A 144,179-nucleotide genomic window follows, 5' to 3' on the forward strand; every position below is an offset into this window, starting at 1 on the left:
TCAGTACAAGTAATTTGTTTCCGTGGGTGGTTTTCTGGTAACAGTATCATTTCAATTTTATTTAAACTTACTGAACAATTTGCAGATTAAACATGGTATTAGAACTGCGCTTTATGTTAAATAGATTGAAGAAAGAATAGTGTATTTAGCATATTTAATATTCTGTTCTGCTTCTCAGTGTTGCAGACGTGATGCAAGAAATTGATAAAGAAAGGGAAAATAGAATATGAGAGTAAACTAGCGAGAGACATAAAAACAGATTGTAAAAGCTTCTATAGGTATGTAAAAAGGAAAAGATTAGCGAAAGTGAATGTGGGTCCCTTACAGGCTGAGACAGGAGAAATTATAATGGGGAATAAGGTAATGGCAGAGAAATTAAACAAATACTTTTGTGTCTGTCTTCACGGAAGAAGATGCAAAAAACTTCCCGGAAATAGTGGAGAACCAAGGGTCTAGCAAGAATGAGGAACTGAAAGAAATTAGCATTAGTAAAAAAAGTAGTACTGGAGAAATTAATGGGACGGAAAGCTGATAAATCCCTGGCCTACATCCTAGGGTTTTGAAAGAGTTGGCTTTAGAGATAGTGGATGTATTGGTTGTCATTTTCCAAAATTCCATAGATTCTAGAACGGTTCCTGTGGATTGGAAGAAACATAGAAACATAGAAGATAGGAGCAGGAGTAGGCCATTTGGTTCTTTGAGCCTGCTCCGCCATTCAATGTGATCATGGCTGATCATCCAAATTCAGTACCCTGTCCCTGCCTTTTCCCCATATCCCTTGATCCCTTTAGCCTCAAGAAATATATCCAACTCTTTCTTGAATATATTTAATGAACTAGCCTCCACCGCCCTCTGTGGCAGAGAATTCCACAGGTTCACCACTCTCTGGGTGAAGAAATTCCTCCTCATTTCAGTCCTTCAGGTAGCAAATGTAACCCCACTATTTAAGAAAGGAGGGAGAGAGAAAACAGGGAACTACAGACCAGTTAACCTGACATCAGTAATAGGGAAAATGCTAGAATCTATTATTAAGGACGTGTTAACAGGGCACTTAGAAAATAATAATAGAATTGGGCAGCGTCAACATGGATTTATGAAAGGGAAATCGTGTTTGACAAATTTGTTCGAATTTTTTGAGATTGTAACTAGCAGAATAGATAAGGGGGAACCAGTGGATGTAGTGTATTTGGATTTTCAGAAGGCATTCGATAAGGTGCCACACAAGAGGTTATTAAACAAAACTAGGGCTCATGGGATTGGGGGTAATACACTAGCATGGGTTCAGGATTGGTTAACGGACAAAAAACAGAGAGTAGGAATAAACTGGTCATTTTTGGATTGGCAGGCTGTAACTAGTGGGGTACTGCAAAGATCAATGCTTGGGCCTCAGCTATTCACAATCTACATCAATGATTTGGATGAGGGGACCAAATGTAATATATCCAGGTTTGCTGAACATACAAAGCTGGGTGGGAATGTAGGTTGTGAGGAGGATGCAAGAAGGCTTCAAGGGGATATAGACAGGCTAAGTGAGTGGACAAGAACATAGCCAATGGAATATAATATGGAGAAATGTGAGGTTATCCACTTTGGTAGGAAAAATAGAAAAGCAGAGTATTTTTAAATGGTGAGAGATTGGGAAATGTTGGGGTTCAGAGGGACCTGGGTGTCCTTGTACACGAATCGCTGAAAGTTAACATGCAGGTACAACAAGCAATTAAGAAAGCAAATAGTATGTTGGCCTTTATTACAAGAGGATTTGAGTATAAGAGTAAAGATGTCATACTGCAATTTTATAGGGCCCTGGTGAGACCACACCTGGAGTATTGTGTACAGTTTTGGTCTCCTTACCTAAGGAAGGATATACTTGCCATAGAGGGAGTGCGACAAAGGTTCACCAGACTGGTTCCTGGGATTGGGGGGATTGTCCTATGAGGAGAGACTGAGTAGGCTAGGCCTATATTCTCTAGAGTTTAGAAGAATGAGAGGTGATCTCATTGAAACATACAAAGTTCTTACAGGGCTTTACAGGCTGATACCTGGGATGGCAGGAATGACGTACGAGGAGAGATTGTGTCGATTGGGCTTATACTCACTGGAGTTTAGAAGATTGAGAGGGGATCTCATCGAAACCTATAAAATTCTGTCAGGTCTGGACAGACTAGATGCAGAAAGGATGTTTCTGATGGCCGGGGAGTCCAGAACCAGAGGTCATAGTCTAAGGATAAGGGGTAAGCCATTTAGGACTGAAATGAGGAGGAATTTCTTCACCCAGAGAGTGGTGAACCTGTGGAATTCTCTGCCACAGAGGGTGGTGGAGGCCAGTTCATTAAATATATTCAAGAAAGAGTTGGATATATTTCTTGAGGCTAAAGGGATCAAGGGATATGGGGAGAAGGCAAGGACAGGGTACTGAATTTGGATGATCAGCCATGATCTCATGAATGGCGGAGCAGGCTCGAAGGGCCGAATGGCCTACTCCTGCTCCTATCTTCTATGTTTCTATGTTTCCCCTGGCTGGGGAGTCTAGAACCAGGGGTCACAGTCTCAGAATAAGGGGTCAGCCATTCAGGACTGAGATGAGGAGAAATTTCTTCACTCAGAGGGTGGTGAATCTTTGGAATTCTCTACCTCAGAGGGCTGTGGAGGCTCAGTCGTTGAGTATATTCAAGATAGAGATCAATAGATTTTTGGAATATTAAGGGAATCAAGGGATATGGGGATAGTGCAGGAAAGTGGAGATGAGGTAAAAGATCAGCCATGATCTTATTGAATGGCGGAGCAGGCTCGAAGGGCCAAATGGCCTACTCCTGCTCCCATTTCTTATGTTCTTATGTTCTTATGTGCATCTGAACTGATGTTACAGTGCCCCCTAGAGGAACAGCATTTTTAGGGAAAGATTAATACATATTTATCACTTATTATTAAGGATATTACTTTATTAAAACTTGATATTAGCCCAAACCTATGTATACTTCTACCTGAATTTCCCCCTGTTGTCTAATTATTATTGGAATAATGGCTTTGCCCAAAATCCATGTTAATGTGCCGTGTACTGTCTAATTCACAACCGTACATAGAATTCAGCGGAGATTAGGTATTAACAGATAAAAATTTGGAGTACCATTATATTCTTCCCAACCCCTCCATTATGAGATTAATTTTAAAAAGGACGCAACTGCTGCTAGCAAAGTTGAAGTAGTTGCGCATGCACAGTCTAAGTGTTTTTTTGGTCGTTCGCTTCAGACCTTTTTGTTTATTATTTTAAGAATACGATGAAAGGTACACACCTGAAAATTTGTATCTCATCTTACAGAGGCTGACTGACCTACTCTGCATTTGCAGCACTTTCAGAAGCACTAATATCCTTCTGAGGGGATAATGACCAACACTGAACACAATTATAAGAACATTGGAATTGATGCCTGATTAAATCATGACAGGAATATTTATCCGTGGACACCAGACAAAGCCTTACAGCCCACCACCCCTCCTCCCCCCACTCACCTCACTTAACTCCTATCTAAAGGAACTATCTGGGGATTACCGCACAGTTTATGCCTCGGAAGGAACCCAAATATGGCCGACCGAACTATCTCACATCCATAAGTTTGGATTATATTATCAGTTATATTGCCAACCTCTCATTAGGATACACACAACTACTGAGTGAACTAATTAACCCTTATTTGCCAAATCATAAAAGAATAAAGATATGAACTAACAGTTTATCAACCGTATGATCACAGCTAGCAGTATTTACACTTTAAACACTGAGAATGGAAATTATTTAGTTGATAGAGTTAACAGGCCAAAGTAAATAATGAAGGTTACAAAGGTAACCTACTTAGGTACAGCTATGTTACTGTATTTCAGCATTAACTGACTTGCTGATTATAAGTTGATAGTTAAAGTCATTGTCCGAGATTCATATTAATTGGTGAGATTAGTTTATCTCATTGTGACATTAACCTCTTTTGAATTATATTCCCTTGCTGTGCTAACGTAACCCAATATCTTAGCTGTCTTTTTCACGACAGCCGTACACTCTGATAGTGGTTTCAATTATTTCTCCACTCCTAGATCTCATGCCAGGCATCGCGTCTTCTCCACTCACATTTTCTTGTTGTAGGTGCGGCCTAGTAAGCAGCCGCCATCAAAAAGGTAAATTAAATATTTTTTTAACAACTTCATGTGGAACCATGAGGAGCAGGAGAGTTCCTCCTGGCTCCACAGCACTCCTGAGAGCTGCTGCCAGCCCGCAATCGGCCTCCCTCCCATTGTTTTTCTGCGTGCCCCGTCCCGGAACTTACCTGAGATTCATTGCCGGCGAGTCAGGTAACCCAAACTTGATCTGCTGGCAATGAGCAAACTACCTCTGGAAGCGCAACAGGCACTGGGAGCTTACCTAAAGGGGGTTTGAGTTGAGTGAGTTGTTAAAATTTTTTAAATCTCAAACCCGAGCCCAACCTGCCTTGAACCCGCCCACTTTCGGTTTTAACGGAGGCAGGACAGGGGATGGGCAACCAACCCACTCCCAAGAGGCGGGTGGCTCATTTAAATATTTTAAGGAGGCTGCGTGCCTCAGATTTGATCTCTCTTCCAGCGTTAACGCTGGCCGGCCAGGTTTCCAGGCCCTTGGGAAAGCCGGCAGCTAAAGGGAGGTGAGGACTGCTGCATGGAACAGGTAAGTGCATTTCTAGCACTGCTTGTGGACCATAAGGAGCAGGAGTGCTTCCTCCCAGCCCCCCAAACTAACCTGCTTCCCCACCCCCATGCGATCAGACACCCCCCATGCAATCAGGCCCCCACCCGACGAACACCCAGCTCCCGCAATCACCGACCTCCTTGACCCCTCATCTCTGAACCTGATCTCTCTCTGACCCCCCGTGATCTCGCCCGAACATCCAAGCCACGCTGTACCCACCCCACTTCTCGCGATCTCTACTCCGAGAAGCAGGAACCCACCGGCTCCTGGGCTTCTGCCTCTTCTGCAACGTTCCCCGCCTGACAGGGAGCCAAGCCTGTCAATCCTGGGCAGGGATCCTGTTGAAACAAAAACACGCACCCTGTGGAGTTAACTCCACAGTGTTCAGGGAAACCCAGGCTTCCTGGTTTCCCGACCAGAACTCCTCCCCACCCCCACTTGGAAATCCTGCCCCAGTAAAGATCGGAGCAAAGTATTCAAATGAGACCCGAGGCTCAGTTTAGGGAGGGCTTCGAATCTCCCAGTTTTTGCGTACTTTCTGCATGCAATTCGTTAATTGCCCAAAAACGAGCCCTAGTAGCCAATTGTATTTCTTTTTTTTTATTTGTTCCTGGGATGTGGGCATCGCTGGCAAGGCCAGCATCTATCGCCCATCCCTAATTGTGCTTGAGAAGGTGGTGGTGAGCCGCCTTCTTGAACTGCTGCACTCCTTGTGGTGAAGGTACTCCCACAGAGCTGTTAGGGAGGGAATTCCAGGATTTTGACCCAGCGACAATGAAGGAACGGCAAAATATTTCCAAGTCAGGATGGTGTGTGGCTGCCCTTGTCCTTCTAGATGGTAAAGGTCGCAGGTTTGGGTGGTGCTGCCGAAGAAGCCTTGGCGAGTTGCTGCAGTGCATCTTGTAGATGGTACACACTGCAGCCACGGTGCGCCGGTGGTGGAGGGAGTGAATGTTTAAGGTGGTGGGTGGGGTGCCAATCAAGCGGGCTGCTTTGTCCTGGATGGTGTCGAGCTTCTTGAGTGTTGTTGGAGCTGCACTCATCCAGGCAAGTGGAGAGTATTCCATCATATTCCTGACTTGTGTCTTGCATATGGTGGAAAGGCTTTGGGGAGTCAGGAGGTGAGACACTTGCCACAGAATACCCAGCCTCTGACCTGCTCTTGGAGCCACAGAATTTATGTGGCTGGTCCAGTTAAGTTTCTGGTCAATGGTGACCCCCAGGATATTGATGGCGGGGGATTCAGCGATGGTAATGCTGTTGACTGCCAAAGGGAGGTGGTTAGACTCTCTTGTGGGAGATAGTCATTGCCTGGCACTTGTGTGGCGCGAATGTTACTTGCCACTTATCAGTCCAAGTCTGAATGTCGTCCAGGTCTTACTGTATGCAGGCACTGACTGCTTCATTATTTGAGGAGTTCCAAATGCAACTGACCACTGTGCAATCATCAGTGAACATCTCCATTTCTGACCTTATGATGGAGGGAAGGTCATTGATGAAGCAGCTGAAGATGGTTGGGCCTAGGACACTGCCCTGAGGAACTCCTGGGGCTGAGATGATTGACCTCCAACAACCACAACCATCTTCCTTTGTGATAGGTATGACTCCAGCCAGTGGAGAGTTTTCCCCCTGTTTCCCATTGACTTCAATTTTACTAGGGCTCCTTGATGCCACACTCGATCAAATACTGCCTTGATGTCAAGGGCAGTCACTCTCACATCACCTCTGGAATTCAGCTCTTTTGTCCATGTTTGGACCAAGGGTGTAGTAAGGTCTGGAGCCGAGTGCTCCTGGTGGAACCCAAACTGAGCAAATATTTAAAGAAGTGTACATCCAAATAAGGAAGAAATTCAACAATGAATTTAATTATTTTTCACATTTTGTTGAAAGAAACCAAACAAATATTGCAAGATAAAGCAAGAAAACAGGAAAATATTTAACAATTAATGGTCCAAGTATTAAAAGAATTATATATATTTTTAAATTTGCCAAAAGAGAAAATCCAACACTGGTTTTCATACTGATAGTGCTGGTGTTTACTTTCAACAAGGTATTTACAGATAGGTACATTGACAGTCTAGTTGTGAATATTATTCTTACAGCAATTTAACACACCAGGACTGTGGCAGACACGGGGGGAGGAATTTTAACACCAAAAAATGGACAAGTTTGGGTCGGGTGGAAGGTTAAAGTGTTAGAAACCTGAATCTCGACCCCAACCCGCCTCCAACCCGCCCACTTCTGGTTTTAACGAAAGCGGGATGGGGGGGTCGGGTGGACAACCTGATCCAGGAGGCAGGCTGGTACTTTAAATATTATAATTTAAGGTTCACCAGACTGATTCCTGGTATGGCAGAGTTGTCATATGAGGAGCGACTGGGTCGAATAGGCCTGTATTCACTAGAGTTTAGAAGAATGAGAGGGGATCTCATTGAAACGTATGAAATTCTGACATGGTTAGATAGACTGGATGCAGAGAGGATGTTTCCCCTGGCTGGGGGTTCGAGAACGAGGGGTCACAGTCTCAGGATACAGTGTGGGACATTTAGGACTGAGATGAGGTGAAATTTCTTCACTCAGAGGGTGGTTAACCTGTGGAATTCTCTACCACAGAAGGCTGTGGAGGCCACGTCATTGAATAAATTTAAGAAGGAGCTAAATAGATTTCTAGACACAAAAGGCATCAAGGGGTATGGGGAGAGAGCGGGAATATGGTATTGAGATAGAGGATCAGCTATGATCTCATTGAATGGCAGAGCAGGCTCGAAGGGCCGAATGGCCTATTCCTGCTCCTATTTTTCTATGTTTCTATGTTTCTATAATGAGGCTGTGTGCCTCTTTTTGAAGCACCATTTTAAATTTAACTCTGGGTGGCCGGGTTTCCCGGACCTCAGGGAACCCAGCAGCTAAAGGGAGGCAAGGACTGCTGGATCCAGGAGGTAAGTGCCTTTCCACTTACCTGCGTGTCCCAGCGTCCCTGCCTCGCCAACCCCCCCGTGATCGAACGCCACCCCAACCCTTTCAATCTCCCCCACGAGGCCTCCAATCTCCCATCCGACCCCCCCCTCCAGCTCTCTGAGCCCCTCCGATCCCAACCTTTCGACCGCTCGCCCCGATCCCGGCCTCCTCCAATCCCAGCCTTCCGATCTCCTCTCCAGCTCTTCAACGGCATCCAATCCCAGTCTTCAACACCCTGCCCCCCTCGATCCCGGCCTTCCGACCCCCGCCCGCAATCCGGCCTTCCAACTCCCTCAGATCCCCAGCCCCCGCTCCAGCCTCCGGTCCCTCCCTCCCTCCTCTCTGTTCCCCGGCTGGGGCCATTCTGACTGGCTGCAGGTGGGAAACAGAGAAAAAAAATATTAATCAGTCCCTGCTGTTAAATTCGGCAGGACCTGAGGGAAACCCGTTCTCCTGGGTATCCCGACCGCAATCCAGCCCACTGCAACCCCGCCACCCCCACCGTACCCACCCCCCACCGTACCTGCCTCCAAGTTAAAATCCTGCCCAGGGTGAGGGCAGCACAGCTGGACAGCGATTTACATGGGCCTATCCCACCCTGTGCAGGCTGTTGGAAATCTGAAATAAAAGCAGAAAATGCTGGAAATACACAGCAGGTCCGTCAACATCTGCAAACATCTTCTGCTCACTGCTCCCACACCAGTCCAGGAGTCTGGGCTGGGGTTCATTCAAGATGCACCTGCTGGAATTCATGCTGCCAAAAAAGGAGCCTGCCATTGAGCAACATCCTACTGGTGCTGCAGTGGACGCACTCCCATAGGTCTTGTCTGTCATAGCACAAACGCTTCCTCCTCGTGGTAAAAAAAATTATAAAATGTGAGGCAATCTTACTGGTCCACATGTTATTTAAACTCAAATCAGTGGCTGAAACAAAGATAGAGTTCAGCTCCTATGCAGCCCGTTAGCAGGAGTAACATTTACAGGGAAAGTTTGTGCTGTGGGCAAAGATACTGTTTCTGAACCCCAACACAAATGTGTTTATGTACTGCCATCTGTGTTTGTGCAATTTAAAGGAGAGTTGTTGCCCTGTGTTTATTAAAAGAAGGAAACCTGTTTATTGTTAAGGAATTTTATTATATCAGCATATAAAGAAACAAAATGGGATTTAAAACACTAATAAAAGTTAAAGAAAGAGTTCTTAAGGACCCCTTACAGCTGTACAGCTATTCTGGTTAGCTGTTACCACAGGGTAGTCTCTGGAGGTAAAGTAGATGGTCGGTTCTTGGGTATTGGCGTCACTTATGAGAACAGGGTTATCGACTCCACTAGATGCAGTTTGATGCTGAATCTGGAGTTCAGCTGTGTATGATGGAGTTGAGTTGTAGAGAATAAATCCAATCATAATGATCACAAATGCCAGGATATACAGTGCTGAAAACTAATAACAAGTAAAGAATTGAAGGTACAACTACTCAGAGCTTTTTAATATTGTTATGTATTAATTCCGTATAAGTGAAGCTTAATGACTTAAGCCTCCTAAACACCTCAAACTATCTATTTTTCACTTTAATAGCACAGAGATACAAAATCTGAACTGCTGTATCTGAACTCCAAGAGCTGAATGAGATGAGATTTTCTCCATACAACAACCAAAATCTAACTTCTTAAATACAGAAATTAATTTATTTGCAGTTTGCAGCATGAGATTTTTTCAACATACAACAATGTTATTTTTAATGTAGATAAATGAAAATGATTAACTGAGAGTGCAGCTCTTGTGACTATTGTGCAGTGCTATCCACCCAGAAATGAACACAGCTGGGAGCAGCAGATTGTAGAATTACCCTTTAATTGTCATTGTAAAAAAACTTTAAAAAAGAGATGCAAAAGAGAATTTTAATGTTAACCTTTCATATTAGTTGACTGGTTGATATAAAAGCAGTATATTAGGCTGCAGAAGGAGGTTGATGTTAATCACAGTAGTGACTTGAATGTTTTTCTTTTGGTTTCCATAGCATCCTCCTACACACTGCTATCGGGAGACACTAACCTTTGCACCATTCTGTAATTATCCAACCCAGAAAATAGCCTGAAAACTGTTACTTGAGACGTAGAACAGCAGTAGCTCTCAGCGTTGGGCTTTGTATTCTGTAATTGCCAATAATATTGCCAAGCACCTTGGCACAGCTGTATGATCTTTTAACAAAAAGATTTTATGGATGAATCAAATACTGTATATGGTTTATCCAAGTATGTGGGTCTGCCTAAAACGGTTTTGGTACATTGAAGTTAAGTAGACTAAAACATACAGAATAATAACTGCAATGATGCCATATGATGATTTTGTGACATTGTGAAATATTATTTAACAATAATTGAAACTTTGGTTATTTCTATCTTGAGTTCTCAACTGAACACATAACTAATTTTCAAAGAAAGAAATATTTATGAATTTAAATGTCACTGATCGCGTTATCACTTATTAAAGAGAATACATTTTTGTTAGTATCTTTACCTCAAATTTCTTTCCTCAGCATCAGGTTTTTCTCTGCTTGTACTTTCCCAGTGTCTTGCACGTGATACACCCTCAATAACTATTAATGAGCCAACAATGGTAAACCCATGAAAGTGAACCAATGATGACTAAATTCAGATTTTATCAGGCCCTCTGGGAAGATGCCTATTCTACGTTTAGCACCTCCCGAATGCAGCACAGCTGCAATCAGGACCTCAGCAGACTAAGAGATGGAGGGCTCGATTTTGCCATTGGGGGCGGGCTGGGGGCGTGTCAGGTGGTCGTCATGTCAAGATCCCGACTCCGGAGTGAAGTGGGACAAAAGTGCGATTTTGCCCTAATTGGGCATTTGATTTCCAGCGTGTGGAAACCCCTGGCCCAATGAGCCTTTTCAGACAGAAAGTCGCCTCTGATGACATCATCAATGCTGCTGGATTTAAGGCCTGCAAGCAGCCTTGCTTCTTTTTCAGCCTTTAAACTTTATGCCCATTGTTCTGAGCGCTTCCTTCACCAATTATGTCCACCAGTAGACCAAAGTGTGCTCCAAAATTCGATGAGGCCTCCCTCCAAGCTCTGGTGGAGGGAGCAAGATGAAATAAGGGGGTGCTCGTCCCTTCCTCAGGGAGGAAAAAGCCTCCCCAGCAGACTAAAGCTGTGTGGCTGCAAGTGGCCCAAGAGGTAAATGCAATTTCTATGTGCTGCAGAACCTGGCTGCAGTGCAGGAAGAGGTTTCATGACCTTCTCCGCACAGGAAAAGTGAGTATGACATTCCCATCAGCCTCAATCTGATCCCCATCGCCTCTCATCACCAGCACTCTGCTTTGCCAACCTCTTCCTCCACATCCCACTTGACACTTATGTCCCTGCACCATTACCCATTCCCTCTCTCTCCATATTCACATTCACTTAACTATTCGACCATGCAGCCCTCACACTCCCTATCACTGTGATGCAATGACAACAACTTACAACACAGAGGGAGGGACCTTTGTCTCCTTCTAAGCATCTATGCTATGGATTCTCTACACTCACTCCTTCATTCTCACTCAAACTCCACTTGTGTCCCTCATTGCAGGAAAAGAGAGCCCGCAATAAGAGGGAAAGAGCTAGGACAGGAGGAGGGCCACCCTCAGTAGCCCAGCTCACCACTTCAGAGGAAGCGGCCCTGGAGATCGCCGGAGTGGAGGACGATTCGCAAGTGGGGGACGGACAGATGGGCGCATCAGAGCAAGCTGGTGACAGTATATTTTAGCATCTCTCTCATTGACATTGCATGAGTGACTGATAATGATTCTGATGCTCTAACAGATTGACTTATGATCATCTGCACTATTCAATGTGTGTGCAACCTTTACCTCACATCTCTAACTCTTTCCTTTACTCCCCCACAGGACCATCGAGAGTCCCCGTCCCCACTGTCTAGGAGGAACAGGCTGAACCTAAAGACTCCTCAGAGGAAGCTGCAACCTCTGAGGGCGCAGCGTCAGCAGAATTCAGTGCACCCAGCACCAGCGCAGATACTCACACCTCGGTGGGACCTTCGCGAGATAGAGTAGTGTTGTCACCTGGTGTATCACAGATCACAAGTGAGCATCAGCAGATGGTGGAGACAGGGACAGCAGTGGAGAGTCCTCGTCGGAGGGTACAGGACTCCACCAGCTCGGCTCAACTGCATATCAACCCTGTGCCTCCGGGTCCATCCAGAAGGAGAGCGGTGCTGGAAATCCAGGAACAGGTGCAGGAGTCTCTGGCAGGTTTTGTCTCCAGGGTCGCTGTGAGTGTGGAGCGAATGGAGGAGTCCATCACGAACATAAGCAGAGCCTTTGTGGAGGCATTGGCGCATGATCGCATCACCATTGGAAAGGATGGCAACCTCCGTGGAAAGGGTGGCTACCTCCGTGGTAAGGCTGGCTACCATAGAGGAGAGGATAGCTACAGCAGAGGAGAGGATGGCTATGGCCATGAAGGAGCTAAGTCGCCAGGGTATTGAAAACATGGTCATTGTTCAGAATAGACTGACATCTCTTGAGGAACGATGGTCAGTTATTGTGCATAGAAACCAGACCTTCATGGAAGTCCTCTGGAGTAGGACTTCCAGTGCAGAAACGGGTCCTCGCGGTCACTGTGATGAAATATGCCATTCATCAGGCACTGTATTCTCTGTGTTTAGTTTAGTTTCAGTTTCATTTCCTTACCTGTATTGTATTGTGTGTAGGGCTCCGCCCATACCTGGCCCCTACTTAAGCAGGCCCAGCGTGTCTCACATCCAGTACAGCAGATCTCTGGATGAGAGACACTTCTCCAATGTGTATTACTTTCTGAGTTAATAAAAGCCTTGCTTTGCTCCGTTAACGTTGAGTCTCGGATTCATTGAGGCACATCAGTCGCCCTGAAGTGCAGCAAGGTGCTGTCAAGCCACTTGCTAGCTCTGAAGTGGGGCTGACCCATGAGAGGGATGTTGGTGGCAGACAACAAGGAAGTGGGGACTCCTCTCCAAGTGCTCACATGACCATGCCACTGAAAAGACCTTGGTCAGAGCCCCACCAGAGTCCTCACCCAACTGAGATGGGCGTCTCAGCCCCTGCACAGCCGCAGGAGCAGCAGACTGTTGCTGAGCCCTCACTGGTTCGCAACCCCAGAGGACGGCCACCAAAGGTGTCGAGACAGGAGCAGCAAGAAAGTGAGCAAGGGGTCTCCACATCTCCACAGGGGAAGCACCACGTAGGAGCACGCGTAAGAGGACGATAAAGCACAAGTAGTCACTTGGGTGTTCTGTTGTATTGATTTTTGACAAGCCATCCTTGAATTGTTATGATAAACAGATTTGATGGCAAACCGTTGAAGTTGTGGCCTGTGTCATTTCGCAAATGTTGGTGGTGCTGTTGTTCAGTGTTCTGCTGCTGCCACGGCTGGTCTTCGTCTGAATCTGATGTCCAGGAGGAAAGGAAATAAATGGTTCCCATGCTTCTGGTATATACCTCAGTTGAGGAAATGCTCAGTCAAGGTGGGGAGAGGGGTTTCCCAGCAGGTCACACTGGAGATGGGTGTCAGGCTCCAAACTTCCACAACAATGAGTAGGCCTGCTAAGAGTTCCCCCAGACCTGAGACAACAAAGTCCTGCCACCTGCAAATGATCATTGGTGAAAACTCCTTTTTAATGGTGGAGCTGCAGCTGTTAATAAGCAATCCACTTGTGAGGCCGCCAGGATTAACTGGCATGTTCCAGAGGAGACGTGCAGGTCGGAGAAACCTGCACTATAAAAAATGACGTATACCATTTAAATAAGTGTTTGTGTTGTTCCTGGCCATGTTTTTCTCACAGTATACTGTGATTGTCCAGTTACACATTAAATCAAGTCATCAACTGTAACAATTTCATTCTCATCACTCATTCCACTGGTTCAATTTGCTTTCAGGCCCTGAATATAACTAATTTAATTTCAGTCTGAGGCTTTAGGGTGTATTTCTGTGGGGGTTCTCTCACTTGTCCATTGTTAACTTCAATGGAAGAGCTGCAGAAATCCCAGAAACACATTGTAAGCACCACTTACACTGTTTGTCAGGGATTCCACAGCTTTTCTGCTGAACTTGCATAAGATTGTAAATCCACCCCTTTACTATTACATTTAAAATCTGCTTAATTTTATGTATTACCTATACACACACACACACATCTTTTATTTGTACCAGTTACTGATACAAGAGTCTATAGATTTGTGACTAAAACACCAATAACTTCCCAATTAATGTACTTTTTATTATGTTCTTGATCGTATTTGTAGATGGAGTCATATTACTTAATAATTTTATTTAAATATTTCTTTGTCACTCATATGTAACTTTTATTATATCATTGTACAGTAAAGATTCAACACCCACTTTGTTAGACTGAACTTAAAATTTAATGTGGCCATGGTTCCTTTAAGGATCCCAGCTTAAAACGCGTCATGAATGATGTCACCAGACCCACTCCATCTCATTGGGCCGGGTAGCCTGCTGGCCGGGCTTAATAGGCCCCATTAAGGTAAGTTCATTTTGTACAGTGGGATGGAGCCAGCAGTGGGGTCGGACAGCGGCTGTGCTGCACCCGCCAAGTTAAGGAAAATTCCGGCCTAAGTGTTTCCTGGGTACATTTTAAAAAGATGTCTGAAATGTCACCTTAGTGCCTGATTATGCACTAAAGTGAAGGAGTTAATGATAGTTTAAAATTTGGGGAGCCATAGTGGCTGATGGAATGGCATCCCAGAGAGCAGAAAATTTGAATTCACTGATTTAGATTTTGATTTGGATTCATGCTTTGTGTTATTCCCTAAGAATGTAACATCTTTTGTTCAAGAAGGGAGAGAAGGATAAATCACGTTACTATAGATCACACAGTCTGTGGTGGACACTCTTAGGATCCATAATTTGAGTTAAAATTAGTGAGAATTTAGAAATACGTGGGTTAAATCAAGGATGGCCAACACAGGTTTGCTAAAGAAAAGTCATGTTTGATAAATTTAATAGCTTTTTGAAGAACAGACTGATTGGATAAATGAAAGAAGTGTCCATATGGATTTTCAAAAGGCATTCGATAAGCTGTCCCACAACAGGCTTGTTATAACAATTCAGGTCTATGGTATAAGAGGGAATGTCGTAGTATGGATAGAAACCTGGTTGACAGAAATGAAACAAATAGTTAGGGTAGATCAATGTTGCTCAGATTGGAGAAGGGTTGAAAGTGGTAGAACCCAAGGGTCATTGCAGGGCCACCTTTTGTTCTCAGTATATATAGAAGATTTGGACTTGAGTATAGGGAATAAAATTGTGAAAGTTGCTGATGACACAAAAGTAGGTGGTTTGGCAACCAGCAAGGAGAACTATAAAAGACTTCAGGAAGACATAGACTGGTGAGCAAAATGGTAGAAGGGTGGCAACACAATTTAACAAGGATAATTGTGAGATAATACATTTTGAGAGGAACAAGTATACAGTGAATGGAAAGACACTGAAGGGTGTAGATGAACAGAGACTTAGGGCTCGATTTTGCCAGGCCCGAGGAGGCGGGATTGGAGGCGTGTGAGTTGTTAAAATCGCCAAAAATGGCGGGCGGGCCCGATCCCGCTTCCATCCCGCCTCCGAGCAATTTTCCCAAAAGCGTGTTTTCTGACCCCCTTTCCATCCCGCCTCCCTTAAGGCCCTTAACAACCACTTAATAGCCTCTATAACCCCATTTGGAGAGGCCTTTCCAATTTTTAGTCATTTCTCCCATCCCTCACGCCTCCTCTGGAACATGCCAGGTAATCCTGGCGGCCTCACAAGTGGATTGCTTACGAACAGCTGCAGCTCCACCATTACAAAGGAGTTTTCACCAATGATCATTTGCAGGTGGCAGAACTTTGTTGTCTCAGGTCTGGGGGAACTTTTAGCAGGCATACTCAGTGTTGTGTAAGTTTGGAGCCTGACACCCATCTCCAGTGTGACCTCCTGGGAAACCCCTCTCCCCACCTTGACTAAGCACTTCCTCAACTGAGGTATATACCAGAAGCATGGTCACCATTTAATTCCTTTCCTCCTGGACATCAGATTCGGATGAAGACCAGCTGCGGCAGCAGCAGAACCCTGAACAACAGCACCACCAACAGCAGGAGCATCAACAGGAGCGCCAAGCTACTGCTCACCCACCTGAAGATGCACAGGCCAGAAGTCGCCAGAGCGTGACCATATTGCTGCCCGGGATGCAAGGGATGCACTCATGTTGGTCACATTTGCTTAGCCTGTAAAATCAAAGGGGGAAAAATTCGGTTTTGTCCCATATGGGGCGCCATTACTGGCGGTGCGCAAAATTTAGCGCCTGGCGCTAATTGTCACCTCTGACAGCAAACTTGGCTTTTATCGCCCCTGGAGGTGATTGGAGCGCTAAATCAGGCGTTACACAACTCTCTTAAGACGCTAGGGCTGAGGAGCGAGGCGCTACCTCAGAGGGCGGGCGGAGCGCAGGTGCTGTCAGTTAGCGATTGAACACAGACACACTGGCGCCGGTCAGTTCTTAAAGGGGAGGGTCGATCTTGCTCTGCAGCCACACCCTGCTCACTGGAGCCTTGAATCTCGGCCTCGGCAGACCTGTGCCTAAATCTAGCAGCCAAGGACTATGGAGAGGGCCAGGGAGCGAGCACAGCGCTTCAGCGAGCGGGCCTTGGAGGCTCTGGTTTGTGGGGTGGAGCGCAGAAGATCCATTCTGTACCCAGAGAGTGGCAGGAGGCCTTTGCCACGCGAGTACAGAAGAGTGTGGAGGGGGGTGGCTCAAAGCGTTTCCTCAAGCAGCATGGTGCCTAGTACCCATGTGTAATGTAGGAAAAAGTTCAACGACCTCACTCGGGTCTTCAGGGTGAGTGCCTTTTTTTCAAAACCTCTCCATCCCTCCATCTCAACCTCACTTTATGGCCAGAGGGTCTTGAAAGCCCCAATGCCCAACACTCATCCAACACCTATGGCCCTTTCATCAAACACACACGCACATTCCACACTTTGCATACAGTAAGGGCTATTCAACTATGGGAGGCACATCAGGCAAGACCATGGCTGCATACAGTAAGGGCTATTCAACTATGGGAGGCATATCAGGCAAAACCATGGCTGCATACAGTAAGGGCTATTCAACTATGGGAGGCAATCAGGCAAGACCATGGCTGTATATTTACTTAGACACCGTCCTTTTTCTTGCAGGCAAAGCTGTCTCATAATAGGAGACAGCAGCAATGGACCGGTGGAGGGCGGCCTCAGCTTCAACCCCTCAGTGATCTTGAGGAGTGCGTCCACAGGATTGTGGCAAGCCAGGTGATTGGTCCCATCGCCACTGGAGACGCCGACCCCGTTCTGGACAGCAATGGTAAGGTCATCACCTTTTTGTCCTCTCTCCTTCCACTTGTTCCTCACAACAGCAGCCTTTGACACTTTCAATCCAAATCACTAAATCGCTGCACTCATGCCTCCCTTGCTGCCAACCTGTCCTCACGCTAAAGCCACTCTTGTACCTCCCTGCTTTCAGATGGTGATTCACCAGGTGAGGAGACGGGCCCTCAAGCTGCCAGTGAGAGTGAAGCTGAAGGCGAGGAGGAAGAGGAAGCCGGAGCATCAGCGCCACCCTCTACCGAGGCAGCCCATGCCCATACTGGGGACATGCCTTCCCTGGAGGGGAGCAGGGGGGAATGGTCTGATTAGGGTGAAGCTCCAGGACCCAGCGGGCTGTAGCAACGCGATGGAGGTAGGGAAGCTCGGGGGCCTTCTCCCTGGAGGGAGAGTATGGCCTCGAGTCCTGCTGCACTGGACGCAGACGAGGAGCGGGTCCTCGCTGAAATGAGCGCCCAGGCGGAGCAAAGGCACACTGAGCTCATGGCTGCAGTGGCAAGGTTGCCCGAATCCATTGAATCACTGGCAAGGAGTGTGGAGCACTTCGCTGTAGCAAAGGCGGCTGCCACGCAAATGCTAAGTGCTGCAAAGCAGTCAGTGGCTGGTCTCATGCAGACGCAGATTGAGGCCACGCGAGCACTGACTGCTGCCACCCTCGCTGGATCAGGCAGATTTCCCCGGGGCTCTCACCGCGCCACAGCAGGCCAGCAATCTGTGCTCCATCAGATTGCTCTGGATGCTGAAGTGCTGCCCCGTGGGAGTGCCAGTGTGTCGGTCGAGCAGGGAGTTGCTGTCCTCTCTCAAGATGACAGCATTCCTGCTGCTACCACTGGCACCTCTCCACTGCAGTTGCCACCACCTGTCGGACAGACTGCTGCCGCCCATGCAGAGTTGGTGCAGTCAGCAGCCGGGCCCTCAGGCCCAGGGCTGGTCCAGGCCGTACCTCAAGGGCATCTGCAGTCTCAGTTTCTGACACTCAGCAGCCTTCCCCCAGCCTTGCTCCAGCCACTGGGGTCCTATTACGGAGGAGCTGCAGGGTGGTGATGTGCCTCAATGATTCCGAGACTCGATGTTAGTGAAACAAAACAAGGCTTTTATTAACTTAGAAAGTAACACGTAAGAGAGAGAGGTATCTTCCTTCTGGAGACTTAGGCCAGACTGAGCTAGCTTACAAAAGGGGCCAGGTATGGGCGGAGCCCTACACACAGCACATTCCAGCACATTCCAATAAACAATACAATGAGGACTGGGGGAAGGGAGATGACACTGAAACCGACCACAGTCACAGGCAGTGATGAATGGAATATTTCATCACATTCACCCCTTCTATAGATTTAGTCTGTTCGGGGGTTTGATAGTCCTCTGCGACCGACGTGGCTGTTGTGGTGCCGCGGGTGTCGGCTGGGTGTCCCCGGTAGCCTCCTGGGTCTCTGCCTGGGGTGCCGCCAGGGTTGTTGAAGGGGAAGTTGGTGGGGATGCCGTTGGTCGATGTTCTTCCGGGGGTGATGAAAGAGTAGTGGGTGGGTAAGAGTTGCTGTGATCGTTGTTGCTGCTATTGCCGTGGTTGTTGTCGATGCCGGCTGGGGCGACGTCTTTTATGGACACGGTGTCCTCCCTTCCGTCGGCGTGCCGGACATATGCGTATTGGGGGTTGGCGTGGAGTAGGTGTACTGGCTCCACGAGAGGGTCCGTCTTGTGGCCCCTCACATGCCTTCGCACGAGTACCGGACCTGGGGTGGAGAGCCATGACGGCATGGATACGCCTGAGGTGGATTTCCGGGGAAAGACAAACATTCGTTCATGAGGCGTGGCATTAGTGGCCGTACACAATAGCGACCGTATCGAATGGAGCACATCCGAGAGGACTTCCTGCCAGCGGGAGATAGGGAGGCCCTTGGTCCTTAGAGCTAGAGTGACTGCTTTCCATACTGTCCCGTTCTCTCGCTCCACTTGGCCGTTACCCCGGGGGTTGTAGCTGGTGGTACGGCTCGTGGCGATCCCCTTGGACAGCATGTACTGGCGTAGCTCTTCACTCATGAAGGACGCCCCCCTATCCGTATGGATGTAGCTCGGCATACCGAACAGGCAGAACAGGCTGTTGAGGCATTTAATGACCGTGGCGCTGGGCATGTCTGGGCAGGGGAAGGTGAATGGGAACCGGGAGTATTCGTCCACAATGTTCAGGAAGTAAACATTGCGGTCGACGGACGGGAGGGGGCCCTTGAAATCTAAGCTGAGCCGCTCAAAGGGCCGTGTAGCTTTGATTAAGTGGGCTCTATCTGGGCGGTAGAACCGAGGCTTGCACTCAGCGCAAGTGCGGCAGTTCCTGGTCAGCGACCGAACTTCCTCAATCGAGTAGGGTAAGTTACGGGACTTTATGAAGTGGAACAGCCGCGTGACCCCTGGGTGGCAGAGGTCGTTGTGGAGGGTCTGTAGCCGATCCCCGGTGGCGCTGGCACACATCCCTCGTGAGAGGGCATCAGGGGATTCGTTAAGGGCCCCTGGCCGGTAAATGATGTCGTACTCGAAGGTGGAGAGCTCGATCCGCCACCTAAGAACCTTATCATTTTTAATCTTCCCCCTCTGTTTATTATTGAACATAAACGCTACCGACCGCTGGTCGGTAAGTAGGGTGAAGCGTTTGCCGGCTAGGTAGTGGCGCCAGTGGCGCACTGCCTCCACGATGGCTTGGGCCTCCTTTTCCACGGAGGAGTGTCTGATCTCGGGCCCTTGGAGGGTGCTCGAGAAGAAAGCTACGGGCCGCCCCGCCTGGTTGAGGGTGGCCGCCAAGGCGAAGTCAGACGCATCACTTTCCACTTGAAATGGAGTGTTCTCGTCCACTGCCTGTAGCGTGGCCTGCTCAATATCCTGCTTAATGCTTTTGAAGGCGGCGTGGGCCTCAGCAGAGAGCGGAAAAGAGGATGCTTTCAAGAGGGGGCGGGCTTTGTCGGAGTAGTTGGGGACCCATTGGGAATAATAAGAAAATAACCCCAGGCACCTTTTCAGGGCTTTGGGAGTGTTGGGCAGGGGCAGCTCCCGTAGGGGGCGCAATCGGTCGGGGTCTGGTCCGATTTCCCCATTCTCCACCACGCTGCCTAGTATGCAGAGGCGCGTGGTGTTGAAAACGCACTTGTCCTCGTTGTAGGTGAGGTTTAGTTTTTGTGCGGTTTCCAGGAACCTCTCGAGGTTCGAGTCGTGATCCTGCTGATTGTGGCCGCAGATGGTGACGTTGTCGAGGTAGGGGAAGGTTGCCTGCAAGTGGTGGTCATCGACCATGCGGTCCATCTCCCTCTGAAAGACCGAGACCCCATTCGTCACCCCAAAGGGGACTCTGAGGAATTGGTAGAGGCGTCCGTTCGCCTCGAAGGCGGTGTACGGGCGGTCCTCTGGTCTGATAGGGAGCTGGTGGTACGCTGACTTGAGGTCGATGGTGGAGAACACCCGGTATTGGGCGATTTGGTTCACCATTTCTGATATGCGGGGTAGCGGGTAGGCGTCTAGTTGGGTGTACCTGTTGATCGTTTGGCTATAGTCGATCACCATCCGTTTCTTCTCGCTACCCCTTACCACTACCACTTGGGCGCGCCACGGGCTGTTGCTGCGTTCAATAATGCGCTCTTTCAGGAGCCTGTCTACCTCGGTCGCGATAAACCGCCTGTCCTCCCAGCTGTACCTCCTGCTTTTGGTCGCTATTGGCCGGCAGTTAGGGGTAAGGTTCGCGAATAGCGAAGGTGGCTTTACCTTCAGGGTAGCCAGACCGCACACTGTGAGGGGCGGCTGGGACCCACCGTACTTGAGCGTGATGCTTTGGTGGTTGCACTGGAAATCCAGGCCCAAGATCACGCTCGCACATAGGTTCTTCATGATTAATACTTTAAAATTATCGTATACAGTTCCGTTAACGCCCAATTGCACCGTGCAGTAACCCAGAATGGTCAATGTCTGGGTTTTATCAGCCATAGAGATGGTACCCTGAGCAGGGACCACCTTTAGGGAGAGTTGTTGTGCCAGTTCAGGGTGGATAAAACTCTCCGTGCTTCCACTGTCAATTAAACATTTAACCCGGCACCCGTTTACCTCGATGTCCACCATTGATTTGGATAGCGGGTGCGGCCTGGTCTGGTCCACTGTGACCGATGCCACTGTAGGGCCCTGATCGATACAAGATGGCGTCCACGCTGTCTGCTCATAAGATGGCGGACCCCACGAGGTCGGGCAAGATGGCGTCCAAGATGGCCGCTCCCACGGCGCACACGCGGCGGTGGCGGGTTTTCCGGCGGTTGGTTTTCCGGCGGGGTTCCCTCTGCACACCTTCCCGAAGTGCCCCTTCTTACCGCACTTAAAGCAGGTGGTGCCTTTCGCCGGGCACAGGTTTCTGGTGTGTTTTGGCTGCCCGCAGAAGTAGCAGTTGGGTCCCTGACGCGTCGCGGCTGTCGTAGGGCTTCTGGGGGGAGAGCGGGGCCCCGCCGGTGTCGGGCTGCCGGGCGGGGAAGATGCCTTCCAAGATGGCGGCGCCCTCGGTGCACACGTGGCGGCGTGGACGGCGCGGGCTGAAGAGTAGGCGTCCGAGTTTCTCTGGGCCACATCCAGGGATCGCGCAGTGTCCGCAGCCTGTTTCAGGTCCAACCCTGTTTTTTCCAGCAGTCTTTGCCGGATGTAAGTGGAGCTGAGGCCTGTGATAAAGGCATCGCGAACAAGCTCGTCAGTGTACACTGCGGCTTTTACATCTCGGCACTTGCAGTCTTTGCCAAGCATTTTCAGGGTGCTTAGGAACTCCTCCACCGATTCCCCAGGTCGCTGTGCGCGAGTAGCGAGCAGATGCCTAGCATACACCTCATTCGTAGGCTGCTGGTAATGCGCCTTTAAGATGTCGCAGGCGGCCAGGTACGTATCGGCGTCTTGGATGAGGGGGTAAACCCGGTGGCTTACCCAATTCCGCAGAATTCAGAGTCTCATCCTCGCAGCGTCTGTAGCGTCTTTGACGGCTGCGGAATTGTCCAGGAAGAATTCCATACACTCAAACCAGTGTCCGAAGCGTGCTGATGCGTCCGGAGCATGTTGATCCAAATCCAAACGTTCGGGTTTCAGGAGTTGATCCATAGTGTTGAAAAATAAGTTAATAAAATTGATGTGCCTCAATAATTCCGAGACTCGATGTTAGCGAAACAAAACAAGGCTTTTATTAACTTAGAAAGTAACACGTAAGAGAGAGAGGTATCTTCCTTCTGGAGACTGAGGCCAGACTGAGCTAGCTTACAAAAGGGGCCAGGTATGGGCGGAGCCCTACACACAGCACATTCCAGCAAATTCCAATAAACAATACAATGAGGACTGGGGGAAGGGAGATGACACTGAAACCGACCACAGTCACAGGCAGTGATGAATGGAATATTTCATCACAGGTGGGAAGGGGGGAATTTCACAAGGGAAGGAGATCACCCTTGAAGGGCAAAAAGTAGGAGGTGTGGCAAAATGTTTTTCATTGTTTTATTGAAGGCCGAGGTTCGTGGTCAAATTTTTGTTACTGTTTTGGACATTGTCTCCAGGTTGTGAGAGCCAGTTATGTGAATGACTGCTTTTTTTTGTGTTTCTTTCTATTACTTTGTCATGCGGAAATGAGACACACAGAGTTTGTGAAATAAAGAAGTGTCTGTATTCAAAATGTACATGTTTGGTCTTTGCACTCATTGTTGCCTTGACCGGCTTAGGGGTTGCGGGATGCTTTCATTCAGGTTGTTTGAATGGCAGAAGCCATTCCCTCAGAGGGGGCCTAGAAGCGACTTGCTATGAGCCTTTGACGGACGGCCCTTCCACTTTGTGCCTCCCTCCCGCCTTGGTGCTGCTGATGATCATCCTCCTCACCTTCCTCCTCCTCCTCCTCTGGTGGTGCTCCAATGTCTGGTGGCATTGGCTGGGTCCTGAGGATTGCAAGGTTATGCAGCATGCAGCACACAACAACGAAGTGGGAGACTCGCTCAAGCGAGCACTGCAGGGCTCCTCCAGAATGGTCCAGACAGCGGAACCGTTGCTTGAGCATGCCAATTGTGTGCTCAACGATGTTCCTGGTAGCTTGATGGCTCTCGTTGTATCATAGCTCAGCAGGGGTGCTGGGCGAACGGAGCGGTGTCATCAGCCAGGTGCACAGAGGATATCCCTTGTCCCCGAGAAGCCAACCTCCTGGGTGATGCGGTGCCTGGAAAAGGTCTGCCACAGAAGTCTGGCGCAGGATGAAGGCATCGTGAATGCTGCCTGGAAACTGGGCATTGACAGCAAGTATCAGCTGTCTGTGGTCACAGACCAACTGGACGTTTAAGGAATGGAAGCCCTTTCGGTTACGGAAATCCTCGGCATTCTCTTGCGGCGCCCGCAAAACCACATGCGTGCAGTCAATGGCGCCCTGCACCATGGGGAAGCCCGCTATCATCGCAAAGCCCATTGCGCGTTCTTGCTGCTTGGCCGGGGTCATGGGGAAAGAGATGTACTCTCATCTCCTTTTAAAGACGGCATTTGTTACCTGATGGATGCAGCAATGCACCGCGAACTGGGAGATATTGGCGATGTCTCCAGTAGATGATTGAAATGAGCCAGTGGCATGAAAGTTGAGAGCCACTGTTATCTTCACTGCCACTGACAGAGACGTCCTGCTCCTCAGTTGAGGCTGCGATCTGGCTGAAGCAGGTGGCAGAGCTCAGTGACCACCTCCTTGCTGAATCGCAGCCTTCGCAAACAGTGCTCCTCAGACATATTAATGTAGGAGAACTGTTGGCGAAAAACCCTGGGAGGGTAAGGTCTCCTGTACCGAGGCCTGTTGGCCCTCCTCCGTCTGGCCATGATTGCCACTCTCTCTCTGCGTCTCTGTGCCTTCCGAATGTGATGGAGTTGGACGACGTTCTCATCCATTGCAGCCCCCATAGTATCTGGGCAATCAAAGTTATGAAGGTCAAAAAGCAAAGTACCTGCAAAGTTATGGTTAGAAGCCAAAATTACCTCAGACAGCGTTGACTCAATGCAGAAGTCTCTCTTTCTCTCTATGTCTCTCTCCAAATCTCTCTCTCTCTCTCTCAGAACGAGTGGTGCAAAAATGGCTACCACACAAAAGCCAGGAAGAGGCCCCCTTTAAATAGCGCCCCCCCCAGCCCCAGAGTGACTGGGAAGCGTTCCAGTCAACCTGTCGTTGGTATTGCCAGGTGGAAAGGAGGGGGGGCACCACTCAATTTCTGGTCTGGGGCACCCCAAGGGCGTTGCACTCTCGAATGACGTCAAGATCTGTGTGCACAGGAGATTGGGCGGTATTGTTTAGCGCCGCCGCAAAATTTCCGGTCAATTTCGCGAGAGGCACAGATATCGCCGCGCCCAGGCACTAGTTGGTTTGTGCCCCACTTAGTGCCCTCTTAAGGTGCTAATGTGTGGCGCTACCAACTGAATTTTTCCCCCAAACACTTTTGCCTCGCACCTTCTTACCAGAGCATCGACAATGGACAAGAACCTGCGGATTCCTATCACTCTGACCACCATACTGACAATTGCAAGTCGCTCTAAGCCCTCAATCTGGAAGTCCCATTTGCGAAATGACACAGGCCACAACTTCAACAGTTTGCCATCAGAATTTTTTATCACAACAAACAACTGGTGGCATTTCAAAAATAAACACAACATAACACCCTTGTGACTACTTGTGCATTATCTTCCTCTTACACGTGCTCCTACGTGGTGCTTCCCCTGTGGCTTCAGCAGATGTGGAGGCCCCTTGCTCACTTTCTTGCTGCTCCTGTCTCAACACCTTTGGCGGCCGTCCTCTAGGGTTGCAAACCTGTGAGGGCTCGGCAACAGTCTGCTGCTCCTGCGGCTGTGCAGGGGATGAGACGCCCATCTCAGTTGGGTGAGGACTCTGGTGGAGCTCTGACCGAGGGCTTGCAGTGGCATGGTCGTTTGAGCGCTTGGAGAGGAGCCCCCGCTTCCTTGTTGTCTGCCACCAACATCCCTCTCATGGGTCAGCCCCACTTCAGAGCTAGCAAGTGGCTTGACAGCACCTTGCTGCACTTCAGGGAGGCCTGGTTTCTATGCTCAGTAGCTGACCATCGCTCCTCAAGAGATGCCAGTCTATTCTGAACAATGACCATGTTTTCTACACACTGGCGACTTAGCTCCTCCATGGCCGTAGCCATCCTCTCCTCTACTGTAGCCATCCTTTCCATGGAGGTTGCCATCCTTTCTGTGGTGATGCGTTCATGCGCCAATGCCTCCACAAAGGCTCTGCTCATGTTCGCGATGGACTCTTCCATTCGCTCGACACTCGCAGCGACCCTGGAGACAAAACCTGCCAGAGACACCTGCACCTGTTCCTGGAGTTCCAGCACGGCTCTCCTTCTGGATGGACCCGGAGGCACAGGGTCAACATGCAGCTGAGCCAAGCTGGCAGAGTCCTGCGTCCTCCGACGAGGACTCTCCACTGCTGTCCCTGTCTCCACCATCTGCTGATGCTCACTTTTGAGTTGTGATACACCAGGTGACAATACTACTCTATCTCGCGAAGGTCCCACCGAGGTGTGAGTGCCTGTGCTGGTGCTGGGTGCACTGAATTCTGCTAAGGCTGCATCCTCAGAGGTTGCAGCTTCCTCTGAGGCATCTGGAAGCTCAGGCTCTTCCTCATGGACAGTGGGGACGGGGGCTTTCGATGGTCCTGTGGGGGAGTAAAGGAAAGAGTTAGAGATGTGAGGTCAAGGTTACATGAACATTAAATAGTGCAGCTGATCATAAGTCAATCTGTTAGAGCATCAGATTCATTATCAGTGACTCATGCAATGTCAATGAGAGAGATGCCAAACTATGCTGTCACCAGCTTGCTGTGATGCGTCTATCTGTCCGTCCCCCACTTGCGAATCCTCCTCGATCCCAGTGATTTCCAGGGCCGCCTCCTCCCAGGCGGTGAGCTGGGCTACTGAGGGTGGCCCTCCTCCTGTCATGGCTCTTTCCCTCTTATTGTGGGCTCTCTTTTCCTGCAATGAGGGACACAAGTGGAGTTTGAGTGAGAATGAAGGAGTGAGTGTAGATAACCCATAGCATAGATGCTTAGAAGGATACAAAGGACCATCCCTGTGTGTTGAAAGTTGTTGTTGTCATGGCATCATTGTGATAGGGATTGTGAGGGCTGCATGGTCGAATAGTTAAGTGAATGTGACCTTCAAGAAAGAGGGAATGGGTAAGGGTGCAGACATGTAAGTGTCGAATGGCATGTGGAAGGAAAGGTTGGCAAAGCAGAGTGCTGGTGAGGAGAGGCGATGGGGGTCAGATTGAGGGTGATGGGAAAGTCATACTCACTTTTCCTGTGTGGAGAAGGTAATGAAACTTTTCCTGCATTGCAGCCAGGTTCTGCGGCTTAGCGAAATGGAGTTGACCTCCTGGGCCACTTGCAGCCACACAGCTTTTGTCTGCTGGGGTGGCTTTTTTCTCCCTGAGGAAGGGAGCAGCGCCTCCTTATTACAGCTGGCTCCATGCACCAGAGCTTGGAGGGAGGGCTCATCAAATCGAGGAGCACACTTTTGCTTGATCGTGGACATTGTCGGGAAATCAACTCCCCCTTCATACAATTTGCAGAGCCTTTGCAGTCTCCAGAAGAAGCAAGGCTGCTTGCAGGTCTTAAATCCAGCAGCATTGATGATGTCATCGGAGGCGACTTTCTGTATGAAAAGACTCAATGGGCCAGGTGTTCCCACACGCAGGAAATCAATTGCCCAATTAGGCGAAAATCCCACTTTTTCAGCACTTCACTTAGGAATCGGGGTCCTGACACGATTTCCACCTGACACGCCCCAGCCCGCCCACACTGACAAAATCCAGCCCCTATGGTTCAAATACACAATTCCTTGAAAGTGTGAGTGTATGTAGACAAAACCACAAAAAAAGCCAATAGTATGGCTACAGTTAGAGAACTGTGAGCAGTTTTGGACACCCATTATAGAAAGGCCATTAAAGCCATAGTGAGCATATAGCATAAATTAACCAGGATGATAAACTATAGTTATAAAAATATACCTGAAATACTGGGCCTATTTACACTGATGTAGAGAATGCTAAGAGTAGATTTAGTAGATATTGTTCTGATTAGAAAGAGTTTTGTTCGAGTGAATACGTAAACACGATTTCCTCTAGTTGGGGAGTCAGTGACGAAGGATCATCAGTTTAAAATTATTATTAAGAGTGAGGACAGATGTTAGGAGAGATTACTTCACACAAAGAACTGTCAGAGCATGGAATGCTTTGGCACAGAGAGTGGTTGAGGCAGAGACCATTGTATCCTTTAAGGAAAATTTCATAAATATTTAAAGCAGAGGAAGAAACAGATCTATGGGGACAGTGCAGGGCAGTGGATCAGACACAACAGATTCATTTCTACCTCACTAACTCTCTTGCTGCAAAGCAAAGGAGACATCCTTCATGCTTCAAGTACTGTGAGAATTGGTTGAAAATTATTGAACCCTATAACTATGATACTGACCTTAGATCACCAAGGGAGAATGTTTCCTGATTACTATTACAAGTGTCTTGGGCGAAGGACATTACCCTGGATTTGAATAAATTACTCCATGCTGCCACTGATTAGGTTTGACATCAGATACATGCAAAACTAGAAAACTAATGAAACCTGACACCCCCCAAAATTGCTGACAGAGCCCCCCAAAAGTTGACAGCTTCAAAGAAGCTCTCAATATAGACTTATGACAGATGAAGTCTTAGGGCTGGCTTTTCTCAGTGGTGTCGGGATGGTGGTGTGATAGCTGTTTGCCGGGTTCCGGTCCCGCTTCCGGCTGCAGCCGCTCTGTCAAAAGGATTTTCCCTTGATTGGCCTTGTTAAGCCCGCTCTGTGGGCTTCCCAGCCAATTAACAGGAAGCGGATCTGATGAAGTCATTTGATAACGCGTCATCAGTCGGTTTCCTTAAAGGGACCATGGCCACATTGCATTTGACAGTTGTTCTGTCAGTGTTTGACAGCATTGAAGTGCTGCAAACACTGACAAGCACTGCACAAAATTGGACGCTTGCACCCAGGCTCTCCAATGACTCCCTCTATATGTTTAAAGAGGGAGTCACAGGACGCAGGGAGATTGTCTTCCCTTCCAAGGGCGGAAGAGACCTCCCCAGGCCACCAACAAAGCCTGGTTGCACATTGCACAGGAGGGCAAAAGCAAGGATGTCGTCAGGGGTTCCTGGTTGCAGTGGCGCCAACCTTTCAATGATCTCAGTGGATCACAAAACGTTACTGCAAAGCCACACTCAATCTCACCCTGCTGTGCCACTCAACACATCCCCATCACTCTGCTTTCCATACCCTTCTCCTGCACATCCTTACTCACACCAACTTGCCTTGCAACTCCAACCAACCCTCTCTATCTACTTTATCACTTCCCCATCTCACTAGCCACCCCTCACACTCACCCTCATCCTACTGCAAGCATACCAACTAACAACACACAAGGGTAGGCACTTGAGAGGTTTAGCCAATGTCCATGTGAAGTTTCTGGTAATGTGTTGTCATACAGTGAAATCTATATTTCAACACTGCCCCTTATTAGACAGATCAGTGCACACCTTGAGAAGTTTCTTACTGAGTTCCAGTGAATGCTGAGGCATAACTTCCCCCACCCCCACCCACTGCTATAGTGATGAGTTGTGCATGGAAGGGCTTGGATATTAAAGGGATGCTTCATGGTGCTGGTGAGGGATGGTGTCAACCTGGCGTATCATGTGGCAGCCAGGGTTTATAGCATCAGGTGAAGTAAATCTGGCCATGGTGATGACATCGCTGGCCTCCCGGGCAGCAATGTTGTCAGGGGCTGATGCCCTGCGTCCTGTGCAGCATCAGGTGATGGCGGAGAAGGTTGGTGATGTTGGTGTGCCTGGTGATGTTGGTGTTGGGGCTGATCGTGGAGGGATTCTGAGGACCAAGGTGAGATAGTTTCAAGAGCACTGATGATACTGCAATAGATGGCAGCTGCAGCTGAGATGACAGAAGCGATCTGTCAATAGTGAGAGTGGTTGTTCCAATAAGGTGGCACTGGGCATACAGTTGGCTCTAAACACTTGCAAGTTAAAGAAATCTCTATATGTCTTACAAATCAGTAACCAACAGTTTCTGTGCTCTGAAACTGACCATCTGCAACATGGCATCCTTTCCACCACTTCTGCAGCTGTCAGCTTATCAGATACATCAGAGTAGACTCAACTCACGCCAGGGTGAGCTGGCATATTCCCCGAGCAGCGGGTAACCCGTGGAGGAGGATGTAAAATTGGAAGGAACCTAAAAATATCATTAAATTAGCTCTTAACAAGCCATTTAATGATCTCAATTGTCTCCCCCTCGTTTTGTTGTTTGATCTGTCAGTTCTCCACTGACAGACCCAACAACTGGGAGACTCGCGTGGAGGCGGGTTGACAGCGGGTTTCCTACCTGCTGTCCATCTTTGTTATCTTGACAGCGGACACGCCTCCAAACCCGCCCTCTGAGCACCGATAAAATTCCAGCCAAAGACTTAGACTGAGTGCAGCAGGACAAGGGTTTATCATAACCTAAGCTGCAGACATACCCAACATTTCCTCACTTTTCTTGCAGTGTAAGTGCTGAAGATCCGCATATTATCTATGTGGGCGTGCTTCCCAGAACATTTTGATTTTTAACACCTGGTATGGTGCATCTATTGACATTTTGGAGCCTACTGTGAAAATGAATCTCACTATAATTGCTTTTAATTACAAGTGAAATGCATCATCATTCCAACCCCACTCCCTATTTTGTTTCCGAACTTTGTCATTCCACAAATACAGTGCTAGTAATTATCAAATAATACCAGTTCATGCATTCACTGAAGAGAACATCTTTTTATCTCAAAAAAAGCAGCTGCAACCAGTACTGAAGAAAATAAACTTTATAGCCAGGCATGCTCCGGAAAATTCCTTTGAGGAAAATTTAAAAAGTTTTTCGAAGCTGCATTTTAGAAGCTTATTTGTTACTTACACCTTCTTTGCAGGCAAATGCTAAATGAACAAATCTGTAACTGGAACTCTCAGAAACCAACAACTCATTTGAAATTCTTCTGCCTCAAGTTTGTATACAACAAACAATGGGAGAAAGTAATGTCTGATTGGTTCCAATCCTAGCCTTCAACCAATCGGATTCTCATAAGGTCCAGTCCCAACTTCCAAATGATCTGATTGAGCGAAACTGACAACCTCCACTGCTGGTGAAAAAGCTGTTCTTTCCTGTAAAGCACTGACTAGTTGGCACAGGCCTGGGCGATCGCTAGCAGTGTACCTCAGGGCTCTCACCAAGGTTTCGTCTGCTTCATCATCTACACGCTGCCCCTTGGTGACATCATCCAGAAGCACAGGATCAGGTGCCACAGCCTTTGTTCAACCCTCCAAATGTCTGTCCAACAGTAAGTTTTTGATTAATCAAATTTTCCTCTGCTTAATGTAGACTAAACCGAATCGATCTTTGTCATCTCCCTTCATCTCCTACGTGCCTCTGCCATTCAACCTCCCCAGCTGCCACCTCGGGCTAAGTATAGTGGTGCAGAGCCATGACATGCTGCTTGATCCCTGAGCTGAGTTTTCTTTCCCACATCCCTACTGTTCCCAAGATCACCTTCTCCGCCTTTACAATATTGCCCACCTCAGCTCTACTTCCCTCCCACCGAGACTCTAATTCATGCCCTTTATCATTTTGAGGCTTGATTTCTCTAATGCCATCCTAGCCAGACTGTCTAATTCCCATCTCTACAAACTGTAACTCATTCAGAATGCCACTGCCCTACTTCTGACCCACTCAGGCCCGACACTTTCATCACCTCAGTCACCACTTCCTCTCTATGCCTCTAGGAATCAACTTCAGGATTCTTTCCCTCAGCTCCAGGTGTCTCTATGGCTTTGTGCCATCCTACCTCAGTGATCTCCTTCTGTCTTTTGTTCCTGCTTGTACCCTTTGCTCCTCTGACTCAGCCCTGTGCTCTGTCCTTTTCACTCTGCCATTGGTGTCCCCTAAACCGCTGCCCTGATCTCTGGAACTCCCTTCCACCAATATCGTTCCACCTTATCTCTTCTAGTCCTGCTTTCAAAAACCTACTAAAGACCTTTCTTTGCAAACTTCAGCCCGACTTCATAACTCCATTCTACTTGTTCTTTCCCTCCCACTCAATGTCTATTTTCTTCTTTCTGTAAGGTGCTCTGAGACATCTTTACAATTGAGGGTAACGACATCAATTTAAATAATTTTTCATGTAGTTGGTGGTTCTATTTAGTGTTTTTCTTGAAGTAAATTTTAATTATGTATAAGGGGACTCAGAATTGATCTTTATTCATTTGACTCTTATTGTACATGAACATATGACATTTTAAAATTCCTCTTAATGAATTGGATGAAGCAATCTACTTTATCAAACAAATAGGTTGTATTTTATCACTCACCTCATCTATTATGTATCTGAGTATTTTCACTAAACATAAGATACAGTGGCACTGAATTTCCAAAGGCCATAATCCTGGCACTTACCCGGCCAGAGTAAAGGGGCTGCAGTTACATAATTTAAAAAAATTACCCTTTCAATCTTCAGAGGTCCAGGCCACCACCAGTGGGGCTTAGTTGCATCCTTCAGGAAGCTGGTATGCTTCTTCTCATTCAGCATACTGGCCACCATGAGTCCCTGTGAGACCAAGGATGCAAGAACTCCCAGCATATGGAGTACCCACTGTAGTGTATGTACTTTGAAGAAGGAACTATATTCTGCAGCCCCTGTATACTGCAGTACCAGTAGTGACCACCCCTGTATATAAGCCTGTGTAGTAACTTTGTATAGTAGTTCCAGTTTTGTCTCCATTCAGTAAACACCTGTTATAACCAACTTCTGCAGTCCGTGTCTCAATTACACACGGACGTTACATTGGCGACGAACAGATCCGAACTTACCTACAGTTCTGCACCACCTCACGGGGATCCATCCCTGAAGTGAAGTTATTAGAGGTCGAAGCCAGAAGGAAGAAATCCAAAAAGAGAAAAAAAAACAAACAGAAGAAACGGGCGTCGACCGTGGGCAACCGCCCTCTGATTCATCGAATTCAAAGATTTGCAGGAGAGGCTGTCGAGAGCTGGGCTTGGTCCTCCAGTCTATGGTGTTCCAGCCAATCGGGCTGGTGGCAGGTAGTACACTGATCCTTCCTGGGCTGCGGCGGGCTAGAGCTCGATCTAGTGGGCTTTTCAACGGGGCCGAGCAGCATTGTCAGGAAGAGGAGAGAGAGAGAGAGGGTGGAGCACACACGGCGCGGCCGGTGCTACGAAGCCGGGCAGCATACAGACCCGAGAAGAGGGAGGAAAGTGTCCCATAGGGTCTGCTCTGACGACGGGAACAGTAATTAAAATTAAAGAAAAAGAAATTAGAAGCGCAGAAAGCCGCGAGGAGCTGCAGTTTGCCACGGGGACCGCGGAGAGCGGCGTTGGCAGCAGCGCGGGGGGAGCGCACGAAGACCATAGGGCGTCACCATCAAGGCATAAAAACGCCAGCAACAGCGTTGGCAGCAGCGGAAAAGACAGAAAGCGCGGGAGGCGCCATCTTAATCCAGCGGGGAAGAAGGCAAAGCGCGGGAGGCGCCATTTTGTTCAATCGGGGAAGAAGGCAAAGCGCGGGAGGCGCCATCTTAGATCTCCAAGATGCCGAAGACTGGCAATATCACTGCCTTCGATAATGAAATAGAAGACTGGACTACGTATGTGGAAAGAGTCGAAGTATATTGCAAGGCAAATGAAGTAGCCGATGAGAAAAAGGCATCGGTACTACTAAACTTAATGGGCGCAAGAACGTACGGCCTATTGCGGAACCTGATCACTCCAGTCAAACCGATGGAGAAGAGTTTTAACGAAATTGTTGATATCCTACAGGAACACCTAAATCCTACACCGCTGCTGATAGCAGAAAGATTTAAATTCCACAAGAGAAATCAGCATAAAGATGAGAGCAATGCTGATTACCTTACGGAACTACGCAAGCTATCAAAGCACTGCCAGTTCAGAGCAGGACTGGCAGATACCCTACGGGACAAATTTGTCTGTGGACTCCTGAGTGAAGGAACCCAGAAGAGGTTACTCTCAGAGAAAGAGCTGACGCTAGATAAGGCTTTCAGCGTGGCAGTATCGTATGAAGCAGCAGCAAGGGGAGCTGCGGAAATACAGCAAAAGCCACAGGAATACGGCACCCATGAAATGACATGGGGATTTGAAAAATGTTATCGCTGCGGCAGAACAACCCATGAACAGAAGGACTGCTGGTTCAAGGACAAAACATGCCGGCAATGCGGAAGGATGGGACACATTGCACGAGTTTGCAGGTCCGGGAAGAAGACAAACGACAACAAAAAGACTACTAAGGAAAAGTACAGGAAAGTACAAAAGATGACGGACAGTAGTTCCGAAGACCAGAAGAGCGATAGTGAATCTGGGAACAAGAGACTAAGCTGTCTCAAACTACACAACGTAATCGCAAAAGAGGATCACCGAACCATTTGGGTCACCCTCACGATAGCAGGGTCCCAAGTCAAAATGGAATTGGATACAGGATCAGCCCTGACCGTCATGAATCAATGAGACTACGAGCAGCTATTCTCACACATACCCTTGAAAGACACATCCATTGTCTTGAAGACATATACGGGGCAGAAAGTATACCCCAGAGGGAAAATAAGGGTGCCTGTCGAATACAACGGCAAGGAAATACAGAAATTGTATCTGTACATACTGCAAGATGGTGGACCACCGTTATTGGGACGTGAATGGATCAGAAAGATAAGTTTAGACTGGCACTCCATTCAGGCACTGACTGTGGCTGGTAAAAAGGATGACGACGTCACACCTGGACGATTGTCAAAAATCTTAGCTAACACTAAAGAGGTATGATGTAAGAAAAAGGAGGCTTACCATCAAGTAACTTTAAAGTAAGCTTTAAGTAACTTATAAACACACTATATACAAGAGAGGTCTTTACCATGCCTCTGGTAGAAGCCTCTTACAATACTGAACAGACCAGTATTTATACCAGTCCAACAGGAAGTGACACATGACAGGAAGTGAGGTATGTACACAGTTCATAGTTCATAGTTCACAGGAAGTGATGACATAACTTCCCGGAAGTTATTATTTTTATCACATTCTTCCCTCCTGCAGGTTTAGGAGGCTGTGGTCTACCTTTTGGTCCGCAGCCGCCGAACAAGGAAGAGTCGCACCCGTTTGGATTCCCGTCGTAGAGGGTCGCTGGTCCGCTTACATGCGGTTGGCCATTGGCCAGAGTCCGTGTGGCCTGGATTGCCCTGTGAAGGGTCGGGGAGATCATGGCTTCGAGTACGAGCCCCAATAGGTTCAAAGTCAGACTGCCTCTGTTCAGAGGGAGGTGCAGAGCTGGTCTGTGGCAGACCAGTACTTTCATGCGTGGTACTGGGAGGGTCGCAACCTTGAGCACGGGGTTCTACCGGCACCAAGCTAGTTGGTGTCCGATCAGGATCCTGGAGAGGGGTACCCGATAGGTCCCAAGAGTTTCCTGGTGAAATGCCATCACCCAATGTCCCACTAGGTCCTGGTGGGCAGGGAGCCAGATCCCGTAATGATACGGTAGATTCTCGGCCGTCGGAATATCGTATGTTTGCATAGGTGGGGTTGGCATCGGTTAGTTCGACCTCGTCTACAAGAGGGTCATTTTTAGACATCCGAACGTATCTTCGGAGTAATACAGGTCCAGGAGTAGTTAGCCATGACGGGAGTGATGTCCCATGAGATGAGCGACGCTGGAATCCAAAGAACCGCTCATGAGGTGTAGTATTTGTGGCTGTAGAAAGCAGGGACCGTATAGAGTGCAATGCATCCGGAAGCACTGTTTCCCATTGCTGGTCTGGTAGGCCCCGAGATCTTAAAGCGAGACGTACGGAATTCCAGATGATACCGTTATACCTCTCTACCTGCCCATTTCCGATGGGATGGTATGGTGTTGTTTTGCTTGTAGCAATTCCCCGTTCTGAGAAGTAGTCCTTGAGTTCCCTCGACATAAAGGATGGACCCCGATCTGAGTGAATATAAGCCGGCATGCCACAGAGAGAAAATACCTGCTCAAGGCAGCAGATTACGGTGGACGCCAGCATATTGGAGCAGGGGAAGGCAAACGGAAAACGTGAATATTCGTCGATCATGGCGAGCAAATATGTGTTCCGAGTTGAAGAGGGCACTGGGCCCTTAAAATCGATGCTAAGTCGTTGCATCGGTTGGGTTGCATGTATGAGTATACCATCTGAGGGGCGGAAGAACTGAGGTTTTAATTCCGCACAAAGCCGGCATTCTGAGCATATTTTCTTTACATCTCCAGTGGAAAAAGGGAGATTCCGTGATCGTACGAAATGTAGCATGCGCGTAACGCCAGGATGGCACAAACCATTGTGGACATCCATGAGGGTGGAGGATGACATAGTGGAGCAGAATGCCCGTGTGAGGGTGTCCGGGGCCACATTCTCCTTGCCAGGCCGATAGAGAATGGTATAACCAAAAGAGGCCAGTTCCATCCTCCAAAGTTGTATTTTATTATTCTTAATTTTGGTTCGTTTTCGATTATCGAGCATGAAGGCGACTGATCGTTGGTCCGTGATCAATGTAAAGTGCTGGCGAGCTAGAAAATGGTTCCACTTCCGTACTGCCTCTATGATGGCTGTGGCTTCTTTCTCAACCGGAGGATAATGTAGCTCGGCACCTTGTAAGGTCCTGGACATAAATGCTACAGGACGACCTTCCTGATTCAGAGTAGCCGAGATCGCCACCTCCGAGGCATCACATTCAACCACGAAAGGGAGATTCTCATCAATGGAGTGAAGAGCCGCTTTCTCCAACTGTTTTTTGAGAAGGTTAAAGGCTGCAACAGCCGCTGTTCCCAGTGGAAATGATCTAGCATGCAGCAAGGGTTGGATTTTGTCCGAAAAATGAGGAATCCATTTAGTGTAGTATGCAAACAGACCGAGAGCCCGACGTAAAGAAGCCGGATTCATAGGTGACGGGAGCTCTTGGAGCGGGCGAAGTCTTTCTGGGTCTGGCTTAATGATACCATTGCCTACGCAGTAGCCAAGGATGTTGATGGTCGGTTGCGACTCAACAGATTTGGATTCATTCAGGGTCAAATTACGGCGATAGAGGGCATCCCGAAATTTTTGGAGGTTGGAGTCGTGTTCCTGTTGATCGTGACCTGCAATGGTAATGTTATCAAGATAGGGAAAAGTGTCCCTTAGGTTTTCCTGCTTAACCAGGCCATCCATTGCTCGTTGAAAGACAGCCACTCCATTAGTAACCCCGAATGGGAGGCGACGAAATTGGTACAGCCGTCCATTAGCCTCAAAGGCTGTGTACTGCTTATCTGAGACCTTCAAGGGTAACTGATGATAGGCACTTTTTAAATCGTAAGTTGAGAACACTTTGTATTCGGCCAGTTTATTAACCATATCATCAATGCGTGGCAATGGGTAGGCGTCCAAGTCGGTATATTGATTGATGGTTTGCGAATAATCGATGCATAGTCGCTGTTTGTGAGGTTTTAGAGGGTTCTTGACAATGACGACTTGAGCCCGCCAGGGCGACGAACATGGTTCAATGATATCCTCTGCTAGAAGTCGAGAGATTTCAGCCGCAATAAAAGATTGGTCTTCCTGATTAAAGCGCCGCGATTTCGTTATTATCGGTTGGCATTGAGGCGGAATACTGGCAAATAATGAGGGTTCATCAAGTGAAGCTGCTGATAATGCACAAAATGGTAATTTAGATGGTATATTAGAAATAGTAAGTCCGGGTTTGGATCCACCAAACTCAATGGTGAGTTTCTTATGCTGTTTTTGGAAGTCCAGTCCTAAGAGGAGATCACTACATAAGTCCTTGAGCACCGAAAGTCGGGTGGAGGGATACATACGACCATGAAGTGTCATATCAACAACACAAAAGCCGGAGATTCTGGTATTAAGTGATGACTGGGCCATCGCAATTGCCTGGTCCGATGGGAAGACATGTAGTTTCAATTTCGCAACAATCTGTTCCTTAATGAAACTATCAGTACTTCCTGAGTCAATTAAGGCATCTAAGGTATGCCCTTTAATTGAAATTTTTGTGGCAGCATGAGACAGGTTCTGTGGGCAAGCAGCTGTAATTGGTGTCGTTGCACAGAGAGTGGCTAAAACTCTCGGTGTGCTTCTTCGGGAGAGAGCTCGAGAGGAAGCTTGATAGGTCCTAGCTGGAGCATCTTGATAGGCCCTAATTGGGGCAGTTCGGTAGGCCTTAGCTGGATTGGCCCTCGTAGAGGCCCTTGATAGGCAAACTTTAGCAAAGTGTCCTTTTTTCCGGCAATAACTGCAGATTGCATTGCGAGCAGGGCAGGTTTTCCTAGGGTGAAAAGCATCTCCACAAAAGAAGCATTCCTTCCTAGATTGCCAAGAGGCTGCTAAAGTGGGGTCGTCCTCCTCTTCTTCATCAGAATTATCAGAATTAGATTCCCCCATGATAGGGTTCACCTGAGACCGCTTGAATTGTCTGGTTGCAGCTGCAGCAGCAGATCGAGATCTGGGCAGCTGATAGAGGTCTGCATTTCTCTTTGCCAAATCCAGTGAACAAGCTAGGTCAAAAGCTTTTTGTAGCTCAAGTGTTTTACTTTCTAGTAGACGCTGGCGTATAAATGGAGAGGCAATCCCGCAGATGAAAGCATCACGAATCATTTCTTGGCGGTACAGCTCAGCTGAGGCTGCCTGAAAGTTACAATCTACGCTGAGCCTGCGAAGTTCTTGCAGGAATTCGTCAATTGATTCCCCTGGCCCTTGTCGGGCTGTGGCCAGTAGATGTCTAGCATAGACCTCATTTGGGGTCTTGGCATACAGTTTCTTAAGTGCCCGAATCACCTCATCGTAATTATCCCATTCATCAACATATTCGAACACTTTTGGGGTCATATAATTGGTAAGTATCTTCAATCTAGCAGGAGCATCCGCTTCACATTCATCCAGAAAATTCTCAAAAGTACGGTACCAATGCTTCCATACCCTGCCAGCTGCTGGTGCATTCGGGTCCAAGTCCAGACGAATAGGTCTAAGGATTTTCTCCATGATGGGTGGTTCCCTGGATCCTTAATTCCGAGTTTGTCCGAAGGTCTAGTATTCGTGAGTGTAAATATTAAGTTACTTAAATTGATGTAAGAAAAAGGAGGCTTACCATCAAGTAACTTTAAAGTAAGCTTTAAGTAACTTATAAACACACTATATACAAGAGAGGTCTTTACCATGCCTCTGGTAGAAGCCTCTTACAATACTGAACAGACCAGTATTTATACCAGTCCAACAGGAAGTGACACATGACAGGAAGTGAGGTATGTACACAGTTCATAGTTCACAGTTCACAGTTCACAGTTCACAGGAAGTGATGACATAACTTCCCGGAAGTTATTATTTTTATCACAAGGTATTTCAACAAGGACTGGGAACTCTTAAAGGCGTAACTGCCTCGATAAAAATAGAAGAGAATGCAATTCCCAAGTTTTTCAAAGCAAGACCGGTACCGTATACAATTCGCCCAGCTGTCGAGGCAGAGCTGGAGAATCTGGAGAATGCAGGCGTGTTATCTAAGGTAGACTGGAGCGAGTGGGCGACACCCATCGTTCCTGTCATGAAGAAAACGTTAAACAATAAGTCTGAGGAGCCAAGGAAGGTTCGCATCTGTGGGGACTTCAAGGTGACTGTGAACCCAGTCCTTCACACAGTACAGTATCCTCTTCCGAGGATAGAAGATATTTTCGCCTCACTATCTGGAGGGAAACGTTTTACAAAAATTGACCTAGCGCAAGCATATTTGCAGATGGAGGTTGAAGAATCCTCTAGGAAATATCTCACGATAAACACTCACAAAGGTCTTTACCAGTATAATCGACTGGTATTCGGAGTAGCATCAGCTCCGGCTATATGGCAAAGAGCGATGGAACAAGTCCTGCAAGGGATTCCGGGGACTCAGTGTTACTTGGACGACATCCTAGTGACAGGTGAAAATGACAGTGAACACCTTGCCAACCTAGAGCAAGTACTCACTAGACTAAGAGAACATGGGCTACGAGCCAATCGCCCCAAGTGTGAGTTTTTTAAGAAACAAATATCGTATTGTGGCCACGTGATTGATGAAAAGGGGTTACATAAGTCCCCTGACAAAATTGAAGCGGTAGTTAAGGCTCCAGCGCCTGAAAATGTGTCGCAACTGAGGTCATTCCTCGGATTGGTGAATTACTACCATAAGTTTTTGCCGAATTTGTCCACAATTCTGCACCCACTGAACGCCCTGCTACAAACTGGAGTAGCATGGAAATGGAACGATGAATGTAAGCGGGCCTTTCAGAAGTGTAAAGGCCTGATCGCTTCAAGAGAAGTATTGGCTCACTACAACCCATCACTACCGATAAGACTGGCGTGTGATGCGTCTCCCTACGGCGTTGGAGCGGTACTGTCACATAAATTCCTTGATGGTTCAGAGAGGCCGATAGCTTTTGCGTCACGCTCGTTAACTTCAGCCGAGCGTAACTACGCCCAGATTGACAGAGAGGCCCTCAGCCTGGTGTGGGGGGTGAAGAAGTTCAATCACTACCTGCACGGACAGAAATTTACTCTACTAACTGATCATCAACCTCTTGTCTCCATTTTCAACCCTAAGAAGGGCATCCCGATAATGACAGCACAACGGCTACAGAGGTGGTCCCTTTTCCTAGGGGCACACCAATATGACATAGAGTACAAAGGAACTAAACAGCATGGGAATGCTGATGGATTGTCGCGCCTACCGTTGCCGACGGTGGAAGAAGCACCTGCAGTGGATCCTGTGGAGATATTCCACTCGACCATAGTCGAATGTCTACCTGTGACGAATGCAAACATAGAAAAGGAAACATGAAATGACCCGACACTCTCCAGGGTCTATGATTTAATGGTGAAGGGATGGCCAGCACATGGCGAACCACTGTTGCCAGCATTCTCGCCGAGAAGAGAACAGCTGTCAGTGTGCCGAGGAACCTTGGTGTGTGGCTCCAGAATAGTAATTCCACCCAAATTGAAGGATAGAGTGCTCAATGAGCTTCATGAGGGTCATCTGGGAGGGGTAAAAAATGAAGAACTTAGCCAGAGCGTTTGTGTGGTGGCCGGGAATCGATAGAGAAATCGAAGAGATGACCAAGAGCTGTACAGGATGCCAGAAGGTCCAAAACACCCCACCACAAGCCCCTCTACATCCATGGGAGTGGCCCTCATCTCCATGGCAGAGGGTACACATTGATTTTGCTGGTCCATTTATGGACTCGATGTTTTTAATTGCGGTGGATGCACATTCAAAGTGGCCAGAGGTAATAAAAATGTCCTCAACCACCACAGAAAAAACTATCACAGTCTTACGAACCATATTCGCCAGAAATGGGCTGCCTGAACAGATTTGCTCCGACAATGGACCACAGTTTGTGTCTGAAGAGTTCTGGAGGTTCTTAAAGAACAATGGTGTTAAGCATTACACATCCGCCCCATATCATCCAGCCACCAATGGATTGGCTGAAAGGTTCGTTCAAACATTCAAGAAGGCTATCAAGGCAATGTGTAATGAAGACATACCCCTACAACACAAGGTGGATAACTTCTTGTTTGCCTACCGGAATGCGACACATGCGGTTACCAACCAAACTCCAGCCATGATGTTCTTCAATCGAAGACTAAGATGCCGCTTGGATTTGGTTAAGCCAAACATCAGAAGAGATGTGGAGAACAGGCAGTTTCAGAATATGAATGAAAGGCCAACCAGGAGTTTCAAGATAGGTCAACCAGTTTTGGCCCGGGACTACCGCACAGAGAAATGGCAGCCAGGAACGATCTGCACACGGCAAGGACCTCTAATGTATACCGTGGACGTTGGAGAGAGCATTGTAAGACGCCATGCTGACCAGATTCTAGAGTCACTGGAAAACGTCAAATCTACACCACGATCCTATACACCTGGTGATGAAACCGAAGTACCAATTGCATCTACCTCAGAATCGGTGATATTGGAAGCAGACGAACCAAACAACGACGTTGATCCCGAATCAACTTTGCCAGAAGAACCTGATACCCCAAAGAGGCGTTATCCGGACAGAATCAGGAAGCCTCCTCAAAGACTGAATTTATAATTGATTAACTTCAGCTCATGTATATAGCAACTGTAATTGTAAATATGTTATTTAATTATTAATCGAATGTTATGTACTGTTTAGCTAAAAGGGGAGGAATTGTAGTGTATGTACTTTGAAGAAGGAACTATATTCTGCAGCCCCTGTATACTGCAGTACCAGTAGTGACCACCCCTGTATATAAGCCTGTGTCGTAACTTTGTATAGTAGTTCCAGTTTTGTCTCCATTCAGTAAACACCTGTTATAACCAACTTCTGCAGTCCGTGTCTCAATTACACACGGACATTACACCCACCATCAGCCCTGTTCCCTCTGATGTGGGTGCCCTTGTAAGGAGCAAAGGGAGGTTCCAGCCTATGCCCTACAAAACCCCCCGCACAAGGCCAGCAGCTGACGTATCCAGATCCTGGAAGCATTTGTGGTTATTCTGGTGGATTCCTGACGAAGGAATTTCATCCCAATTGTTTCGTAAAGAAGTGATTTACAGAGGACAATAAAACTCTGTCAATCTTCAGATGGAAACAGTGCATCATAAATATATACTGGTAGAATTTCCATGGGGTTGTCCTGATCTTTCGCTGTAACTTCAGCAGAGGATCTGTGGAATCCCTAGGGAAACAGTGTAAATGAATAAAACAGCTGTTTACGCCATTTCTCCAGGGTTTCTGCTGATTTTCCATCTAAGTTATGGTCAGAGTTTGGGACAACCCCATGAAAGGCTTCCCTCAGGTTTTTTAAATAGGTGTGATAAAAATGAGCTACATTTTGATAGTTTTGATTTGGTGCCTGTTCCTTTAAATCCAGTCATAAGCAGTTTACAAAAAAGTGACTGCAGTTCAGATTCCTGTGCAAACCTATTTTGGACAATGTTTAAGGCTGCGATTTTGCCGGCGCTCAGAGGGTGGGTTCGGAGGCGGGTCTGCTGTCAAAATCGAAATGATTGACTGCGGATTGGGAGCCTGCGCTGAACCCGTCTCCATGTAAGTTTCCAAATGCGATTTCAGGACAGACCCGACACCAAGCGGTGGGGGAGGCATTTAAGATAGTTAAATGCTTGTTAAACGCTTGTTAACTACTATTTTGCCAGCCTATTTTTATTTTACCACTTTTTTAACGAGGTTCACGTCGTTCAGAGATCACGTCAGGTAAATAGGTCGGGAGTTCAATCGAGCTGAATAGTTCACAGCTGCAAATGTAGTATAAAAACTAACATTTCACATCTGTTCACTTTCCAATGTCAGAAGTTGCTGATATCAGGATTTCAGGATTTGGAAGACACATTTGATCTTTATTGAGGCTGTAAGTGTGTGGTGTAAACTCTATATCCACTGTCACCTCCTTGGAATAACCTCTCTCCCCATTGACAGATTGCTTCTAACATCTCATCCTCACCTGCCATTTTTAAAAGCAGAATGAGAACGACTTATACTCTCTCACCCTGGTCCTCAGAATCTGACCATGATCAGCCGCAGCAGCAGCAGAACCAGGCACACCGGCAGCACCAACAACAAGAGCGCCAACCTTCTCCTGAACCACCTGATGCTGCACAGGGCAGAGAACCCCATGGAAATTCTACCAGTATATATTTATGATGCACTGTTTCCATCTGAAGATTGACAGAGTTTCATTGTCCTCTGTAAATCACTTCTTTACGAAACAGTTGGGATGAAATTCCTTCGTCAGGAATCCACCAGAATAGCCACAAACGCTTCCAGGATCTGGAAAAAGTGACTGCACCTCGCCGCAGGAGATACCCCCAACACAGGGATTACAGGCAGATGATGACCTTCCTCAACATGACTGAGCAGCAGTGCCAAAGGAGGCTGAGACTTTCGCGACAGGTAGTTGCAGACATTTGCACAATGCTCAGTCAAGACCTGCAGCCAGAGGAGAGGGTGGACAAGCCTTACCAGTGGCTGTCAAAGTCACCTCCGCCCTCAACTTCTTTGCCTCAGGCTCCTTCCAGGGATCAGCAGCAGACATCAGCGGCATCTCCCAGTCGGTTGCCCACAGATGCATCACGCAGGTCAACGATGCCCTCTTTGACAAGTCCACCAATTACATCCACTTTTCCACTGATGAAACCAGTGTTACTGAACGGGCGCTAGGCTTTGTCAATCTGGCTGGCTTTCCACGGGTGCAGGGCATCATCAACTGCACACGTGGCCATCAGAGAACCCCATCAGAACCCAGCAGCATTTGTCAACCGCAAGGGCTTCCACTCCCTTAACGTGCAGCTGGTGTGCAACCATAGGAAGAGCATCATGCATGTGTACATGAGATTCCCTGGCAGCTGCCATGACTCTTACATCCTGCACCAGTCCACTGTCCCTCAGCTCTTCGCACCGCCAAATGAACTTTTCAGTGGACTCCTTGGAGACAAGGGCTATCCCCTGCAGACATGGCTAGTGACGCCTTTGAGGAGGCCATCAAACAAGTCTGAGGAGCGTTATAATCAAAGCCACATTTCCACCAGATGTCTCATACAGCAAACAATAGGGTTGCTCAAAATGCGCTTCAGATGCACCAGCCAGGGTCTCGAGAATCGTCGTTGTCTGCTGTGCCCTGCACAACATTGCACTGCAGTGAGGATTAGCACTGCATGAGGCACAAGGCACCGAGCGCACAGCCTCTCTGGAGGAAGAGGAGGAGGAGGAGCAGAATGAGGTTCAGCATGAGGAACACCTGGAGGAGGCAGCTGTCCCAATGCAACCAGAATGCGAGCACATTGTTGCCCGTGATGGTCTAATCAATGCCAGATTCACCTAACTTTAAGCAGCACAGACATGTGGCTGCCACATGCGCATGAAGGTTGACATCACCCCACTTCAACACCATCTCTACAATGAACTTGCACTGTCACCACCATTGCTGGACATAAAAGGTGCCCTTACCCTTCACTCTGCCACTTGCAATTGTGAGCACACATATAGCAACGAATGCAAACATTCAGAAAAAATTAATTTATTACAACGAAGTAAAAGAACAGAAACTTAACATTCATTTATAGCAAATCACCCAAGTGATTACCCTTGTGACTATTTATGTGGGATCTTTCTTTTACGTGTGCTCCTACGTGGTGCGATCCCTGTGGCTTCAGCAGATGTAGAGGCAGCCTGCTCACTTCCCTGCTACGTCTGCTTAGACACATTTGGCAGTCGTCCTCTGGATCTTTGAGCCTATGAGGGCCCCGCCAAAGTCTGCTCCTCCTGCGGTGGTGCAGGGGCAGACTCGGCCATCACTGTCTGGGGAGGCATCTGGGGCTCTGACCGAGGGGTTGGCAAGGGGGTGGAAGTTTGATCGCTTGGAGAGGAGCCCGCATTTCACTGCTAGCAAGTAGATGGAGAGCACCTTGCTGCACATCAGTGGGGCCATGAGGACCCATGTCTGTACTGACATTCCTCATAACAAGGACGTCCATGAACCCCTCTGGTTTCTCTCCTCAATAGATGCTCATCTAAGTGTTACTATGTTCTCCTGAGTCTGGTGATTTATGCCCTCCATGGAGGTTGCCATCCTTTTCATGGCAGAACCTACAGTTGCCAGTGCCTGCGCCATGGCATTGCTCATATTTGACATGGACTCCTCCATTCTCTGCACACTCACAGTCACTGTGGTTGCGCACCCTGTCAGAGCCTCCTGAACTTGTTCCTGAAGCTCCAGGATCGCCCACTTCCTGAATGGCCCCCGAGGCTCAGCATCTGCATGCAGCTCAGCAAAGCTAGGAGACTCTTGCAGCCTCCAACGAGGAGTCTCCACTGCTGTCTCTGTCTCCACCATCTGATCTTGTTCACTTGTGACTTCTGATACACCAGGTGACAACACTACTCTATCTCACCTAGGACCCACCGAGGTGTGCATCTCTGCACTGGTGCTGGGTGCACTCATTTCTGCTGATGCTGCTCCCTCAGAGGCTGGAGGATCCTCTGAGGAGTCCTCCTGCTCTTCCTCCTGGACAGTGGGGGGTGCTCCTGATGGTCCTGTGGGAGAGTAAAGACATGAGTTAGACATGTAATATCCCATTATGCACATGATGAGCATTCAATTTCTCTTGACATCCGACCCCATATGAGTCACTCATGAATGCCAACTAAGATGTATGGAAAATAATTCTGTCACCAGGTTCTTCTATTGAGCCCCTCTCTCCGACCCCCACTTCAGGCTGGTCAATGACTCCTGTTATGTCCAGAGCTGCCTCCTCAGCGTTGGTGGGCACAGCCAATGATGGCGGTCCTCATCCTGTTCTCGCCCTCTCCCTCTTATTGTGGGCTCTCTTTTCCTGCAATGAGGGAAACAAGAGAAGTTTGAGTGAGATTGATGGAATGAGTGTAAAGAAGGGATGGGATAGATGTTTAGCGGGAGACTATAATGGAGTAGGGTGCCAATACCAAGTTGCCTCCTTTTGAGTTGTGAGTTGTTGTCATTGCATAATGATGAGGGCGCGTGTGAGGGGTGCATAGTAAGATGGGGATGTGATTCTGTACATAGGGAGAGATGGATGGGTGATGGTGGAAGGGATGTTGGGGTGAGTAAGGATGTACAGAAATAGGGTTGGCAATGCAGAGTGATGGGGATGTGATGACAGGCACAGCAGAATGAAGATAAGTGTGCTTTTATACTCACTTTTCCTGAATGCAGAAAATCATTAAACCTCTTCCTACATTGCAATCAGGTGCGAACAAACACACACCTTGCAGTGACCTCCTCAGCTATTTGCAGCTAGGCTGCCTTTGTCTGTTGAGGAGGTCTCCTTCTTCCATCCCCAGGGAATAGAACCTCCCTGCGTCCTCTGGCTCCCTCCACAAGAACATGGAGGGAGTCATCATTGAAATGTGGCGCAGCCCTTTGTCTATCTGCAGTCATTGTTGCCTGAACCAGCACCCAGGAACATTAAATCAGCAAATGGGGACATGGTCCCTTTAAATATACCGTAACAAACACGTCATCATGTGATGTCACCAGACCTGCACCTTGTAATTGGGCCGGGTAACGCGCAGGGTGGGCTTAACAAGCTTAATTAACGTAAAATCCTTTTTGCAGAGCAGCTGGAGCCGAGACCGGGAGCGGGACCGGGACCCGCCAATGACCTCTCCCGCCGCAATCCCGCCTACGATGGCGAAATCGCGGCCTAAGTTTCATCGATTACAGGCTGGAGGAAAAATAAATTAAATTTAAACAATGCTGTGAGATTGGTTCTGTTTGTAGAAGACTAACAGTTCCTTTTTAAATTTGAATGGTCAGATGTTCAAAATCCAAGAAATTCCAGTAACTCTTTTTTGGGCTATTATAACAAAAGTGATTCTGTTTGAATCAGTTTGAAAATCTCTGAGAGAAGAAACCAGTCAGTTTGAAATGCCTGACAGAGAAAGTTTAGATTAATATAGGCTCCTGCAATGGTAATAAATTGAAGAAACACTGCATAGTATAAATATTATTTACAAAAGTAGTATTCAGGGTTGTGATCCTTTTATTTTTCTGCTCAAGGAACTAGGTTGAGTGATTTTTACTATAAATGTATTACATGACTGCTATTTATTTGCTGGTTTAATTTTGTTAAATAAATTCACAAATTTAAAATGATGCTTTACCACTCCTGAAGACTGGGCTAAGATCTTATGAAGTTATAGAATAAGGACAGTAGATGAAAATAATTGACAGCCAAGGTTTTCTTGTTAATTTTCTGGGTACATTACTGAAAGCTTACTTAGAGATCAGGGCTGGGATAGATTAAAGGTATGGGGAGTTAGCACTCACACATCAGAGTGATCTAAAATATGAGAGGTAGAAAAGACACAAAAGTGTAACAATAGGCATAAATTGAAAAGTCACTAATTTGTTTCTAATGCAACTTAAAAACCCGAGGGATAGCCTGTGGCACTGATGCACCAAAGCACAGGGTCATAGACTGGAGGAACACAAGTTCAATCTCCACTCTGTTCAATTCCCAATCTCAGCCATGCGGCACAGGGAATCGCCAAGTGGATGCCAGGCATTTCCCTGCAGAAAGGAGCAAAAACTCACAGAGGAAGTTGTCAATGGATCTTCTAGTGGCCAGCTAAGATCAGTAGAGACATTGGAGCAGGTAGACTGCCTACTCTCTTGGACACAACTGGCAGGCGTCCGGGAAAGACCAAATCAAAGGGAGAGAAAATGGCCCATAAAAAAAGAGAGGAATATGTAACCCAACCAAAATAAAAGAAATCCGAGGTAGAATATCCTACTATGTCCACCAATGAATTTATTAATTCAGTTTCTCTTGGATGGTTGCTCACCTTGTAGTGGAATAAGAAAATCCCAAAGAAGAGGCTGTAGAGGTCCGCGGTCAGGGTGGCAAGGTTGACCGAGGTGGCATTGCTGAGCTTAATCACAACTGGCAGGAAGCTATACCATCCAAACATGCAAACAGCAAATGCAGTGAATAATAACACTGTAAGAAAAAGAGGATATGGTTCAAAACAAATATATGTTTAAATCTAATCTTGAAACTGTGATAATGTATGTCTAATGTAGTCAGATTAGATCCAATCAATTTAGCAGTTTTTTGATACATTCTTTCCCTATTTTCTTTGTTCCCCTCCCTCATTTCAAAACAACCATCAATTGGTTCTCTTATTAGCAGGGTGGCGAGAGTCTACGTAGTCATCACAGATGTGCAGTTCAATGGCTCAAATTGAAATTGATTGAATATTATACTCATCTTTGCTCTACGACAAAATACCCCTCTGCGGGCCTTGCTGGAAATATACAAAATATATTAGGGTCAATTTTTACAAATCACATCAGAAATTCAGCTGTGATTTTAGACCATTAATAGTCAGAAAATCATGGGCAGTGTGCTCTGAATTTCTAATGTGCATTGTCAATAGACAGGGCTCAGAAAATTACCCCATTATGCACTGCATTTGCCAGTTCAAAACAATGCCTTTAGGTTGCCTTGTATTGATTTTCCAGACGCTGTCCTCTTACTGCTGCACCAAAAGAAGCATTGAGATCAATCGCTGCATTTTACTTTCAAGGTATCAGGTGCTCTATTCATTTAATGTTATCTTCCAGACAATTGTGGTTTTCCTCTGTTACAGGTTTAGGGTCTGACCTTCTCGAGTTCAGACCCTAAACCTGTTGATGTGCCTCAATAATTCCGAGACCCGATGTTAGCGAAACAAAACAAGGCTTTTATTAACTTAGAAAGTAACACGTAAGAGAGAGAGGTATCTTCCTTCTGGAGACTGAGGCCAGACTGAGCTAGCTTACAAAAGGGGCCAGGTATGGGCGGAGCCCTACACACAGCACATTCCAGCACATTCCAATAAACAATACAATGAGGACTGGGGGAAGGGAAATGACACTGAAACCGACCACAGTCACAGGCAGTGATGAATGGAATATTTCATCACATTCACCCCTTCTATAGATTTAGTCTGTTCGGGGATTTGATAGTCCTCTGCGACCGACGTGGCTGTTGTGGTGCCGCGGGTGTCGGCTGGGTGTCCCCGGTAGCCTCCTGGGTCTCTGCCGGGGGTGCCGCCAGGGTTGTTGAAGGGGTCGTTGGTGGGGGTGCCGTTGGTCGATGTTCTTCCGGGGGTGATGAAAGAGTAGTGGGTGGGTAAGAGTTGCTGTGATCGTTGTTGCTGCTATTGCCGTGGTTGTTGTCGATGCCGGCTGGGGCGACGTCTTTTATGGACACGGTGTCCTCCCTTCCGTCGGCGTGCCGGACATATGCGTATTGGGGGTTGGCGTGGAGTAGGTGTACTGGTTCCACGAGAGGGTCCGTCTTGTGGCCCCTCACATGCCTTTGCACGAGTACCGGACCTGGGGTGGAGAGCCATGACGGCATGGATACGCCTGAGGTGGATTTCCGGGGAAAGACAAACATTCGTTCATGAGGCGTGGCATTAGTGGCCGTACACAATAGCGACCGTATCGAATGGAGCACATCCGAGAGGACTTCCTGCCAGCGGGAGATAGGGAGGCCCTTGGTCCTTAGAGCTAGAGTGACTGCTTTCCATACTGTCCCGTTCTCTCGCTCCACTTGGCCGTTACCCCGGGGGTTGTAGCTGGTGGTACGGCTCGTGGCGATCCCCTTGGACAGCATGTACTGGCGTAGCTCTTCACTCATGAAGGACGCCCCCTATCCGTATGGATGTAGCTCGGCATACCGAACAGGCAGAACAGGCTGTTGAGGCATTTAATGACCGTGGCGCTGGTCATGTCTGGGCAGGGGAAGGCGAATGGGAACCGGGAGTATTCGTCCACAATGTTCAGGAAGTAAACATTGCGGTCGACGGACGGGAGGGGGCCCTTGAAATCTAAGCTGAGCCGCTCAAAGGGCCGTGTAGCTTTGATTAAGTGGGCTCTATCTGGGCGGTAGAACCGAGGCTTGCACTCAGCGCAAGTGCGGCAGTTCCTGGTCAGAGACCGAACTTCCTCAATCGAGTAGGGTAAGTTACGGGACTTTATGAAGTGGAACAGCCGCGTGACCCCTGGGTGGCAGAGGTCGTTGTGGAGGGTCTGTAGCCGATCCCCGGTGGCGCTGGCACACATCCCTCGTGAGAGGGCGTCAGGGAATTCGTTAAGGGCCCCTGGCTGGTAAATGATGTCGTACTCGAAGGTGGAGAGCTCGATCCGCCACCTGAGAATCTTATCATTTTTAATCTTCCCCCTCTGTTTATTATTGAACATAAACGCTACCGACCGCTGGTCGGTAAGTAGGGTGAAGCGTTTGCCGGCTAGGTAGTGGCGCCAGTGGCGCACTGCCTCCACGATGGCTTGGGCCTCCTTTTCCACGGAGGAGTGTCTGATCTCGAGCCCTTGGAGGGTCCTCGAGAAGAAAGCTACGGGCCGCCCCGCCTGGTTGAGGGTGGCCGCCAAGGCGAAGTCAGACGCATCACTTTCCACTTGAAATGGAGTGTTCTTGTCCACTGCCTGTAGCGTGGCCCGCTCAATATCCTGCTTAATGCTTTTGAAGGCGGCGTGGGCCTCAGCAGAGAGCGGAAAAGAGGATGCTTTCAAGAGGGGGCGGGCTTTGTCGGAGTAGTTGGGGACCCATTGGGAATAATAAGAAAATAACCCCAGGCACCTTTTCAGGGCTTTGGGAGTGTTGGGCAGGGGCAGCTCCCGTAGGGGGCGCAATCGGTCGGGGTCTGGTCCGATTTCCCCATTCTCCACCACGCTGCCTAGTATGCAGAGGCGCGTGGTGTTGAAAACGCACTTGTCCTCGTTGTAGGTGAGGTTGAGTTTTTGTGCGGTTTCCAGGAACCTCTCGAGGTTCGAGTCGTGATCCTGCTGATTGTGGCCGCAGATGGTGACGTTGTCGAGGTAGGGGAAGGTTGCCTGCAAGTGGTGGTCATCGACCATGCGGTCCATCTCCCTCTGAAAGACCGAGACCCCATTCGTCACCCCAAAGGGGACTCTGAGGAATTGGTAGAGGCGTCCGTTCGCCTCGAAGGTGGTGTACGGGCGGTCCTCTGGTCTGATAGGGAGCTGGTGGTACGCTGACTTGAGGTCGATGGTGGAGAACACCCGGTATTGGGCGATTTGGTTCACCATTTCTGATATGCGGGGTAGCGGGTAGGCGTCTAGTTGGGTGTACCTGTTGATCGTTTGACTATAGTCGATCACCATCCGTTTCTTCTCGCTACCCCTTACCACTACCACTTGGGCACGCCACGGGCTGTTGCTGCGTTCAATAATGCGCTCTTTCAGGAGCCTGTCTACCTCGGTCGCGATAAACCGCCTGTCCTCCCAGCTGTACCTCCTGCTTTTGGTCGCTATTGGCCGGCAGTTAGGGGTAAGGTTCGCGAATAGCGAAGGCGGCTTTACCTTCAGGGTAGCCAGACCGCACACTGTGAGGGGCGGCTGGGACCCACCGTACTTGAGCGTGATGCTTTGGTGGTTGCACTGGAAATCCAGGCCCAAGATCACGCTCGCACATAGGTTCTTCATGATTAATACTTTAAAATTATCGTATACAGTCCCGTTAATGCCCAATTGTACCGTGCAGTAACCCAGAATGGTTGATGTCTGGGTTTTATCAGCCATAGAGATGGTACCCTGAGCAGGGACCACCTTTAGGGAGAGTTGTTGTGCCAGTTCAGGGTGGATAAAACTCTCCGTGCTTCCACTGTCAATTAAACATTTAACCCGGCACCCGTTTACCTCGATGTCCACCATTGATTTGGATAGCGGGTGCGGCCTGGTCTGGTCCACTGTGACCGATGCCACTGTAGGGCCCTGATCAATACAAGATGGCGTCCACGCTGTCTGCTCATAAGATGGCGGACCCCACGAGGTCGGGCAAGATGGCGTCCAAGATGGCCGCTCCCACGGCGCACGCGCGGCGGTGGCGGGTTTTCCGGCGGTTGGTTTTCCGGCGGGGTTCCCTCTGCACACCTTCCCGAAGTGCCCCTTCTTACCGCACTTAAAGCAAGTGGTGCCTTTCGCCGGGCACAGGTTTCTGGTGTGTTTTGGCTGCCCGCAGAAGTAGCAGTTGGGTCCCTGGCGCGTCGCGGCTGTCGTAGGGCTTCTGGGGGGAGAGCGGGGCCCCGCCGGTGTCGGGCTGCCGGGCGGGGAAGATGCCTTCCAAGATGGCGGCGCCCTCGGTGCACACGTGGCGGCGTGGACGGCACGGGCTGAAGAGTAGGCGTCCGAGTTTCTCTGGGCCACATCCAGGGATCGCGCGGTGTCCGCAGCCTGTTTCAGGTCCAACCCCGTTTTTTCCAGCAGTCTTTGCCGGATGTAAGTGGAGCTGAGGCCTGTGATAAAGGCATCGCGAACAAGCTCATCAGTGTACACTGCGGCTTTTACATCTCGGCACTTGCAGTCTTTGCCAAGCATTTTCAGGGTGCTTAGGAACTCCTCCACCGATTCCCCAGGTCGCTGTGCGCGAGTAGCGAGCAGATGCCTAGCATACACCTCATTCGTAGGCTGCTGGTAATGCACCTTTAAGATGTCGCAGGCGGCCAGGTACATATCGGCGTCTTGGATGAGGGGGTAAGCCCGGTGGCTTACCCAATTCCGCAGAATTCCGAGTCTCACCCTCGCAGCGTCCGTAGCGTCTTTGACGGCTGCGGAATTGTCCAGGAAGAATTCCATACACTCAAACCAGTGTCCGAAGCGTGCTGATGCGTCCAGAGCATGTTGATCCAAATCCAAACGTTCAGGTTTCAGGAGTTGATCCATAGTGTTGAAAAATAAGTTAATAAAATTGATGTGCCTCAATAATTCCGAGACCCGATGTTAGCGAAACAAAACAAGGCTTTTATTAACTTAGAAAGTAACACGTAAGAGAGAGAGGTATCTTCCTTCTGGAGACTGAGGCCAGACTGAGCTAGCTTACAAAAGGGGCCAGGTATGGGCGGAGCCCTACACACAGCACATTCCAGCACATTCCAATAAACAATACAATGAGGACTGGGGGAAGGGAAATGACACTGAAACCGACCACAGTCACAGGCAGTGATGAATGGAATATTTCATCACGCCTGTAACAGAGGAAAATCACAATTGTGGCACAGTTCACTCCTGTAAGAGGTTTTTATGGGCGTTGATGTACACTGCCGGGGTATAACGAAGTATGCCTTTGTGATCTCAATCAGATATTCATGTATTTAGTAGGTGCCTCTCCATTCTCTCCGAAGGCAGACTGAGCAAACACTTGGTGGGATGAGGTCTGATACAAACCGAGAAGCTGCTTTATTTCAGCACAAGAACAACTGTTATGGTTGGACTCGATGAATTCAATCAGCACAACTTATTTTTGTGTAATAATACAAAATATAGAACATGCCATACTTCCCCACATAAGTAGATCCTCTTACCTGACAAAATGAATTCAAACTGTCCTCTAGTGTTTACAACCCCTCTGCAAAATCCCTTGACGCTTTCCCTTTTAAAAATCTGACTGACTGTGTCCCTGTCTCTGTATTCACAGCCAAAAAAGGAAGGCTTACCAGACACTTCCTAACGATATTAATCAGACAAGTTAATGAATTGCTCATTGTTTACACTCTTTGCTGCTAACAGAGAATATGCCACATCTGGAACCTATATGTTGTTAGACAAGTACAATACTCACTTCCCTGAAACAGGAGCCAATCTTTTCCAGAAAAAATGATCACAGGCAAGTGACAACTATCTGGTAAAAGGCAAAAATTGATTGAAAGACTTGCATTCTCTTTAATTCTGGAATGGGTTCAAGAAGAAGTTCTGTTCTATCATCTAAGGCTGCCAGTTCTATGAAATCTACCCTTTCCATACTATGGAGCGGACTCCAAACAAAAAACAAACTGTTGTTGGGATACCGCGGCAAACGTGGGAGTCGAGACCAGAGCTAGTAAAACACAACTGCTTTTATTCTACCTCATGGCAAAGAGGAACTGGAAAAGCCCGCGCATCCACTTAAATACTCCCCAGACAGGAAGTGCTCCCGGCAGCCTGTCCCTGCGGGAAACAAGTTGCTGGAGGAAAGGGTCCCCGGCTGGGGGCATCTGCTTAAACTGTCCGTGCCGCCGTGAGCGGATTATGTCCAGTGGTGGCGTGTCGCCACAGAGCTCCCCCGAGAATCCGCTTAGGAGGAGTGGACGAGTCGTGACGGTGGTCTGATGGTTCTGCCGCAGCGGCTCTGAGTGGTCACCGGTCTAGTTGGTGGGGCCGGGCGGTTCGCCGCCGACTGTGCTGGCTTGCTGGCGGGACGGCCTCTAGTTGGAGGCCGGGCCACGGGGACCTGTTCCCCTGGTTCTGTGTGTGCTGGTTTGAGCCGGTCGATGGAGACTGTGTCGACCCTGTCGCCAAGTCGCAGCTTGAAGACCTTGTCCCCGGTTTGTAGAACCTCGTACGGTCCGTCGTACGGGGGTCGCAGGGGCCCGCGGTGCGCGTCGTGTCGCACGAAGACGAAGCGCGCCTGCTGTAAATTTGGCGGGACGTGAGGTGCGAGTTCGCCGTGTCGGTTGACCGGAAGTGGGGCGAACTGCTGAGCGGAAGAGAAAGAGTTGAGCCGCTGCTGTTCGGCCAACCAAGGCGTGGTAGCCCCCGGAAGGAATTCGCCTGGGACGCGCAGCGGTGTCGGGCTGCCGGGCGGGGAAGATGCCTTCCAAGATGGCGGCGCCCTCGGTGCACACGTGGCGGCGTGGACGGCGCGGGCTGAAGAGTAGGCGTCCGAGTTTCTCTGGGCCACATCCAGGGATCGCGCGGTGTCCGCAGCCTGTTTCAGGTCCAACCCCGTTTTTTCCAGCAGTCTTTGCCGGATGTAAGTGGAGCTGAGGCCTGTGATAAAGGCATCGCGAACAAGCTCATCATTGTACACTGCGGCTTTTACATCTCGGCACTTGCAGTCTTTGCCAAGCATTTTCAGGGTGCTTAGGAACTCCTCCACCGATTCCCCAGGTCGCTGTGCGCGAGTAGCGAGCAGATGCCTAGCATACACCTCATTCGTAGGCTGCTGGTAATGCACCTTTAAGATGTTGCAGGCGGCCAGGTACGTATCGGCGTCTTGGATGAGGGGGTAAGCCCGGTGGCTTACCCAATTCCGCAGAATTCCGAGTCTCATCCTCGCAGCGTCCGTAGCGTCTTTGACGGCTGCGGAATTGTCCAGGAAGAATTCCATACACTCAAACCAGTGTCCGAAGCGTGCTGATGCGTCCAGAGCATGTTGATCCAAATCCAAACGTTCAGGTTTCAGGAGTTGATCCATAGTGTTGAAAAATAAGTTAATAAAATTGATGTGCCTCAATAATTCCGAGACCCGATGTTAGCGAAACAAAACAAGGCTTTTATTAACTTAGAAAGTAACACGTAAGAGAGAGAGGTATCTTCCTTCTGGAGACTGAGGCCAGACTGAGCTAGCTTACAAAAGGGGCCAGGTATGGGCGGAGCCCTACACACAGCACATTCCAGCACATTCCAATAAACAATACAATGAGGACTGGGGGAAGGGAAATGACACTGAAACCGACCACAGTCACAGGCAGTGATGAATGGAATATTTCATCACGCCTGTAACAGAGGAAAATCACAATTGTGGCACAGTTCACTCCTGTAAGAGGTTTTTATGGGCGTTGATGTACACTGCCGGGGTATAACGAAGTATGCCTTTGTGATCTCAATCAGATATTCATGTATTTAGTAGGTGCCTCTCCATTCTCTCCGAAGGCAGACTGAGCAAACACTTGGTGGGATGAGGTCTGATACAAACCGAGAAGCTGCTTTATTTCAGCACAAGAACAACTGTTATGGTTGGACTCGATGAATTCAATCAGCACAACTTATTTTTGTGTAATAATACAAAATATAGAACATGCCATACTTCCCCACATAAGTAGATCCTCTTACCTGACAAAATGAATTCAAACTGTCCTCTAGTGTTTACAACCCCTCTGCAAAATCCCTTGACGCTTTCCCTTTTAAAAATCTGACTGACTGTGTCCCTGTCTCTGTATTCACAGCCAAAAAAGGAAGGCTTACCAGACACTTCCTAACGATATTAATCAGACAAGTTAATGAATTGCTCATTGTTTACACTCTTTGCTGCTAACAGAGAATATGCCACATCTGGAACCTATATGTTGTTAGACAAGTATAATACTCACTTCCCTGAAACAGGAGCCAATCTTTTCCAGAAAAAATGATCACAGGCAAGTGATAACTATCTGGTAAAAGGCAAAAATTGATTGAAAGACTTGCATTCTCTTTAATTCTGGAATGGGTTCAAGAAGAAGTTCTGTTCTATCATCTAAGGCTGCCAGTTCTATGAAATCTGCCCTTTCCATACTATGGAGCGGACTCCAAACAAAAAACAAACTGTTGTTGGGATACCGCGGCAAACGTGGGAGTCGAGACCAGAGCTAGTAAAACACAACTGCTTTTATTCTACCTCATGGCAAAGAGGAACTGGAAAAGCCCGCGCATCCACTTAAATACTCCCCAGACAGGAAGTGCTCCCGGCAGCCTGTCCCTGCGGGAAACAAGTTGCTGGAGGAAAGGGTCCCCGGCTGGGGGCGTCTGCTTAAACTGTCCGTGCCGCCGTGAGCGGATTATGTCCAGTGGTGGCGTGTCGCCACAGAGCTCCCCCGAGAATCCGCTTAGGAGGAGTGGACGAGTCATGACGGTGGTCTGATGGTTCTGCCGCAGCGGCTCTGAGTGGTCGCCGGTCTAGTTGGTGGGGCCGGGCGGTTCGCCGCCGACTGTGCTGGCTTGCTGGCGGGACGGCCTCTAGTTGGAGGCTGGGCCACGGGGACCTGTTCCCCTGGTTCTGTGTGTGCTGGTTTGAGCCGGTCGATGGAGACTGTGTCGACCCTGTCGCCAAGTCGCAGCTTGAAGACCTTGTCCCCGGTTTGTAGAACCTCGTACGGTCCGTCGTACGGGGGTCGCAGGGGCCCGCGGTGCACGTCGTGTCGCACGAAGACGAAGCGCGCCTGCTGTAAATTTGGCGGGACGTGAGGTGCGAGTTCACCGTGTCGGTTGACCGGAAGTGGGGCGAACTGCTGAGCGGAAGAGAAAGAGTTGAGCCGCTGCTGTTCGGCCAACCAAGGCGTGGTAGCCTCCGGAAGGAATTCGCCTGGGACGCGCAGCGGTTGTCCGTAGACTAACTCCGCTGCCGAGGACTGGAGGTCTTCCTTGACCGCGGTGCGTAGGCCTAGTAGCACCCACGGTAGGCGGTCAGTCCAGGTACTGTCCTGCAGGCTGGCGCGGAGTGAGGCCTTGAGTGACCTGTGGAAGCGTTCACAAAGCCCGTTGGCCTGCGGGTGGTACGCCGTGGTTCGGTGGAGCATCACCCCGAGGTTGCGTGCTGTGGCCGTCCAGAGTTCGGAGGTGAACTGGGCGCCTCTGTCGGAGGTTATGTCGGCCGGTACGCCGAACCTCGCAACCCAGGTGTTAACGAACGCCCTGGCGATGTCGGCTGTGGTGGTGGAGGTCAGCGGCACTGCCTCAGGCCAGCGTGTGTAGCGGTCGACCATCGTGAGGAGATAAGTTTGGCCTTGCGATGGCGGCAGAGGACCGACGATGTCGACGTGTACGTGGTCGAAGCGGCGGCTGGGTACCTCGAAGTCTCCCAGGGGTGCTTTTGTGTGCAGCTGTACCTTAGCCCATTGGCAGGCGAGGCAGGAGGTGGCCCAAGTCCGAACATCTCTGCTGAGGCCGCGCCAGACGAAGCGCTGGGAGAGGAGTTTGACGGATGCGCGGGAACCCGGGTGGGAGAGCCCGTGGAGCGCGTCGAAGATGCGGCGGCGCCAGGTTGCAGGGATGACCGGCCTGGGTTGGCCGAGTGAGATGTCGCAAGTGACTGCCGTGGCTTCAGGCCCGTGCGCGACCTTGGCTAGGCGTAGCTGCCGAGAGGAGGTCTGGGTCCGTGAGCTGGGCCGCTGCTCGTTGTGCGTAGTCGACCGCGAGGTGATTCGCGCAGATGGCGGGACGGGAAAGGCAGTCGGCGACAACGTTCTCTCTACCGGAGACGTGCTGGATGTCCGTAGTAAACTCGGACACGGCCGCGAGCTGGCGTTGCTGCCTAGCGGACCAGGGTTCGGTGTGCTTGGCCATCGCGTATGTGAGCGGCTTGTGGTCCACGTACGCGGTGAAGGGGTGGCCTTCCAGGAGGAACCTGAAATGGCGGACCGACAGGTGGAGCGCGAGAAGCTCGCGGTCGAAAGTGGAGTATTTGACTTCCGGGGGGCGCAGTTGGCGGCTGTAGAAAGCAAGTGGCTGCCACGCGCCATTGACCCACTGCTCGAATACGGCGCCGACCGCGTGGTCGGAGGCGTCGGTGGTGAGCGCGACCCGGGCATCGGCCCTCGGGTGCGCGAGCAGGGTGGCGTCGGCGAGCGCGTTTTTGGTGGCGTCGAAGGCGGCTGACGTGTCAGTGGTCCAGGCTACGTCCATCTTGCCGGATTTACCTCGGAGGGAGTCATATAGGGGCTTCATGAGGGCTGCAGCTCTGGGGATGAACCTGTTGTAGAAGTTCACCATCCCGAGGAACTCCTGGAGGCCCTTGATGGTTGTGGGGCGGGGGAATTGCTGGACAGCCTGCACCTTGTTGGGCAGGGGGACGGCCCCAGCAGGGGTGATGTGGTGACCGAGAAAATTGATCTCGGTTAGGCCGAATTGGCACTTCGCCGGGCTGAGGATGAGCCCGTGTTGGGCTAGGCGCCCGAACAGGGTGCGAAGGTGTTCGAGGTGTTCCTGTTTGGAGGAGCTGGCCACGAGAATGTCGTCTAGATAGACGAATAGGAAGTTCAGGTCCCGGAGGACTGAGTCCATAAGGCGCTGGAAAGCCTGGGCTGCATTCTTGAGGCCGAAGGGCATCCTCAGGAACTCGAACAGGCCGAATGGGGTGATGACGGCCGTTTTGGGGATGTCCGCGGGGTGTACGGGGACTTGGTGGTAACCGCGCACCAAGTCGACCTTGGAAAAAACGGTTCATCCGGCCAGTCGGGCCGAGAAGTCCTGGATGTGTGGCACCGGGTATCGGTCGGGAGTGGTGGCGTCGTTGAGGCGGCGGTAGTCCCCGCAAGGGCGCCAGCCTCCGCCGGGCTTGGGGGCGATGTGGAGGGGTGAGGCCCAAGGGCTGCTGGAGCGGCGGATGATGCCGAGTTGTTCCATGGTGGTGAACTCGGCCCGCGCGATTTCCAGCTTGGCCGGGTTGAGTCTGCGGGCGTGGGCAGAAACTGGGGGGCCGGTGGTGGGGATATAGTGCTCCACACCGTGTTTGGCGGCTTTGGCTGAAAAGGTCGGGTTAGTGAGGGCGGGAAACTCGGCTAGGAGTGCCGAGTAGTCGTCCGTGGCTCTGGCGAGGCAGTAGGTCATCAGGCCGGCCGAACGGGCCGGGGTGAATGCGCCGGGGATGGGGGCCATAGTGTTGACGTCGACGAGGTGGTGCCTCGGAATGTCGACGAGGAGGCCGTGGGCGCGTAGGAAGTCGGCGCCGATGAGTGGGCAGAGGACCTTGGCTGTGAGGAACTCCCAGCGGTAGCGGCGGCCCGCGAGGTCGAGCGTGACCATGCGGGTGCCATATGTGCGGATGTCAGAGCCATTGGCTGCGGCCAGCGTGATACCCCGTGTGCCGCGTTGGATTTCGAGGGCGGAGGCGGGGGTGATGCTGTGCTGGGCCCCTGTGTCGCACAGAAATCGGCGGTTGGTTCTGTCGTCGGTGACGTACAGTAGAGGCCCCTTTTGCCCCGCGGCCATCGCGGGGGCCGGTGCGGGGGGGGGGTTTGAAAGTACACGGTGGCGTGCAGCGTTGGGCCCTAGTGCCAAAACGGGTGTAGTAGTAGCAGTGACCCGGAGTGGTAGGGCGGTCAGGCCTAGTGGGCCGGGAAGACCGCGTGGTCGTTGCCGTGAGGTCGGGCGCTACGTCGCGAGCGGACTGTGCAGAGAGCAGCCGGTCGGCCTTTTCGGCTATGTCATTCAGGTCCGTGGAGCCAGACTCCACAATGAGTGGGCGGATGCTGGCGGGGAGCTGCCGAATGAAAAGCGTGCGAAAGAGGGCGCCGGTGTTTTTGTCGTCCGAGAGGGACAGCATCTGGGAAAGCAGATCCGAGGGTGAAGCGTCACCAAGGCCGGGGAGGTCAAGGAGTTGGCAGTTGCGCTGGTAAGAGGACGTTTGAAATTTTTTAAGGAGCGCAGCCTTCAGATGTTCGTACTTGCCTTCCGGTGGTGGATCCTGCAGCGCTGCCCAAACCTTGGGGACTGTGGCGTAGGTGAGAGAGGAGACGAGGTAGTCGTACTTTGTGGCGTCGACTGTAATGTGTTTCAGCCGGAATCTGGACTCATCTTGAACAAACCAGGCTTCGGCCAGGTTCTCCCAAAAGTCCGGTAGTTTAACCGTGGCTGCGTTTGTATCCGCCATGCTAGCTTAGGATTCGTCCTGAGCGTCGGGATCACCAGTGTTGGGATACCGCGGCAAACGTGGGAGTCGAGACCAGAGCTAGTAAAACACAACTGCTTTTATTCTACCTCATGGCAAAGAGGAACTGGAAAAGCCCGCACATCCACTTAAATACTCCCCAGACAGGAAGTGCTCCCGGCAGCCTGTCCCTGCAGGAAACAAGTTGCTGGAGGAAAGGGCCCCTGGCTGGGGGCGTCTGCTTAAACTGTCCGTGCCGCCGTGAGCGGATTATGTCCAGTGGTGGCGTGTCGCCACACTGTACACTTTTGAAATTCATGGATCAAGGTGTATCTGGCTGCTGGATCTCTCTAATGATTGGGTAAATTCTGTATAGGCCAATGATGGGGGGGGTCACATCATTGGCCTGTTTTGGCAGGCACAAGTCCTTAGCTTGATGGCTGCTAGAAAATATGATAGCCTTTGCCTCCAGTGCTTGCATTTACATTTGCTGCCATGGATACTGCTCTACCTGGAGCTGCCAGCAAAAGCCATTTCTTTAATGGGTCCAGGAATTTAGGAAAGCAGCAGCACCTCTTAAAGTGCTGCCACAGTTGGAACTGTAATACAGGTTGACTATCCCTTATCCGAAAACCTTGGGACCAGTTGTGTTTCGGTTTTTGGAAATTTTCGGATTTCAGAAGGTATTATTTCAGACTGGGAAACTCTGAACATTAAATTAATTTGGTAATTAGTATTTGTATTTAATATAAATTTTTAAAGTTCAGGCTACCTCTTGCGACTGTTCCGTGTCTCATTCCCCTTCCTGCTTCTCTGTGCTGCCGCTCACAGTCTGTTTACAGCTCCCCCTGCTCCGTGTCTCATTCCCCTTCCTACTTCTCTGAATTCCTTGACTTAGCGGGGGTCTGGGGCTCGACTGCCGCCGCCAGTTGTGGGAAAGCCAGATATCGGCTGACTCCTATGCTAAGCTGGCCCGCAAATCAGGTCGGTGGTGGGGGGGGGAGAAAAGATTATATCGGACGGGCCGCTGCAGCTATCGGACGGGCCACTGTATTGTTGGGTTCACTCTCCCGGTACCTCCTTCACACTGCCCGGCTCGGCCTGCAATCTCCTACCCAGGAGGGAACTCTGTGACCTTCTGCCCTGCTCACAGGGAAAGGCAGAGCTCCCTCAGTCACACTTAACATCGAGAGCGAAGGCCGGCGTGTCGACAATCTGCAGGAATTCTTGTTCTGGGCCCCGGAGGACCACTCCTGTCATGTTTTGCGCCACTCGGGTCATGTCGTGCGCACAACTTACGCTGAACGAAAAAACTTTCGGTTTTCAGAGGTTTTCGGTTTTTGGAAGTTCGGATAAAGGATAGTCTACCTGTACTGTAAAAGGGGCATAAGAGACACCCCGATTTCCCCAAAGAGGAAAGAAATTTAATTTTTGACAAGTAGAACTTCAAAATCACCTGCAATTTATGTAAAAATGTTAAGCTCTTATTTTGATTTGTCTACATATTTTCTTCATGGCCCATAATTTTGTGAAATGTTGTAAAGCAAAACCAGAAATTGCATGTATTCCTGATGAGGACAGGTTATTTGTTGCATCAAGTGTTCAGTTTTTCCTCAGAAACAGCAATTTCAATGCTTCAGCCTTTTAGTGCAAAATTTGGACACTAGGGCTGTAAATCATGCTGTACAAATTAATGGGATTTGTTGTGATTATGACATTGTGGCAAGAGAAGCAATGGTGTCCTTGGCTGCAGTCTTACGCTTTGACTCCTTTGGGAGCAACACACACCACCAACTCTGGGCAAAGGATTATCTTGGTGGGTCGATTGGGCTTATACTCGCTGGAGTTTAGAAGAATGAGAGGGGATCTCATTGAAACTTATAAAATTCTAACAGGACTGGACAGACTAGATGCAGGAAGGATGTCCCCGATGGTGGGGGAGTCCAGAACCAGGGGTCACAGTCTAAGGATAAGGGGGAGGCCATTTAGGACAGGGATGAGGAGGAATTTCTTCACCCAGAGAGTGGTGAACCTGTGGAATTCTCTACCACAAAAGGCAGTTGAGGCCAATTCATTAAATATATTCAAGAAGGAGTTAGATATATTTCTTAAGGCTAAAGGGATCAAGGGATATGGGGAGAAGGCAGGGACAGGGTACTGAGTTTGGATGATCAGCCATGATCTCATTAAATGGCGGAACAGGCTCGAGGGGCCGAATGGCCGACTCCTGCTCCTATCTTCTATGTTTCTATCAGCAAACTATAGAAGCAGAAAATTAAATAAGTACAGGGTAGAGTTCTCCTTCAACTGTTGTGCCGCTCAGAACGAAAACATCAGTTGAGGAAAGTGCTAGTCTGGGTTGTGTTGCCCCTTGTTGTCAAATAACCGACTGAAACTCACTGCCTAGGCTTGCATTATACCCTCTTGTGGCTTGGCCTGGCGGGTGTTGCACGGAGCAGTCCCGTGCAATATGGTTATAAGTCGGTTCACGGATTCCCAGGCCGCCTGCCTTTTCTGCGGCCTGGAGGAGTCCGTGTTCCACGTATATATAGAATGTGAGAGGTTGCAGCCCCTCTTCCATTATTTCAAGGAGCTGCTCTTCGATTTTTGGCTGCACTTCAGTCCCACGCTCCTGATCTTTGGTCACCCAGTGCGGAGAGGAGCGGGCAGATCAGAGGACCTCCTCATTGGACTGCTCTCTGGGCCTGGCCAAAGTTCCCATTAACTGCTCCAGGCAGCGGGCGGTCGAGGGGGGTCATTCGGTCCGACTGCCTGCCTCTCTTCCGCGGCTATGTTCGCACCCGGGTGGCCCTGGAGATGGAGCACGTGGTGTCCGCTGGCACGCTCAAAGCCTTCCGTGACCGGTTTACGCCGCGGAGACTGGAGTGCATCCCCGGCAATGGAAATTTAAATTTAATTTGTTAAGTTTTATTTTAATTATTTTAGTTACAGTCTATTTGTTGATGTACCCATCTGAAGAGTACTTGAGTACTGGCATTGGCCGCATGAAACTGTACAGCAGCATTATTTAGCGCCTTCAGAAGAGCGGGGGAGAATATTAGAAGAAAACAACAACAACAAAATTGGCTGCTACTATATTGAAACATCAGCATCAAAATATCACAGTTTTATCCATACAAATAAGTGCATTTCTTTAGAGATAAACAGAAAAGAGTGAAACCTTTTCTTTCTAGACTATATTCATAGAGTAAACCATAAAATGAGTAAGATGCAGTTCAATGGAAATGTTAAAAAAGGCGGTAGAGAGAAAACAGAGAATTATAGACCGGTAAGCCTGACATCGGTAGTGGGGAAAATGCTAGAGTCCATTATAAAAGATGTAATAGCAGAGCACTTGGAAAACAGTGACAGGATCGGACAAAGTCAACATGGATTTACAAAAGGTAAATCGTGCTTGACTAATCTACTGGAATTTTTTGAGGATGTACCTGGTAGAATAGATAAGGGAGAACCAGTGGATGTAGTGTATTTGGACTTTCAGAAGGCTTTCAGTAAGGTCCTGCATAAGAGATTAGCATGTAAAGTTAAAGCACATGGGATTGGGGGTAAGGTATTGACTTGGATAGAGAACTGGTTGGCAGACAGGAAGCAAAGAGTTGGAATAAACGGGTCTTTTTCCGAGTGGCAGGCAGTGACTAGTGGGGTACCGCAGGGATCGGTGCTAGGACCCCAGCTATTCACGGTATATATTAATGATCTAGACGAGGGAATTAGATGTGATATCTCCAAGTTTGCAGATGACACAAAGCTGGGTGGGCGTGTGTGCTGTGAGGAGGATGCCGAGAAACTCCAGGATGATTTGGACAGGTTGGGTGATTGGGCAGATGCATGGCAGATGCAGTATAATGTGGATAAATGCGAGGTTATCCACTTTGGTGGCAAAAACAGGAAGGCAGATTATTATCTGAATGGTAATAGATTGGGAGAAGGGGAAGTGCAACGAGACCTGGGTGTCCTTGTGCAGCAGTCGCTGAAGGTAAGCATGCAGGTGCAGCAGGCGGTTAAGAAGGCAAAAGGTATGTTGGCCTTCATAGCGAGAGGATTCGAGTACAGCAGCAAGGATGTCTTGCTGCAGTTGTACAGGGCCTTGGTGAGACCACACCTTGAGTATTGTGTGCAGTTTTGGTCGCCTTATCTGAAGAAGGATGTTCTTGCCATGGAGGGAGTGCAGCGAAGATTCACCAGACTGATACCTGGGATGGCAGGAATGACGTATGAGGAGAGATTGGGTCGATTGGGCTTATATTCGCTGGAGTTTAGAAGAATGAGAGGGGAACTTATAAAATTCTAACAGGACTAGACAGACTAGATGCAGGAAGGGTGTTCCCGATGGTGGGGGAGTCCAGAACCAGGGGTCACAGCCTTAGGATAAGGGGTAAGCCATTTAGGACAGAGATGAGGAGGAATTTTTTCACCCAGTGGTGAACCTGTGGAATTCTCTACCACAAAAGGCAGTTGAGGCCAATTCATTAAATATATTCAAGAAGGAGTTAGATATATTTCTTAAGGCTAAAGGGATCAAGGGATATGGGGAGAAAGCAGGGACAGGGTGCTGAATTTGGATGATCAGCCATGATCTCATTAAATGGTGGAGCAGGCTCGAGGGGCCGATTGGCCTACTCCTGCTCCTATCTTCTATGTTTCTATGTTTCAGATGATACATATTCTGACGAGTGAATGCTTACCAACTTGCCAGTTCCAATTAATGTTTGCAATTGCATTATGCTCCAGAATGCCTCTACAACAGAAAAAAAAATGAAAGGCTTGATTTTGAAAAGTAATACCAAGGGTACAAAACCATTCATAGCACTATTTTTTCACAAGACAGATCTTTCTTTCTCTCTCTTTCTTTTTCTCTTCCCCCCACCCCCACTTTCTTTATCTCTGTTTATCTATATCTCTTCCCTATTGATTTTCTACCATGTGTGGTAATAGTAACTTATATACCACATACTATATATTCCTGAAATATAATACCAAAAATAAACCTTGGTCCTACTGTCTTAGTGGTAATGCCATATAACTCCATGTCTGACGTCAATCTCGTCTTGGTTACTCAATTACCTACATCATTCAGAATAATCCTCATCTTCTTAACAGCACCATTAAAATACTCAAAACTCAGTCAGCAGCATGAACCTTAACCACCTCCATTACCAGCTAAATTATATTTCTTATAGAATGTAAAGTTAAGAGATTTGCTGTTCTGGTTTATGCTATTATAAAATTCATCCTTTTCCTCATTGCTCAATTAATGCCTGCTATTTCACTGGCAGTTACCTCTCAACACACGTGAATTACACTGCATATTGAAGTGTTGTAATAATAGTTATATATTTGTATTTATTTTTCAGGCTAACTTACAACTTACATTTTTAAACCACTCCTAATGGGTGGTTCTTGAACAGTACTGTTTTATGTTACTACTAAACCTGGTGTAATTGGATTAAATTAATTCAGGTTCTGATGAGACACCATAGGCAGTTTGCTTGATTGTGATTCATGACCTGGTGTACATTACAAGATTCCATAGCTCTCCTCAGGAAATCGGCTTTCTCTTAGATGCCTAATATTAAATGGTAAACAGAGGTTGCACACTACTGAATAGCAGAATACTCAGTTTATTGCATGCTTGAGGAAGGCATTCTGCAACTAAATCAAAATGCATTTTTTGATTAATGTCATTTCTTGTTCCCATTTTGTCTGCTGATTGTAAAATAAGTGTTGACATTTACCCACTAATCTATCATGGGAGCTGTTTTCTATAGTTTAATATGGAAAGCATTGATTTGAAAGAAGCTAAACTTAAGCTAAAATTGTGCTTATGAACACTGCTTTCTGTTGTACAGAGAACATTAAAACAACACAGTTATATTGGACGCAATTTAGAAAAACGTTGCCATTCCTTACAGTTGTATACCGCTAAAGATGGTTGCAAATAAGCCAAGCATTCCCAGGAACTCCTCTCTGCTGAAGTTTTTCACAACGAATTCTTCAGACACATTAGAAACTCCATAAAATATAGCACCCCCCAGGACCAGCAGGTCTCCCAGCAACATATTGTTACCTATTAAAAAAAAGACACCAAATCCACTTAAGAAAAAAAATCAAACCTTTAATAACATTACTTTTCAGAATAATTCAGAACTGTATTTTGAGAATATGTAGCCACTTTCTTACGTTCTTATTTGAGCAAAGAAAAAGATTAAAAGCATTTTTAGTGAATATATGGAACAAACTTCCACAGAAAGTAATTGATTCAGGGTCAATCAATCAGCACCTTTAAAAAGGAGCTGATCTAACATTTGGTAAGAAGTGGGATTGAGGGTTATAGAGATATTCATTACACTGTCAGGGAGGTCAGAGAAGGAAACTAATGCTCCCTAAAGTATGGGAGGGAAGTTCATGATAAAATAATGATGCACTAATTCTGGATGGAACACGTTTGATATGTTAAATGGTCATTTTGTGCTCTGGATTTCTTATATTACAAACATATGAAAAAGGTCAGGTAAACACCAGCTGGCCCATGCAGTCTGTTCTATCCTGACACAGTGTAACACTATTAGCCCCATTTCCTGCCATGCAACCACACAATCTCCTGAAAGAGGTAGAAAAAAAGAGAGAAAACCTTAGGCCTTTTAAGGGAAAACTCTGGGAGATTCCTCTCCAACCCCTGAAGGCGACTGAATAAGCTCCAGGAAACAAGGGAGACTGGGTGGCACGATCCCCAATGACATACCTACCTTCCATATGTAAATATGTTAGCCACTCTCAGGAACTCACCCAATTCCTTTTGAATGCTTGCAACGAATCCGCAATGACTGCCTGTGCTGGCAACTTATTCCATAGACCAACGACTCTCTGTGAAAAGAAGTACTTCCCAGCATCTAAATGAGCTCTATGCTTAAATATCTTATACTTATGTCCTTTAGTGCTCCCTAACCTATCCAACTCGAAGAGTCTATCAACTTGCACCAAGTCTAATTCTTTCACTGAAAGACTTCAATCAAATCTCCCCAAAGTCTAGACTTTTCTAAAGTAAAAAGCCCCAGCCCTCTTAAACTAGATATCAATCTAGTAGCCTTCCTTGTAACCTTTTCTTAAATTGGTGACCAGAACTAACATCTTACGAGGGAAGTGCACTTACACAAGAAGCAGAATGCGCACACCTGCCAATACCCACACAAGCATGCTTATAGACACAGATATAGCTACTTGAGAATATCTGATGAGAACTGCCTTCAAAGGCTAAGGTTCATTACCAGGAAGGCAGTGACAGAGTTTGTACCATCTGCTGCAAGCTGACCTGCAGACAGACTTCACCACAGGAACGGCAATGCCAGGGTACTGAAGGTCACCACCACCATGATTGTTTGTGCCTCTGGATCCTTCTAGTCTACCACAGGGGACATCTGTAACATTTGTCATTTTCATAGGGCATAAATGTATCAAGAAACTCACTGATGCATTTTTTGTTCACTGGGGAAAACACTTTTATCACGTTCCAAAAAAGCATCAGCAGAATGAGATGGCACTACAATTCTTTCACAAGCCAAGGTTCCCCAAGGTCCAGGGGGTATTAATGGAATCCATGAGGCCATCCACACCATGAACCACAATGTCATGGTATTTGTGAACCAGAAGGGGCTTCATTCCATCAGTATCCAGATGGTCAGTGGCAGCAAAACAGAATCTTGAAGGTTGATAACCCTTTCTGAAGCAACAGTCATGATTCTTTTACTTTAAGGTAATCCTTTGAGCCTAGCTTATTTGAACAAGAAGGCAGATTGGAAGGATGGCTCCTGAGAGACAAACATTACTCTCTGCAGCCCTGGTGAATGACCCGACCCTTGCTAGAACTAAAGACAGAACTGAATGCAGATGCAATAAGTCCCATATGCCTATCATGTGATATAGAAACATAGAAACTGTTGTGTATGTACCTTTAAGAGAATAACTGGTCTCAGACTGCAGTACCGGCAGTGACCACCCCTGTATAAAAGGCGCTAGAGAGCATCTGTTTGTTAGTTTCACTATTGACTTCCACCAGTAAAGACTTGTTTGTTTTCACTCCTGCTGGTCCGTGTCTCAATCATTCACGGACTTAACACTGGCGACGAGTAAGAAACAAACTTACCTGCAACTCAGCAGCACCTCAGACGACGTTGTTGAAGGTCGGAGCCAGAAGAAAGAAAAAAAAATAGAGTCCAAAGAAACTCGAGAAACGGGCGTCGACCGTCAATCATCGGTTTGAAAACTTGCAGGAGAGACTGTCAAGAGCCAGGCTGGGTTCCTCGGTCTGTGGTTTCCCAGCTAATCGGGCTGGTGGCAGGTAGTGCTCTGATCCTTCCTGGGCTGTGGCGGGCTGAAGCTCGATCGGGTGGCTTTTCAACGGGGCCGGGCAACGAGTCGGGAAGCAAAGAAAGAGAGAGAGGGTGGAGCACACAGGGCGCGGCCGGTGCTTCGAAGCCGGGCATCGCTCGGACCTAAGAAGAGGGAGGGAAGTGTCCCAGAGGGTCCGCTCCACGACGGGAAAATAATAAAAGAAAAAGAATCAATATTTAACGCGCAAGAAACTGTGGAAAGCAGCGCTAACAACAGCGGGGAAGAAGGCAAAGCGCGGGAGGCGTCTTTTGTTAAATCGGGGAAGAAGGCAAAGCACGGGAGGCGCCATTTTAGATTTGCAAGATGCCGAAGACTGGCTGTATCACTGCTTTTGATAATACATTAGAGGACTGGACCACGTATGTGGAAAGAGTCAAGGTATATTTCGAGGCTAACGACATAGCGGAGGGGAAAAAGGCATCGATATTGCTAAACTTAACGGGCGCTAGAACGTACGGCCTATTGCGGGACCTGATTACTCCAGCCAAACCGAAGGCGAAGAGTTTTAACGAAATTGTTGCTGTCCTACAGGAACACTTAAACCCTGCACCGCTGTTGATAGCAGAAAGATTTAAATTCCACAGGAGAACTCAGCACAAAGATGAGAGCAATGCTGAGTATCTTACGGAACTATGCAAGCTATCAAAGCACTGCCAGTTCGGAGCAGGACTGGCAGATACCCTACGGGACAAATTTGTCTGTGGACTCCTGAGTGAAGGAACACAGAAGAAGTTACTCTCAGAAAAAGAGCTGACACTAGATAAGGCTTTCAGCGTGGCAGTATCGTATGAAGCAGCAGCCAGGGGAGCTGCAGAAATTCAACAAAAACCACAGGAATACGGCACCCACGAAATGACATGGGGATTTGCAAAATGTTATCGCTGCGGCAGAACTAACCATGACCAGAAGGACTGCTGGTCCAAAGACAAAATATGCAGACAATGCGGGAAGATTGGACACATTGCACGAGTTTGCAGGTCTGGGAAGAAGACCAGCGACAACAAAAAGGCTACTAAGGAACCGTACAAGAAAGTACAAAAGATGACGGACAGTAGTTCTGAAGACCAGATGAGCGATAGTGAATCCGGAAACAGGAGACTAAGCAGTCTCAAACTTCACAATGTAATCACAAAAGAGGATCACTGATGTAAAAAAAAGGAGACTTACCATCAAGTAACTTTAAAGTAAGCTTTAAGTAACTTATAAACACACTATATACACAAGAGAGGTCTTTACCATGCCTCTGGTAGAAGCCTCTTACAATACTGAACAGACCAGTATTTATACCAGTCCAACAGGAAGTGACATATGACAGGAAGTGAGGTATGTACACAGTTCATAGTTCATAGTTCACAGGAAGTGATGACATAACTTCCCGGAAGTTATCATTTTTATCACATTCTTCCCTCCTGCAGGATTAGGAGGCTGTGGTCTACCTTTTGGTCTGCAGCCGCCGAACAAGGAAGAGTCGCACCCGTTTGGATTCCCGTCGTAGAGGGTCGCTGGTCCGCTTACATGCGGTTGGCCATTGGTCAGAGTCTGTGTGGCCTGGATTGCCCTGTGAAGGGTCGGGGAGATCATGGCTTCGAGTACGAGCCCCAATAGGTTCAAAGTCGGACTGCCTCTGTTCAGAGGGAGGTGCAGAGCTGGTCTGTGGCGGATCAGTACTTTCATGCGCGGTACTGGGAGGGTCGCAACCTTGAGCACGGGGTTCTACCGGCACCAAGCTAGTTGGTGTCCGATCAGGATCCTGGAGAGGGGTACCCGATAGGTCCCAAGAGTTTCCTGGTGAAATGCCATCACCCAATGTCCCACTAGGTCCTGGTGGGCAGGGAGCCAGATCCCGTAATGATACGGTAGATTCTCGGCCGTCGGAATATCGTATGTTTGCATAGGTGGGGTTGGCATCGGTTAGTTCGACCTCGTCTACAAGAGGGTCATTTTTAGACGTCCGAACGTATCTTCGGAGTAATACAGGTCCAGGAGTAGTTAGCCATGACGGGAGTGATGTCCCATGAGATGAGCGACGCTGGAATCCAAAGAACCGCTCATGAGGTGTAGTATTTGTGGCTGTAGAAAGCAGGGACCGTATAGAGTGCAATGCATCCGGAAGCACTGTTTCCCATTGCTGGTCTGGTAGGCCCCGAGATCTTAAAGCGAGACGTACGGAATTCCAGATGATACCGTTATACCTCTCTACCTGCCCATTTCCGATGGGATGGTATGGTGTTGTTTTGCTTGTAGCAATTCCCCGTTCTGAGAGGTAGTCCTTGAGTTCCCTTGACATAAAGGATGGACCCCGATCTGAGTGAATATAAGCCGGCATGCCACAGAGAGAAAATACCTGCTCAAGGCAGCAGATTACTGTGGACGCCAGCATATTGGAGCAGGGGAAGGCAAACGGAAAACGTGAATATTCGTCGATCATGGTGAGCAAATATGTGTTCCGAGTTGAAGAGGGCACTGGGCCCTTAAAATCGATGCTAAGTCGTTGCATCGGTTGGGTTGCATGTATGAGTATACCATCTGAGGGGCGGAAGAACTGAGGTTTTAATTCCGCACAAAGCCGGCATTCTGAGCATATTTTCTTTACATCTCCAGTGGAAAAAGGGAGATTCCGTGATCGTACGAAATGTAGCATGCGCGTAACGCCAGGATGACACAAACCATTGTGGACATCCATGAGAGTGGAGGATGACATAGTGGAGCAGAATGCCTGTGTGAGGGTGTCCGGGGCCACATTCTCCTTGCCAGGCCGATAGAGAATGGTATAACCAAAAGAGGCCAGTTCCATCCTCCAAAGTTGTATGTTATTATTCTTAATTTTGGTTCGTTTTCGATTATCGAGCATGAAGGCGACTGATCGTTGGTCCGTGATCAATGTAAAGTGCTGGCGAGCTAGAAAATGGTTCCACTTCCGTACTGCCTCTATGATGGCTGTGGCTTCTTTCTCAACCAGAGGATAATGTAGCTCGGCACCTTGTAAGGTCCTGGACATAAATGCTACAGGACGACCTTCCTGATTCAGAGTAGCCGAGATCGCCACCTCCGAGGCATCACATTCAACCACGAAAGGGAGATTCTCATCAATGGAGTGAAGAGCCGCTTTCTCCAACTGTTTTTTGAGAAGGTTAAAGGCTGCAACAGCCGCTGTTCCCAGTGGAAATGATCTAGCATGCAGCAAGGGTTGGATTTCGTCCGAAAAATGAGGAATCCATTTCGCGTAGTGTGCAAACAGACCGAGAGCCCGACGTAAAGAAGCCGGATTCTTAGGTGACGGGAGCTCTTGGAGCAGGCGAAGTCTTTCTGGGTCTGGCTTAATGATACCATTGCCTACGCAGTAGCCAAGGATGTTGATGGTCGGTTGCGACTCAACAGATTTGGATTCATTCAGGGTCAAATTACGGCGATGGAGGGCATCCCGAAATTTTTGGAGGTTGGAGTCGTGTTCCTGTTGATCGTGACCTGCAATGGTAATGTTATCAAGATAGGGAAAAGTGTCCCTTAGGTTTTCCTGCTTAACCAGGCCATCCATTGCCCGTTGAAAGACAGCCACTCCATTAGTAACCCCGAATGGGAGGCGACGAAATTGGTACAGCCGTCCATTAGCCTCAAAGGCTGTGTACTGCTTATCTGAGACCTTCAAGGGTAACTGATGATAGGCACTTTTTAAATCGTAAGTAGAGAACACTTTGTATTCGGCCAGTTTATTAACCATATCATCAATGCGTGGCAATGGGTAGGCGTCCAAGTCGGTATATTGATTGATGGTTTGCGAATAATCGATGCATAGTCGCTGTTTGTGAGGTTTTAGAGGGTTCTTGACAATGACGACTTGAGCCCGCCAGGGCGACGAACATGGTTCAATGATATCCTCTGCTAGAAGTCGAGAGATTTCAGCCGCAATAAAAGATTGGTCTTCCTGATTAAAGCGCCGCGATTTCGTTATTATCGGTTGGCATTGAGGCGGAATACTGGCAAATAATGAGGGTTCATTAAGTGAAGCTGCTGATAATGCACAAAATGGTAATTTAGATGGTATATTAGAAATAGTAAGTCCGGGTTTGGATCCACCAAACTCAATGGTGAGTTTCTTATGCTGTTTTTGGAAGTCCAGCCCTAAGAGGAGATCACTACATAAGTCTTTGAGCACCGAAAGTCGGGTGGAGGGATACATACGACCATGAAGTGTCATATCAACAACACAAAAGCCGGAGATTCTGGTATTAAGTGATGACTGGGCCATCGCAATTGCCTGGTCCGATGGGAAGACATGTAGTTTCAATTTCGCAACAATCTGTTCCTTAATGAAACTATCAGTACTTCCTGAGTCAATTAAGGCATCTAAGGTATGCCCTTTAATTGAAATTTTTGTGGCTGCCTGAGACAGGTTCTGTGGGCAAGCAGCTGTAATTGGTGTCGTTGCACAGAGAGTGGCTAAAACTCTCGGTGTGCTTCTTCGGGAGAGAGCTCAAGAGGAAGCTTGATAGGTCCTAGCTGGAGCATCTTGATAGGCCCTAATTGGGGCAGTTCGGTAGGCCTTAGCTGGATTGGCCCTCGTAGAGGCCCTTGATAGGCAAACTTTAGCAAAGTGTCCTTTTTTCCGGCAATAACTGCAGATTGCATTGCGAGCAGGGCAGGTTTTCCTAGGGTGAAAAGCATCTCCACAAAAGAAGCATTCCTTCCTAGATTGCCAAGAGGCTGCTAAAGTGGGGTCGTCCTCCTCTTCTTCATCAGAATTATCAGAATTAGATTCCCCCATGATAGGGTTCACCTGAGACCGCTTGAATTGTCTGGTTGCAGCTACAGCAGCAGATCGAGATCTGGGCAGCTGATAGAGGTCTGCATTTCTCTTTGCCAAATCCAGTGAAAAAGCTAGGTCAAAAGCTTTTTGTAGCTCAAGTGTTTTACTTTCTAGTAGACGCTGGCGTATAAATGGAGAGGCAATCCCGCAGATGAAAGCATCACGAATCATTTCTTGGCGGTACAGCTCAGCTGAGGCTGCCTGAAAGTTACAATCTACGCTGAGCCTGCGAAGTTCTTGCAGGAATTCGTCAATTGATTCCCCTGGCCCTTGTCGGGCTGTGGCCAGTAGATGTCTAGCATAGACCTCATTTGGGGTCTTCGCATACAGTTTCTTAAGTGCCCGAATCACCTCTTCGTAATTATCCCATTCATCAACATATTCGAACACTTTTGGGGTCACATAATTGACAAGTATCTGCAATTTAGCAGGAGCATCCGCTTTACATTCATCCAGAAAATTCTCAAAAGTACGATACCAATGCTTCCATACCCTGCCAGCTGCTGGTGTATTCGGGTCCAAGTCCAGACGAATAGGTCTAAGGATTTTCTCCATGATGGGTGGTTCCCTGGATCCTTAACTTCCGAGTTTGTCTGAAGGTCTAGTATTTGTCAGTGTAAATATTAAGTTACTTAAATTGATGTAAGAAAAAGGAGACTTACCATCAAGTAACTTTAAAGTAAGCTTTAAGTAACTTATAAACACACTATATACACAAGAGAGGTCTTTACCATGCCTCTGGTAGAAGCCTCTTACAATACTGAACAGACCAGTATTTATACCAGTCCAACAGGAAGTGACATATGACAGGAAGTGAGGTATGTACACAGTTCATAGTTCATAGTTCACAGGAAGTGATGACATAACTTCCCGGAAGTTATCATTTTTATCACAATCACCGAACCATTTGGGTCATCCTCACGATAGCAGGGTCCCAAGTTAAAATGGAATTAGATACAGGATCAGCGCTAACCGTCATGAATCGACGAGACTACGAGCGGCTATTTTCACACATACCCTTGAGAGAGACATCCATCATCTTGACGACGTATACGGGGCAAAAAGTATACCCCAGAGGAAAAATAAGGGTGCCTGTCGAATACAATGGCACAAAAATACGGAAATTGTATCTCTACATCCTGCCAAATGGTGGACCACCGTTATTGGGACGGGAATGGATCAGGAAGATAAACTTAGATTGGCATTCCATTCATGCAATGACGGTGGATGGTAAAAAAGATGAAGACGTCATTCCTGGACGATTGTCAACAATCTTAGCTAACGCCAAAGAGGTATTTCAACAAGAACTGGGCACGCTTAAAGGCGTAACCGCCTCGATAAAAATAGAAGAGAATGCAGTTCCCAAGGTTTTCAAAGCAAGACCGGTACCATATGCAATTCGCCCAGCCGTCGAGGCAGAGCTGGAGAATCTGGAGAAGGCCGGCATGTTGTCTAAGGTCGACTGGAGCGAGTGGGCGACACCCATCGTTCCTGTCATGAAGAAAACGTTAAGTAATAAGTCCGGAGATCCAAGGAAGATTCGCATCTGTGGGGATTTCAAGGTGACGGCGAACCCTGTCCTTCACACAGTACAATATCCTCTTCCAAGGATAGAAGACATCTTCGCCTCACTGTCTGGAGGGAAGCGTTTTACAAAAATTGACCAAGCACAAGCATATTTGCAGATGGAGGTTGAAGAGTCCTCTAGGAAGTATCTCACGATAAACACTCACAAAGGTCTTTACCAGTATCATCGATTGGTATTCGGAGTAGCATCGGCTCCGGTGATATGGCAAAGAGCGATGGAACAAGTCCTGCAAGGGATTCCGGGGACTCAGTGTTACTTGGACGACATCCTTGTAACAGGTGAAGATGACAGTGAACACCTTAACAACCTAGAACAGGTGCTCACTAGACTACGGGAACATGGGCTGCGAGCCAACCGCCCCAAGTGCGAATTTTTTAAGAAACAGATATCGTATTGTGGCCACATGATTGATGAAGAGGGGTTACATAAGTCCCCTGACAAAATTGAAGCGGTTGTTAAGGCCCCAGCGCCTGAAAATGTGTCGCAACTGAGGTCATTCCTCGGGTTGGTGAATTACTATCATAAGTTTTTGCCGAATTTGTCGACAATTCTGCACCCACTGAACGCCCTGCTACGAACGGGGGTAGCATGGAAATGGAACGATGATTGTAAGCGTGCTTTTCAGAAGAGTAAGGACTTAATCACTTCAAGGGAAGTATTGGCTCACTACAACCCAGCACTGCCAATCAGGCTGGCGTGTGATGCGTCTCCCTACGGCATTGGGGCGGTACTGTCACATAAATTCCTTGATGGTTTAGAGAGGCCGATAGCTTTTGCGTCACGCTCGTTAACTTCTGCTGAGCGTAACTACGCCCAGATTGACAGAGAGGCCCTCAGCCTAGTGTGGGGGGTGAAGAAGTTCAATCACTATCTGCACGGTCAAAAATTTACTCTACTAACCGATCATCAACCTCTTGTTTCCATTTTCAACCCTCAGAAGGGCGTACCGATAATGACGGCACAATGGCTGCAGAGATGGTCCCTTTTCCTAGGGGCACACCAATATGACATAGAGTACAAAGGAACTAAATAGCATGGAAATGCTGATGGATTGTCACGCCTACCGTTGCCGACGGTGGAAGAAGAAGACCTTGCAGTGGATCCAATGGAGTTATTCCACTCGACCATAGTCGAATGTCTCCCTGTGACGAATGCAAACATAGGAAAGGAAACACGGAATGACCCGACACTATCACGGGTCTATGATTTAACGGTGAAGGGATGGCCAGCTCATGGTGAACCACTGCTGCCAGCATTCTCGCCGAGAAGAGAACAGCTGTCAGTGTGCAGAGGAACCTTGATGTGTGGATCCAGAGTAGTAATTCCACCTAAGTTGACGGATAGAGTACTCAATGAGCTTCATGAGGGTCATCTGGGTGGGGTAAAAATGAAGAACTTAGCCAGAGCGTTTGTGTGGTGGCCAGGAATCGATAGAGAAATCGAAGAGATGACCAAGAGCTGTGCAGGATGCCAGAAGGTCCAAAACGCCCCACCACAAGCTCCTCTGCATCCATGGGAGTGGCCCTCATCTCCATGGCAACGGGTGCACATTGATTTTGCTGGTCCCTTCATGGACTCGATGTTTTTAATTGCGGTGGATGCACATTCAAAGTGGCCAGAGGTAATAAAAATGTCCTCAACCACCACAGAAAAAACTATCACAGTTTTGCGAACCATATTCGCCAGGAATGGGCTGCCTGAACAGATTTGCCCTGACAATGGACCACAGTTTGTGTCTGAAGAGTTCTGGAGGTTCTTAAAGAACAATGGCGTTAAGCATTACACATCTGCCCCATATCATCCAGCCACTAATGGATTGGCCGAGAGGTTTGTCCAAACATTCAAGAAGGCTATCAAGGCAATGTGTAATGAAGATATACCCCTACAACACAAGGTGGACAACTTCTTGTTTGCCTACCAGAATGTGACACATGCGGTTACCAACCAAACTCCAGCCATGATGTTCTTCAATCGAAGACTACGATGCCGCTTGGATTTGGTTAAGCCAAACGTCCGAAGAGATGTGGAGAACAGGCAGTTTCAGAATATGAATGAAAGGCCGACCAGGAGTTTTAAGATAGGTCAACCAGTTTTGGCCCGAGACTACCGCACTGAGAAATGGCAGCCAGGAACGATTTGTACACGACAAGGACCTCTCATGTATACCGTGGACGTTGGGGAGAGCATTGTAAGACGCCATGCTGACCAGATTCTAGAGTCACTGGAAAACGTCAACTCCACACCACGATCTGATACACCTGGTAATGAAATTGACGTTCCAATTGCAGCTACCGCAGAACCGGTAATATTGGAAGCAGATGAACCAAACAAAGACATTGATCCCGACGCAACATTGCCAGAAGAACCTGATACCCCAAAGAGGCGTTATCCAGACAGAATCAGGAAGCCTCCTCAAAGACTGAACTTATAATTGCTTAAACTTAACCAATGTATCTAGCAACAGTAATTGTGATTGTAATTCGTTATCATTTAGTTGTTAAATGAATGTTATGTACTGTTTATCTAAAAGGGGAGGAATTGTTGTGTATGTACCTTTAAGAGAATAACTGGTCTCAGACTGCAGTACTGGCAGTGACCACCCCTGTATAAAAGGCGCTAGAGAGCCTCTGTTTGTTAGTTTCACTATTGACTTCCACCAGTAAAGACTTGTTTGTTTTCACTCCTGCTGGTCCGTGTCTCAATCATTCACGGACTTAACAGAAACATAGAAAATAGGAGCAGGAGTAGGCCATTCGGCCGCTCGAGCCTGTTCCGCCATTTAATGAGATCATGGCTGATCATCCAAATTCAGTACCCTGTCCCTGCTTTCTCCCCATATCCCTTGATCCCTTTAGCCTCAAGAAATATATCTAACTCCTTCTTGAATATATTTAATTAATTGGCCTCAACTGCCTTTTCTGGTAGTGAATTCCACAGGTTCACCACTCTCTGGGTGAAGAAATTCCTCCCCATCTCTGTCCTAAAAGGCTTACCCCTTATCTTTAGACTGTGACCCCTGGTTCTAGACTCCCCCACCATCGGGAACATCCTTCCTGCATCTAGTCTGTCTAGTCCTGTTAGAATTTTATAAGTTTCAATGAGATCCCCTCTCATTCTTCTAAACTCCAGCGAATATAAGCCCAATCGACTCAATCTCTCCTCATACATCATTCCTGCCATCCCAGGTATCAGCCTGGTGAATCTTCGCTGCACTCCCTCCATGGCAAGAACATCCTTCCTCAGATGAGGTGACCAAAACTGCACACAATACTCAAGGTGTGGTCTCACCAAGGCCCTGTACAACTGCAGCAAGACATCCCTGCCCCTGTACTCGAATCCTCTTGCTATGAAGTCCAAAATACCATTTGCTTTCTTAACTGCCTGCTGCACCTGCATGCTTACCTTCAGCACAAGGAAACCCAGGTCTTGTTGCATTTCCCCTTCTCCCAATCTATTGCCGTTCAGATAATAATCCGCCTTCCTGTTTTTGCCACCAATGTGGATAACCTCACATCTATCCACATTATACTGCATCTGCCATGCATCTGCCCAATCACCCAACCTGTCCAAATCATACTGGAGTTTCTCGGCATCCTCCTCACAGCACACGCACCCACCCAGCTTTGTGTCATCTGCAAACTTGGAGATATTACATCTAGTTCCCTCGTCTAAATCATTAATATATATTGTGAATAGCTGGGGTCCTAGCACCGATCCCTGCAGTACCCCACTAGTCACTGCCTGCCACTTGGAAAAAGACCCGTTTATTCCAACTCTTTGCTTCCTGTCTGCCAACCAGTACTCTATCCAAGTCAGTACCTTACCCCCAATCCCATGTGCTTTAACTTTACATGCTAATCTCTTATGCGGGACCTTATCGAAAGCCTTCTGAAAGTCCAAATACACCACATCCACTGGTTCTCCCTTATCTATTCTACCAGTTACATCCTCAAAAAATTCCAGTAGATTAGTCAAGAACGATTTACCTTTAGTAAATCCATGTTGACTTTGTTCGATCCTGTCACTGTTTTCCAAGTGCTCTGCTATTACATCTTTTCTAATGGACTCTAGCATTTTCCCCACTACCAATGTCAGGCTTACCGTTCCCTGTTTTCTCTCTACCACCTTTTTTGAATAGTGGGGTTACATTAGCTACCCTCCAATCCATGGGAACTGTTCCAGAATCTATAGAATTTTGGAAGATGACCAGCAATGCATCTACTATTTCCAGGGCCACTTCCTTAAGTACTCTAGGATGTAGATTATCAGGCCCTGGGGATTTATCGGCCTTCAATCCCGTCAGTTTCCCTAACACCATTTCCCTACAAATACTGATTTCATTCAGTTCCTCCCTCTCATTAGACCCTATGTTCCCCAACATCTCTGGGAGGTTATTTGTGTCCTCCTTTGTGAAGACAGAACCAAAGTATGTATTTAATTGGTCTGCCATTTCTTTGTTCCCCATTATAAATTCCCCTGATTCTGACTACAAGGGACCTACGTTTGACTTCACCAATCTTTTTCTCTTCACATATCTATAGAAGCTTTTACAGTCAGTTTTTATATTCCCTGCAAGCTTACTCTCATATTTTATTTTCCCCCTCTTAATTAATCCCTTTGTCCTCCTTTGCGGAATCCTAAACTGCTCCCAATCTTCAGGTTTGCTGCTTTTTCTGGCCAATTTATATGTCCTCTCCTTGGATCTTATGCTATCCCTAATTTCCCTTGTTAGCCACGGTTGAGTCACCTTTTTTGTTTTATTTTTATGCCAAACAGGGATGAACAAATTATGTAGTTCATCCATGCAATCTTTAAATGTTTGCCATTGCCTATCCACCGTCATCCCTTTAAGTAACGTTCCCCAATCCATCCTAGCCAACTCGCACCTCATACCATCGTAGTTTCCCAGGACCAATTATTGGTATCTTGAAGCAGGGCTTTAGATGCATGGATAGATTGTGACCACGTTGCAGTGCAGCCCTGTTCGAGTAGCCAAGATCATTGCTGTATGCTGTATTGTACACGATTTTGCCATCTAAACAGGCCTAACCATGAAAGAACTGAAGGAGGAAGTGCATCCACAAACCAGGCCAGATGAGGACACTGGCAAAAACCTGTAGGATATCACCAGTCTTTCATGGAAGCCACATTCACCTAATTGTCAGAGCCAACCATGGAACTACGATGTTTGTACATATTTCTTGATCCGCCCAATGAGGAAGGAGGCATTGCTGGATCTGGTTTTGGGGAATGAGGTGGGTCAAGTGGAGCAAGTGTCAGTAGGGGAACATTTAGGGAACAGTGATCACAGTATCATAAGGTTTAGATTAGCTATGGAAAAAGGAGCAATCTAGAATACAAATACTTAATTGGAGGAGGGTCAATTTCAGTGGGTTGACAATGGACCTGGCCCAGGTAAATTGGAATTAAAGATTGGCAGGCAAAAATGTAATTGAACAATGGGCTGCCTTTGAAGAGGAGCTGGTTCGGGTACAGTCAAGATACATTCCCATGAGGGGGAAAAGTAGGGAAAACAAAGCCAGAGCTCCCTGGATGATGAAAGAGGTAGAAAGTAAGATGAAGCAGAAAAAGGGGTCATATCACAGATGTCAGGTTGAGAGTACAAGTGAGAACCAAGTTGAATATAAAAAGTTCAGAGGGGAAGTGAGAAAGGAAATAAGAGGGGCAAAGATAGATTATGAGAATAGACTGGCGGCTAACATAAAAGGAATCCAAAAGTCTTCTATAGGCATATCTATATATATAAATCGGTACATCTGTCTGTCTGTCATTCTGTCATTCTGTCTGTCATTCTGTCTGTCATCGCGTGTGCGTCTGGCGGGCTATGCGCTTGAAAGTTACAGGGCGTACCTACGCTTCCGCTTCCGAGACGGTTTTAAGCGTATTTACGTTTCGGCCGGGCTAAAATCGCGCCCGCGGTATCCCAAAAACCTTCAACGTTCCGCTCATTAGCATCTCATTATCCGCTCATTAGCGACAGAGTGACCTCGAGGTCGACCAATCGTACGGCGGCTTGCTGCCGCGTGCGGCCGGGCCCTCCTACGGTCGAGTGACGGGACGATTGACCAATCCTACGCTTTGGTGACCTGACGGTCGACCAATCGGTGCGTGTGTGGGCGGGCCTTATCGTTCTGAACCGAGGTGAGTAGCCGCCATCTTGCTTCCATTCTTTTTCCTGCTTTCTGCGTCTTTCTTTTCAAATATACATTTCCAGCAAAATAAAATTCAATTTATTAAATTCTTTTAAAATAAATCACTCATTTGTAAATATTTTATCTAACCTGAACATTATTGTTCCTACCTTTGCCCGTTTTTTTCTTAGGCCTGAAAGCCTGGGCCTTTCTTGCCCAGCCAGGCCCGAGCTAGGTAACTGGGCTGCTGCTAAGCTACTCACCACCCCCCCCCTGCCGTGTCACGTTACCCAGGGCAACGGCGTCAGCCACGAGGGTCAGGGTGCGCGCGCAGCAGGAGCAGGTGAGACGCGGCGTCTCTGTTCCGTGCTCGGCGGGGGGGGAGCGGGGCTCGGCCGCCGGCCGTCTCTCAGAGCCGCAATCGGGCTCGGCCGGGGGGGGGGGGCGGGGCTCGGCTGCCGGCCGTCTCTCAGAGCCGCAATCGGGCTCAGCCGGGGGGGGGCGGGGCTCGGAGAGCGGGGCTCTCGGCCTGGGCCCCCCCACCCCTTCCGCCCCCCACTTCCCCCCCGCCCCGTCCCCCCCTTCCCCTTCCCGCCCCCCTTCCCCCCCACCGCCCCCCCTTCCCCCCCACCGCCCCCCCTTCCCCCTTCCCCCCTGCCCCCTTCCCCTTCCCGCCCCCCCCACTTCCCCCCGCCCCCCCTTCTCCCCCCCGCCCCTGCCCCCCCTTCTCCCCCTCCCTTCCCCCCTCCCTTTCCCCCCTCCCTTCCCCCCTGCCCCTTTCCCCCCCTCCCTTTCCCCCCCTCCCTTCCCTTCCCCCCCTCCCTTCCCCCCCGCCCCTTCCTTTCCCCCCCGCCCTCCCTTCCCCCCCCGCTCTCTTCCCCCCACCCGCTCTCTCTCTTCCCCCCAGTCGCTCTCTCTCTTCCCCCCAGTCGCTCTCTCTCTACCCCCCAGTCGCTCTCTCTCGTCCCCCCCCAGTCGCGCTCTCTCTCTCTCTTCTCCCCCCCCCCCCAGTCGCTCTCTCTCTCTCTCTTCCAACAACAACATGCCCTCGAAAAAGCCTCGGCACTGCCGGGCACTTCAGCTAGTCTATATATATAAATCGGTACATCTGTCTGTCTGTCTGTCATTCTGTCATTCTGTCATTCTGTCTGTCATCGCCTGTGCGTCTGGCGGGCTATGCGCTCGAAAGTTACAGGGCGTACCTACGCGCGCGTTACCTCCAAAGAAAGCTTACGCTTCCGAGACGATTTTAAGCGTATTTACGTTTCGGCCGGGCTAAAATCGCGCCCGCGGTATCCCAAAAACCTTCAACATTCCGCTCATTAGCATCTCATTATCCGCTCATTAGCGACAGAGTGACCTTGAGGTCGACCAATCATACGGCGGCTTGCTGCCGCGTGCGGCCGGGCCAATCGGTGCGTGTGTGGGCGGGCCTTATCGTTCTGAACCGAGGTGAGTCGCCGCCATCTTGATTCCAAACTTTTCCTTTCTTTTTCCCGCTTTCTGCGTCTTTAAAAAAAACGTTGCTTTTAAAACACATACTGTTTCTTAAAAAAATGATTTAGAAACGAATTAACTTATCTAATCTCATTAATTTTCCTACCTTTCCCCGTTTTTCCAGGTAGGCCTCGAAGCCTCGGCTTCTCCTCCGCACCCACGCCCGAGCTAGGCACCTCCCGGCCCCACTCGAAGGCTGCAGGGGCCGGCCTCAGCCCAGCGCCACTACCTTACTAAAGGGTGCGCGCGCAGCAGGAGCTGAGACGCGGCGTCTCTCTCTGGCTCGGCCGGGGGCGGGGCTTGCTGAGCGTCAACGGTTACCCTGGCAACCGGGCCCGCCGGCCGTCTCGCACAGCCGCAATCGGCGGTCTTCACCTCGGGGGGGCCGCGACCCTCGGGAGGGGGGGGGCCGCGACCCTCGGGGGGGGGCCCGCGACCCACAGGGGGGCCGCGACCCTCGGGGGGGGGCGCGTCCCACGGGGGGCCGCGACCCTCGCCGGGGGGCGCGACCCTCGGGGGGGCCGCGACCCTCGCGGGGGGGGCGCGACCCTCGGGGGGGCCGCGACCCTCGGGGGGGCCCCCCGCCCCTCCCCTCCCTCCCCCCCTCCCCTCCCCCTCCCCGCCCCCCTTCCCCCCCTTCCCCCCGCCCTCCCCCTCCCTTCCCCCGCCCTCCCTTCCCCCCTTCCCCCCGCCCTCCCCCTCCCTTCCCCCGCCCTCCCTTCCCCCCCTTCCCCCCCTCCCTTCCCCTCCCCTCCCTCCCCTCCCCTCCCTCCCTCCCCTCCCCTCCCTCCCCTCCCCCTCCCCCGCCCCTCCCCTCCCCCTCCCCTCCCCCTCCCCCTCCCCCTCTTCCCCCCAGTCGCTCTCTCTCTTCTCCCCAGTCGCTCTCTCTCTCTCTTCCAACAAGAACATGCCCTCAAAAAAGCCTCGGCACCGCCGGGCACTTCAGCTAGTAAATAATAAACGGGTAGTAAGAGGAGAGGTGGGGCTGACTAGGGACCAAAAAGGAGACCTATGCATGGAGGCAGAGGGCATGGCTGAGGTATTAAATGAATACTTTGCATCTGTCTTTACCAAGGAAGAAGATGCTGCCAAAGCCATAGTGAAAGAGGAAGTAGTTGAGATACTGGATGGGATAAAAATTGTTAAAGAGGAGGTACTAGAAAGGCTGGCTGTACTTAAAGTAGATAAGTCACCAGGACCAGATGGGATGCATCCTAGGATGCTGTGGGAGGTAAGGGTGGAAATTGCAGAGGTACTGGCAATCCTCTTTAGATATGGAGGTGGTGCCAGAGGACTGGAGAATTGCAAATTTTACACCCTTGTTCAAAAAAGAGTGTAAGGATAAACCCAGCAACTACAGGTCAGTCAGTTTAACCTCAGTAGTGGGGAAGCTTTTAGAAATGGTAATTCAGGAAAAAAGTTAACAGTCACTTGGACAAGTGTGGATTAATTAAGGAAAGCCAGCATGGATTTGTTAAAGGCAAATCATGTTTAACTAACTTGATTGAGTTTTTTGATGAAATAACAGAGAGGGTGAATGAGGGCAATGCGTTTGATGTGGTGTACATGGACTTCAAAAAGGCGTTTGATTAAGTGCCACATAATAGGCTTGCCAGCAAAGTTGAAGCCCATGGAATAAAAGGGACAGTGGCACATGGATATGAAATTGGCTAAGTGACAGGAAACAGAGAGTAGTGGTGAACGGTTGTTTTTCCCGTGGTGTTCCCCAGGGGTCGGTACTAGGACCACTGCTTTTCTTGATATATATTAATGACTTGGACTTGGGTGTACAGGGCACAATTTCAAAAGTTGCAGGTGACACAAATCTTGGAAGTATAGTGAACAGTGAGGAGGATAGTGATAGACTTCAAGAGGACATAGACAGGTTGGTGGAATGGGCGGACATGTGGCAGATGAAATTTAATGCAGAAAAGGGCAAAGTGATACACTTTGGTAGGAAGAACGAGGAGAGACAATATAAACTAATGGGTACAATTCTAAAGGGGGTGCATGAACAGAGAGACCTGGGGGTATATGTGTGCAAATCATTGAAGGTGGCAGGGCAGGTTGAGAAAGCAGTAAAAAAAAAGCATATGGGATCCTGGGCTTCATAAATAGAGGCATAGAATACAAAAGCAAGGAAGTTATGATGTACCTTTGTAAAACACAGGTTCGGCCTCAATTGGAGTATTGTGTCCAATTCTGGGCACCGCACTTTAGGAAGGATGTGAAGGCCTTAGAGAGGGTGCAGAAAAGATTTACAAGAATGGTTCCAGGGATGAGGGACTTCAGTTACGTGGATAGACTAGAGACGCTGGGGTTGTTCTCCTTAAAGCAGAGAAGGTTGAGAGGAGATCTGATAGAGGTGTTCAATATCATGAGGGGGCTAGACAGAGTAGATAGAGAGAAAATGTTCCCATTGGCAGAAGGGTCGAGAACCAGAGGACACAGATTGAAGGTGATTGGCAGGAGATCCAAAGGCGACATGAGGAAAAACTTTTTTACGCAGCGAGTGGTTAGGATCTGGAATGCACTGCCTGAAAGGGTGGAGGAGGCAGATTCAATCATGGCTTTCAAAAGGGAATTGGATAAGTACCTGAAGGAAAAACATTTGCAGGGCTACAGGGAAAGGGCAAGGGAGTGGAACTAGCTGAAGTGCTCTTGTATGATTCTATGCAGTGCCTGAGTACACTTTTGCCAATATTGTCCTCTGCACTACTACAACTACCATGGATGCAAATCTGCTGATTTCTTACTCTGCACAGTCAGAAATAAACTGTCTGGACAAAGTGGTAGTAAAATATTTCTTAGACTATAAGTTTGAAATATATGTGTTTATCGTAGTGCTTCCCTCTGATGACAGTATATGATTTGTGTCTCTTCAAATCTATTCTAGTGCTTTTTCTTGGTGTTGCTCCAGTGAGAGAAATAAGTGAGCTCACAAGCTGCTATTTGCCTATAGGAGCCCTTTGAGATTAAGGTGGCCCTCTATCTACTTGTGCTGGTCTTGAGATAGTGCTTAAACTGGTATAACAACAACACCAACTTGTATATATATAGCCCCTTTAACGTAGTAAAACATCCCAAGGCACTTCACAAGAGCGTTATAAAACAAAATTTGACACCGAGCCACCTAAGGAGATATTACAGCAGATGACCAAAAGCTTGGTCAAAGAGGTAGGTTTTAAGGAGCATCTTAAAGAAGGAAAGAGATGTAGAGAGGCAGAGAGGTTTAGGGAGGGAATTCCAGAGCTTAGGGCCTTGGCATCTGAAGGCACGGCCACCAATGATTAAAATCAGGGATGCTCAAGAGGCCAGAATTAGAGGAGCGCAGAAATCTTGGTTCCTGCATGTCTGCTGCTGTGGCTGTCTGGTCCTGCCCACTTTCTGGCAAATGTACTGTCAGTTGAGGTGGGGCGAGATGGTCTGACTGTGGTTGCGGCCGTGACTCAATTAGTAGCACTCTCGCCTCTGCATCAGAAGGTTTTGGGTTCAAGTCCCACTCCAGAGGCTGATACACCAGTGCAGTACTGAGGGAGTGCTGCACTGTTGGAGGTGTCATTTTTTGGATGAGATGTTAAACCGAGACCCCCATCTGCTCCCTCAGGTGAACATAAAAGATCCCATGGCACTATTTTGAAGAAGGGCAAGGGAGTTATCCCCGGTGTCCTGGCCAATATTAATCCCTCAACCAACATCACTAAAAAACAGATTATCTGGTCATTATCACATTGCTGTTTGTGGGGGCTTGCTGTGCGCAAATTGGCTGCAGCGTTTCCTACATTACAACAGTGACTACACTTCAAAAAAGTACTTCAATGGCTGTAAAGGGCTTTGGGACTTCCTGAGGTTGTGAAAAGCTCTACATAAATGCAAGTCTTTGTTTCTTTTTGGTGCTACCTGAAAGACAGCAGCCTTATTTGTGACTAATTCAGCCGTTCCCCTGCTACTGCGCACTCCCTCCATATGCTGAATGATCTTTGTAGGACCTGACCTCTGGGCAGCAATGAGCAATGAAGCCCTGTGCAAAGGTGCTCTCCATTTGTCCCTCCCCAGCATCCGGACATGAAGTACTCCATAGCACAGATGAGTGTTCATGAGAGATACTCTCACTGAGCAAAAGACTTTTGTTACTATGGACTGAGCTGCAGAATCCCTGAGATGCTACATGCTGCGGGTAGTTAATGTGTTACAGGTTGAGAGAAAACATTTTGGGGCATGCATACTTTACTTAAAAAATTAGATCGTTTTACTTTGGTACAGATTTGGATGCCTGAAAACGTTTTATGAATCTGCTTCCATGTGTGCTGCATGGTGCTGTTGGCATCCACAACGGCCACCATCTCCTCCAGGCACTGCTCTCCTGTGGGAGGGTGCCCTGGACTGCTGGACAGAGCAACCCTTCTTTGGTGCACTTCTTGCAACAGTAGCTACAGTTCTACTTCCGAAAACCATACAATTTTCATCTGACGCATTTTCATCGCTACTCAGTCTGTACCTCTTTTAATTCTGCAGCAAGCAAGAATCATGCTGCCGTCCTTTAAATTCTAGTACTTGCACAGAATATCCCACCCCTCCAAATTTACGAGCTCCCAGCGGTAGGCTCAATTCACTCTGCATTGTTAAAAAGCTGCAAACTGGAAATTGGGGCTCACTGCTACGTGTCCAACTGTAGCTTGCACTTTGAACCAACCTCAGCACCTCCATCACCATCAGGAAAGGCAGTGACTAATTATGAGGTGTCACTTTCTTGGAGCTCTTCTGACCCTCACCCACGTGGCCATTATTCAAATGTGTGTCTGGACAGTGAGTATCATGGTACTATCCAGTCTGTAAAGTTGGGGCTATTTATGGAGTCATTTTGTTCTTGGTCAGTTATGGCCAAAGATTTGTGTCTGGTCATCCTAATTTTTCCTTTAAAAAACTTCTGTCATGGTCATTTGATTCTAAGTTGATACAAATTATTTTAACTTTGGTTGAGCCACATTTGGAATATTGTTTGGAGTTCTTGGCATCCTATCTTCAAGAGGGCATTGGTTTATTACAACTTATTAAGAACATAAGATAAAGTCAAGGATGAGAAAACACCAATCAGCCCATCTAGCCTGGCCCTCTAATACGCCATACCAGGTAAGGACGGCAGATTTCCTTCCCTAAAGGACATTAGTGAACCAAATGGGTTTTTACAACAATCTGGTAGTTTCATGGTCACCATTACTGATACTAACTTTTTATTCCAGATTTATTTTTAATTGAATTTCCCGTGGTGGGATTTGTACTCATGTAGCTGGATCATTAGTCCAGGCCTCTGGATTACTAGACTAGTAAAGAAGTGTAAACATAGGGGTGATCTGATCGAAGTTTATAAGATGATGAAGGGAATAGATTGTGTTCCAGTTGACAGTTTGTTCCAATTAAATAGGTTAGGGAAGACTAGGGGTCACAATTTTAAGTTGTATAAGGCCAGATCTAGGTTAGATGTCAGGAGGAGATTCTTTCCCAGAGAATGGTGGACCTCTGGAATAGGTTTCTGGTTCATGCAGTGAACATCAATTTGCTGAATTCCTTCAAGAGAGAGCTGGACCTGTTTCTGGCTGGGGCGGAGATCACCTTTTACAGAAGGTAGGTACGGCGGGGAATTCGGGGCCAGAGTGATCTCCTGGACTAGTTTTGATCACTTAGATGGTAGAGGAATTTCCCAGATTTTTTCCCCCAAATTGGCCTGGGTTTTTATCTGTTTTTTGGGTGGGGTGTGGAGTATTTATTGCGATACGCAAGGTATCACAATTGTGTGGGGCAGGCTGCTTGGACCAGAGAGTCATTTCCTGTCTGTCATTGTATGTAAATGCTCCTCAAAATATACTGGACAGCAACTAGCCTCGGTTAAATAGTGGTGATACCGATGTGTGGATATTCTGGAGTTTTGCTTTGAAGTTTAGGAAAAAATATGCAGAACTTTCCCTTAGAAGATTAACTAAGTAGAGTAGAGTTCTGATCAGGTAGATTATAAATGGAAGGACTATGCTTATGGGCTGAATGTCCTTTTCTCAGTCCATGCTGTGTTTACATTCTTAAGCTCATACAACACTATGAATAGTCTGACTGTTCAAAAACATTTCATATGATTCCAGATACAGCCAAGCCTTCTGCACCAATGAGTCTTACCTATTCCTTGGTATTTTGCTGCCAGAACATCTGCACCAACCATAATCCCAACGCCCAGCAAACAAATTAAAACGGCCACAAAATGGATGGCTTTGTATCTTGAATGTAAGATAAACCATGATAGGAACATCACCACAGGAATGACAAAGCAATCTAGGAGCTGAAAGTGCACAACAAACACATGTTAACAAGTAATTCATTTATATTTACCTACTATACAGAGAGTGTGTTTTAATCCATTTACCATTTGTTCTTTCTAGTACCTACTGAGTTCATTGGAATTTTTTGCATTAAAATTAAATTTGAACCAATGGCAGGAATTATTGCTTGTACACATTGGTACCAGGAAATACAAGATTTCTCCATTTTGTTTCATAGTCTAAATCACTTGAAATTCAATTAATAGTACAGGAATTAAAGATTCTTTATTCTCTATTTCAGGCTAGGCTTTTCCTGCTAGTGGAACATTTACCAGTTTTCCACCAGTTTTACCTGGTGGTAGTGTTGGCTAACTTAAGCCATTTTCCTAATGATGTGCCTCAATAAATCCGAGACTCAATGTTAGCGAAACAAAACAAGGCTTTTATTGACTTAAAAGGTAACACACAGAGGAGAATGTATCTTCCATCCAGAGGTCTGCCGTACTAGATGTGCTGCAGGCTGGGCCAGCTTACATAGGAGCCAGGTATGGGCGGAGCCCTACACACAGTACAATACAATGGAAATGAAACTGAAACCAACCACAGTCACAGGCAGAGAAATACTGATGAGTGATGAATGGAATATTTCATCACACCTAATAAGATTCATATGGGTGTTTTTGGCTTTTCACTGGTGTAAGGAGATGAGGGTATTGGGGCAGGCTCAAGACAATTACTGCCCATTCCTGCTGCCTGACTATTTTGGAAATAGAGGCAATATTTTACAAAGATCTCTGTTCCACGTAGCTAGTGTAATGGGACAGGACCTGGTCATCTATTTTTAGGCATGCTCATTTTTGACATCCTATCTGTATTTTTATCCGAAGCTCAAGACACCTCTTCACCTTGAGCCTCTACCCGGGGTTAAAATGTGCCAAATGACCAGTGGGCCAAATGGCCTGTTTCTGTGCTGTAGGCTCGATGTAAATACTGCTGCCAGAATATTTCAAGGTGTACAATAATGGCTTACTGCTCGAAGTCCAAAAAACTTGTGGCAGTAAACGTAACTATTGGTTTAATTTGTAAATGCACCACATGATAGGGTACTGGACCATGCAGAGGAGAAAGTCCCAAAGTCAATCCCTGCTCTGTAGTGAGTTAGCTGATCTCAGCCAGGGCAGCAGTGGCAACACTACAATTTCCCTCAGCATTCCCAAGTTAGAAAGGGAAAAAAATACACCAGGATTCCCACTCCTGATTGTTGTCCAATAATCCTTGTTGAAAAATACACATACGTAGGCATTGGGTGAGGACAAGATAGGGATTAGTTATGATGCTCTTCACCATTAAAAAGCCTACTGCTGTCCAGAGTCACACAAAAAGGATGTCCACTTGGGTGAAGTATCAGATGGCTGTTAAAATTCATGGAGCCATACTCGAGCATGATTCAGCTTTAGGGCAGAGGAGAGAAAATTGTGGGTAAGGGTTAATTGTTAACAAAAGCCTTAGCACCTGCACATAAGAAAATACAGGATATCACAACTGAAGTAATAAGGTTTATAAGGTTGAACACATACCTGAACACTTGTTAATGTTGTATACTGGTAAGCTTTGACTACCATGTAGTTTGCTTCAACATCAATTAATCCCAGCAGAAGATACTTCCACCATTTTGCCTTCAGTATTTGTACTAAATTGTCATTGCCTGGTTAAAAGTAAAATTAACTTAGCACTTCAATGTTGGTGCTATAATTACTTTAACATTATACTGTGCATTCTGCTGATTCTGAACATTTCAAACAGATTCTTCTTTTTGTTCACTACATACCCTGCCTGAAAACCAATATCCCCGTGTAAACCAGGAACAATAGAAGGTAGTTGATAAAACCCTGAAGCGTTGGAGTGTTCACAGCAAAATCATTTGCCAAATATTGACTGCTGATTGCAGTTCCACATAATAACATGGATAATCCTTGACCAAGAAGTAATATCTTTAGAAGGCTCCTAAAATAAATCAAGAATTCTGGTTAGTGCACAAACATTTGACCATTTTGGCGCTAGCCTGAAATGTGAGCATAAACGAGAAATACCTGACAATGAACCCCCAACAAGTATAAGGGATCCCACCAATTCAAAAGAAGGAATTAAATAAACTTAAGGAACACAATAGTTCCTCTGATTGGAATTTGGAAATTTCTCCAAATTGACAGCTGCTTGGCTTCTCTCAAGGGCAGGCTGTCTCACGTTTAAAAAAAAGCATCAAATGACTGGACTTCTCTTTATTTTGTACTTCTATATCTATATATATAAAGGAATCGATCTGTCTGTCTGTCTATCTGTCTGTCCTTCTGTCTGTCTGTCCTCACGTGTGCGTCTGTCTGGCTATGCGCTCGAAAGTTATAGAGCCTACCTACGCGCGCGTTACCTCCAAAGAAAGCTTACGGTTCTAGGACGGTCGTAAGCGTATTTACTTTTCGGTCGGACGAAAATTGTTCGCGCCTTATGCAAAAAACCTTCAAAATTAAACTCATTATCTGCTACTTAGCATTGATTGACTGACGTCAAGGTTCGACCAATCCTGTGCCGTCACGATTGACCAATCCTACAGTACGGTCCCCTGATGGTTGGCCAATCGGTGTGTGTGTGTGTGGGCGGGACTAATCGTTTTCATCTCAGGGATGTGGCAGCCATTGTTTCACTGCTTCCAGCTCAAACTACTTTGATCATCCAGCTTTGAAAAAGTTAGTATCTCTTTTAGAAATAACATAAGATTTACCAAAAACGTTTTATAAGTACTTTCACTTTCATCTTTCAAGGTATTAAAAGGTAGAAATGTTGCCCGGCAGCAGATTGAGAGAGGGAAACAGACAGGGCCCAAAAGCCTGGGACTCGATTTAAAATGTTGCCCGGCAGCAGATTCACAGAGGGACACAGAGAGGCCCCAAAGCCTGGGACTCCATTTAAACCGCCCAGCCCAAAACAGCCCTGGCAACGCCGGGCTCCCCCCAGCTAGTATATATATAAAAAGGATAGTGGTGTCTGTCTGTCTGTCTGTCTGTCCGGGCATCACTCAAAAGTTATAGAGCGTACCTACACATATGTTATATCAAAAGAAAGGTTATGATTAGGAGGGTGTCCTAGGCATATTTACTTTTTGGTCAGACAAAAATTGTTCAGACAGTAGACAAAAAACGTTCAAAATACCACTCATTAGCGGTTGGCCAATCATACGGGGGAAATCCGCTCATTAGCATTGAGTGACGTGAAGGTTGACCAATCCTATGGGGGGAGCGCGCTGCGTCACGGGGGCGTTTCATGGCATGTGTGGGCGGGGCCTAATCTTTCAAACTGCCGTTAATTCGGCCATCTTTACCTCAGCTTTTACTTTTATTCACATTTTGTGCTTAAAAACCTGAACTTTAATACAGGGAACTAAGGAAAAGAACAAATTAATTAAGTTTTAAATAGTTTTTAGGAACAGTTAGAAATGAACTGATCCATTTCAATGATGAAGGAACTCAGTTGTCTTCCAGGGAAGGTCTCCCCACCTTGTGGAGCTGGAGGCCCCAGCCGGGGACTCGGGCTTTCCCCCCCCTCGGCCTGGTCCTCGGCTCCGTTTGCGGCCGGGGACTCGGGCTTTCCCCCCCCTCGGCCCGGTCCCAGGCCTCGGCTCCGTTTGCGGCCGGGGACTTGGGCTTTCCCCCCCTCAGCCCGGTCCCGGGGCTCGGCTCCGTTTGCGCCCGCGGGCCGGGGACTCGGCCTTTCCCCCCCCCTCAGCCCAGTCCCGGGGCTCGGCTCCGTTTGCACCCGCGGGCCGGGGACTCGGCCTTTCCCCCCCCTTGGCCCGGTCCCGGGGCTCGGCTCCATTTGCGGCCGCGGGCCGGGGACTCGGGCTTTCCACCCCTCGGCCCGGTCCCGGGGCTCAGCTCCGTTTGCGGCCGCGGGCCGGGGACTCGGCCTTTCCCCCCCTCGGCCCGGTCCCAGGGCTCAGCTCAGTGGTCCGGGCCCTGAGGCGCTAGGGAGGGAGAGGGGAGGGAGGGAGAGGGGAGGGAGAGGGGAGGGGAGGGACAGAGAGGAAAGCAGGGAGAGACAGGGGAGGGAGAGAGAGAGGGGGAGGGATGGAGAGAGGCAGGGAGAGGAGAGGGGGGAGAGAGAGGGAGAAGGGGAGGGAGGGAGAGAGGGGGAGGAGAGAGAGCGTGGAGGGAGGGGGAGAGGGGAGAGACAGGGGCAGGGAGCGAGAGCGAGGGAGAGAGAGAGGGGCAGGGAGAGAGGGGAGGGAGGAGAGAGAGGGTGAGGGAGGGAAAGAGTGAGGGGGTGGGAGAGGGAGGGAGAGCTCGCCTTCTTCCTTCCTTCCTTCCTTCGCAGGGGTCCATCGGGCCAGGCCTGAGGCGTTCCTTCCCCCCTCTCTCTCCAGGCTAATCCCGAACTAAATCCAGCAGTCTCTCTCTCTCTCTTCCCCCCCGTCTCTCTCTTCTCCCCCCAGTCTCTCTCTCTCTCTCTCTCTCTTCCCCCCTGTCTCTCTCTTCTCCCCCCAGTCTCTCTCTCTCTCCCCCCCAGTCTCTCTCTCTCTCTCTTCCCCCCAGTCTCTCTCTCTCTCACTCCCCGTCTCTCTCTCTCTCTTCCCCCCAGTCTCTCTCTCTTCCCCTCAGTCTCTCTCTCTCTCTCTTCCCCAGTCTCTCTCTCTCTCTCTCTTCCCCCCAGTCTCTCTCTCTCTCTCTCTCCCAGTCTCTCTCTCTCTCTCTCCCCCGTCTCTCTCTCTCTCTCCCCTCCAGTCTCTCTCTCTCTCCCCCCCCAGTGTCTCTCTCTCTCTCTCTCCCCCCAGTCTCTCTCTCTCTCTCCCCCCCAGTCTCTCTCTCTCTCTTCCCCCAATCTCTCTCTCTCTCGCCCCCCAGTCTCTCTCTCTCTCTCCCCCCAGTCTCTCTCTCTCTCTCCCCCCCAGTGTCTCTCTCTCCATCTCTCCCCCCAGTCTCTCTCTCTCTCTCCCCCCAGTCTCTCTCTCTCTCTTCCCCCAGTCTCTCTCTCTCTCACCCCCCAGTGTCTCTCTCTCTCCCCCCCCAGTCTCTCTCTCTCTCTCCCCCCCCGTCTCTCTCTCTCTCTTCCCCCAGTCTCTCTCTCTTTTGCCCCCCAGTCTCTCTCTCTCTCCCCCCCAGTCTCTCTCTCTCTCCCCCCCAGTCTCGCTCTCCCCCCCAGTCTCTCTCTCTCCCTCAGTCTCTCTCTCTTTCCCCCCCAGTCTCTCTCTCTCTCTCTCTTCCCCCCAGTCGCTCTCTCCCCCCATCAGTCGCTCTCTCCCCCCCAGTCGCTCTCTCCCCCCCCATCTCTCTCTTCTCCCCCCAGCCTCTCTCTCGATCCCTGGGCCTCTCCCCCCCCCCCCCCAGTCTCTCTCTCTTTCCCTCTCTCTCTCTCTCTCCTTCCCACACAGACAGACAGACAGACAAACTCATTTATATATCTAAAAATTATTTCTACTTTTTTCATAACAACCTGCTCTCAAAAACCCTCGGCACCGCCGGGCACTCCAGCTAGTTTTCTTATAATTCAGTTGTGAATTGTTGGGTGTTTGATACTATGTGACATCTGGAGTGTGACAGACGGTCTCACAACTTTGATGTAAATAGATAGCTACCTATTTAATTAGGTGGATTGGACAGGGCAAAGAGTAGAAGAAGCAGGAAGCAGAAGGGTGTGAGCTGGAGGCCTGGACAAGGGGAAAGCCTCACTTACAACAATATAGAAAAAGTGATTTGGAAATTCCAAAAAAGGAATAAAACTGAAAAACAGTCAAAGAGATTAAAACCAGATTACAATAGGTGGAACTAACTGAGTTTGAATGAAAATGTTTACCTCTAAAAAAACATTACTGTGCTGTATTTGAATATCTATGCATTGGGATATATAAAATGAAGACAAGATCAAAGAGAGGAACAACCTCCCCCCTGCCCCCCAACTCCCAAAAGCAAATCTGCCTCCTGTCATTGGCTGAAACTTGGCAATTTTACTAAGGGCTCAATTTTAACAGCCCTGAGGAAGTGGGTTTGGAGGCGTGTCAGCTGCTAAAATCGGAAAAATGGCTTCAGACACCCAACCCGCCTCCATCCCGTCCCCACACGATTTTCGTGAGTGTCTGTTCAGCTGCTCCCAAACTGATCCGACTCCAACCAGTGGGACAGGGAGTTAAGGCAGTAAAGAGCCTGTTAACTGCCTTGATAATCCTATTTTGATGGAGGTTTCCCATTTTCGTGCCTCTGGCTCCTGTTTCCCGTCTTGTCAGAAACAGTCCTGCTGCAAGGAGACGAGTTGGTGGAGGACATGATCTGTCGTCATTATTGGTGCAGAACTTTAAAAGCACTCCTGTAACATGGCTGGCATTCAAATGCAAAAACTTTGTTGTTGGTGCTTTGAGATAAGATTTTGCAAATCTACTGACCTTGTGACTGGACAAGCTGACACACATCTGCTGTTTGAACTGATTGGGAATAATTTCAGGCCACTTTGAGTGTGCGCTTGCAAGCTTCTTGCCTCAACTGAAATCTATAACAATGGGATGGGAACCATTTACATCCTCTCATCCTGGTCATCAGATTCGGAGGAAGAGCAGCACGGCTTAGTGCTGCCAGATGAACAAGTGGCTCAGCACACAGCCTCCTTGGAGGAAGATGAAGAGGACGAGGAAGAGGACGAGGAAGAGGATGGGGAGTGACGCCTTGTGGGGCTGGATGTGGCCAATCCAGCAGCAGGCAACCACATTGCTGGCCACCAGGTAAGGGATGCACTCATCCATGCCAGATTCGCATAAGCTTACGCTTCAACCAGAGGTGGCTGGCACATGGTGATGAATATAAGTCTGACATTCTCAAAACCCCAGGCATCATCTGTCCAATAAACGGTGGTTTGCGCTCAGTGTCACCACCATCATTGTACATGGAAATCGCCCTGAGCCCTCACTCTTGAACTTCCATTTCCCAGAACACAGAGGCCACACTTTAGGTGATCTCAGCAGATCATTAAACCTTTTTCCACACTGAACCCATGTGCGTCTGCACACAGACCTCGAACTCACCTCCTCAGCAATTTGCAGCCAGGCTGCCTTGGTTTGCTGAGGAGGCCTCCTCCTTCTGTTTCCAGGGAAGAGGAGCTCCTGACGTCCTCTAACTCCCTCAACAAGAGCATGGAGACAGCCCTCATTGAACCTGGCTGCAGCCTTAGTTATTGAGGCTGCCGTTCCTGCAGCAGCCAGCACCGTTAAGAGAAAAAAGCATTAATATCACTAAGCCAATGATTGGAACACATCTGGCATCTTTTTCATTTCATAGTCAGATAATAAACTGATATATTAAAAAATCATAAATATCTTTCTGGAATAATATGACCAGCAATTTCATTCATTAAATTCTGTTCAGAACAGACGCTGTCAACTCCCCTTTCTATATAATACAGCACCAATCCATCCCATTGACGTTTTTCCAAAGGGGACATGGGCCCTTTAAATTTTCATCAGACGCGAGAAACTGACAGCCTCTAAGCAATTGCCTGGAGGGACCCGCACGTCAGCCGTAACGAGGCCAATCAAGCAAAAATAGTAACTGATGGGAGGCGGCAGCTGAGAGCAGGTTGGAAAGCCGGCGAGCAGCGGGCCTGCCCTCAACCCGCCTCCATTAGTAAAATCGAGCCCTAAGTGTCATACTGAATGAATGTGTTCAAATGAGAAGGGTCATAAAATATTTGCTTCTGTAATAAATCAGTCTGTACTTGCTTTTCTTGTTTTTCCTTTGAACTCAATGTTCTGCCCTCCTTCCCTGACGGCACTGACTTATGCTGGTGTACAGTTCCACAAGTTCTGGTGGTCATCCAGTAACTAGCTTAAATACACTTGAAGTGCCATAACCTACAAGGCTACGGACCAAGTGCTGGAAAGTGGGATTCGGGTGGATAGCTTAGATCAGTTAACTCCACACGGATCTCAGGTTCTCCCGGGGCTCAACATTACATTAAATATTTCCCCACTGAACCAACCAAGGAGCCTCCAAGTGGTTTTTATGTTTTCAAGTGCCTCTAATTATTGACGATATAGAAGATGTGGGCCTTTAATTAGTGAGAAAGCACCCAAACATGGGAAAATTATCCTGCATATTTCACCACAAAAATCACTGCGCAATTTACCAAAATTCTCTACCGATTTCCACTGGCACCAATTATAACTGGAATCTTTAAAGTAAGGTAATGGTATACTTTGAACTTTTACAGTTTACAGATACAAATCATTAAACGTGATAAATCATATGCTAAAGGTCTATTTTAGCCATTCATTTACTGGAATTTCATGGATTTTAGAGATAAAAAATAAAGACAAACATTGAACAATAAGTAGATTAGCAACTTCAAGAAAAATGACATCATTATTTTCTTCGTAGTTAAAAGATTTTAAAAGTTGTTTGCATAATGAACTAGTAGAATATGAAAAGCTTTAATTTAATCAACAACTGTTCAAAGTTCAATCCCGGTAATCAGATCAGAATGTAGTGATCCATTTAGTTGAATTATATGCTCAGATAATGAGAAAAAGTCCTCTATTATAAAAGTCAAAATGATGGCAATGGTAAATCAGGGTCTTAAAGCACTTTTATTGTATTCCAATGGCATTAACTCTCATGCCCAGGCCTCTGTTTTCTGAATGGGCCTACACAAGAATGGCGGCAAAGGACAATTAAAGATAGGAAACCAGTGTTTGTTTCCCACAGTCAGAATGCAGTGTAAAAGGGCCTTTATTGTTTGACAGAAGTTAATGATAATTTGTCTGTTAGCAGTGAAAATGAATTAAAAAATATAAGCTATCTTTTGACAGGTATATTCTCCAATTTTCAGTCATTCTCGCTCATAAGAAAAACAGGTAGGCCCTAACAGTTTTTTATTTGTTCCTGGGATCATGTGGGTGACACTGGCAATGCCAAATTTATTGCCCATATATTGCTTGCCCTAAGAAGATGGTGGTGGGTCTTCTCCTTGACCTGCTGCAGTCCTAGTGGCGATGATGCTCCCACAATGGTATTAGGTGAGGAATTTCAGGATTTTGACCTAGCGATGATGAAGGAACTGTGGTGTAGAAAAGTGTGTGATTTAGACAAGAACTTACAGGCCACGGTGCTAACATGACATTGCTGCTCTCCTTCTCAATAGTAGAGATCACAAGGCTGGGAGCTGCAGTTAAAGTAAGTTTGCTGAGTTGCTGCAGTGTAACCTGTAAATTGTACATACAGCAGCCACAGTGCACCTGTGATGGAGTGGCTGCGTGTTGATTTCGGTGACAAGGGTGCTAATCAAGCGGACTACTTGCTAGATGGGGTTGAGCTTCTTGTGTTGCTACAGCTGTACCCATCCAGCCAAGTGGTGAGTATCCCAACACACTCCTGACTTTATCCTTGTAGTTGGAGGAGAGGCTTTGAGGGGTCAGGAGGTGAGTCACTTACAGCAAAGTACTCTGTCCTGCTCTTGTAGCCACAATGTTGATATGGCTGTTACCTCACCTCGCTTCTGGCATTCAGCTCTTACTTCCTTGTCATTCAATGGCATTACCATCATTAAATCCCCCACTATCAACATCCTGGGGGGTCACCATTGAGCAGAAACTTAACTAGGCCAGCCACATAAATACTGTGGCTGTAGGTCAGATGCTGGGTATTCTGCAGCGAATGTCTCACCTCCTGACTCCCCAAAGCCTTTCCACCACCTACAAGGCACAAGTCAGGAGTGTGATAGAATACTCTTCACTTGCCTAGATTTGTGCAGCTCCAATAGGCAAGAAGGTCGACACCATGCAGGACAAGCAGTCCACTTGATTGGCACCCCATCCACCACCTTAAACATTCACTCCCTCCACCACCGACCCAACATGGCTGCAGTATGTACTATCTACAAGATGCACTACAGCAACTCGCCAAGGCTTCTTCGACAGCACCTCCCAAACCCACGACCTCTTCCACCTAGAAGGACACGGACAGCAGGCACATGGGAACACCACCACCTCCAGGTTCCCCTCCAAGACACACACCATCCTGACTTGGAAATATATCGCCATTTCTTCATCGTCACTGGGTCAAAATCCTGGAACTCCCTACGTAACTGTGGGAGTACCTTCACCACACGGACTGCAGCGGTTCAAGAAGGCAACTCACCACCACCTTCTCAAGGGCAATTAGTGATGGGCAATAAATGCTGGCCTTGCCAGCGATGTCCATATTCGTGAATTAATAAAAAAAGTCCCAACTCTTGATAACTAAGATGCATAATACTGGGAATTAGTCTAAAATGAATAAATTTTTAAAAAATGTCTGGATCAAGATTGTGAAAAGGTCTGGAACAAGTGATTCTAGTGGAACCCAAATTGAGCATCAACAAACAGGTTTTTGGTGAGCGGTGTCACTTGATGGTACTGCTAATTGTTTCTTCTTAACTTTGCTGATGCTAATAGGGTGAAAATTGGCCTGGTTAGACTTGTCCTTTTTATGGATTGGACATAACTGGACAATTTTCCATATTGTTGGGTAAAGGGCAGTGTAATAGTTGCAGTGGAATAGCTTGGCTAGGAGGCCAGCTAGTTCTGATGTGCAGGTCTTCAGCACTACAGCCAGTATGTTTTCAGGGCTCATAGCCTTTGCTATGTTCAGTGCAGCTTATTATCATGTGCAGTGAAATAAATTGGTTGGATATTGGCAACTATGATGGTGGGGAGCTTGGCAAAAGACAAGTAGGATTATCCACTTGCCACTTTTAGCTAAAGACAGCTGCAAAAATTTCAGCCTTGTCTCTTCCTGTGCTTTCCCATGGTTGAGATTGAGAATGTTCATAGCTAGTTACCTAATTGTCTACCACCATTCTCAATGGTTGGTGATAGGGCTACAGAGCTTTGCTCTGATCCGTTACTCACAGAACTGCTTAGCTCTGTCTATAACCTGCTGCTTTTGGTATCTAGCATGCAGACAGAAAAATTCCAGGCTAAACAGCCAAAATATAATTATTTTCCCACTATTCATAGTAATAGATGCAGATCACTTTTGTCTGAAACTCTGAAACTACCTCATGCTTGAAAGACCGATTGATTCTGCATTATTGTTCTGGCAACTGAAGAATGTGATATTGAAAAGTTAATGTTCAATTTCCACTGACTTACCATGTCAAACGTTCTCTTGCTTTGGTTTTTGCTGCCAAATTGGAGAAAAAGTTCTTGGTTTTGCTGCGTCTCTGCGTTATTTCTTCACTGCTCTCCATTGCTCAACGTGAAGTACACAGGAAATCAAAGAGGAGATCAAAAACGAAAGGACACAGGAAGCTGACCCGGCTCATTCCTTAACACGTACTGATTTCTGAGAGCTGACTGAATGATTAACCCTCTTAATGAACAATGAAATAAGATAATGTGTGAGTTCCCCCATTCGGCGAACTTCTTGTGAAAGATGAAAAGAGGAATGACTAAGCATGCTGACTAGTAGCGGGGAGAAATATCAGACATCATTGCAGCAATAGTTTCAATAATAAGGCACTTGAATTGTGGTGATGCCCATTCATGCTTCTTGATTAGATTTTTAAACAAAAAAAACAATCATTTTACCAGGGATTTCCTAACTAAGTCAACCGATACACATTTGTTGCACTTTACGTTAATGTTTCCTTTTAATTTGATATAAATGTTAGAAAATTAAATCGTTGCTGTAAAATTCAATGAATAAGTCACACCGTCATGCAGGTTTTATGACCTGCAAATGTGGGGATGCAATTTATAAGTAATATCTTTTGGAGGGTTAGCTGACACAAAAGTCATATGTTGCATGCAGGTTTTATGGTAGTTTGTCAAACACACAGGGCAGTTTCACAATGTTACGCATAGGTAAGCTGATTACTTGGTTTAATGTTTGCCAGAAGGCACATGATATGCTGTAAAAATGTAATACTGTGTAGCTGGAAGCCATTGTCCCAAAAGCAATATATATTGGCCCGTATTTTCCAATCGGAGGCTTCCTGCGTGCGGAGGCCTCCTATCTGGAAAAAATCTACGCCCTTACCTGAGGGCTCCCGAGGTCCAGACATCTCTGCTCCTGGGCCTCTCCACGACGAAATGCGCAGGGCCCAGGTATCCCGGGGCGCATGCGATTCACAAGCATCCCTGGGATCACGTGGGCCATGGGGAACCAATGAAAGAAGGGAATCTCCCCTCATACTTTTGACAGGTCTAAGCTGTCAAAAGTATGAATGGAGATCACTCCAAAAACGCATCGAAACATTAAATAAATGTTTTTTAAAAATCTTGTTTTTAAAATTAGTTAAAATTACATTAAATTAAATATTTTAAACAAAAATTTAGCTTTTGAAAAAAAATTGAAGTTTTTTACAGGGCTAAAAATAAACTTACCTTTTTTATAAGTATTTTTTAATTATAAATGAGTGCAAAAATTTTTTTTAAACATTTTTAAACTCTTATGCTGGTAAAAACAGGCCTTACGCTGCTTTTACCAGGCATAAGATTTTTAAGGGATTTCAGCGGGCGGAGGTTATGCAGAAAGTGGAACTCTCCACCCGCAGAGGCCCTTCTCCAGGGCAGGCGTGCGATCTGTCAATGACAGATCGGAAATGCCGGTTTTCAGCGCATACGCTTCGCATGCCTGAAACCAGCACTTGCGAGGTCCCTACGGGTGTGTACACAGCTCATATGCACCTGTAGGGATCGGAAAATACGGGCCATTATAGATACGGATAAAAACTAGAACCTTATGTAACTTTAGTACCAAATACTCTGTATGAGAACCTTAACGAATGCTAATAGGGATGAAAACCTGGATGGGCAGAGAATAGTTTGTATATTAAATAAATACGTCGCTGAAGTAACTACTAGAAAAGACTTTAGCAACATGCCTAACTGTGACAAAAGAAATCCACCACAACTAAGAATTTTGACATCCATGAGGCGAAGATTCTCAAAACAGATTATCCCTAGGGACAGATCCTATCTATCCCAGTGTATTAGGAGAGATAAGGGATGAAATTTGTAAAGGGCTAATAATCAACATCAGAAAGCCAATTAATGTTGGGGAGGTACCACCAGAATAGAAATAAGGTAAGGTAGTACCCACATACAAGAGGGACAGATTTAATCCAGGCTATTACATACTGCCAGTCAATTCCTGGTAAAACAATGAAATTGCTCATCAGGAGCAAACCTCTATGGGAATAATCTAATAAATACAATGCAAGTTAGCTTTAGTGTGTAAAGATCCTGCCCAACACTTTTCCTTGATTTTATTTTTTGAGAACGTGATATCCCAAGTGGACAATACAAAAATTGTATAATTGTTTAAAAGCTGCTCAGTCTTTCCTTCCCAAAGGTCCATCTGTATTTTCAAATCTAGTCAGGCTAGTCCCTCTTATCCGATTCATCAGCTTGTCAACTCTTTTTTCTCTTCATATTTAAATACATTGGAGGGAATTTGCTGCTACGGCATGCTTGGTGACGATTGCTATAAGTAAGACCGTTGTGCATCCCGATTCTTGCTTTTCCCTTCTATCTGCCACTAAAAACCATTTTGGGGGGAAAATTGGCCCACGCCCCCTTTAGGGCGATAACTTCACGCCCCAAAAAAGTTAGCGCCCCCGCGCCTGAAATTGAATGGTAATGCAACAAGCAGGAGGTGGGGCGCTACTGGAAGCACTCCCCCGCCCTCTTGGGGCGCTCCCATTGAATATCGCGGCACTACATGCAGCTGGGCCACGTGCACTGGCACATAGTGCCGCGGTACTGCGGGCCTCCCTCCCCTGATTAAAGGGCAGGGGCTTAGCGCAATGCACACTGGGGCCCTGCTGGACCACCGGGGAGGCAAAGGAGGAGATTGCAGGGGCTCTGACACAAATTTTCAGAACCTCTCTGGCCACAGGGGATGTACCAGAGGACTGGAGAACAGCTAACGTAGTACCATTATTCAAGAAGGGAAGCAGGGATAAACCAGGGAATTACAGGCCAGTGAGCCTAACATCTGTGGTAGGGAAATTATTGGAAAAAATTCTGAGGGACAAAATTAGTCTCCACTTGGAGAGGCAAGGATTAATCGGGGATAGTCAGCATGGCTTTGTCAAGGGTAAATCATGTCTGACAAATCTGATTGAATTTTTCGAGGGGGTGACTAGGGGGGTGGATGAGGGAAATGCTGTGGATGTGGTTTACATGGACTTCAGTAAAGCTTTTGACAAAGTCCCGCATAGGAGACTGGTCAAGAAGGTAAGAGCCCATGGGATCCAGGGTGCCTTGGCGTGTTGGATCCTAAACTGGCTGAGTGGCAGGAGGCAGAGGGTGATGGTCGAAGGTTGCTTTTGTGACTGGAAGCCTGTGTCCAGTGGGGTACCTCAGGGATCGGTGCTGGGTCCCTTGTTGTTTGCGATCTACATAAATGATTTGGATGAGAATGTAAAAGGTATGATCAGTAAGTTCGCAGACGACACGAAAATTGGTGGGGTGGTAAATTGCGAGGAGGAAAGCCTCAGGCTACAGGACGATATAAACGGGTTGGTCAGATGGGCGGAAAAGTGGCAAATGGAATTTAACCCTGAAAAGTGCGAGGTGATGCATTTTGGACGGACAAATAAGGCAAGGGAATACACAATGAGTGGTAGGACCCTAGGAAGTACAGAGGGTCAGAGGGACCTTGGTGTACATGTACATAGATCCCTGAAGGCAGCGGAACAGGTAGATAAGGTGTTTTAAAAAGGCATATGGGATACTTGCCTTCATTAGCCGAGGCATAGAATATAAGAGCAGGGAGGTTATGATGGAGCTGTACAAAACGCTGGTGAGGCCACAGCTGGAGTACTGTGTGCAGTTCTGGTCGCCTCACTATAGGAAGGATGTGATTGCTTTGGAGAGGGTGCAGAGAAGATTCACCAGGATGTTACCTGGGATGGAGCGCCTCAGCTATGAAGAGAGGCTGGACAGGCTGGGGTTGTTTTCCTTGGAGCAAAGAAGGCTGAGGGGGGACCTGATTGAGGTGTACAAAATGATGAGGGGCATAGATAGGGTAGATAAAGAGGAACTTTTCCCCTTAGTAGGGGGGTCAATAACAAGGGGGCATAGATTCAGGGTAAGGGGCAGGAGATTTAGAGGGGATTTGAGGAGGAACTTCTTCACCCAGAGGGTGGTTGGAATGTGGAACTCAATGCCTGAAAGGGTGGTAGAGGCAGGAACCCTCACAACATTCAAGAAGCATTTGGATGAGCACTTGAAATGCCATTGCATACAAGGCTATGGACCAAATGCTGGAAAATGGCATTAGACTGGACAGGGATGGATGGGTGGCGCAGACACGATGGGCCGAAGGGCCTCTTTCTGTGCTGTAAAACTCTATGACTCTATGACTATGAAAAGAGCCCGGCACTCAAGAGGAGTGCCAGACTGCCCAATCACGGCCGGCACCCCGCCTGAGGAGGCCAGAGTGGGCAGGTGCTGGCAGGCGGTCCCAAATAAATGGCCGCACAGCACCTGCCCTTTAATTATCGCCGCCCCAGCCGCAAAAACGCCACCCTGGCCCTGTCGGACATAACGTATGTGGGCAAGTCAGGGGGTGCGAGCCAAGTTGTTAGCCGGGGCGCTATCGGGGCACTGCACACAGCGATGATGTCATCGCCAGAGGCGCAGCGCCGCAGGGCATTACCAGCTACCGCCGCTGCTAACCTCCCGCTGAATTTCGCGGGAGGCATCAGTGGCGCTGCGCCTGTGCGCAGGATTTTGAGTAATCTTGTAATAACAAAATCGACTCAGGCACTTTGGGTTACTTTTGGGAAAATAAAAGATCCTCTAAAATAATGATAATGATGTCTAGTTAATTTCGTGAGCGGCGCAAACATCGATGCTTTGCGCCCCAATTGGCGCCCTCTTAAGGTGCTAACGGGAGGTGCAAACAACTGAATTTTTCCCCCAATGTTTTTACAGTATTTTGGAAAGACATCTGAAGAAAGGACAATGAGAAATATGACGTAATTTATTGGTTCTGCAAGCATGTGCTGGTTTGTTTTGTTTTATTTGTTCTGTTCGTGTTTAGTTAAAGTGTGAAAACACAACTGTCTTTTTCGATCAGGAAAGTTTTTTTTTTAAATTTACGTGAAGTGACGCAATTGTGTGTGCCTGACAATGTTTCGCTCCACCTTCTTAAAAACCTGCAAAGGAGTTAACCCTTTCCACTGACAGCTGTTTAAGTTCACTGAGCAACAACTTTAGTATGAAATTTAAAGATATTGGACATTATTAAATTTAAGTTTCTTAATTTTAAGTTAATATTTCCCCACAGTGACAGAAGGAAAATTATGATTTGATAAATTAACCCCTTGGGCTCTAAATAGAGTCACAATGGAGTCTCTTCTTTCTTTTGTTATATGGAAGTTATCTTGTAAACTAATTGCAACACTTCTGTCTCTAATGTTAAAACACTGTGTAAACCACCTAGCCTGGGAATCAATTGATTCTGAAATTGGAAATGGAGGATAAATTGATAGAAATGAAATTGAACATTGACAAAACCTGTCAGTTCAATAATACTGCTGTTTGGATTTTGGGTAATCTTGTAATAACAAAATCGACTCAGGCACTTTGGGTTACTTTTGGGAAAATAAAAGATCCTCTAAAATAATGATAAATAAAGAGTGTTAATAACTTGGACCAAGTGAGAATGTTTGATCTATGCTTTCAATCTTAAATATTGTACTGGACTGAAAAGTTCCTCCAGGGCTCATGAATGAGATATGAATAGTAATTAATAGGATGTGTGAAATGGGGAGAAGAAGGGATTGAGAGTATGAGATAGAAACAGGAGAATTACACCACCAATTGGGAATTTTCCAAACTTTCTCGTGAAAGTCAGGAAAGTGTAGTTAAGAATATTAAATTGATAGCTTTCTCTTGGAGATATTGGTGTCCCTGCCTGTAATGAACTTTTTAAGAAAACTGAATTTGATAGTCTGGCCACTATCCAAGACATCGGGACCATGCGGTGGAAGATGAACAAAGACCTCCAGACAATCTTTTGATAAGATCACCTGAAAGCCCGAGAAAGGCTTGTATCGGATAACATGTTTGACCTAATATGGAGATACCGATATGAGTGTGCAAATGTGATTTGTTACATATGAAGCAATTACCATCTGGGAATGTATGGTGAATCTGCACTGAAGAACGGGTCTCAGACATGCTCAGTTACTTGACAACAGTAAGACATGAAATGGTTAATGTGGCTCAGGAGAGCGAGACAACTTTTAAAGCACTGACACATATTCCATCGAGAAACTATCTAATTAATGAAACAATCAGAATAGAGTTAAATAGAGTTAAAATTAACACACCTGTTAGAGGAATTGAAATTGAAGTTGAAGTGGAGAGTTATGTGAAATTTGGATCGGGACAATTAAGGACTAAGGAGAAATCATGTTTAGTAAGAATTATCCACAAGATGGATATGAGTAAAAGAGAGATCTGGAGAATCTTTTAAGTCCATGATTTGTTGATTAGATGTTAAACTGTAATGTCGCTTGAAATGATTATAAGACTGAATTTAACTGTGACTGTAATAATTGTGTTCTGTAGGTAACAGAGCATGGGAAAAACCAGTGCGAATCCAGTATGATTCTCCTCCTGTGTCACTACTACCGCAACTACCATGCTTTACGGGTCTAACAGGACCTGTCCCATCAATCAACACATTTTACATAATATCGAAACTTATGCTCAAGTGAAACTGACAGTAAATGAGATACTTAAGTATGAGCTGCACAATTATGTGGCACAATTCGGATACTACATTCCCCTGTTGTCTGAGGGCTTCAGTGAGCTCGTGATGCGACTGAACTCCTCCCTAAAGCAATTTTATGTTTTGGAGCAAGACAACTCGAGAATAGATATTGAAATTGACAGCATAGGGGACAACTCACACTGGTGGGATATTGGGCTTAATACATCAGCACACCCTTACGTTCGTATTATTTCACACGCTCTGGTAGTTATCCAACTTGTAACGATAGTGTATTTGATATATGTAATGTGTGGAGTAAGACTTTGATGCATAAGTCAATTGGGTACTCATGCCCATGACTAACCAGCACTAACAAATTAATTGAGCACACCGAAAGAGAAGATCCGAAGCAATGTAGAGGAGACCCCAGGTAGGGTAACATCAGGAAAGATAGAAGAAATAGAGGATACGCCAGGCGGGGAGAATTGGAACACCGGAACAGTGAATTGAGTTTGAGTAAGGGGTCAGAGGTTGCTCCTTCTCCTCAAAGGAATGGACTGTAAGGATGGGGGTAATCTTCATTTTCAAGACTCCCTGCTAACTAACGCCCAAGTTGAGAGAGCAATAAGAACTAGCTAAATTAGTCAAGAGCCAATTGTGAGAAGTCAATAAGAATATCTCTTTCTCAAAGAAGGGAATTGTAAGAAATAGCTGTTAGATTCAAAGATGGGTTTTAATTCTTAGAACAGAGACTGACAACATGCAGCCGGGAACAGATAGCAGAAATGCCAGCAAGGTCGAATATCAAGTATCAAAAGACAAATAGAAGTGATAAGGGAATCGTAAAATGCAAAACAACACAGGGTGGGGGATAATAGACAAAAATGGAGATGAAAAGTCATAAAATGTCCTTAAAGAAACATAACAAAACATTCCTCAGAAAGATAAGAGGGAGGCCTTGTCAGTCATGCAGAAAGGGACGGTGAGGGTTGCCTTCCCGCTTCACAATTGGACAATAGGATGGGGGATCAAATGATTGACACCAGGTGATTACCAGCCCACCGAAATAACTATAAATATAGGCGACCGAGAGAGGAAATCAGGCTGTTAACGGCGAAGGCTTCCCTGAGGTGGCTACGGCCTAACACCTTGGTCAAGTTTGGCCTCTGAGGTGGCTGACGGCCTAACACCTCCAACAGCTTGAGAGATGACCCAACGGAAGTGACCGCTGCAGCAGACTGCAGGAACCCATCCAATCCGAGACCACCATACTGCCTCCCCGTTCGTCCGGTCGTGACATTCCGATTTGGGAGTCGTAGATCGCTCCTACTGTCACGGGTTGTATGTCTATTATACTCAGCTTAAACCATATGTAATACCTGATTATGCTTTAAAACTGTAGCTCTTTAATAAAAGCCTTACAACTTCTAAAACCCTTTTGGGTAATCTGTGTGTGGCCTGTGATCCGGATCTTACACAATGAGGAAGGAGGCATTGCTGGATCTGGTTCTGCGGAATGAGGTGGGTCAAGTGGAGCAAGTGTCAGCAGGGGAACATTTGGGAACAGTGATCATAGTATCATAAGGTTTAGATTCGCTATGGAAAGGACAGGGAGCAATCTAGAGTAAAAATATTGAATTGGAGGAGGGCCAATTTCATTGGATTGAGAACGGATCTGGCCCGGGTAAATTGGAATCAAAGATTGGCAGGCAAAACTTTAATTGAACAATTTAAAGAGGAGATGGTTTGTGTACAGTCAAGGTACATTCCCACGAGGAGGAAAGGTAGGGCAACCAAAGCCAGAGCTCCCTGGATGATGAAAGAGATAGAGAGTAAGATGAAGCAGAAAAAGGGGTGTATGACAGATGTCAGGTTAAGGATACAAGTGAGAACCAGGCTGCATATAGAAAGTTCAGAGGGGAAGTGAAAAAGGAAATAAGAGGGGCAAAGAGAGAGTATGAGAATAGACTGGCAGCCAACATAAAAGGGAATCCAAAATTCTTCTACAGGCATATAAATAGTAAACGGGTAGTAAGAGGAGGGGTGGGGCTGATAAGGGACCAAAAATGGAACTTACGCATGGAGGCAGAGGGCACGGCTGAGGTACTAAATGAGTACTTTGCAACTGACTTTACCAAGGAGGAATATGCTGCCAAAGTCATAGGCCCTGAATTTGCGGTCAGAGGCTTCCTGCGGGAAATGCCTCCGATCCGCAAAGAAGATCCACGCCTACCTGGGGCCTTGAGATCCACGGTGACTCGTGGTCCTGGGCCTCTCCGGGTACACGCAGTTAGAGGCCCACGTGGTTCGCAAACGCCCCTGGGATCACATGGGCCGGCCCAATGAATGAAAGATGGGGATCCCCGTTGATGCTTATGGGAATTCTGTAAGTAACAGAATCCCCATGAGCATGAATGGGAATACCCCAAAAAATACATGTACACATCAAATTAAAAAAATTACATATTTAAAATTAATTAAGATGCCATTTAGTTAAATATTTAAAACAAAAATTTAATTTTTTGATAAATAAATTTAAATGTTTTAAAGGGGCTAAAAATAACCTTACCTTATTTTACAGGTGTCTTAATGATTGAAAAAAATATATTTTTATGTTCATTTAATCTCTTACACTGGTAAAAGCAAGCCTTACACCTGCATTTGCCAGGCATAAGAATTTCACGGGCATTCACTGGGCAGAAGTTGGGCAAATAGCCCAACTCTCCACCTGCAAATGCTCTTTTCCCAGGGATGTGTTGGATCTGTCGCAAGTTCCGAGTTTTCGCGCATGCGCGATAACCCAGGACTTGCGTGGCCCTTACTGGCTTGTACGCACCTGTAGGGGCCACAAAATAGGGCCATAGTGAAAGAGGAGGTAGTTGAGATACTGGATGGGATAAAAATTGGTAAAGAGGATGTAATGTATATACCTTTAAGGGGGGAACTATGTTTTACAGCTCATGTATACTGCAGTACCGGCAGTGACCACACCTGTATATAGCACTGAGTAGTAATCTGTACAGTTCAGTTGCAGTGTGAGCCACGTTGAGTAAACACCTGTTGTACCGTTCTCCGCAGTCTGTGTCATATTATACACGGACGTAACAGAGGAGGTACTGGAAAAGCTGGCTGTACTTAAAATAGATAAGTCACCAGGATCAGATGGGTCGCATCCTAGGATGCTGAGGGAAGTAAAGGTGGAAATCACGGAGTTACTGGCCATAATCTTCCAATCCTCCTTAGATATGGGGGTGGTGCCAGAGGATTGGAGAATTGCAAATGTTACACCCTTGTTCAAAAAAGGGTGTAAGGATAAACCCAGCAACTACAGGCCAGTCAGTTTAACCTCGGTGATGGCGAAGCTTTTAGAAATGATAATCCAGGACAAAATTAACAGTCACTTGGACAAGTGTGGATTAATTAAGGAAAGCCAGCATGGATTTGTTAAAGGAAAATTGTGTTTAACTAACTTGATTCAGGTTTTTGATGAGGTAACAGAGAGGGTTGATGAGGGCAATGCGATTGATGTGGTGTACATGGACTTCCAAAAGGCGTTTGATAAAGTGCCACATAAAATGCTTGCCAGTAAAGTTGAAGCCCATGGAATAAAAGGGACAGTGACAGCATGGATACGAAATTGGCTAAGTGACAGGAAACAGAGAGTAGCGGTGGGCGGTTGTTTTTCGGACTAGAGGAAGGTATACAGTGGTATTCCCCAGGGGTCAGTACTAGGACCACTGCTTTTCTTGATATAGATTAATGACTTGGACTTGGGTGTACAGGGCACAATTTCAAAATCTGCAGATGACACAAAACTTGGAAGTATAGTGAACAGTGAGGAGGATAGTGATGGACTTCAAGAGGACATAGACAGGCTGGTGGAATGGACGGACATGTGGCAGATGAAATTTAACACAGAAAAGTGTGAAGTGATACATTTTGGTAGGAAGAACGAGGAGAGGCAATATAAACTAAAGGATACAATTCTAAAGGGGGTGCATGAACAGAGAGACCTGGAGGTATATGTGCACAAATTGTTGAAGGTGGCAGGGCAGGTTGATAAGCGGTTAAAAAAGCGTATGGGATCCTGGGCTTCATAAATAGAGGCATAGAGTACAAAAGCAAGGAGGTTATGATGAATCTTTATAAAACACAGGTTTGGCCTCAACTGGAGTATTGTGTCCAATTCTGGGCACCACACTTTAGGAAGGATGTGATGGCCTTAGAGAGGGTGCAGAAAAGATTTATAAGAATGTTTCCAGGGATGAAGGACTTCAGTTACGTGGATAGACTGAAGAAGCTGCAGTTGTTCTTCTTAGAGCAGAAAAGGTTGAGAGGAGATTTGATAGAGGTGTTCAAAATCATGAGGGGTCTAGACAGAGTAGATAGAGAGAAACAGTTCCCATTGGCGGAAGGGTCGAGACCAGAGGACACAGATTTAAGGTGATTGGCAGAAGATCCAAAGGCGACATGAGGAAAAAAAATTTATACAGCGAGTGCTTAGGATCCGGAATGCACTGCCTGAAAGGGTGGTGGAGGCAGATTCAATCATGGCTTTCAAAAGAGAACTGGATAAGTACCTGAAGGAAAAAAATCTGCAAGGCTACGGGCAAAGCGCGGGGGAGTGGGACTAGCTGAAGTGCTCTTGCAGAGAGCTGGCACGGGCTCGATGGGCCAAATAGCCTCCTTCTGTGTTGTAACCATTCTATGATTCTAGGATGCTATCATAGAATCATAGAAAGTTACAGTATGTAAGGAGGCCATTTTGGCTCATTGTGTCCGTGCCTGCCAACAAAGAGCTATCCAGCCTAATTCCACTTCCCAGCTCTTGCTCCCTAGCCCTCAGGTTACAGCATCCCAAGTGCACATCCAAGTACTTTTTAAATGTGGTTAGGGTTTCTGCCTCTACCACCCTTTCAGGCAGTGAGTTGCAGACCCCCACAACCCTCTGGGTGAAGAAATTTCCCAACTCCCCTCTAAACCTTCCACCAATTTCTTTAAATCTGTGCCCCCTGGTTTTTGACCCCACTGCAAAGAGAAATAGGTCCTTTCTATCCACTTTATCTAGGCCCCTCATAATTTTATACACCTCAATAAGGTCTCCCCTCAGCCTCCTCTGTTCCAAGGAAAACAAACCCAGTTTTTCCTCGTAGCTAAGATTCTCTACTCCCCGCAACATCCTTGTAAATCTCCTCTGTACCCTCACTAGTGCAATCACATCTTTCCTGTAATGTAGTGACCAGAACTGCACGCAGTACTCTAGCTGTGGCCTAAATAGTGTTTTATACAGTTGAAGCATAATCCCCCTGCTCTTGTATTCTATGCCACGGCTAATAAAGGCAAGCATTCCGTATGCCTTCTTAACCACCTTATCTACCTGGCCTGCTACCTTCAGAGATCTGTGGACATGCACTCCAAGGTCCCTTTGTTCCTCTACACTACTCAGTGTTCTACCATTTAATGTGTATTCCCTTTCCTTGTTAGCCCTCCCCAAATGCATTACCTCACACTTCTCCGGATTGAATTCCATTTGCCACTGTTCTGCCCACCTGACCAATTTATTGATATCTTCCTGCAGTCTACAGCTTCCTTCTTCAGTATCGACCACAGAGCCGATTTTAGTATCATCTGCAAACTTCTTAATCATACCCCCTATATTCAAGTCTAGATCATTGATGTATACCTCAAAAAGCAAGGGACCTAGTACTGAGCCCTACGGAACCCCACTGGAAACAGCCTTCCAGTCACAAAACACCCATCAACCATTACCCTCTGCATCCTGTCTCTGAGCCAGTTTTGAATCCAACTTGACACTTTGCCCTGGATCCCATGGGCTTTTAACTTCATGATCAGTCTGCCTCTGAGCCAGTTTTGAATTTAACAGTAAGAGTTTCTATAGATATTTAAAAAAAGAAAAGAATTAACAAAGTGAGCATTGGTCCTATAAAAAGTGAGTCTGGGGAATTAATAATGGAAAATAAGGAGATGGCAGTTGAATTGAGCAGGTATTTTGCATCGGTCTTCACTATAGAGGATACAAGTAACATCCCAGAAATAGCTGTAAATCAGGAAATGGAAGGGAGGGAGGAACTCAAGAAAATGATAATCACCAGGGAAGTGGTACTGAGCAAATTGTTGGAGCTGCGGGCTGACAAGTCCCCGGGGCCTGATGGACTTCATCCTAGGGTCTTAAAAGAAGTGGCTAGTGAGATAGTTGATGCATTGGTTTTAATTTTCCAAAATTCCCTAGATTCGGGGAAGGTTCCATTAGATTGGAAAATAGCAAATGTAACCCCTTTATTCAAAAAGAGACAGAAAACAGGAAACTACAGGTCAGTTAGCTTAACATCTGTCATAGGGAAGATGTTAGAAGCTATTATTAAAGACTTTATAGCAGGGCATTTAGAAAAGTTCAAAGTAATCAGGCAGAGCCAACATGGTTTTGTGCAAGGGAAATCATGTTTAACCAATTTATTGGAGTTCTTTGAGGAAGTAACATGTGCTGTGGATAAAGGTGAACCAGTGGATGTACTGTACTTAGATTTCCAGAAGGCATTTGATAAGATGCCACATCAAAGGTTATTGCGAAAAATAAAAGCTCATGGTGTAAGGGGTAACATATTGGCATGGATAGAAGATTGGCTAGCTAACAGGAAACAGAGAGTAGGCATAAATGGGTCATTTTCTGATTGGCAAGATGTAACGAGTGGTGTGCCACAGGGATCAGTGCTGGGGCCTCAACATTTTACAATTTATATAAATGACTTGGATGAAGGGACCGAAGGTATGGTTGCTAAATTTGCTGATGACACAAAGATAGGTAGGAAAGTAAATTGTGAAGAGGACATAAGGAGGCTACAAAGGGATATAGATAAGTTAAGTGAGTGGGCAAAGATCTGGCAGATGGAGTACAATGTGGGAAAATGTGAAGTTGTCCATTTTGGCAGGAAGGATAAAAAAGAAACATGTTATCTAAATGGTGAGAGATTGCAGAGCTCTGAGATGCAGAGGGATCTGGGTGTCCTAGTGCATGAATCACAAAAGGTTACTATGCAGGTACAGCAAGTAATTAGGAAAGCTAATAGAATGTTATCGTTTATTGCGAGGGGAATTGAATATAAAAGTAGGGAGGTTATGCTTCAGTTGTACAGGGCATTGGTGAGACCACATCTGGAGTACTGTGTACAGTATTGGTCTCTTTATTTAAGGAAAGATGTAAATGTGTTGGAGGCAGTTCAGAGAAGGTTTACTAGACTAATACCTGGAATGGGCGAGTTGTCTTATGAGGAAAGATTGGACAGGCTAGGCTTGTATCTGCTGGAGTTTAGAAGAATAAGAGGTGACTTGATTGAAACATATGATCCTGAGGGGTCTGGACAGGGTGGATGTGGCGAGGATGTTTCCTCTTGTGGGAGGATCTAGAACTAGGGGTCACAGTTTAAAAATAAGGGGTCGCCCATTTAAGACAGAGATGAGGAGAATTTTTTCTCACAGAGGGTCATGAGTCTTTGGAACTCTCTTCCTCAGAGGGCGGTGGAAGCGGAGTCTTTGAATATTTTTAAGGCAGAGGTAGATAGATTCTTGGTAAGCAAGGAGGTGAAAAGTTATCGGGGGTAGGGGGGAATGTGAAGTAATCAGATCAGCCATGATCTTATTGAATGGCAGAGCAGACTCGAAGGGCCAAGTGGCCTACTCCTGCTCCTAATTCATATGTTCATATGTTCGTAACTTGACACTTTGCCCTGGATCCCATGGGCTTTTAACTTTGTGACCAGACTGCCATGTGGAACCTTATCAAAAGCCTTGCTAAAGTCCATATACACTACATCAAATGCACTACCCTCATCTACCCTCCTTGTTACCTCCTCAAAATATTCAATCAAGTTTGTCAGACACGACCTTCCTTTAACAAATCCGTGCTGACCATCCTTGATTAATCCATGTCTTTCTAAATGAAGATTTATTCTGTCCTTCAGAATTCTTTCCAATAATTTTCTCACCACCAAGGTTAGGCTGACTGGCCTGTAATTACTCGGTCTATCCTTTTCTCCCTTTTTACACAAGGGTACCACATTAGCAGTCCTCCAGTCCTCCGGCACCACACCTGAAGCCAGAGAAGATTGGAAAATGATGGTCAGGGCCTCTGCTATTTCCTCTTTTGCTTCGCTTAACAGTCTGGGATACATTTCATCCGGGCCTGGGGATTTATCCACTTTTAAAGCTGCTAACCCCCTTAATACTTCCTCTCTCACTATGTTTATTTCATCTAATATTTCTATGTTTTTTTCAGCATTTTATTACATGAATCTAATGTGATAAAAATACAATTGGGTCATTTTAAAATAGTGATAAAGCCTTATTTTCACATTTATTCATTCATGGGATGTGGACATCGCTGGCAAGGCCAGCATTTATTGCTCATCCCTAATTGCTGTTGAGAAAGTGGTGGTGAGCCGCCTTCTTGAACTGCTGATCCCACAGTGCTGTTAGGGAGGGAGTTCCAGGATTTTTACCCAGCGGCGATGAAGGAACGGCGATATAGTTCCAAGTCAGGATGATGTGTGACTTGGAGGGGAACTTGGAAGTGATGGTATTCCCATGCGCCTGCTTCCCTTGTCCTTCTAAGTGGTTTGGGAGGTGCTGTCAAAGAAGCTTTGGCAAGTTGCTGCAGTGCATCGTGTAGATGGTACACACTGCAGACATGGTACACCGGTGGTGGAGGGAGTTTTAAAAAATTCGCTTATGGGATCTGGGTATCGCTGGCAAGGCCAGCATTTATTGCCCATCCCTAGTTGCCCTTGAGAAGGTGGTGGTGAGCCACCTTCTTGAACCGCTGCAGTCTGTGTGGTGAAGGTACTCCCACAGTATTGTTAGGGAGGGAGTTCCAGGATTTTGACCCAGCGATGGTGAAGGATCGGCGATATACTTCTAAGTCAGGGTGGTGTATGACTTGGAGGGGAACCTGGAGGTGGTGGTGTTTCCATGTGCCTGCTGCCCTTGTTCTTCTAGGTGGAAGAGGTTTGGGAGGTGCTGCCGAAGAATCCTTGGTGAGTTGCTGCAGTGCATCTTGTAGATGGTACACACTGCAGCCACGGTACGCCAGTGGTGGAGGGAGTGAATGTTTAAGGTGGTGGATGGGATGCCAATCAAACGGGTTGCTTTGTCCTAGATGGTGTCGAGCTTCTTGAGTGTTGTTGGAGCTGCACTCATCCAGGCAAGTGGAGAGTATTCCATCACACTCCTTTCTTGTGCCTTGTAGATGGTGGAAAGGCTTTGGGGAGTCAGAAGGTGAGACACTCGCCACAGAATACCTAGCCTCTGACCTGCTCTTGTTGCCACAGTATTTATGTGGCTGGTCAGTTAAGTTTCTGGTCAATGGTGACCCCCAGGATGTTGATGGTGGGGGATTCGGCGATGGTAATGCCGTTGAATGTCAAGGGGAGGTGGTTAGACTCTCGCTTGTTGGAGATAGTCATTGCCTGGCACTTCTGTGGCACGAATGTTACCTGCCACTTATCAGGCCAAGCCTGAATGTCATCCAGGTCTTGTTGCATGCGGGCATGGACTGCTTCATTATCTGAGGAGTTTTGAATGGCGCTGAACACTGTGCAGTCATCAGCGAACATCCCCATTTCTGACCTTATGTTGGAGGGAAGGTCATTGATGGAGCAGCTTGTTGTGTATGTAACCGTTTACCTTTAAGGGAACTATAGAATGTAACCGTTCGCCTTTAAGAGCACTACTTTAGGGTGGCACTATCTATTGGCTCATGTATACGGTAATACCGATAGTGACCACACCAGTATATAAGGGTTGTGATACGTTAACTAGGGCAGAATCGCCCGAGCCTCTGAATAGTAAAGACGTGTTTTATTTTGTTAACAGTGGAGTCTGTGATTATTTATAATACAACCCACAGACTTAACATTGGCGACGAGTCAGGATTCGAACCCTGCGGCAGTTGTTCCACGGCGGCTTCGTCCGAAGACAGGACGTTGAAGAGAGGTTTCAATCCTCACCAGTCTGGAACCGACAGGCTGGAAGCGACAGGCATTAGGACCCTGAAGCCTCCATAACCTCGTGGGTAAGCCGCAGCGTTGGCTGCAAAGACAGTGCCACCGATCGGGAGATAAGGGCGATCGCAATCCCTGATAAGAGCCGCGGTGAAACGCGCGAGCGGGTAAGCCAGAGCCCGGGAGGGAGCGAGCAAGATCCGCGCGAGCGGGTGAGCCAGAGGCCGGGGCCCGCTTTCAAGTGCGAGGCGCAGCCGGGCCATCGATCGCATCCGCTGATAAGAGCCGCACTCGGGCTGAAAGTCAGCGTCGGGGAACGGGTGATAACCGCCATTGAAGTGGGCGGAGAGCGCCGAGAAGCGCGGGAAAACCGCCATCGAAGTGGGCGGGGAGAGCGAGAAGCGCGGGAAAGCCGCCATTTTTCGCGGGGAAACCACTGAAGAAGAAGGAAGAAGCGGGAAACCGCCATCTTGGAAATTATTAAGAATTTCAGGAAAGTAATAAGGGCTAGATTTTCAGTTGCTTGCGCCAGCAGTTAGCGCCTTAAGAGAAGTGATTTCCGGGCGCTATGCGTGTAGCGCCCGGGCGCAGCGCAGTTTGCGCCCCGCCCCAAATTAAGTTGCCCGTTAGCGCCGGCGCAAAGTTTAGCGCCCGCCCGGATGCGCGCGCAGAAAATGACGTCACATCCTCGTGCAACGCCCTTTGGCCGCCCCGATTGCAAACTTCAGTCGGACCGCCCCATTGTGCGGCGGGCGGCCGGAGCGTTTGGAAAAAGGAACGCAACACAACCAGCGCGGGCCCCGGGGGGCGCTAATTAAAGGGAACGTCCTCTCCAGTATAAAGGCCATCCATTATTTCAGAAAACAGTCTTGTGCAACGCATTTCTGGAGACACAACAAGGAGGATAGCTAACTGGTTTCAAGCAGCAAGAGCCAGGTATTTTTGGACTCAGGCAACAGCGCTGCAAGTGGCCATTTGGAAATTAGAGTGTTTGCCAGGATTTGATGGGGGTTGCATGGGGTGCCAACGCGGAGCTGCAGCTCCATGTCCGTAGGGCTCGCAGACGTATTGTGAGAGGGGCAGCCCTGGCTAGAGGCAGAGGGGGCTACAGGCGTCGGCCACGTAGGCCTTACCCAGTCAGGCTATACCGCCAGCAGCGCTCCTACCTAAACATGAGTGCCGCGCGATGTGTTAAAAGGCTCCGATTCCGGAAGGGGGTGATTGCAGAGATCTGCCACCTGCTTCGCCGAGATCTGCGGCCAAAGCTCAGGTGCAGGACGTCTCTGTCGGTGGAAGTGAAGGTGACAGTGGCATTGAACTTCTATGCCACCGGCTCCTTCCAATACGCTGCTGGGGACATAGCAAACATCTCCCAGTACGGCGTGCATCGCTGCATCCGCCAGGTGACCGAAGCACTGTTCAGAAGGAGAAGCCAATTCATCTCCTTCCCCATGGCCCTGGAGAGCCAGCATCAGCGCGCATTGGGATTTTCCAGACTCGGGGAATTCCCCTTGGTGCAGGGCGCCATTGACTGTACGCATGTGGCTTTGCGGGCCCCTCTGGAGCATGGCGAGCAGTATCGCAACAGGAAGGGCTACCATTCTCTGAATGTGCAGCTGGTCTGTGACCACAAGCAGCGCATCATGGCAGTCAATGCCAGCTTCCCAGGCAGCAGCCACGATGCCTTTATCCTGCGGCAGAGTACTGTGCATGACATGTTCCAGGCACAGCCTCCCCCAAGAGGATGGCTACTCGGGGACAAAGGCTATCCTTTGTGCACCTGGCTCATGACCCCGCTCCGCGCGCCCAGGACCGCTGCTGAAGAGGCCTACAACGAGAGCCATCAAACCACCCGCAACATCATCGAGCTAACTATTGGGGTCCTCAAGCAGCGGTTCCGCTGCCTTGATCGCTCCGGAGGAGCTCTCCAGTATTCGCCGGACCGGGTCTCCCAATTTGTGGTGGTTTGCTGCATGCTACACAACCTGGCTATCCGCAGGACTCAGGCACTGCCACCTGACGTTGGACCAGCACCTCAGGAGGAGGAGCAGGAGGAGCATGAGGAGGAGGAGGAGGAGGAGGAGGAGGAGCAGGAGTACGTTCCCAGGAGGGAGCGACCAGGGCCAAGGGCCGCACGACGCCACCTTATTACACGGTACTTCTAAGCCCCCTGTCAGGGAATGGCCAGGGGCCATGAGGGAAGATGAATGCAGCCGCTCCGCAAGCCCTCAGCCGGCGAAGCCAACAAACACTAAGAAGAACAACCATGGAGACTGCATGAATAAAGATAATTTTTTATTAAACAAAAATGAAAAGCCCTTCCCACATGAATCCCCAAAAACAATAAACGGGCCCCACAAAAAGCCCAACAAACGACTCACTCCCACAAACTGGGGAGGAGCCACTCCACCTTTATTGAAACCGGGCCTCAACGTCGGCCTAACGCAAAAAAAAAGCCCTCCAAAAGCACAACCATGGGCAAAATAAAGATGGCCACCGCCATATTAAAGGAAAGCTGGCCACACCCTCTACTGAGTGGCCCGCGAGGGCGAGACCTTGCCCAGCATTTTGCCTCCCCTGCCCTGCCTGCTGCTCCTTCGCAAGCTCTGCCCAGTGGCTGCTGCGAGGCTGGGGGAAGGCGCCTGAGGCTCAGATGCCCTTCCGCCAGATGCCACTGGGGGGCGGCCTACACGGCGTTTGGGCCTCGAGGGGCCGTCTCCTGAGTGGCGCGCCTGAGCCTGGCCACCATCAGCTGCAGCCGCTTGCCCTTGACGCCCCAGAGGGGGAATGGCGGCGACGGATGGTGCAATGTGGGCCAGCTGGCGTCTGGGATGCGCTGGCTGGTGCTGTGGCGCGGTGGCACTCGGCCGGGCCCGCACTGCAGGATCCGCAGCAATCAGCCGACGGCCGGCTTGCTGGGATGGTCCAGCGCGGCGCCTGCCCTGGCGATGCCTGCCTGAGACAGCGCGTGTGGCAGCAGTGAGTGGCCCTCTGGTCCTGGTGTGCGCGCGCATCACATCCGCCAGGGTCTTGACGGCATCAGTTAGCATGCGGCCAGTCGCGGCAGTTGCTGCCCCGAACTCGCGCACACTGGTCGCCAGCGACTCGATGGCCTCAGGCATGCGCCCCACCACGCTCATGAGCTCCGTGTGGCGCCGGTCCGAGTCGTCGGCCATCTGATCGAGCTTCCGCACCTCCTCCGAAGTGAAGGTGTCCGGACTGGAGTCGCGACTCTCCCGCTGGGGAGGAGGGGGCCGAACTAGGGGACCCTTGCCGCGTTGGTGACGGCGAGTTTGCCGAGCAGCAGCACTCCCCTCTGATCCTTCCCCCCTTTGGGGGGAAGGCCGCGGGCCACGCGCACGGCTGCTGGGTGGCTGGACGCCACTGGTCCCAGAAGCTGCATTGCCCTGCGACAGTTCCTCCAGGCACTCGTCCAGTGAGGAGGTGTCGAGCATTTCCTCCTCTCCTGCGGGACGTGACTGTTCCCCCGAAGGTCCGGCTTGCTCCTCCTCCTCCTCCTGGTTGGAGGTGCTGTCACTGGCAGCCTCAGGGTCCTGGTCGTCACCAGCTGAAAGCAGGAATGCACAAGAGTAGCTTCAGAGTGAGGAGACGGCGTCAGCGAGGGAGTTAGGACTGGTGGGATTCAGCGCATTGGTGGGACAGTGGCAAAGGAGATAGCTCGGATGGGCCAGTGCGACGCGAGAGGGCCAAAAGGCGAGGTCCTTACCATTGCCGGGCAGTGGAGGGTCGGATACACCGCACGCTGTGGGGACAATCACACGTGCTCCCATGAGCACACACACGCGCTCCTCCAGCCGAGTGAGCTCCTGCAGCTTGGCGCGGCCACCCCTGGCACGGGCCTGGCGATTAAACGCTACTTTAGCCTGCAAGAGAAAGGACGGGCTGTAAGGGCGCAGTGAAGCCCTGATGTAGTGTGCACTGCCTCCCATGGTGGAATAGCTTGGACAGAGTGAAGCCCTGATGTAGTGTGCACTGCCTCCCATGGTGGAATAGCTTGGACAGAGTGAAGCCCTGATGTAGTGTGCACTGCCTCCCATGGTGGAATAGCTTGGACAGAGTGAAGCCCTGATGTAGTGTGCACTGCCTCCCATGGTGGAATAGCTTGGACAGAGTGAAGCCCTGATGTAGTGTGCACTGCCTCCCATGGTGGAATAGCTTGGCCAAAGTGTAGAGTGCCGAATGGCCATTTGATGCTCATGACTGTCCCAATGCTGCTGGCTGAGGGCTGGCCAAAAGGACTTTCAGGTCCCTTTGCCCATCATGTCAGGTGTACATGCAAGAATGAGGAGGAGACTGGAAAGGCTACTCACCCTCACAATCCTGGTCAGATCGTTGTACTTCTTACGGCATTGTGTGTGGGTCCTGGGGGCCTCGCCGGTGAATGTCACCCTCTGGGCGATCTGCTTCCAGGCTTTGGTGTAGTCGTGGTGGGTTGGATTCCTCCCACTGTCTGGAAACAAGATCTTGCGCCTCACCTCCAGAGCTGTGAGCATGATGTCCAGATCACCCTCTGAGAAGCGCAGGGCACGCTGACAGGCCTTCTCTGGCGTTGCCATGACTCCCTGGGGCTGAGCAGTAGTGTTGAGGCCTCTTTGCAAGGCTGCAGTGTGCAGGGCGTGGCAGCAGACTAATTCGTCCCTTCCCCCTTTAAGAGCTGGTCGGCACCACGGGGTCTGCTGTCAGTGCAAAAATGACCGCACCCGTGCTGCGCCCCGCCTGGGCGCTATCCCTCTGGACCGCCGGCTTAGCGCCTAAAGAGAGTAGTGGAACGCCTCTTTTAGCGCTCCACCAACCTCTTAGGGCGAAGCCACTGAATTCCCGGCAACGGGGCGCTACTTTGGGGCGGGCGCTAACTTCGGGCGGGCGCTAAAGCTAGCGCCCCAAAACTGCCTAAACTGAAAATCTAGCCCTAAGATTTTTCAGAAAGGCTGGTGTGTTCTCAAGAAGAGAGGGGAAATAAGTATAAGTACAGCAATACTTGTGGTGTTCTCAAGAAGAGAGAAGAAAATTAATTAGAATTTTCAGAAACAAGAAATAAGTAAAGCAATACTTGTGGTGTTCTCAAGAAGAGAGAAGAAAATTAATTAGAATTTTCAGAAACAAGAAATAAGTAAAGCAATACTTGTGGTGTTCTCAAGAAGAGAAGAAAATTAATAATAAGTAAAGAAATACTTGTGCTGTTCTCGGAAAGAGAAGAAGATGCCTAAGCGAGGAAATATTAATGATTTTAATGCTGAAATAGAAGACAGGGCCACGTATGGGGAACGCATAGGAATATATTGCGTAGCCATATACGCCAAGGCAATAACTTTGTTAAATTCGATGGGAGCAAAAACATACGGGCTCTTGAAACATCTAATAGCACCAGTTAAACCAGTGGACCAGACCTTCGAAGAGATCGTAGCAGTGCTGAAGGATCAAATTACTGCAAGCATTTCCAAATGCTACCGTTGTGGAAAGACAACGCACGACCAGAATCAGTGCTGGTTTAAGAATCAAGAGTGCAGGAAATGTGGCAAACTGGGTCACATCGTGAAGGTATGCAGGTCCAGAAAGAAGACCAACAAACAAAGGAAGCCACCACCACAAGAAAAGTACAACAAGGTGCATCAGGTGGCTGAAAAGAGTTCAGACGAACAAAATTCAGACTCAGACCCAAACAGCCAGGAGTTGGATAGTCTGAGAATCCACAATGTGGGTAAAGTAACTGATCTACAGACGATCTGGGTCACACTAAAAATAGCTGGAGTCCAAGTACAAATGGAGCTGGACACGGGATCAGCTGTATCAGTCATCAACCAAAAGGACTACCACCGACTATTCTCTCACATACCCTTAAGAAATACCAAGTTCGTATTACAGACATACACGGGGCATCGCGTATACCCCATGGGGAAAATAAGAGTCAAGGTGAGAGATAGGGGTAAAGTACACCCAAGAATGAATTTGTACGTACTACCTGAGGGAGGACCACCACTTCTAGGACGGGAGTGGATCAAGAAAATAGACATGGAATGGCACTACCGACAAGCAATGACGAGTGAGGACTCGGTGCAGACAAGCAGCTCAGACTCTGAGCCGGAAGACGATAAGTCCAGCTTATGTATGAAAAACAAGGTTAACATTAACTCACGGACTAAGGTTGGAAAATCGATGGCGTGCATAAAGACAGAGAATTCTGAGTCTGTTCAAGCTACAGACATATGCATTACGGAGGAACACCGGGCTCGAACTCAACGCTATTTCAAAGTACAACAACAATTAGAACAATTAAGTTACCGCCTCGTACAAGAGATGAAAACAATGAAAAAGTTCTATGACACCGAATGGGAGAGTCTGGAAAGACAACAGAACCTACTGGCTCAAGCAGAGAGCGACCATAGAGCCATCGTGACCAATTACCGATCACATCTCCCTGATGATGTTCAGGGGTTAGAATATTTGCATGATCTAGAGATACAGCAGAAGGGCAAATCACGCTGCACTGAGGATTTTGTTCTGCAATTAGAGATGGAGCTAGTGCAGGCAAAGTTAAGAGAAGTTGAATCACAGGGTGCTCTTAAGGAGATGCAGAAACAAATCTTGGACATGGAAAAGAGAAACGCTTCTTTACCTGATGAGAATAATGTGGCCATGTTGCAAGAGGAGCTTATAGGGGCGAAACTGAAAGAAGCTAAGCAAAGGATGTTGGAACTTGAAACGCAGAACCAAATCAGCGGTAATCAGCTATGTCAAGCAGAGAAGGAGTGCAAGGGTCTACATGAGAAGGTGCAATATCTCTCAGCCCAAAATAAGGGACTACTCACTCAGTTAAATGAAAGTAAACGGGAAATGGCTGAGATGGACTGCAAGAATAAAGAAGAGTTGATGGCAGTGAGACTTCGAGAGGCAGATAGCATAGCAGCCTTGGCTGAACTCCAACAGGAAATTGCGAAAGAAACAAATGAAGAGGAATCTTCAGGAAGCCAGGATTTTATTCCAGTTCTTCTCTACGACTCCTTACAAGCAGAGTGCGAGAAGTTGAAAAAACAGTATGAACAGGCCCAGACTACAATTCTGGAGGGGGTTAACTCAGCAACCTCCGAAAAGCTAGTTTCGTTGGAAGTATATGAGCAACTAAAGGTTGAACATGAGCAAGAAGTCCAAAGGCTGCAGGAAATTCTTGAGGAGCTCAGGGCCAAGACAGACTCATCGGTAGAAGTTCCATACATAGATGAGGATGTAGAGGTGAAAGACATGGCAGAACTCATAAAAATATGGAAGGAAGCCCAAGACAAATATGAGGCGGCAATTACCGAGGTTGACCGACTTGAAGAACAGTTTCAACTGGGAATGGGCCCTGAACATGAGCTAGAGAGCATCGAGGCGCAACTTCTCCAAGCACTGGAAGCCAAAGTACAAGAGGAAGAGAAGATGAAAGCATTGGAGAAAATGATGGATGAAATGGAGGAGTACGCTGAATTACGTCCAGGGGAACAGGAGAATGGGGAAACAGCTACTTCAGTAGAAGGATTAAATAGCCTGATAACGAAATCCCTGAAGGAAGGGAAAGGATTGAACGCACAAATGAGGCCAGGAGGGAAGGAAGGGCAGACATCCGAGGAAGAGCAGGATGAATATGATTGCTTGAAGAAGGGTTTTGACCTGTTGAGTGACACCGAATGTTATGAGGATGTGGTCTGCCCAAATTGTGATGGGAACTCCCAAAGTGCTGAAATCCTGAGGAAGCACTTAAGGTCTAAGGAACATAGAGAGTTGGTGGCGCTACAGATGGCAGCCGGGAAAAGAGCTCGGAGAGTTTCAAAAAGGCAGAAAAGAAAAAGAAGAAGCAGAAAATAATAACTGTTTAAAATATTATTACTTCTACTACCTCAGTCCGAACACTACGAAAGGTGCTAAATTTGTAAAAAAATCCAGGGACATTATCAAGACAGCCAGTGGGTTGTATAAGTCCGCACTGCTGGTTCAACAGGACGAAAGTACAAGCTGTTAAATAAAAAATAAAAAAAGGCTATGGAGGATGCTGTCTGGAACGAATTAATACCAGAGACTGAATTTATGAACTGTTCCCACAGAGACTGAACCTGTAAACTGATTCCACTGAGAGTATGTTTGTAAACTGTTATATGACGTTGACTCCATTGAGAGTATATCTGTAAATTGTTATATGACGTTGACTCCATCGAGAGTATATCTGCAAACTGTTTATATAAAGTTGAAGATTGTATGTTTAACGGGATTCTGTAAGTAATAAGCTAGGAAGGGAGGAGTGTTGTGTATGTAACCGTTTACCTTTAAGGGAACTATAGAATGTAACCGTTCGCCTTTAAGAGCACTACTTTAGGGTGGCACTATCTATTGGCTCATGTATACGGTAATACTGATAGTGACCACACCAGTATATAAGGGTTGTGATACGTTAACTAGGGCAGAATCGCCCGAGCCTCTGAATAGTAAAGACGTGTTTTATTTTGTTAACAGTGGAGTCTGTGATTATTTATAATACAACCCATAGACTTAACACAGCTGAAGATGGTTGGGCCTAGGACATTGCCCTGAGGAACTCCTGCAGCAATGTCCTGGAGCTGTGATGATTGACCTTCAATCACCACAACCATCTTCCTTTGTGCTAGGTATGGCTCCAGCCAGTGGAGAGTTTTCCCCCTGATTCCCATTGACTTCAGTTTTACTAGAGCTCCTTGATGCCACACTTGGTCAAATGCTGCCTTGATGTCAAGGGCAGTCACTCTCGCCTCACCCCTGGGATTCAGCTCCTTTGTCCATGTTTGGACCAAGGCTGTAATGAGGTCGGGAGCCGAGTGGTCTTGGCGGAACCCAAACTGGGCATCAGTGGGCAGGTTATTGGTGAGTAAGTGCCACTTGATAGCACTGTCGATGACACCTTCCATCACTTTGCTGATGATTGAGAGCAGACTGATGGGGTGGTAATTGGCCGGGTTGAATTTGTCCTGCATTTTGTGGACAGGACATACCTGGGCAGTTTTCCACATTGTCGGATAGATGCCAGTGTTGTAGCTGTATGTTTAAGGTGGTGAATACAACAAATTCATTTAAAGAAAGGAGTATATTTAAGACAGTCCCTAACTACAAGAAGAAATAGTGGCACTGGGCCAAAAGGTATGTGATTCCGTGTGAAGAAAAGCAACATATTTAAAAAACAGTTTTAAACAAAGGTTTTATGATAAATGCAACTAATTATGTAATACTAATTTGATGATTCATTATTTCTATCATGTAATACCAATTAATTTGGTATCCATTTGTAAACTCTATTTTTCCGAAAATTGTCAGTACAGTGCTTTACTCTTATACTCCAATCCTTTTGTAATAAAGGCCAACATACCATTTGCTTTCCTAATTGCTTGCTGTACCTGCATGTTAACTTTCTGTGATTAGTGTACAAGGACACCCAGGTCCCTCTGAATACCAACATTTCCCAATCTTTTACCATTTAAAAAATATTCTGCTTTTCTATTTTTCCTACCAAAGTGGATAACTTCACATTGCTCCACATTATATTCCATCTGCCATGTTCTTGCCCATTCACCTAACCTGTCCATATCCCTTTGCAGCCTCTTTGCGTCCTTCCTCACAACTTACTTTCCCACCCAGCTTTGCATCATCAGCAAACTAGGGTACATTTCACTCAGTCCTCATCTAAGTCATTGATAAAGTCTGTAAATTGCTGAGGCCCAAGCACTGAGCCTTGCAGTACCCCACTAGTTACAGCCTGCCAACCCGAAAATGACCCATTTATTCCTACTCTCTGTTTTCTGTCCATTACCAATCCTCAATCCATGCTAATAGATTACCCCCAGTCCCATGAGCCCTAATTTTGTGTAATAACCTCTTGTGTGGCACCTTATTGAATGCTTTTTGAAAATCCAAATACATTACATCCACTGGTTTCCCCCTTATCTATTCTGCTAGTTACAACCTCAAAAAACTCTATTTGTGAAACGCTATTTCCCTTTCATAAATCCGTGTTGACTCTGCCCAATCATATTATGATTTTCTAAGTGCCCTGTTACCACGTCCCTAATAATAGATTCTAGCGTTTTCCCTACTACTGATGTCAGGCTAAGTGGTCTATAGTTTCCTGTTTTCTCTCTCCTTTCTTGAATAGCGGGGTTATATTTGCTACCTTTCAATCCGTGGGGACCATTCTAGAATCTAGGGACTTCTGGAAGATCAACACCAACGCATCCACTATCTCTGTAGCCACTTCTTTTAAAACCCTAGGATGTAGGCCATCAGGTGCAGGGGATTTGTTGGCTTTTAGTCCCATTAATTTCTCCAGTACTATTTCTTTACTAATATTAATTTATTTAAGTTCCTCGTTCTCACTTGACCCCTGGTTCCCTACTATGTCTGGAATATTTTTTGTGTCTTCTTCTGTGAAGACAGATACAAAGACCAGAAGTTTGCCGGCACTCAGCGGACGGGATGGGTGGCGGGTCAGCTGTTAAATTTAAAATGATAGATAGTGGTTTGGGAACCCGCTGTCAAAAACGCACATACTGGACTTTCCCAATGTCGGGTCTGTCAGCGCTGAGCAGACCCGGCATGCAGCAGCCGGGGAGGCAATTAAAATCATTAGTGGCTTGTTTACAGCCACTTATCAATGGATTTTTTTCTCAGCTTTTTGGATTTGACAGGTCACCCACTAGTTTCCCGCTGTGCCTAGACCTCATCTGTGAAGCTGAGGCGGGAAGTCAGTGGCCATTGAATCAGCTGATGAGTTAACAGCTTCAAATGTCAAGTCAAAGCTCCCAGCTGATTGAGATATGTTCTCTTAACCACTAGCTTCTCTAAGCTGCATTTCTACTACAGATTCAGGATGCTGCCAGTCTTTACACAAGTCTCCATCCAGTCTGACCTCATTACCTCTCCCACCATTGACAGATCGCTTCTGTCATCACTACTTCACCTGCCATCTATTCCATCAGCATGGGTGCCCTTGAAATTCTCTCACCTTGGTCCTCAGAATCCCACCACAATCAGCACCAACACCAGCAGCACCAACAACACCACCACCAACATTCTTCACAATCACCTGATGCTGCACAGGACAGAGGGCCTCAGCACCCGACCACATTGCTGCCCGGGAGGCCAGGGATGGCTTCACCATGGCCACATTTACTTCACTTGATGCTGTACACCATGGCTTCCACATGATGCACCAGGATGGCACCACCCCTCATCAACATCATAAAGCATTCCTACAATGCCCAAGCTATTCCTTTCATACTCATCAGCATTGCGGGAGGTACCGTTATGTCTCACCATTCACTGCAACTCACTAAGCCACTTCCAAAGGTGCACACAAATCTGTCCAAGAACACAAAGTGTTGAAAATAAAGACGTCAATGTTTGACAGCACATTAACAGAAATTTACATGAACATTGGCTAAAACACCCAAGTGCCTACTCTTGTGTGTTGTTCGTTGGTATGATTGGACTAGGTTGAGGGTGAGTGTGGGGGGTGGCTAGAGATGGGGATGTGATAATGTAGATAGAGAGGGATGGGTGGAGGTGCAAGGTAAGTTGGTGTGAGTAAGGATGTGCAGGAGTAGGGTAGGGAAGGCAGAGTGATGGGGTTGTGATGAGTGGCACAACAGGATGAGGTTGAGTGTGGCTTTGCAGTAACATTTTGTGATCTACTGAGATCATTGAAAGGTTTGCGTCACTGCGGCCTGGTCCTCCTGACCACATCCCTACTTGTGCCCATCTCTGCAATGTACAACCAGGCTGCGTGGGTGTCTTGGGGAGGTCTCTTCCGCCCATGGGAAGGAAAGGGAACCTCCCTGTGTGCCGTGACTGCTTCCATAAGCATATGGAGGGAGTCATGGGAGAACCTGGGTGCAGCGGTGCACCTTTGTGCAGTACTTGTCAGTGTTTGCAGCACCTCAATGCTGCAGAACGCTGACAGCACAAATGTCAAACTAAATTTGGCATGGTCCCTTTAAGGAAACCGGCTGATGACATCATCAGACCCACTTCCTTCAATTGGCCAGGAAACTCGCTGGGCGGGCTTAACAAGCCCAATCAATGGAAAGTCATTTCGGAGGTCGGGATGGAGCCAGCTGCGGGGTTGGGACTTGCCATGGTTCATAAAATCGCGGCCAAATTATTTGTTTAATGTCTCTGCCATTTCCTTATTCCCCATTATAATTTCTCCTGTCTCTGCCTGTAAGGGACCCATGTTTACTTTAGCTGATCTCTCCCTTTTTACATACCTATAGAAGCTTTTACAATCTGTTTTATGTCTCTTGCTAATTTACACTCATTCTCTTTTCTCTCTTTATCAATTTCTTAGTAATCCTTTGCTGAATTCTAAAATCCTCCCAATCCTCAGGCTTGCTACTCTTTTTGGCAACATTCTAAGCCTCTTCCTTTCATCTAATACTATCTTTAACTTCTCTTGTTAGCCACGGTTGAACCAATTTTCCCACGGGGTTTTTATTCCTTAAGGGAATGTATATTCGTTGTGAATTATGAATTGTTTCTTTAAATGCTTGCCATTGCTTAGGTACCATCATACCTTTTAATCTAGTTTCCCAATCTACCTTAGCCAACTCGCCCCTCATATCTGTGTAATTTGTTTTGTTCAGATTTAAGAACAAAAAAAATCTAACAAAAGTTTAAAGGGGCACAAACAATAAACACCCAAAACATAACAAACAAAGGAAACTTATCAAATTAAATAAGAATATTTTCTATCAGTTCATTTCTAACAGTTCCAGTCTGGGTTCTTTTATCGGCATAATTCATTAACAACTGTAGTTAATTACTTGATCAATTACATATCCATAGCACATAATCTAGGCTGACACTCCAATGAGACACTTAAGGAGGGCTACATCATCAAAGGTTGTCCTTCAGATGAAATGTTAAATGTAGTTTCTGTTGACAGTATTAGCTGCAAATCCTGTCATCATAGAGGGTCCCCAAGCTGAGCAATGTGGTGGGCATCCTGCTGCAAATTTGCACTATTTTGCAATTTTAAAATGTTAATTTACACAACTGCTGGTCATAATTTTTGCTCCACTTTTGCCTGTTTGAGTTTCTCAGTCCTTGCCGTTGGTGGTGTTCTTTGTGCTACTATTGGTGGATTCAGGTCAGCATTACAGGAGAGCAGCCACGAGGAGAATACAATCAACTTTTGGCCTGTAATAGTTTCTCCTTGATCAGGTGAGTAGAAGTGTTCCATGTCTGAGGTTACTAAATTTGTAAAGTTATCTTTAGAAATACTGATTTCACAATGCATTTATGCTCTATACGTGTGGTTTAGATATTTTATAATTTTGCCTAATTTTAGGGGAAGAGGAGGGGAAATTTTGTCCAAGATTTTATTGGGAGCTAAAGGGTTGAAATTGCTCAGTATGAATTATTCTATGGGCTATGTTTAATACATTTATTATACAACTTTAAACAAGTGGTAAAAATCTGTGAATTTGTCAGTCGTGTTATGTGGTCAGAGTCATACCTTGATTAACTGTGATATCAGACTGTGACCCATTATTACAAATTACAACATTCTTAAATTGATCCCTCGCTTTTGATAGTATTTTTATGGTAATCACATAATAATAATAATAATAATTCAACTTAAGAACATAAGAACATAAGAAATAGGAGCAGGAGTAGGCCAATTGGCCCCTCGAGCCTGCTCCGCCATTCAATAAGATCATGGCTGATCTGATCCTAACCGCCAATCCACTATGACAGGACTATCTCCTGAATCTAACAGAATTAGACACACGAAACAGGAGCAGGATCAGGCTACACGGCCCCTGGGCCCGCTCCGCTACCCACAGGGCCATGACCGATCCGCACCTAAACTCATGTCCAAATTCCTGCCCGCTCCCCGTAACCCTTAATTCCCTTTTCTTCTAGGAAACTGTCTATTTCTGTTTTAAATTTATGTAATGATGTAGCTTTGACAGCTTTTTGGGGCAGCATATTCCATGGACCTACCACCCTCTGAGTGAAGTAGTTCCTCCTCATCTCAGTTTTGAAAGAGCAGCCCCTTATTCTAAGACTATGCCCCCTAGTTCTAGTTTCACCCATCATCTGGAACATCCTCCCCGCATCCACCCGATCCAACCCCTTCACAATCTTATATGTTTCAATAAGATCGCCTCTCATTCTTCTGAACTCCAATGAGTCCCAATCTACTCAACCTCTCCTCATATGTCCATCCCCTCATCCCCGGGATTAACCGAGTGAACCTTCTTTGTACTGACTCGAGAGCAAGTATGTCCTTTCTTAAGTATGGACACCAAAACTGTATGCAGTATTCCAGGTGCGGTCTCACCAATACCTTGTACAACTGAAGCAATACCTCCCTATTTTTATATTCTATCCCCCTAGCAATGAAAGCCAACATTCCATTGGCCTTCTTAATCACTTGCTGCACCTGCATACTAACCTTTTGAGTTTCGTGCACCAGGACCCCCAGATCCCTTTGTACTTCAGTACTTTCCAGTTTCTTGCCATTAAGATAATAACTTGCTCTACGATTTTTCCTGCCAAAGTGCATAACCTCACACTTTCCAGTATTGTATTCCATCTGCCAAGTCTCTGCCCACTTACTTAGCCTGTCTATGTCCCCTTGCAGGTTTTTTATGTCCTCCTCTCTCACTGCTTTCCCTCCCATCTTAGTATCATCTGCAAACTTTGATATGTTACACTCGGTCCCCTCCTCCAAATCGTTAACATAGATTGTAAAGAGTTGGGGACCCAGCACTGACCCCTGCGGAACACCACTGGTTACTGATTGCCAGTCTGAGAATGAACCATTTATCCCAACTCTCTGCCTTCTGTTAGATAGCCAATCCTCTATCCATGCCAGAATATTACCCCCAATCCCGTGATTTTTTATCTTAAGCAATAATCTTTTGTGTGGCACCTTGTCAAATGCCTTTTGGAAGTCTAAATACACTACGTCCACTGGTTCACCTTTATCCACCCTGTATGTTACTTCCTCAAAGAACTCCAGCAAATTTGTCAAACATGACTTCCCCTTCATAAAACCATGCTGACTTTGTCTTATTAAACTATGATTATCCAAATGTCCTGTTACTGTCTCCTTAATAATGGACTCCAAAATTTTACCTACCACAGACGTTAGGCTAACCGGTCTATAGTTTCCAGCCTTCTGTCTACTGCCCTTTTTAAATAAGGGTGTTACATTAGCAGTTTTCCAGTCTGCTGGGACCTTTGCTGAGTCCAGGGAGTTTTGGAAGATTATTACCAATGCATCCACAATCCCTACCGCCACTTCCCTCAAGACCCTTGGATGTAAGCCATCAGGTCCAGGCGATTTATCCGCCTTGAGTCCCATTATTTTACCGAGTACCACTTCCTTAGTGATTTTGATCGTGTTTATCTCCTCCCCCCCTATAGCCCCCTGCTTGTCCAGTGTTGGGATATTCTTGGTGTCCTCTACTGTAAAGACTGATACAAAATATTCATTCAGTGTTTTTGCCATCTCCATATTTCCCACCATTAATTTCCCGGTCTCATCCTCTAAGGGACCAACATTTACTATAGCCACCCTTTTTCTTTTTATATAACTATATAACTTTATTGTCATTGTACAATGCACAAGTACATGAACAACAAAATGTGATCTTGCAAGCTCCCATGAGTCCAGTACAAATAACATTAACTGTAAATAGCACCGTCCTGGGAGAAGCAAAGCCGCTGCGTCTGTGCGCGCCGCCATTCCATTTCCACCATTCCTCCTGTCCGACAATCTTCAGCCCAATGCCTGGGCCTGCTCACCAGCCGCCCCTCCCGGGGCTCCTTCCATGACCTTCTCACCAACCGCCCCTCCTCGGGGCTCCTTCCATGACCTTCTGCATCTGGTCTTCCCTGATGGTCACCCCTCCAGGTACTAACCAGGCCTGACTCTGGTTAGTGACAAGCCTTGCCAGTGACCCTGTCCCTAGTCCCAGGAACAGGGCTTTGAAGTGGAGACCGAAACATCTTCTCTATCTCTCTTTCTGTCTAATGTGTGTGTGTGTGTGTGTATATATATATATATATATGCGTGTGTGTGTGTTTTAATTCTTTAAATCACACCAAACGAGCCTTTGGCCAGACAAATGTACACGTCCAAATGAGCTCCGCATCAAGCCACTGTTTCCCCAGGAGCTCCCGCCTCCTCCTGTGTCCCATTGGTGGATGCGGCCGCTTTGTATCCGTTTCCTGACTTGTGATTGGAGGTGCTCGATGTCAAGCATTGCCCTTGGGCTGTCAATCATTGTTTCCCTCTTCCCGGGCTTGGTTTTCCGGTACCAGCTTTCGAGCTGAGTTTGCAGCAGTAAAAACTGCAGCGGGCTGAAAAATAGGGGAAGAAATTCTGCTGCATTAATAGTTTGGGGGGGGGTTTGCTTTACAGGTTGATATTATTTAAACATTTCATTTTTTTTTTTAACCTGTTTCCGTTTTATTTATTTTTAAGCAAAACGGCATTTTGTAAATTTACTGAGACGGTGTGAACAGGAGAGTGGAGCGGGGAGGGAAAAAGTTATGCCATGGAAGCGATTTGGATCTATCAGTTCCGTCTGATAGTGATCGGGGACTCGACGGTGGGGAAGTCCTGCCTGCTCCGGAGATTCACCGACGGCAAATTCAACGACGTCTCTGACCCCACGGTCGGCGTGGATTTCTTCGCCAGGCTGGTGGAAATCGAGCCGGGAAAGAGGATCAAATTACAGCTCTGGGACACGGCGGGGCAGGAAAGGTTCAGGTGCGCGGCGGCGGCATGTTTGCTGATTTTTGAGTGGAAATAAAAGTATATGGATATTATAAAGCAAATGTAAGCCATGGGATGGGAGAGATGGGGAAGGGAGGTGCTGCTGCTGGACTCTGCTCCAGGGAGATGTCCTTGATTTGCATAACTTCAAACGTCGGACGAAATAATCTAACTTTGGCAAGCCATCAGAAAGCCCTTTAGTAGAATCGGGTTGAAAAACGTGCACCGTTCTGTAAAACCGGTTTCGACTCTGAGGCGTCCCATTTACAATAATTCCAGGACACTTTTGTATTTCAGCTTGTCGGTGGTTTTTAGTCCGTGTGCACAAACCGATTTTGGTTCTCTTCGGGTTAGTTTGGAACTGTGGGTGCCACCCGTCATTTGTCAGATGAAAGGGGGCCCAAAGTAAGCAAGGCATCTTCAATTTTGCATTAACTAAGTTCAAAATGCAGTAACAGTCTGCTTATTACTGTTCATAGTATGCCCAACTAACTAATGTTTGGGCATATTTGAATGTGACAACATTGCTGATGGGAGGCTACAGTGTTGGGAAGTTTGTAGCTGGAAGGCAAATTCCCGATTACTGCAGGTTGGGACTTGGTGATTATGTCAAACTATTTTAGTCACATGGCATACTGAATCCTAAATGCCATATAGGTATAAAATATTCTAGAGTATTCAGACAGAAAAAGTTCCTAGAAAGGGCCTGCTTGGAAAACTTTGCAATGAATATTGGAACAGGAATAGACCATTTACCCCCTCGAGCCTGTTCAATGAGATCATGGCTGATCTGTATCCTAACTCCATTTACCCACCTTGGCTCTGCTATAACAAGTTAGTGCTGCAATAAAAACTTACCTATGGCATTGAAAACTTGTGCTTTAATGTTGGCTTTCATTAACATGTTAATTTTGATTTTTAATAGCAGCAGATATGATTAGTGACATTTCACAGCAAAGTATAGATGATTCTTATGGTGACTATACGTTCTTTAAAACAGCGGGTTCATCTGTTTGTGAAATTTAATTTCTTCTGTTAATTTTAGAGGAAATGTTTGTGTAGTACTTGTATCATCTTTAGTAAAATTACTAGTATGAATTTAGTTTAATATTTTGAAGGTAGGGATGGAATTACAGAATGGCATGTTGGATTTTTGACCTAGCATACTTTACGGCTTCCATTTGGTCAGATGTATACTCCTATGCCATGTTTTGTTACCCAAAATGGGTTGCCTCGCACTTATCCACATTAGATTGCATCTGAACTGCCACCCATCTGCTAAGTCTTCCTTAATACTTCTCACAGTTTACCAAACCTTCTACTTTTGTATCAGCAGCAAATATCAAGATGGTGTTCCATATGCTTCAGTCCAAATCATCCATTCATCCACAAAACTGGATCCAGCATTGACTCCTAGGTACACCACTTCCAACTCTTCTCCAGTCCAATAAACACCCTCTGGCATTTATTGCCCATCCCTAGTTGCCCTTGGGAAGGTGGTGGGCCTTCTTGAACTGCTGCAGTCCAAGTGATGAAGGTACTCCCAATGTGCTGTTGGGTAGGGTGTCCCAGGATTTTGACCCAACGACGATGAGGGAAAGGTGCTTTATGTCTAAGTCAAGATGGTGTGTGACTTGAAGGGTGACATGGAGGTTATGTACCTGCTGCTCTTCTTGGTGGTAAAGGTCATGGATTTGGGAGGTGCTGCCGAAGAAGCCTTGGTGAGTTGTTGCAGTGCATCCTGTAGATAATATACACTGCAGCCATGTTACACCGGAGGTGGATGTTAAGCTGGAGGATGGGCTGCCAATGAAGTGGACTGGTTTGTCCTGGATGGTGTCGAGCTTCTTGAGTGTGGTTACAGCTGCACCCATCTAGGCAAGTGGAAAGTATTCCATCACACTCTCTTGATGTGCCTTGTAGATGCTAGAGAGGCTTTGGGGAGTCAGAAGGTCAGCAACACACCACAGAATACCATGCCTCTGACCTGCACTAGTAGCCACGGCATTTATGCGGTTGGTCGAGTTGAGTTTCTGGTCAGTGGTGACCCCAGGCTGTTGATGGTGGGGGATTTGGTGATGGTAATGCCTTTCAATGTCCAGGGGAAGTGGTTAAGGCACTCTCTTGAAAATGGTAATTGCCCGGCACTTGTGTAGTGCAAATGTTACTTGCCACTTATCAGCCCAGGCCTGGATGTTATCCAGGTTTTGCTGTATGGTGGGCATGGGCTGCTTCATTATGTGAGAAATTGTAAATGGAAGTGAACACTGCAATCATTAGTGAACAACCCCACTTCTGACCTTAATGATAGAGGGAAGGTCACTGAGGAAGCAGCTGAAGAGTTGAGCCTAGAACTCTGCTCCGAGGAGCTCCTGCAGCGATGTCTTGGGGCTGTGATGATTGGCCTCCATCTTCCTTTGCTCCAGGACGACTCCAGGCACTGGAGAGTTTTTCCCCTGATCCCCATTGACTTGCTAGGGTTCCATGGTGCCACACTCTGTAATATGCTGCCTTGATGTTGAGGGGAGTCACTTGCCTTGTCTCTGGAATTCAGCTCTTGTGTCCATGTATTGCCCAAAGATGTAATGAGGCTGGAGCCAAGTGGTCCTGGCGGAACCCAAATTGAGCTTATTGCATGCCTTCTGAAAATCTCTACACACTACATATATTGCATTTCCTTCATCTATCTTATTGGTGACCTCTTCAAAACTTATTAAGTTAATCAAACATGATGCCTTTGACACGTCTCTTCTGGCTGCCCTTGATTAACTCATGCATTTCTAAATGGGTACTAATTTATCTCAAATTGTAGATTTTAAGAGTTTACCTACTGCTGGCATTGGGCTAGCTGGTCTCTATTACCTGGTTTATCCGTTGCTTGAACAGCACAATTTGCATTTTTAAGGAGGGTTGGAAAATTGTGACAAGAGCCTCTGCTATCTCTTTTCTAACTTCAACAACCTCGGGTGTTTGGCATCCGGGCCTGGTGACTTGTCCACCTTGAATTCTGCTAATTTTTTTCAGAACTAATTCCTTTTCCACAGTTAGCTCTATCAGTTGTTCCATATCCTCCTCTAGTACGCTTACTCTCATTTCCATTATTGTAAAAACCAATGCAAAATATTTATTTAATATCTCTGACATACCTTTGTCCTCTGCAATTAGACTCATTCCTTCATTACTGAGTAGTCCTAAACTCTGACTATTCTTTTACTTTTAATGGGCCATAATTTGCAGCCCCTACAGGTGCGTATGAGGTACTTGCGCTCCCGTCGGCCCCTACAGGTGCGTATGAGGTGCTTATGCTCCCATCAGGGCGCACAAGTTCCGGATTTAGGCATGCGAAGCGCATGCGTGAAAACCCGGAACTTGCGATCTGTCAAGAATCTTCTTGACAGATCCTTCACATCTCCGGGAAAAGGGCATTCGCAGGCGGAGAGTTGGGCTATTTGCCCAGGGAATGCCTGTGAAATTCTTACTCCTGGTAAAAGCATCGTAAGGCCCGCTTTTACCAGTGTAAGAGTTATTTTTTAAATGATCAATCATTTATACATTTTAAAAACCTGTGTAATAAGGTAAGTTTACTTTTAGCCTCTTTAAAACATTTAAATTTATTTTTCAAAAAGTACATTTTTGTTTTAAATATTTAATTAAATGGTATTTTAAATGTAATTTTTTAAAATTTATTTGATGTGTAGATGTATTTTTTTGAGTATTCCCATTCATGCTTATGTACATACGGAATCTCCATAAGCATGAATGGGGATCCCCTTCTTTCATTTGTTGGGCTGGCCCACGTGATCCCAGGGGTGTTTGTGAACCGCCTGCGCCCGTGGGCCTCTACCTGCGGGTACCCGGAGAGGCCCAGAATCACAAATCTCCGTATCTCCTGGACCACCAGGTAGGCGGGCATTTTATTTGCGGATCGGAAGCCTTCGACTGCAAATTCAGGGCAGGCGTATTTGTGAAAGCCCATACTATTTCCATTTGTTATCTGTTGGCCTGTTTTCAATCATGCATCCCCTTTTCACCTTTATAGGAATTTATTTATTTTGTACTCTATGCATCTTGTATTTAAAGATTTCCCACATGCTGATTTGTTGACTTGTTTTACTAACTTTTCTGCCCATTTAATTTGGGCCAGATTTCCTTCCCTAATTTTTTTATTTTAAGTTATACTACTATGGCATAGAGACAAACAGATTAGAAGGTTAATTGTGTAGCTCAGAGAGTAGTGAGGGAGGCGGGGGTTTCGCTTCATGGGGCACTGGCACCAGTACTGGGGAAAGAGGGAGCTGTTTAGTTTGGATGGGTTCCACTTAAACCGGGCTGGGACCAGTTTCCTGGCGAATCGAATAACTAGAGGTAAACTAGCTTTTAACTAATGAAGGGGGGTGGGGTGGGAAGATTCAGGATACTTGACTTTTAGAAGAGATAGGCAAAATGGAAAAGGAGGGGGTGGGGTAGTCCTGATAAATATTGGGGTAAAGATAGAGAGAGAGAATGTTAGCTGAGAAAATCAATATGTAGAATCACTTTGGGTGAAACTAAAACAACAAGGAGCAAAAAACGCTAATAGGTGTAGTTTATAGGCCCCCGAACAGTAGTTGTAGTGTCTGGCATTGTATAAATCAGGAAATTAGAGGTGCATCTAATTTGGTAATACAGTAATCACGGGCGACTTTAATTTTCATATAGACTGGGCAAACACAAAATTATGGCTCATGGGATTGGGGGTAATATATTAGCATGGATTGAGGATCGGTTAACAGTAGGTTAATGGGTCATTTTCGGGTTGGCAGGCTGTAACTTGTGTGGTACCACAAGGATCAGTCTCAGAATAAGGGGTCAGCCATTTAGGACTGAGGTGAGGAGACATTTCTTCACTCAGAGGGTTGTGAATTGTTGGAATTCTCTACCCCAGAGGGATGTGGAGGCTCCGTTGTTGAGTATATTTAAGACAGATCGATAGATTTTTGGATACTAAGGGAACCAAGGGATCTGGGGATAGTGCGGGAAAGTGGAGTTGAGGTAGAAGATCAGCCATGATCTTATTGAATGGCGGAGCAGGCTCGAAGGGCCGAATGGCCTACTCCTGGCCACTTCTTATTGCAGCAATCTCCTGCTCTCTCACTATCCCCTGCTGTGATGAAAAACCTGTGTTTTAAAAGTTTGTTTCAATCTTCATTGTTTAAGCTCAATATTTCTCCACCTGGCTTATTTATTTATATATCCCTATCTATGCAGTTCAGTGTCCTTGGTCCTGAAATTCATCCTTTTCTAATGTTATCAGCATCATTGAGGGGAAAAGACATGTGTTTTGAGAAGACGATTGAAACCAATTCTGTCTGCATTGCTGTTCTGTCCTGGTTAGAAATAAAAGTAATGTAAAGACATATCAATATTCTTACAAGATCCGTTCCAAATATCTACAGCTGTGAATTTCAGACTAGATAAATCAAAGAGTAAGAAGTAGAAGCATCAATCGGACTAAGTTGCCTGAGCTTCGTGGGCTGGATTGCCAGTGGTCTGGGGCGGCATTTGATTTGTAGGCCACAGTATGAACAAAAAAGCTCAGTTTGGAACTGAATATCTGGCTGGGCGTATAACAGGAGGCCAGTGCGCTACTGCCCAAGATGAATTTCTATCCCATTATGTTTCAGGCAAGGTACTGGTGGGTGCATTACCCCAACAAGGAATTCGTGCCTCTAGGAGGGGATTGGGGAAAATTGTGAAGAACGGGGGGGAAAAAGTCTTTATTCTGGGTTGTGTTCAAAAATGACCACACAAGTCCTTGAACTGCATGATATGACAAAAGCTAGCATAAACCAATCAAATTGATGTAATTAATGTTGCTCGACCATGGAGGGGCAGGCCTAATCCTTTCTTCACATTAAATTCACACGTGCACTTTTTTATAGGAGAAAATTGATTGTGATCAAGAGCACAGACTCTTGTTTTTTTTTTGCTTCCTCCCTAGCTTAAGAATGCACGATGCCAACTATAATAGAGTTGCACGGGCAACAAATTAGTGATTCAGGATTTGTTTTTAGAATTGGTAACTCCCCAGTCAACAATTCTGCAGAGCATTTGGGGAAGGGCTCATTGGTTCTTAAGATACTTTACTATAAATAGGGAGGAAGGTCACAACCACTTTTGTATAACTCCTAGTATCTGGTTAAATACGTAGAGGTAGGAAAATCTAAAATGAGAGGGGACTATGATTTTTTTTAAAAATGTGTGTGAACTGCATTAACTGCCATAATTGAGGGAATCCTACCTCCCACCCCCATATGTATGATAGAATAATCCCACCACCATGGAAATTACAGCAAGTACAATACCACCAATATAAATTAAATTTAACTTTTCTTGGTCTGAGAGATTGATTTATGCAGACAGAAGGAGATTGATCTTAGCTGGCTATGCATTGAGGTGTTGTCTTGTGTGAAGCTTTGTACCATGAACATCTTGGCAGATAATCGGAAAAGGAGCTAATTGGAATGTGGATAATGGAGTGTCTGCTATATTTGCCCATTAAATTAGATATGCTGTCTTTAATTGCAGTGACAGCCAATCTAGTGTTAATAACCAGAACTTATTGAAAACACTTAGTGACACAGTAAACAAGCTCAAATATTCACTTTGAGGGAGGGGAGTATTCCAAGGGATGTACAACATTGCTTTAATCAACCATAGCCTTCAGGCATCTTCCTTACAATCTAATTCAATAGAAATTTGGTCGACATTACTATGACTCTGTTAAAAGTCAGAATTGGAAAAATAACATTACTGATCAAATAAAATTTAATCTAGGGTTTAACTGGAACAGACCATTCTAAGTGGAAACATTTGATTTTGAAATTCAATTTTTATATTGTGAAATAGGAAGTTTAGTGTTTCGGTTCATGCACCAGATGAGCAGGATATGATATTCTCCGGAGAATACTGTATTTTTGTATCTGGTATTTATTTATAAGTACTTTAGTTTTGTTAGTTTCAAGGCAAATTTTTCAGTTGCTAGTCGAGATGTTTAAATTGACTGCAAAAAGGGCTGCATTGACTCAACTTCTTATCAAAATTTCTACCAAAATTATTCTAGCTTTTTTTTTAATGTGTCACTTGTTCCTTTTAGTGTCAGCTTGATTTTAAACACTTGCAATCTGTGGCTTATAAGTTAGATACCAGGGTTTTCTAGCACGTAAGCCAACCATTACCCTATTCTGTGTTGCTTCAAAATAGGTATTTGTTTTCTAATAAAATCCTGAGATGCTGAACTTCTAACCCAATCCTTTGTTATAACTGAAAAAGAGAATAAAACAGATGATCAAGAATGACTTAAATACTAACCCAGTCAAGGGATTTAGATGACATTCATAATATACTATTGTGGTTTATGAGATGATCTGAACTCCTGAATTACGTTGGAGCTTTATAATTTCCTTCAAGATACCAAACATTCGGTGTTAAAGTGCTTTCAAGAGCAAACATTTATGATTAATGAGTATATAATATTAGATATTGCTGCTGTACAGCAACATGGCTAATTGGAGATGGAAAGCCAATGGTAAATGATGGTAATTCACAGTTGCAATTTGTGATTATTTTAATGAGTTCTGTTTTCTAGGATCAAAAACTATTATTTTGGAATTGGAGGAGGGGAGAAAGATCCATTACTGTAATCGTCACTGTGGAGGATATCAAAGTAGATCCTGTCCTCCTCAAGTCTGGGTGCACTTTCCTGCAAGTGTCATTAGATAACAATCAGGAACAAGGACCCTTGCTGAATTTTATTTTCCTAACCCCCTTCCCCCAACCTACAGGAATTCACCCCCAATATGTTTACCCAAATGAGCAATTGGGAGAACCCTGCATTTTTATGAGATCAAATTTAACTCCAAGACCATTTTTCCATAGAGTGTTTGCACTATTTGTACAAGGAACTTTCAGCATGAGCTGATGGTGGAGTTTTTTTTTGTTGGGGGCAGGTTACCATGAAACTTTACATTGACATATCGCAAAGAGCTAAATAAAATATTAACACTAACATTGTTAGTTTTATAGTGTACTTGATCACTGTTTGGTTCCAAAAGGAAAAATTTTCTGTTGAATTCTACTTTTTTTTTTTTTTCCTTCTTAGGTCCATAACTCGTTCCTACTACCGTAATTCAGTTGGTGGGCTGCTCGTGTTCGATATCACAAATCGCAGATCTTTTGAACATGTGCGTGACTGGTTGGAAGAAGCAAAAATGCATGTCCAGCCATACCAAATCGTCTTTCTGCTTGTCGGACACAAATGTGACTTGGCAACCCAAAGAAAAGTTTCAAAGGAGGAGGCGGAGAAACTTGCAGCTGTGTCCGGTATGAAATACATAGAGACTTCTTCAAAAGATTCCACAAACGTGGAGGAGTCCTTCACTGTTCTGACCCGAGAGATATATGAGCTGCTCAAAAAAGGCAACATATCCATCCAAGAAGGGTGGGAAGGTGTTAAGAGTGGTGTGGTTCCAAATGTTGTTCATTCTTCTGAAGAAGCTGTGCAGCCTGGAAGAAGGTGCTTTTGCTAGTCATTGGGGTCAAGAACCCTATATTCCAAAGAGTTGCTTAATGTACTTTTTAGCCTTTTCTGCAAGCTTATCTGGATACGTCAACAAATCTACTAAGGTTTATCATAGATCTAGCATAGATTTGGTTAAAATATATTTCATTGGAAAGTAAGTACCCCAACTTGGCTACAGAGCTTCTCTAACATGAAGTGTACAAATGTTATTTTATCAGTAGCTGCAGACTTTAATAGTAAGAGTGTATTTTTTGCACAGTAAAATCAAGTTTTATTTTTGGAACTTGTTGCCTTACTGTAAGACTGGTCAATCTATGGGAGAAATAGAAGAGGATAAGTAAAGATTTAATGAACATGTATATTTGATACGAGCCATTTGCCCAAAGCAATGATTTAAATAAGGTTTGGTCCAATTCAGAAATGGTTGAGTAATTTCTGGGGACGTGAGAAGCAGAAATTATTGACTTTAAATTACTGACTGTTTTAGAAGTAGCGTTTTTGTTTTATGCAATTCCTTAATTCCCTAGCTTTTAATTAAACTCTCTGAATTGTGAATATTTTCCACGGTTTGGATTCGAACCCAGTTGCTGCCATTAGATGTCTAATCACGTGGCAATGGGTGACAAATACAGCACTTGAAACAATGAAGGAGGAAATGAAAACAATTTGTAATGAATGAGCAAAGAATTGTGCTATTAACCGAGGCTTCAAAATGTTGCACTGCCACAAGTTACCACTTGTGCCACTGTCCATGTTCCTGCGATAGTAGACTGGACTCCCTGAACATTTATGGTTTAGGTAAGGCAGCAAACAGTGTTTGACTAATTGTTGGCCAAAGCCCCTCACGTTAGAGCCCTGCACTACAGTTTCTTTTGTGGGCTAACGTTGTTTAGTTAATATGGAAAATTAATAATAAAATCAAGCTGTGGAATGGCACGTGGCTGTTTGGCTTGTAGCTTTTACTGTTGCAGTTACAAACTGCTGCCTTTTTTTTCTGTTTTGGAGAGAGGTGAGGCTGCTGTGGTATTAAACTTGAACCCTCCTAAATTTGCACAGTGGAGATGAGAATGGAGAATGCATGATCAAGGGAGCAAGTTAAATACTGTGACTTTTACAAAAGACTTGAATATTACCAGCAGTGGACAAGAAGTTTAAACATCAAATAAGCTTTTAATCTTCCAACAAGAATATTGAGATATCCTCCTCATTCTTGTAGGTCAGGCAACCTTTGTATGCACTTGCTCATTTCCTTGCACTTACTGTTGCTAGTTTCTGTGCAACACACAATATAGGCACCATTTTAAACGACCATGTTAGTCTAGATATGCATGCAATATGCTGAATTGGCTACAAACCTTAAGCACACCAGCCCGCTCTTCAATTCTGAAGTGAAATGTGAAATGCTAATATGTAAATACGTAGCTGAATTTGGTAGTCTTTTAAATCCAGTTGTTTGCTTATCAGATGTGGTTTAACTGAACCCAACTGAGAGGTCTGTGGATATAAACCACTTATTTACACAAAAAAGCAAAAGTATTTTCAATTTGCCTGTATTTTAAATATAAGGATGATATTTAAGATGTAGATTTAGGGGTGAAAATCAAATGTTCTAGTTTCTTTATTTGTTTGTTCATAATAGCTGAACATTTTGGGCAAGTTAAATATTAATCACTTCATTTTATACATCACCGGGGTTAAAAAAAAAAAATTAAATTTTTTTTTTTTTTTTAAATCTTAAACCTTTTAAATCCTTCTCTTAGTATAGCATATTTTTAAATGCCCCTCACTCACCTCTATGCATTTACCAAGCAGGAGGAGAGGCTGATCAGTGATGACCCTCTCAGCCAATTGAATACAGTAGACAGAACTACAGTAGTTTATAATTGGGGACCTTGTTCTCATTTCTTTAGTATCAATCAGTTGCTCATATATCTCTCCAGCTAGTTATTTTTAAACAAAAAGTAGCAGGTCAACATAGCTAGTAGGTTTAACAAGACTTTTGATTTTTGGTTTGACCCAGGCTATTAATATTTAAATATATAAAGAATTAGCAAAGTGGTAATCTTTGCTGGTCACTACCAAACATTCACACAAAATGGCTCAAGTTTCCTTTTTTTTGAAATTTTCAAATTACGTTCATGATTAACCTACTGTCAGAGTTGATAAAAAAT

General features: G+C 47.0%; 2 protein-coding genes across 3 annotated transcripts in view; one reads left to right on the top strand and one right to left on the bottom strand.

The window, feature by feature from the left end:
• Positions 1–8,779: 8,779 nt before the first annotated feature.
• Positions 8,780–100,189, bottom strand: LOC147111821 (queuine/queuosine transporter SLC35F2-like). 2 transcript variants are annotated; one of them, XM_085999089.1, is made up of 8 exons: positions 100,040–100,189; positions 90,707–90,882; positions 90,456–90,583; positions 88,739–88,898; positions 66,055–66,211; positions 64,830–64,882; positions 47,564–47,718; positions 8,780–9,104 (listed from the first exon to the last, which is right to left on the bottom strand). In XM_085999089.1, the coding sequence occupies exons 1-8, from the start codon at positions 100,135–100,137 to the stop codon at positions 8,865–8,867; spliced, it is 1,167 nt and encodes a 388-aa protein (XP_085855215.1). In that variant the 5' UTR covers positions 100,138–100,189; the 3' UTR covers positions 8,780–8,864. The 2 variants fall into 2 exon arrangements, with proteins under 2 accessions (XP_085855215.1, XP_085855216.1); XM_085999090.1 differs by lacking the exons at positions 64,830–64,882; positions 66,055–66,211.
• A 32,762-nt stretch (positions 100,190–132,951) lies between these two features.
• Positions 132,952–144,179, top strand: part of LOC147111822 (ras-related protein Rab-39A-like) — a 19,772-nt gene continuing 8,544 nt past the window's right edge. Inside the window, exons 1-2 of the mRNA XM_085999091.1 lie at positions 132,952–133,442; positions 141,589–144,179. The exon at positions 141,589–144,179 is cut by the window's right edge and continues 8,544 nt beyond it. Of these exons, the coding sequence (XP_085855217.1) occupies positions 133,228–133,442; positions 141,589–142,015 (642 nt within the window). The 5' untranslated portion in view covers positions 132,952–133,227 and the 3' untranslated portion in view covers positions 142,016–144,179. The remainder of the gene's footprint in view (positions 133,443–141,588) is intronic.

Source organism: Somniosus microcephalus, chromosome 10 (genome assembly GCF_052327205.1).
Source record: "Somniosus microcephalus isolate GS21.2 chromosome 10, FLI_Smic_1.0, whole genome shotgun sequence".
NCBI classification, from domain to species: Eukaryota; Metazoa; Chordata; class Chondrichthyes; order Squaliformes; family Somniosidae; genus Somniosus; species Somniosus microcephalus.

What these genes read in the sequence shown, in the direction of transcription:
- LOC147111821 (XM_085999089.1), bottom strand. Translation starts at nt 100,137, where the DNA reads ATGGAGAGCAGTGAAGAAATAACGCAGAGACGCAGCAAAACCAAGAAC. An exon ending in ATCTTTAGCGGTATACAACT is followed by an intron (nt 64,883 to 66,054) that starts GTAAGGAATGGC and finishes TTTCTGTTGTAG; the next exon opens with AGGCATTCTGGAGCATAATG. An exon ending in TTTTCTTATTCCACTACAAG is followed by an intron (nt 9,105 to 47,563) that starts GTGAGCAACCAT and finishes ACTTGTTATTAG; the next exon opens with TTTTCAGCACTGTATATCCT.